The sequence below is a fragment of the Macadamia integrifolia genome, chromosome 6 (genome assembly GCF_013358625.1).
Source record: "Macadamia integrifolia cultivar HAES 741 chromosome 6, SCU_Mint_v3, whole genome shotgun sequence".
Taxonomy (NCBI): domain Eukaryota; kingdom Viridiplantae; phylum Streptophyta; class Magnoliopsida; order Proteales; family Proteaceae; genus Macadamia; species Macadamia integrifolia.
In genome coordinates, this window is record NC_056562.1 from 35,699,828 (window position 1) to 35,835,005 (window position 135,178).

Genomic DNA, 135,178 nt, shown 5'->3' on the forward strand with positions numbered 1-135,178 from the left:
GGCAACCCCGGTGGTACATTCAAGAGGGCCAATCGTACTGCTTTTAAATTACTGGAGTCAGCACTTTTATTTTCAGTCATTTACATTTCTGTTGAGAACCGGTGGACGGTATTGTCTTTACTTTTTTGAGTACTCACGGTGGGCCTTCTCCAACAGCCCTATGGGCGTATCGCGGGAGGGAGTTCGCGGCTCGTACCCATAGTATACGCGCACTGTGATTGTAGTAGCACTAAAACCAAAGACTTAATAATGTTGCTCAGGTGGATGTGATTTAAAATGTATGGCATGGCATGTAGTGCATATGATGTGTTGTGATGTGTGGACTGTTGTGTGTGGTCCACCTTTCTACTTACTGAGCTAGTGAGCTCATCCCACGTGTGCACCCCTTTTTTAGATGATTTTGCAGGTCATACATCTGAGGAGCATGGGGTGGGTCCCACAGTCGAGTTTCCTAAAGAGGACTGGTGGACCCCTGAGGAGTTTGAGCACGGCGTAGACTGCTCGTGCGAGAGCTGTGCTGCGGGACAGCAGTTCTGAGGCCGTGCTGAACTCCACTTCTGAGGCCGAGCTGAGCTCTTCTATGTGATGCCGAGCTGGGCTCAACCCTTTATGCCGAGCTGAGCTCCAGCCTTGAAACCGAGCCGAGCTGTGCACTCTGATTTTCTTGATGATTTCCTGTATGTACTTGATGTTTGAATTTTATTCTTTTTGTGTATATATCATGCCTTCGGGCCCACATGTATATAATTATTGTATCACGATTCGGGTATCAAGTATATGGGATTTATTCACAGGTAAAACTTAGTCTTCCGCTGATCTGATGAACTTATGTTAGTTGTGCGTATGCTGTGGTGGAATACAGTATCTGATGATCCTGGCAGGTTTGGGTTAACCGGTGTTAACTCGGTCACCGCTCCGGTTTAGTGTGAACGGGGTGTGACAATATGGCATGCTCTGCCCTCTTTTCCATCTCTTTCTGCGCTAGCAATGAGCCCATGGAATATTGTCCCACTGATAAGTACAATAGAAGTGGTTCTCCTTCCACCGGTGGTGTCAATACTGGTGTGTTCATGAGGTATCCTTTGATCTTGTCAAAAGCTTTTTGGCATTGGTCATTCCATTTCGTGGGCTGATCCTTCTTCAGCAGCTTGAAAATTGATTCATAGATTGTAGTCAACTAAGCTATGAATCTGCTGATATACTGGATGTGACCCAAAAATCCTCATATTTGCTTCTCAATCCAAGGTGTGGGCATCTCCTGAATTGCCTTGAGCTTGACAGGGTCGACTTCAATGCCTCTTTCACTCACCAAGAACCCTAACAATTTTCCTAATGTTGCCCCAAATACACACTTTTGAGGGTTCAACTTCAGTTGATACTTCTTGATCCTTTCAAAGAATTGCCTTAGTACGGGAATATGCCCTTGTCGATCTTTTGACTTCACTATCATATCATCCACATAGACTTCCACATCTTTGTTCATCATGTCATGTAATATAGCCATAGCTGCTCTCTGATAAGTTGCCCCGGCGTTCTTTAGCCCAAAAGGCATCACCTTGTAATAATAAGTTCCCCATGGAATGGTGAAGGCTGTTTTCTCACGATCTTCTGGGTGCATGCTCACTTGGTTGTATCCTGAGAATCCATCCATAAATGATAGCAAGGCATACCCTACCTTGTTGTCAACCAATATATCAATGTGAGGTAATGGGAAGTCATCCTTAGGGCTTACCTTGTTAAGATCTTAGAAGTCTATGCACATGCGTACCTTGCCATCCTTCTTCGGCATTGGTACAATGTTGGCCAACTATTGAGGGTACTTCACCACTTGTAGAAACCCTGCATTCCACTGCTTTACAACTTATTCTCTGATCTTCTCACTCCATTCTGGCCGCATCCTTCAGAGCTTCTGCTTTATCAGTTTTGCCCTAGGGTAGGTCGACAATCGATGTTGCACAATATCAGGGTCTATACCAGGCATATCCTCATAAGACCAAGCAAAGACTTCGACAAACTCCTTTAAAAGACTAATCATCTGTTCTGCTTCTTCATTGTCTAGGGTGGTACCAATTTTTACCTCTCGAAGGCATTGGTCGGTTCCAAGATTAATAACCCTGGTAACCTCACGGATGGGTTGGGCTTTCTTTGGTTTGCATTGTTTTATTAATTCTTGATATTTATTAAGATCATCATCAGAAAAAGGAGGCAAGTCATACTTGGAATCATAAATTTCATTCATAAAAGGAGTAATAGACTCGACATACACAGACTCTGGGCTTTCTTCAAGAGGGGAGGCCGACACGAAATCATAAACAGAAGATTCAACAACTGACTCGACTACAGACTCGATGGCTGGTTTGATGCTTTCATTAGTGGTATCTAGTTTGATTGACTCAATAGCTTGAGTAAACTTGAAATTCTCCCCAATGCTAGTCCAATTTAGGAGCAGTTTGATGGCTTGATGGATGAGGAGATATGGCAACGGGCCTCCTTTTTCTGAGAAAGTTACTACTATTTCTTCAATGGTGTAATGGTTCTTCTGGATAGGTGTCTGCTCTTCTCCTTCCATGTGGATTGTGAGTGCCGACTGAATTGCAAAGGTAGGGTCAATCATCGGATCATCTTCGCCAATTGTATACACTAAATATCCTCCCAGATCCCTGGGTGAATAGTATCCTGATTCATCATCTTCATCATTGTGCCAAGGCCCCTAGTGGTCATCCCAGTCCTGCTACTCATCATCATTTTGAGAATTAGAGTCATCTCCATCATTCTCTTTTTCTCTCTTGTCCTCATCGTCATCATCATCATCTTCTTCTTCATTGATTTCCCCCTCACTTGGCTCTTCATCAGATTCCTCTTGACCATCAAATTCTCCTGCATCCAAACGCTCGTAGTATTCAGAGTGTATAGACCGGAAGATTTCCATAAGGCTAGAATTGACTTCACTGGCTTGAAGTTGGATCAGATCTGATTCATAATCCTCTGTGTCACTCCCTATGTGGATTAGGGAGGTGCACTCTTAACTTGCTCCCCTATGGCCAATACTGCTACTGCTCTGAGAAGATCATCTGTAATCTCTTCAATCATCTCTAGATTATCCTCTGAAGATATAGTGGGCTGAATTAGAGAAGTGGGATCAACATCCTGGCCTTCTCCTAAAGCATTCACTGATCCTATTGATGAGGTCATCTTTTGGGAATCTGATAAGGTGAGCATATCTTTCCGACCATATCCGCTAATCCATCCTTCCTTTAGATTATCCACCGATCCTTGGGAATGGGTTTGATATAAAGGTGATGAGGGATACGAAGAGGGATGGTATGAAGGCAATGTGATGTGAGAGGTAGGATATGAAGACTGGGGGTAATAAGATGAGAAAATCCCTTCTCCTTGATAATGTGGTGAAGGTTGATGATATGGTGGAGGTTGGTAATAAGATGGAGGTTGGTAATATGGTGAAGGTTGGAGGTATGGTATGGTGGATCCCCTTGTTGATGATGAAGGAGGGATAGCGGATACCTGATATTCTGGCTCCTCTTCCAAAGATTCTTCTCTTTTGGGAGTTTTTATGACCTTAACCCTTCAACTCATGGCTCTCCTACAAGCGTGGGCATTCATGCGATTCTTTCGAGCTCTAGGTGTGATCAACTGAGTGGGATCACTTTTTTTGCTTCCTCATCTAGATTGTTCATATGGTAAAGGAGTGGATTGGTGTTGACATTGGGAGTTTGCTTGACCTTGACTTCAATAGTCCCATTGTCTACCAAGTCCTAGATCGCATGTTGTAGACCCATGCATCTTTCAGTTTTGTGCCCCTTCTGAGTGTGGTAAGCACAATATTCATGATCTCTATACCAAGCTAGGGGAGGATTGCTGATTACTCTTGGGGCCACTGTCCCTAGCAATCCTTGCTTCTTTAGCTTGTCATAAACTGCTGTCACGGGCATTCCAAAATCAGTAAACTGCCTTGTTGGATGAGGAGCCTTCTGGGAGGGTGCATCTACTTGTATCACAAATGGTTGTGACGAAGTGATAAGAGAGACTGACTATTGGATTGCACCTACCATATTGGTTTCAGGACCCTTTCCCTGTCCAACTCTAGTTTTCTTGCCTGCATCTTGGGAGGATCCTTGATACTGAGCTTTCCTTAGGATTCTATTTACCACACGTGTACCAGTGGCTATCAAGGCATCAAAAGTTTGCATATGTTGATCGTACAGGACATCATAATAAGGCATTGATAAGTTCTCAATCAACATCTCCACTTACTCTGCTTCTGAAGACCGATCTACCATCTTGGTGGCCTTATCCCTAAACCTCATTAAGAAGGCGGTGAATCCTTCTTTAGGATGTTGCCTCAACGTCTCAAGCTCTTGACACTTCACATCCACTTTAGAATTGTACGAGTACTGCTTGGTGAATGCTTTCACCACTGTTGTCCAATTTTAAGTTTGGGAAGGCTCCAACTGGGTGAGCCACCTTAGTGCTGGTCCTGATAGGGTTAACATGAGGCTTGCTCCATCTGGTTGTCCGCAAGTTGCTATGAATTGGCGATGCTAAGGAAGACTTTGAGATGAGCCTTAGGGTCCCTTGACTCGTCAAACCTGTCAGTCTGCCACTTGAATTTCTCAGGAATCCTTGCCCCAGAAAAGAAACTCATTTCATCAGAATCCACTATTTGACTTTTTGAGCCTTTTCCTGCTCGAATCATATTCTCCAACTTCTCTAATTGCTCTCTGAGTTTTCTTTCTTTCTCAGTCTCTGGAGGCTCCATTTGGACATGTGCGGCGAACTCCACTTCCTCATCTTCAATCACTACCTTGGAAGGAGGGACCCTGAAATAGGTCCCTCATTGACCATTCAGACTGGCAGGTGAAGCTCCTCTTTGACCGGATGGCCTGACTGCTCTGGTTCTCCTGAGTCAACTCGGGAAAAATCCCACAATGACCCTTAGGTCCATTCTGATCCAAGTCTCTTGTGGCTTATACTGGTTCAACCCTTGGAGGGCTTTGAAGTGCATGCAATATCTGAGCTATTCCTCTCTTGACATCGGTTATTTCTGTCTACAAGGTCTCTACAGGGTGGACCCAGTCTTGCTCAGGTGATTCAAGGTCGTGGGGATCCATGTGAATAGGGTCTTAAACACTTAGCGGTAGACAATCTCGAAGAGATGATGGAGGTGAGATTGGACTTAATCGAGTCAACCGGTTACCCTGACGTGTCCAAATGGACCGTGGAGAATACTTGAGGTGTGGAATTGTGCCTGAACAAAAAATAGCCTATTTTAGGATTCCTGAATTCCCTACCCCTTGTTCACACATTCACTAGATTAACAACCAATGATCTATCCAAAGTTAGTCCACTTAATGGTAAGGAGTGGAAAGGGGTTGATGCCCCTAGTCCACTCAATGCCATAAGTGGAGCTTCATACAAATGGCTTAACCAGAATACTCCTATTAATACATTTTCTGCCAATAAAGTCATGCTTTCCTTAATCGTATCCCACTAGGTGACCTTCCTCCTAGTTTCCTCGGGTCTTTTAGATAATTCGACATTTCGCGGGACTTTGACAGAAATTAGTCTGGATCTCGTGTGCCAAATCATTCGTATTTTATTTCTAAGGAGGAAGGACACCTTTTATCTGAAACCCACTTAGGAGAGAATTTCTTTATGACTAGAATATGTCACAGGAAAATTCCTTTTCAAGACCGCAAACAAATTCTATAGATCAGCTTGTGGCTTTCCTAGCGTTCACCATCTATTTCACATATAATGCAAGCATGTGGTGGATGCAATAGGACTGAAAAGGCTTCTTTGACAGTATCTATATACGCAAGGTACGTGATGTCATGCCCCATTCACACAGAACCAGACCGGTGATCGAGTTAACTCCGGTTAACCCAAAACCTACCAGGATCATCCGATACAGTACCTCACCACAACATACCCATATCTAAGATAAGTGTTTAAAAATTCAGCGGAAGACTTAAATTACTTGTAAATATCCCTAATATACTTGATACCCAAATTATAGTATATAGCTAAGTACATGTGGGCCCGCAGGCATGATATTTACATCAAAAGAATAACAATTTACATATCAAGTACACAAAAGAGGAGGTCATCAAAAATCAAAAAGCGAAATCTTATACGGTGTCATTACTACGGTCCCGCAGCACAACCCTCGCACATGCAATCAGCATCGTGCTCATACTCCTTAGGGACCCACCAATCCTCAACAGGAAACTCGACTGTGGGGCCTGACTCCTGATCTTCAGGTGGGTGACCTGTAAAATCATCTAAAAGAGGTGTACACGTGGGATGAGCTCACTAGCTTAGTAAGTGAAAAGAAAGACCACACAAACATTCACATCCATATGTACTATATGCAATGCAATTCATTTTAATCTTCTCCACCTAAACAACATTACTAAGTCTTAGGTTATGTGCTATTCACAACCACAGTGCGCGTATGCCCTGTGTACGAGTCGCGAACTCCATCCCGCGATACGCCCATAGGGTTGTTGGAGAAGGCCCACTGTGAGTACTTAGAAAAGTAAAGCATGCCGACCACCGGCTCTCAATATAAAAGTAAATAACAAAAATGTAAAGGTGCTGACCCCGGTAATTTAAAAGCAGTACGATTGACCCTCTTGAATATACCATTGAGGTTGCCGACTGTCCTAATGACCAGCTGGGTGTATGTCTAACCACCATAGTGACCCAACAACCACAACCACTGCTTCCCCCCAAGTGATAACCCAACACCTCAACCCCTGTTGGGAAGGATCATATCACAGGGAATGATAATCTTAAACCGCGTGCTCCTATATAACAAAGTACGATTGCATAGTACCACCAAGTCCCATACCACGGGCCATCAATGCACTCGTTTCTAAACCGACTACGGCATCTAGTCTAATAATGCATCGTGCACAGTAATCTAACCATTCATCACATAAGCACATCACTCATTTAGCATTGAGAATGTAAAGCACAACACACATATCATGAATCATTTGTTTAGAATGCACAAGCAATGCGTACGAATGACATACGAGGATGACTAATCTACACAAAATTTGCATGATGACATAGCTTTCTAGATACAAATTAATGATGCAAAAGCACGCCTTAAAATAAAGTCAAATGTCCTCTCCCCACTTACTTGTTGGGTATAAAAGCTCACGTTCGGTACGGGTGAGATCTAGCGTGAGAAACGTAAATTCTAGTGGAACCTATTATAAGCGAATGAGGTTAGCATTTCACCACCTTGGGGTCAAAACTAACAAGGTTTAATGTTTAAATCATGTTTAAAATCCTAAAAGAAGGTTGCCCGCCTGTTTTGGGCCCATCCGGGCACAAAAATTTGACAGGTGGGCCAACAGGTGGGCCAGATAGCCCACCTGTCTTCGCACACCGGTCCAACAGGTGGGCCCCTATAGGTGGGCAGGTTCTCCTGCAGGTCTTCGCCCACCTGTTTGTGTAAAAATTGGTTTTCTCTCTTAAAACACTCCTCAACCTTGGGAAAATCAAATGGGACTGTTCCAATCACATTTTCCACACATCTAAGGTCTCATAAGATGATTCTAACCTAGATCTAAGTTAGATTTAAGGATTGAAAAGTAATCTTACCTTCTTTGCTCAAGAAATTTTTCAAAACCCCAAAATCACCTCTTAACTCAAGAAATCACCAATGCTTCTCAAATCTTGCAAACACTTCTTTAAACCTTCAAAATCAACACATAGACCATCTATTAAACCTTAGATCATCTCAAGTGGGATTAACAAGATCTCAAGGAACTCTACCCAAATCAAGGGTTTTACTTGGGGTTTTGTGAAAGTTTAAGAAGTATAGCCTTCGCTCACCTCAAATCGTAGGTCTCGTGTTGAGGATCACTTTTCTGGTGTCGGAATGAGAAGATCAAACCTCAGCGACTTAAAATCATTTCTTCCTCTTTTTCTTTTCCTTTCTTCTTCTTCATTCTCTTTTCTTCCTTTCTTTTCTCTCTCTTCTTTACTTTTCTCAACCACTCTTTAAGGCATTAAATGAGAAAAGGAAAAACAATAAGTACTATTTATACTAGACAATATTTAGTAACCACATTGGTGGGTCACACTGGTGGGCGGGTTCGGCCACCTATGACCGCCCACCTGTTGGTCAAAACTTAGCCAAACAATTGAGATTTCGATGGAATTTGACTCTCAGCATGTATCTCACTCTCGGCACAAGATATATAATACGTATACACATTAGGATACGGCTACATACCAGCATTACCTGTACATGGTTTTATGATATGTGTATGTACACGGCTTAGATACACCCATCTCCTTTGGCACTGACTCGGACTTGTCTGGCCAACCTGTGTTCAAAGTCACCCTTGCCATCATGGTCCATAGGAAACCCACCTTAACCCTCTCTGGTTCGGGTCCTGCATGGTTAAATCGGGTCAATCGAGTAAGTAAACCAGGTTTTAAAAGTAGGGTATCACACGTGATCCTTTTGATATACCAGTGGGTACGAGATCAAGGGGGTGGCTTTCTTACCCATTACTCGTGACTACACACGAGGTTAAGCAACTGGCCATGGGGTGGTGGAACCGTGAGTGATTGTGTGTATAAGTGTAATGTGAAAAAACCACTATTCAATCTTAGAATATCCTAAAACGCACGGACCTCCCCTAGGGTGCTGGCATAATGATGAACATCCCCATCATTTAACAATACCTCACACCCTTGTACAGGAAGCGGCTATCATTTGCTCTCAGAGTACTCTCCATGTCGTGCACTGACCTCCCTGAGGGTGCAGGCATAACATGGAGTCCTACGCCAAATGATTTCACTTCAAGCACGACGCATGATGTGGTTAGCAAATACAATTACAAATATGGGGTTAGCCAAACATGTTTTCAAACAGATGTAGTGGAAAATGTTCTTGCATTTAATGGCAGCATCTAGTGTCGAAAGCTTGACAAGTCCCTAGTGGAGTCACCACTATGAGGCTAGCGGCAGGAATTCTTCCCTTTTTCCCCCTTTGGTAGGGGGAAAAAAGGCTTGCATTCGGTCCTCTCTTATCTCTTTCTCTTTCTTAGGAAGGGGTGTGCATTGTTAGGAAAAACGGGAACAGAAAAAAATAGAGACAGATGGTATAGGTTTTAAACAATAAAATTTTTTGAATGATATGGTCAAATTAACGATCAAAAAAATAGAGAACGGTAAAAATAAAAAAATGGACGATACGAGTTTTAAATGTGCAGATTTCAAATAAACGGGACTAAAAACACGGTAGTATACTCATATAAATTAAGGAATTATTATATGAGTATCTGCATCTAGTGTTCAAAACAACTACAATACCTGACATTAATGCTTATACATCCCATGTCTCATTATAATTTTAAGACATATCATTGAATATCATCCAACACCAATTCTAAATTCATACACCACACATGCCCAAAGTCTTATTGAGAAATGTGACTAGGTTATGGTGTTGTTTATTGTTGTCAACATAGTTAATACACTCTCGAAGTGATATATGTTCAGTTAGAGTTAGGAGTCATCACTTTAGAAATATTTTTTAGCAAATATGTCAGTTTATAGCTCAATTTTGGGGTCCGTGAATTTAATTTGAGTTAAAGGTAATATCATGAGAAATATAATTCATTGCGTTAGCTTCAAGTTGGTGAAAAAATCAAGTCGATCAGAGTCCAGGAGAGAGATATATGGTCAATTACGTAGATATTATGTTAAAAAAATCAAGTCTTAAAAAATGCCATAAAAACAGAACGTGTTTTAAACGTGTTTAGAACGAGAATGCTTGAAGTTTGCTATTGTTTTAAGTATCTTTGAGAAGCATACGATAAAACGTGTTTTAATCGGTAAAAAAAGGAAACACGTTTAAAACAAGAAGTTTGTTGTTTTTTTAAGTATCTTTGAGAAGCATACAGTAAAACGTGTTTTAAACGGTAAAAAAGGAAACACATTTAAAACTCCGTTTTAAACGCGTTTTTGCTAACAGTGGGGGTGTGTTGTGTGTGTGCATCCGCGGACCCCCATACCATCATACCGCCGCTTGGAGATACGTGGGGGCCTATTTTACAGGAGTGTAGGGGTCATCATTGAGACAAGTATTTGATGATGGTCCAATACGGGGGATTGGGATCATATAAAAGAGATTTGTAATCGCCACCTAGGATTATGGGCCTAGGACCGGGAGTGGGCAATTCCTGAGAAAAGGCCCCAAAAGTTGGTTTGGTTAAGAGATTAGGGTATGTGTCAGGTTGTAGAATTCAGAAGGTGTTAGGCACCCAATCTACCCGGTTCAACCGGTCTTCCTACAGATGCTTGAAGAACAAACATTTTCCACAATTATTCTATACCACATACATGGCTAAGTTATCACACATATATACATTAACTAAATTTGATTACTTATGTACACTAAAACAAGGTCAATAAAGAGTCTACATTATGGTAACTTGGGTGAGAGATTATACCTGAGCTTGACCCCTGCTTCGGGTCAAGAGGGTTGGACCCTGATTGGTGCAGGCACGAACTTTCTGTGGATTCTCTAGGCTCAGGGGAAGATGGTCTTAGCCTCCAACTTCCTTTCTCGAGAGATGCTAACTGTGTAAATATTCAGGCAGAGTTCCGGCAAGGAAAGGTTACTTTTGGATCTGAGTTTCAGCAGAGCTTTGGCTAGGGAAGGCTACTTCTAGGCTTAGGCTAAGGTGGCACTTCGGCAGAGCTTCCACTAGGGATAGGCTATAAGAGGGCTTAGGCTAAGGTGGCACTCCGATAGAGTTTCTACTAGGGAGGGGCTACTTCCAGGTTTAGGCTGAGGTGGCACTCCGGTAGAGCTTCCGCTAGGGATAGGCTATAGGAGGGCTTAGGCTGAGGTGGCACTCTGACAGAGCTTCCACTAGGGATAGGCTATAAGAGGGCTTAGGCTGAGGTGGCACTCTGGTAGAGCTTCCTCTAGGGATAGGCTATACGAGGGCTTAGGCTGAGGTGGCATTTCGGCAAAGCTTCTGCTAGGGATAGGATATGGGGGGTAGGCTAAGGTGGCACTCCGGTAGATCTTCCGTTAGGGATAGGCTATAGGAGGGGTAGGCTAAGGTGGCACCCTGGCAGAGCTTCCTCTAGGGATAGGCTGTGGGAGGGCTTAGGAGGCTTAGGAAGGCTTGGGAAGAACTTTGAAGAGATTCAAAGAACTCCAAAGAACTTCAAAGGACTTGGGATGAACTTCAAAGGGGAGGGAGAGACGAGCAAAGTATCTCCAAAAATGGGGTCTCACCAAGTGGTTCAAGTGTAAAATTTCAAGGAGAGGGGGTATTTATAGGTTTCTTGGACCAATGGGGTGCAAAAGGGGATTTTTCCACCAATGGGGTGAAAAAGGAAAATTTTTTGGCCAATGAGGTGCAGCGACATAGGGCACACAAGCAGGGTGGCACGGGGTACACAAGCGGGTGAAGAGAAGAACTCCCCAAAATCCGACAGTCAGAACGGGGCCGCGTGGGTAGGGGTGGAGCCATAGGCAAGGGCACAAGTGGGTTGGGGGCTTAGTGCTGGTGGGGTGCAGGGGGCTGGGGGCCTGTGCACGTGGGGCACACGGGGGCTAAAGGCTGGTGCCCATGGGACGCAGGGGCTGGGGGCTAGTTGTGCATGGGGTTGGTTGTGCATGGGATTGGTTGGGTGTATGGAATAGGCCCAGATTTTGATCCAAGTGCTTTGATGGGTTCTGTCTTCCAGTGATGATTGTGGGAGATCCGACAGTCTGATTTTGACATACTATATATCGTTGGAATCGTGAATCCGAGTACTATTCATCCATACAGTCATTTTGGATAAGATTCCTTCGTATATGTAATGTCATAATTGGACCCCTCTTTTCTCTCGCATAGTGTTTCTAATGTCTCTGGGTGAGTATAGAGTGATTCGGGATTAGGTTTCTTCAGTCAGTTGTCAACTCTGTTGATTGGAAGTAAAAGGCAGTGTCCACAATCCGTGAGTCATTATAGATGGGGGAGGGTGACAAAATTGGGTGTCTATAGAAGGCTTAAGATGTTTTGGTTCCTAGAGCGAAGGGCATCATGCCATGATGGTTTCATAGAGCAGTGTGAAGGGGCTGTGGTTGACTGAGGAAATTCAAATTGTTTTTAAATGAAATTCAAGGATTAATATAATGCTTGCATACTCTAAAAAATATTGAAGGTCCCCCTTCAGAAAGGAGGCTCCGATACCACAGAAAGACAGTATCCGCAGAAGAGATTTGGATCGTCCTATCGGTAGAGTCGACCATTCAACAAATGATCAATACGAAGGTTTCGATCATTACCTGAAACTCCACAAGTACAAAGCCTCCACGTGATCTTAGCCCTTTCGTAATGAGTCATTCCCACACATACAACTTTGCGTTCTCTTGGATCCAAACTCCTCCACAATTGTTAGGATTTTCATAAAACCCTGATTTTCTATATTCCATCACTTAAAGAGGAAGAGAGAGAGATGGGAGAGGCATTTTCTAGAGGAGGGAGAGAACCATGAGAACTATTCTCTACTCTCTCATCCACATTGTTTTGGTTAGCCAACGTCTCCTTAGCCAGTTAGAATCTCCTATTAGTTAGTGTTTTAAAAACATCCAACTAAGTAATGGGTCTCCTATTCAAAGCCAACAACCAAACCGAAACCGAAACCAATTTTATCATAAAAGATAAGGGAGAGGGATAGGTATGCCGCAGATATCAAGTATGCTAGCTGACAACACCAATATGATCACATGATGAAGTATCATTTAGGAAGGATATGAGGGTCATTTCAAAAAAAGGAAAGAGAGAGATAGACACAATGGATGGTAGCATACTTGATATCGGCGGCATACCCAACATTTTCCCAATAAATAATATAAAATTCTTTTCCTAACAATAGGAAAATAAATAATATAAAATTCTTTTTCCTAACAATTGTCAAAGTTCGAATAAATAAATAAATTTAATAAATAATATAAAATTCTTTAACAGGGAATGAAAAGAGCATATAACCACTAAATGTAAACAAAGCATACAATCGAATTGAATCTTAAGGAAAACTCTCTTCTCAATCTTTTGTTTTCAAAAACAAGGTTCTGGGCAAGGTCTGCTTTGCTATGTGTGCATATCCATATTCAAGACATGAGACTAATCGTCCATCACAATAGAACAAAATTGTGTAGTAAAAAGATGGAAGGAACCAAAAGAAGAAACTCAGAATGATAGGAGAGAGAAAGAAGGATAGCACCTCACCATCGCCATCTCTGTTGTCTGTCATCGTCGCCTATAGTCGTCACTTGTTGCCAGAGATGGTGAACCTTTTTCGATTTTTCTCAAACCCTAATCCATTAATATCTTTTCAATTTGGGGGAAATTGGTATAAGAAACCACATAAGGATAAAATATGTATTTAAATTGTGATTGAATTACAAAGGCTAAAATCGTCTATTACAATTCAAAACTAACACCTAAAAGCATCATTTGACAGGGGATGCAGACATAATTTCTGAAAACAAAGGAGAGAGGGATGTAATAAGAGTAATGTATAGGGGAGGAGATGTAAATTACTGAAAAAAAGGGGCCACAAAACTGTACACGACAGAGGCGTAGGAGACGAGATAAACGAAAACAGATATAGAAAATCGAATGTCGAAGCAGAACAAAGCAATGATAGAAAATCGAGCTTGATCAGTCATTAATGGCGTTTGAAATTCCAGCTTCTCTAATCCGTCAAGTGCGGATTGCAATACGTGAAGAGGTTGGTCTCTCCCCTTACGATCCAGATGATCCTTCCCTCCCCAACTTAGCTACCATCGAAGATTCACTTGCTGAATTCGATCCTTCACCGCTTTATCTTCGATGCAAGCAATGCAAAGGAAGACTTATCAGAGATCTTCAATCGATAGTTTGCGTCTATTGTGGCGCTCAACAGAGAAAAGAACTACTTCCTGAGCCTCTGCCATTTAAAACAACTTTTGGGTATCGATGGTTGCTCGAATCTCTGGACTTGGATGGATCTGTGAGTGTTCTCTTCTTGCTTTTAAGTGTCAGATACACTAACTATTTGTTTTCTGAGTTGGGGTTCGTTTAGTTTGATTTTGGGTTTGTATTTTAATTGTAATCTAATTAATTACTTTGTCTCAAACACCCAGATAAAATCTCCTCTAATGTTCATAGTTAGAATATGTATCTTGACCTAATTGGTGACTAATTATAGAAGTCATTATCGTCCAATTAAGGTTCGGTGTGGACATTTATTTCAGATTTATTTGACTCGGAACTGGTAGAGCAGGAGTGTTCGATTGTCAATTTTGGGAACCAATATGAATGAAGTTAGGTCTTGAACGAACAGGGTCAATTTTGTAACCCTGTTGTTCGCTTATCTATTTATTTCTAATGGAATTTGATCTGGAAAAACAAACCATCAATCTTGAAGATCAGAACTCCTACGTTGATGCAGGCTTACATGCTCCTAGACCTATAAGACACTGAAGAGGCCTAACTGCTGAACGGTTATGAAAGCTAAAACAGAATTAGTTGGACAACTAGAAGACAATTAAGGGATTGGTTGTAATTAATCAATCAGTTTGTCTGTAAGAATTGAGAAATTCCATTTTACCCTGTCCAGCCAAGCTTTATAAACTCAGAAAAGGGTTAGAATGGGAGATAATCAGAAATTACTTCATTCCTCTGTTTCTTCTTGCTTCTGCAACTCTCAATTTCTAGCAGTTTTCTCGTTCTTGAACTCGAATCAAGAGCTGAGGAGATTTTTGTCGTATCAATTGGTGCTTTCGTTGAGATCTAATGATGGCTGGCGGCACTCGATCCCAGAAATCTGAATTCACACTAGAGAATATTTCAACACAACTAACATATCTACAGCGGCAAATGCGTGAAGAGTTCATGGAGATCTTGACACCCATGCAACAGAAGTTTGAGAAACTCTCCGTTGACTTTGAATCAAGTAAGGTTTCTGTACCCCAATCTTCTGAAGAATACATGTCTTCTAAGGGATGAATGCTGCAAGATTCACCATCGCCCTCTCCATTCAAAACTATCAAAGTGGATTTTCCTAGGTTTCTTGGGGGAGATCCCACCGATTGGCTCTTCAAAGTAGAACAATATTTTTCTTTTCACAAAACCCTTGAGGATAAAAAATTTACATTTGTTTGTTTCCACATGGAGGGACCTGCATCTAGCTGGTTCCAGTGGATGTATCACAATTGACAGCTTATATCTTGGACTGATTTTGAGTCTTCCCTCGTGCTTTGCTTTGAGCCATCCGCTTATGATGACCTGGAAGGGGTCTCTCCAAGTTAATGTAAACAAAAATGGTGGTAGAATATCAAACACAATTTGAATCTTTATCCAACAAGGTCTACGTTCTGTCTGAACAGTTTTTGAGAAGTCGTTTCATTTCTGGTTTTAAACCAGAGCTTTGAAGAGAAGTTTTAGCACATCAGCCCGTTAGCTCACACCATGCCATTGGTTTAGCTCGTCTACAAGAAGACAGACTGACTGAAATAAGGATTCCAGAAAAATCGTGGGAGTTCCGACCTGGAATTCAAAATTCTATTCTTATGTCCAAAACCTTCACCTCAACCAACTATTGGAGCTGCTGTGAATAAAATTCCCTTCAAGCGACTTACTTCTTTGGAAATCCAGCAGAAATGAGAGAAAATGTTGTGCTTTTGTTGTGAAGAGAAGTTTGCAAAAAACGGATGGCATTACTGCTGTTGGAAGGTGAGGGAAGTGAAGACTCCCAAATGGAAAAGGACATTGAATTGGGTTTTGACTACTATGATTACAAAATCCGGCAATAAGCTTGCATGCTCTGATGGTCCAGTTAACTCCAAAGACTATGAGGATGCAAGGAATCATAAGAAATCAAAGGGTTCAGGTGCTCACAGACAGAGGTAGTACACAACTTCAAAAAGAACGAGTTGCAAAATTTCTTGGCCTTGCGATCACTCCTGCCAAGCATTTTCATGTTCAGATTGGTAATGTGGAGTATCTTTCTTGTCTGGGAATGTGCTAATGTTACAATGTCATTACAACAACATTCTTTTACAATTGATTTTTTATTTTTTTTGGTCATTGCATTACAAGAAACAGAGTTATGAAGTAAGTTCTGATTATCTCCTATTCTAACCCTTTTCCGAGTTTATAAAGCTCCGTTGGACAGGTAAAGGGGAATTTCCCAATTTTGTTACAAGCTAACTAATTCTGTTACAGACTACCTAATTGATCAATTATAACCAATCCCTTAATTGTCTTCTAGTTGTCCAACTAATTCTGTTTTAGCTTTCATAATCTTTCAACCAATTGTGCTTCTTCATGTGTCTTATAGGTCTAAGGAAATGTAAGCCTGCATCAACTTTGGAGTTCTGCTCTTCAATATTGATGCTTTGTCTTTCCGGATCATACCCTCGGTCATCGAGAAGCACTTTTTCCTCAAGGTGTAAAGATGGAAGTTGCTGCTGAAAGTCATGCAAGTCCTCCAACGTTGCTTCTTCTAAAGGAATATGCTTCCATTGTAAGAGACTTTGGGGAAACCAGGCTTCGAAACTGAGAATTTGTATTTTGCTGATGATTGCTAGGAAATCAAATTTGGTCCAGTTGCCAACACTATCCGGGGCAAAGGTAGTATAACTGGAATTGAGGGAGGAGTCCCTGTGAAGGGTTTGAGCACAGAGACATGAAATACCATGTGAATCTTCGAAGTCGCTGGAAGTTGGAGTTTATAGGCTACAGGACCAATGCGTTTCAAAGTCTGAACTGGGCCAAAATATTTTTTTTTGAGCTTGTTGGAGGTTCTGTTTGCAACAGTCACTTTGTGATAAGGTTGAAGTTTGACCAACACCAAATCACCTTCCTTGAACTGCGTGTCCGTGCGATATAAATTGGCCTTGCTTTCATTTTATCCCTGCTGCGTAAGTCATGGTCAATGGTGTCAAGTTTGGTACTGCCACAACAATAAGTCGGCATCGATGGTGGTGAACGCCCAAAGACAACTTCAAAGGGTGTCATGCCAAGAGAAGAGTGAAATGCTGTATTATAGTGAAACTCTGCCCAACCAAGAAAATTATACCAAGGTGCTGGTTGATCAGCAACTAATGCTTAAAGATATTCCTGGAGACAGCGATTAACTACCTCCGATTGTCCGTCAGTTTGTGGGTGGTAGGCGGAGCTAATTCGACGCTCAATCCCTTGTAAACAGAAAAGCTCTTACCAGAATTGACTAAAAAAACAGTCTCTATCACTCATAATTGATCTAGGGATGCCATGGCTTTTGCACATAATGTCGGTGAATACACTAGTGACCTTGCTAGCATTGTAATGTTTTGGCAAAGCCAAAAAAATGGGCATATTTAGAAAATCTATCCACAACCACAAGTGTAATAGTATATCCATGAGAAGGGGGAAGCTGGTTAATGAAATCCATGCTTACGTCTTCCCAAACCTGTTCTGGAATAAGCAATGGCTTAGCAAACTGAAGGGAGAAACTGTAAGGCTCTTAGATTATTGATAAGCGGCATTGCTGAACAAAGTCATGGACATCTTGTCCCGATCCTATCTAATAGAAGTTTGTGGCTAAACAAAGATAGGCTTGTTGAATGCTAGTATACCCTCCGCTGGAGTGAGTGAAACTAATGTAGTACTATATTTGAAAGAATCAAAATAGTAGTGAGTTGACAAGGATCTTTACTCAAAGGATAGCCCATATGCAATTATGAAGACTAGGAGTGAAATAAGATAGCAACTATGAAGGGAAAACAAAACAATAACCATAAGAAGCAAACCAACAATTTTTAGCCCAAAATTATGGTTCAGAAATTAGGGTAATAAAACGCAAACAATCTGATGTAGATAAATCACTTAATGGGCTTATTTTATTGCATATAAGTCTTAGGTTGGGTTATGTATGTATTGGGCCTTTGATCCCATGGGTTTTATATGTAATGGGCTACTTTAATGGGTATAAATTATGGGTTGAAAGTAGGAAAACGGGATTTAATTCATTAGTTTAGTTAGAGTCCTGTTTTGAGTCTATATTATTTGTTATTTAAGTTTTCTAGTTAGTTTAGGTTTCCCAATTAGTTAAGGATTGGGTTAGGCATTTTTTTTTTAATGTTTGAGCCAGTTTTGAGTCTTCTGGATAATTTTGTAAGGGGCTACAACATTAAACACGAATTTGATTGAATGAAAAAAAAAGAAAACTTTGTGTTGGAGAACTATGAGATGCAGTGCTGTCAGCGACAACTTGGGTGAGATGTCCATGGGTGAGATGCTCGACCCAACTTATTCCCCTACCCCCATTATTCTCTTATTTCTATTTTGTTCATACTATCTGCCCCTAAATCTGATTTTTATTGAATTTAGTAAAGATCCTACTTGGGATTGGATCACTTATGAACCAATCTTACATTACAATATCTAATTTCAAAATTAGGGCTTAGCAATAACTTTTGTCTCTTATGGATGGCTTTTGGAAATCTGTAGATGACTTCAGAGGGGACTCTGGTGGGTGGAAGTACATTTTTCATTCGCATTTAGATAGGTACATGCCCGTCAACTCGTATTGCATCTCTTACAAAGTCCTAGGCTCACGTCCTTGAGCTTGAAGTTGCCTTTCACAGACTTTCCATTGTATTCGAGCACAATTACTCATCTGGGAACAAGTATATCGAAGTTGTGTCTCTGTCAAGTTGTAGTTGTCAAAGTACATGTCCAATTTATACACCCATTCAAGGAATATGCATGAAGTAACTTCTTTACAAAAATAATCCGGCTTTGATACTAATTATAATGTAGTACTATATTTGAAAGGTTCAAAATAGTAGTTAGTTGACAAGGATCTATACTTAAAGGATGGTCCATATGCAAATAATGAAGACTAGGAGTGAAATAAAACTGCAACTTTGAAGGTAAAACAAAATAATAACCACTAGGGGCAAAACAATAATTTTTAGCCCAAAATTAGGGTTCAGAAATTTAGGGTAATAAAATGCAAACAATCTCTGATTTCAATAGTTAACTTGAATCAACAAACAGAAGCAAAACAATAACTTTTACCAGATCTTGAGAACGGAAGGACAGAATTGGTATTTTGAAAATATCTCAAGATCAAGCCATTAGAAATGACCCATATTTGAATCGATCTCCAAATTAGGGTTCTTGAATGCCTAGTCACAATTTGAATCCGAAAAAACGTGTGACATCCAAACTTCTAGAAGACTTGAAGAAATTCAAGGAAAACTTGAAGAACAGTACTTGTTGTTGGATGGAGAAGATGATAAAAGAATAAAAAATAAAAGAAAAAGGATTGAGATGGGATAAATGTGGATGGGATGATGGGATGGCTATTTCAGCATGGGCCTCTCGCCCACAGTAATCTCAGCTGTTAAAGAATTATTTCTCAGAATTTTGGGAGCATAAATCTTTAATTTCATTCATAAATTCGTGTTTAATGCTGTAGCCCCTTACAAACTTATATAGAAGATTCAAAACAGACTCAAACACTAAAAAGGAAAGGCCTAACCCTATCCTCAACTAATTGGGAAACTTTAACTGACTAGGAAACTGAAATAACAAAGAAAATAAGCTCAAAATAGGACTTTAACTAAACTAATGAATTAAATCTCATTTTCCTACTTTTTACCCATATTTTAGGCTCATTAAAGTGGCCCAATACAAAGAAAATAATGGGATCAAAGGCCTAACACATACATAACGTAACCAAGGTTTATATCCAATAAAATAAGCTCACTAAGTGACTTATTTGCATCAATTCTCCACCACTTAAAAAAAACTCGACCTCGAGTTTTGAACATGAGAACGATCACCTAGGTGTGATGAAGGTTATGCAGTCCATAGTAAAATTTAGGCAATTCTTTGAAGACATGAATGTAGTCTAGAATGTGAGGGGCACGATCTTCTAAATACTTCAATGGGATGATGAACTCCACATCCGCATCCTTAACATCATTGGATGTATCCATAGGGTCATCTACATATGCATCTTCAACCTCTTTAAATTCCAATGCAACATAAAGCTCATTTGGTTCATCTACCTGGAGGTTCTTAATCAGTTCCATTGATGGTTCAAACACATCTTCAATCTTGAACCCCTTAGGATCTTCCTCTTGGCTGTTCACAATCATTACAGTTGTTGCAAAGCCAAGTTCCTCAGTCTCAACCTCATTGTCCATTGCAGAAAGCTTGTTGCTTTCGAATTCTTCCACATAAGTCTCTTTGAGGGGAACATCAATGACTAACACTTCCTCAACAATAGGAATGGTTGGAATTTCTTCCACACTAACCTCAACTTCAGGTTCAGATGTTTTGATTGGAGGTGCCTCATTTGGATGTGCTTCCTTGTATTGTTGCACAAGAGCGGTATATAATCCATCGGTTCTTTCATGCTCTTGTCGCCTGTTGGTGGCTTTTGGAAATTGTAGAGGACTTTAGAGGGGACTCTAGTGGAGGGAAGTATATTCTTCATTCATATTTAGATAGGTATATGCCCACCAACTCGTATTGCATCTCTTCCCCAAGTCCTAGGCTCACGTCCTTGAGCTCGAAGTTGCCTTTCACGGACTCTCCATTGTATTTGAGCACAATCACTCATCTGAGAATAAGCATATTGAATTCATTGCATCTTTGTCAAGTTGTAGTTGTCAAAGTACATGTCCGATTCATATACCCATTCAAGGAATATGTATGAAGTAACTTCCCCACAAAAATAACTTGGCTTAATCCTTGGTTAGTCTAGGCTTTGATACCAATTAATGTACTACTATATTTGAAAGAATAAAAATAGTAGCCAGTTGACAAGGATCTATAGACAAAGGATGGTCCATATGCAAATAAGGACCCAAATTTGATTCAATCTCCAAAGTAGGGTTCTTGAATGTTAGGTCACAATTTGAGTCCGATCGTATGGCTGAATTGCTTAATCTGAAAAAACGTGTGACATCCAAACTTCTAGAAGACTTGAAGATATTCAAGGAAAACTTGAAGAACAATACTTACTTCTTGTTGGATGAAGAAGATGATGAAAGAATAAAAAGGAAAAGAAGAAGGATTCAGATGGAATAGATGTGGATGTGATGGTGGGATGACTATCTCAGCCTGGGCCTCTCACCCACAGCCATTTTAGTTGTTGAAGAATTTTTTCTCAGAATTTTGAGAGCATAAAACTACAATTTCATTCATAAATTCATGTTCAATGTTGTTACAAACTTATATAAAAGACTCAAAACAGACTCAAACACTAAAAAGGAAAGGCCTAACCCAATCCTTAACTAATTGGGAAACCTAAACTAATTAGGAAACCGAAATTACAAAGAAAAAAGACTCAAAACAGGACTCTAACTACATTAATGAATTAAATCTCCTTTTCCTACTTTCTACCCATATTTTAGGCCCATTAAAGTGGTCCATTACACAGAAAACCCATGGGATCAAAGGCCCAACACATACATAATCCAATCCAAGGCTTATTTCCATTAAAATAAACCCATGAAGTGACTTATCTGCATCAGAAACTCCTTAAGGAGAGTAGGTTCGAGTGCTGAGTGTGCTACTAAAAATATTTTTCCATTGTAGTAAATAATGCCATCACGAATAGACCATTTGTCATGATGATGTTGATGAGTCAAATTGTCAGCCTGCTACCATATGAGCTCAGGATCGCTTGCAATATCCTGCTGTAATTGTGTAAGAAACTTGAAGGTTGGAGTTGAAATAGCCAAGAGGCCTGGAAAATCAGTGGAAGAAGAAGGCAGGCGAGACAAAGCATTGGCAGTGGCATTTTCTTTTCCAGGTTTATATAAATTTTCGAACTGGTAACCGAAAAACTTAGACAAATAACGTTGTTGATCGGGGGTCTGAATGTTTTGGTTCACGAGTTCCCGCAAGCTTTTCTGATCAGTATATATAGGTAACTTACTCAACAAATACTGCAGCCATTTTCCCACAGTGGAGGTGGCATAGAGCTCTCTGATATAAATAGATTCCATTTGCATCCAGGGACAAAATTCCTTACAGTAGAAAGCGATGAGATAGTGTATAAAGCTCGGCTGGACAGTGTAAAGGGGAATTTCCCAGTTCTGTTACAGACTAACTAATTGACCAATACTAATCCGTTAATTGTCTTCTAATTGTCCAACTAATTATGTTTTAGCTTTCATAATCTTTCAGCCAATTGGTCTTCTTCACGTGTCTTATAGGTCAGGGGACATGTAAGATTTATGCTGTCTTTTCGGATCAGAATTATGGGAGGATTTTATTGAGTTCTGGTTCCCTTTGCTTTCCAAATGCTTCAACTATTAGAAGTGGCCTATCTTAATGTTCCCATTCAGCCAATACATTTGTTAGTTGTTCAAGTCAGGTTCCACTTTTACATGTTTGAAAAGGTCTTGATATAGTTTCTTCAGGCTAGTAATTCATCTATGTCTTCATTCGTGGAAGATAAAAATACTTCCTCATGCTTTGTCAGATGTCTGCAGAAATTATCTCCTATAGAGCATTTGGAAAGTGATATCATTTTTATTGAAAATATAAGCATTAAAACGAGGCTTGCAAGAATGAACTACCATCCGTTAGAACCTCTAAGCATGATTCATTTTTAATTAGCTGGAGTGAATGACCATCTGAACCCTTTGAAGGCAAAGCTATTTTCAGAGAACTGTGGAAGTTCCAATTTTGATGCTTATGTTAACATTATCATTCATTAATTGCAGTCTGTAGTTTGTATTTTTTTACTGGTTTTTCTGAGGCAATACTAGATTTTTTTTTTTTTCAAAATTCATTGGAGTAAAGCCTGCTTGTGAGGGCTGGGGAAGATTCTAATTTTTTCTACGGGTTGCTCAGGAAGTTGCTATTTCTTACCTTGGGTTTGAAAGAGTGTAAAGGGATTGATCATCATGAAAAAAAGGGCGTACCCAGTACATGAGGCTCTCGCCACTGCAGGGTCTGGGTAGGGTCATAATGTATGCAACCTTACCCATGCTTCACAAAGAGGCTGTTTCTCGACTTGAACCCGCAGCTACTTGGTCGCAATGGAGTAACCTTACCATTGTGCCGAGGTCCGCCCTCAAAAGTATTCACAATTTGGATGTGGAAGTAAAATTATGATAATTAGAATATTTGTGATTTTTTCATAATCCTAATGCAATAATCAATCCCGAGCTAGAAACTAGAGACTGATTTGCAATATAGGACATTTTAAAAGTAGTGAACAAGCAAGAAAGAACAGAACTAATTGGACAGAATAGAAGTAGAACCAGAAATTCTTATGGGAGAAAATTAATAATTGAGGCTAATCAGATGAACCTGATAATCTGGTTGAGTGGACCATTTAGGGATGTCTACTTGCTGGAAAAATTGATGATTTTCAGATAATAGATAATGCTCAACTTTAGAGCGTCCCCCATAAGCGAAGCACTGTGTTGACACCCAGATGCGGTGAGAATAAAGAATCTAGTCCAAAAGCGTAGGACTAGATTGGCATCCTTGAACATTGGATCTTTAACGAATAAGAGTCTGGAGTTGATAGATGTTATGAGGAGAAGAAGGATAAATATTGCATCTATTCAAGAGACTGGATGGAAGGGTAACGAAGCCAAGGTGTTGGACAACTTCAAACTTTGGCATTTGGGAGATGAAAGTAATAGAAGTGGAAAGGGCATAGTGTTAAAAGAATGATAGGATCATATCAATTAAATTGGTGTTGGAGAAAGATGTTGTCAATATTATTAGCGCTTTCGCACCCCAAGTGGGATTTGATGAAAGTAGTAAGCTTCATTTTTGGGAACACATGGATCATTTAGTGCAATGTCTTGGGTAAGAAACGATTATTATCGGAGGTGACTTGAACATGTTGGAAGTGGTTGTAGAGGCTATAAAGGTGTTTATGGAGGTTACGGAGTTGGGAGAGGAATGAGGAGGGGACCTCAATCATAGACATTGTGATAGCCTATAATTTATCCATTGTGAACACTTTCTTTGAAAAAAGAGAGGAACATCTAGTTACCTACAGTTACCTACAAAAGTGGGCACCATACCAACCAAATAGATATCTTTCTAACTAGAAGGGCCGACCGATTATTGTGTAAGGATTGTAAGGTTATATCTGGGGAGAGCCACCATACAACAAAATAGATATCTTTCTAACTAGAAGGGCTGATAGATTATTGTGTAAGGACTATAAGGTTATATCTGGGAAGAGCCTAACCACTCAACATAGATTGGTGGTCCTAGATATGTGCCTCACAGCCAAGTAACTCCATAGTGCTCTAGCTGATCTAAGACCAAAGAAGCAATGGCGCGGCTCGTTAGCAAGCACATCTTCTTCTTGCTTGCTGGGGCGCGTTTGCGCATCCGTTTTCTTTGTTGAGTGCGCTAGTGTGCCTAGCGCGAAAGCCATTGCCTTGACTCTGTTAGGAGCACATCCGTTGCTTCTTGTCCTGGAGTTTTCTTCTTTGGGTCGTAAGAGAAGAGTGAGTTCCGTTGGAGTCTCAACTACCACTCCAAAAGTGGATTAGTTGAGTGACCTCAGTACGCATAAACGTAAGATAAGAGAACCTATTTGCCCTAAGATAAGTGGCGGAGATTAAAATGACAGTCCTTAAATACGTTTGTTAATAAAGTGGTTAAACAAGGAAAATGGGACTTTGAGGGAGACACCAATACGATGTGGAACAAGATGATGGCATTGTATAAAGAAGGATTGCGAAAAAAGTTCTAGGGGATGTAAATGGTATTTGTCAAGCCCCTAGGGAGACTTGGTGGTGGGATGATGAGGTCTACACAACCATTAAGACTAAGAAGCTAATTTTAAGACGTGGCAAGGGAATAAAAAGGCAGAAAATAAAAAGAGGTATAATGTCGCTAGAAATGAAGCTAAGAAGATTGTGGGGATAGAAAAGGCAAAGAAATATTAGGACCTTTGTAATAATCTGAAAACTAAGGAAGGGGAAAACACTATCTATAAGGCTAAAGTGAGAATAGAGGAGTAGAGATTTCGACCATGTGAGATGTATTAGAAGATAAGATTGTAGAGTCCTAGTAAGGGATGAAGATATTATGAAGAGATGGGATAAGTTCTTCTCTAATCTACTTAATGGTGACACTTCAAGTAAGAGTGACTTGGAAGAATGCATTATTCGTCAAGACATCACACGCCATAGATATACGAAAGGTTGGAGTGATTGAAGTTAAAGAAGCCTTGAGAAAGATGAAAGTAGGCAAGATATCAGGTCTTGATGAGGTCCGAATAAAGGTGTGAAAGAACTTAGGATTATGTGGAGTATCTTGGTTAACCAATATTTTTTAACAAGATTTTGAACATAAGGAAATGCCTAGATGATTGGAGGACAAGCATTATGGAGGCATAAAACAAATGAGTCATACTATGAAATTGTGGGAGAAAGTTTTTGAAGCCATAGTTTTCAAGGCGTCGCCTAGGCATCTAGGCAGCCTAGTTGGCATATAGGTGATTGTCACCTTAGTGTAATGCGCAATACTTATTTATCTCAAATATCATTGAAGCAAAATTTTTATTTTATTTAGTTAGGACTTTATTCATAAATAACCAAATACCCCTTATTTGAATCCAGTAAAATAGTTAAATTCCAAAAGGATAAAAGTCAACCCCCTAGTATGAGAACAAAAACTAGATTTTTTGTTGTGGGGAGAATTTTCAACCTTCAAATGCTTAGGTTTTCCTCAATTCTGAAAATTTCATAAATTATATCATGGTAAAACATTGATAAAAATCAGAAATGCGGTAAATAATCTTTTGTTTTGATATCCATAAAATTATTTTCATTTATGCAACTGTAACAACATTCGTGCACTTTAAAATAAGTTTGATCGGAACATAACTTTGTCATTACGACTCAGATTTAAGTAATCTTAGACTTGTTGGAAAGCTAATTTTGTGCTATACCTAATACAAAAAGTCTCATGTAAAAATAAATTCATTTGACTAGTCAAACTTATTACAGAACAAGAGCATTTCTTTAGATGATTTTTGATGACTTAATATTGTTTTTTATGATTTGATGTGGCTTAATGTTGATTTTTGATGACTTGATGTGGTTTAATGTTGATTTTTGATGATACAAGGTATATAACGTTAGAAAAGAAGGACAATAAAAAATAACATTTGGTCGCTAGTCAAATGATTCTTTTACATGAGATTGTTTGTATGGTAGGGTACAAAACCAGCTTTCCAAAAAGTCTAAGATGATTGAACTAGCCTCTTTTCTAACGTTAGTTCGCCTTGGTGCCGTGACAACTATGTTGATTTTTGATGATGTAAGGTATTTGTAGTATACCAAATAACGTTAGAAAGAGGAAAAATAAATAATAACCCTTGGGCACCTTGCGATGCTTAGGTGGGTGCCTTGTTGCCTAAGCGCTTAGACACCCCTCCACCGCCTTTGGTCACCTTGTTGCCTTGACAACTATGATTGAAGCCACTTGAGAAGAGAAACTACCATAATGCAAGGCTAGTTTACACTAGGTAAACTAACCCCAGTAAGAAAACAACCCTCAACCAATATTGGTTCTGATCTCAGACTTGGAGATCAAGTAGAGCAACAACAAAGCCTAAAAGAAGGGATGAATTGAAACTCACAAATTAGGGAAGTTCTAGGATTGTCAAACCTGGTCACAAGGGTTCCCACAATACTGCTGGAGACCCACTAACAGTGGCTGGATCAGGTCTGAAGTGGGCTAACAGAACCAATAATCGACCCTAACAGATTTAGGGTTTTCAACAGACCAAAGGAGAAATCCTGCGGCTCTCATTTGGCTGGTCAGGCCAGCCTCAAATCCTGGTCGAATGGGGCTTTTGGGGGTAGTCTTCAAACCATCCAAAGGTTGCTTGAAGATGCTAGACAGAATTGGAGAAACAACCCTTGTCGATTTGCTTCCAAAGCCCTGACAGCTGAAATCGATTTTGGGATGTGGGTGGTTCTTCAATCTGGTCTCTTGACAGGCTTTGATTCTAGCACTCAAACACTCTCTCACTGTGAACAAAATAGAAAATAGAAGAAAGGAGAAGAGAAGGATGAAGATGGATAGTTGTGGATGGGTAATGGCTTTCTCAGCCTGGGCATCTCCCCCATAGCTATCTCAGTTGTTTGTTCATCTTTTCTCAGGAGAATAGAACAATCATAGGCTGCAAAATACTTCATTAATCAATTTTCTCAAACTATTACAGCAATCTCTATTAAATAGAGAGTCCAAACTTACAATTTAGCAACTAGTTCCCAAGTAGGAAACTAAACTAGAAATGAAACTAATATAGAATAGCAACTACACTCTTAACTTGTAACTTAAAAAATCAATAAAGCAACTACTAGGGACATTCTAGAAAGCAGCTCCTCTCTTGCAAAGCATCTTTGATCAGTCAAACAAAAGAAACAAAAACCCAGCTGTACTTGGAGATCGTGGGCAGTGAGACAGCTGTCTTGGGCTGGCTCGATGACTTCAAGGTCTTCTAGAAGTCCAAAACTAGAAGGAAATATGCACTAATAAAGGGGCTATCCTATGCTCGATCGGGTGCTGATGTGGCCAGCATAGGGCTAAAAGATTGGGGACTAGCTAGGCTCAAATCAGCCCAAGGCTGGCAGGTCTTGCTGGCTGCTCTTCTTCTTCCTCTTGCGATATTGAAGACATGATGGGTATCTACATCATACCATCTCGGAGGACCAATTTGATTTTATGCTAGGTAGATCCACGACAGAAGCTATTTACTTGCTCAAGAGGCTCATGGAAAGAGTTAGAGCATGCAAGAAAGATCTTCATATGATCTTTGTTGACATAGAAAGTCCTACGACGGAGTCCCTAGGGAGCTAATTTGTCATGCACTAGAAAAGAGAAGGATATCGTATAAGTATGTAGACATAGACATGATTTGGTTTGATTTCTATTTCAATTTCGGATTGATTGTATGAAATAGTCAACTAATAGGTTTTTGGTCAAGAAATTGAAATTGTTTTGGTTGCATCAATTTGAAATGTTCCAAGAATAAGAAATCCATTTGGTAGTTCAATTTCTCCGTATAGATTCTCTATATTTCTTTGGGAGAAGGTGGTGGTGGTGGTGGGGTGGAGGTAGGGGCTAGGCCAGGCAAGGGGCGGTGCCAAGAAGGGAGAGTGGTGGTGGTTGTGGTTATGGAGGCATGGTGGTGGGGGCATGAATGCATGATGGTGGTGTGACCATTATGAGAAGAAGGGTTATGTTTTATTTTTTACATGAAATTACTGCTCTGCCGATCAAATTAACCATGTGCTCATTAAAGAGCAAGAGTGAAATCAAATGGATTAGAGATTTTGAAATAAGGTGTAAAAATCTATTACAATCCCAGAAACCTGTAACCAAACCCCGAGAAAGAGAAGAGAGAAGAGAAGAGAGGCGAGATCGAGATTCTCCCAAAAGAGGGGAATAACCTGCGATCAGACCAAAATAGTCTATCGCAGGTTAGACCCTTAATATATATATAAGAAATAAAAACAGGTACAAAAATACCCCTGAACTCACACTAGTCAGCCCTAACACAGAAACAGGGATCGATGGGACATAATTGCCTATATCGGCCTTATCGCTGATTAAGCCTAACACCTCAATCTTAGCACTCCCCCCATTAAGCTGGAGCATATACATCACCCATGCTCAGCTTGGTACAACCGTTACGAAAACTAGGAGCAAATAGAGACTTAGTGAACATGTTAGCCAATTGATCTGAGGAAGGAACAAAAGGAGTCTCGACTAACTTCTTCAGAACAGCATCACGAACAAAGTGGCAGTCCACTTCAATGTGCTTGGTCCTCTCGTGAAAGACCAGGTTACTAGCAATGTACACAGCAGCTTGGTTGTTACAACATCTTCATAGGCTTAGTTACTGGAAACCCCAACTCCAAAAGTAACGACCGTAACCGCATCAACTCAGCAGTGGTGTGAGCCATAGCTCTATATTCTTCTTCAGCACTAGACCGGACAATGGTAGTCTACTTCTTACTTCACCATGTAATCAGATTACCTCCAACAAATGTGCAATACCTTGTAGTGGACCTACGATTACTAGCAGAGCCAGCCCAATCAGCATCAGAGTAGCCAACTAGTTCCATATGCCGATTAGGATGATAGATCAACCCTTTACCAGGAGCACCCTTTAAATATCGAAGAACACGAACAATTGCATCCCAATGTGCTTTCTGAGGAGACTACATGAACTGACTAAGGACCCCAACGGCATAAGAGATGTCAGGTTGTGTGATGTTAAGATATATCAACTTACCAACTAAACTCTTGTACTGATGCACATCCTGGAGAGGTTCACCGTCACTAACACCAAACTTTTGGTGAGTGTCCATAGGGTTATCTACAGGCCTGGATGCAAGCATACCAGTATCAGATAAAAGGTCCAACACATACTTCCTTTGAGATAAACTGATCCCCTTTTTACATCGAATCACTTTAATCCCGAGGAAATAGTGAAGTTGACCTAAGTCTTTGGTCTGAAAGTGCTGCTGTAGGTAGTTCTTCACTTCAGAAATTCTTGTCTCATCATTACCAGTGAGAATAATATCATTCACATAAACCAACAAGACAATCAACTTATTACCTTTGGATGAACAAAAACAGAGTGATCAGGATAACACTGAGAAAATCCACAAGTTAACATGGTAGTGGTAAACTTGTCAAACCATGCCCGAGGGGACTGTTTAAGTCTATAGATAGCCTTGTGTAAACGATGCACACAACCTTTATGCTCCCCCTGAGCAACATAACCAGGAGGTTGTCCCATATACACCTCTTCCTATAGATCACCATAGAAAAATGCATTCTTGATGTCCAACTGAGACAAAGGCCAATCAAAGTTGACGGCAAGAGAAATAAGTAGGCGAATAGAGTTCAACCTAGCAACTGGTGAGAATGTCTCAAAATAATCAACCCCATGCGTCTGAGTATACCCCTTGGCAACCAGATAAGCTTTCAACCGCTTAATAGAGCCATCAGAATGATACTTAATAGTGTAAACCCAACGACGTTTCACTAAGTCCTTACCCGGAGGTAAATCTACTAGGCTCAGGTAGCACGATTCAAGAGAGCATCCATTTCTACATCTATGGCAGCTTTCCACCCAGGGATACACAAGGCGTCAACATGAGATCGGGGAATGGTGTTAGTAGAAAGAGATAAGGTAAGACCATGGATAGTTGATGGGAGATGAGGTAAGGAAACAAAGTAAACAATGGGATACACAACTATAGATTTTTGTGTGCAAGTTCGTGTACCTTTATTTTGAGCAATTGGTAAGTCATCAGTGATAGGAGGGATAGGAGCTTCACTAAAGGAAGGCGGCAATGGAGGGAGCGAATCATCTGGAGTATTGGTATCAGCGTTAGGCTGTCCAAGCTTCTTCTTGTGCTTGTAAACTTGTAGAGGAGGTGTTGCTGACACTAGGAACATCAGGAAAAGGAATGAGAGACTGAATGGGAGGAGTAGGAGAGTTCCACTCCATCCCAGACTGTGACGCTTGAGGAGAGAAAAATGATGTGCCTCCAAAAAAGGACACATCGACACTAACAAAATTTTGGTGAGTAACAGGATCATAGCACTTGTACCCTTTCTGAGTACGTGAATAACCTAAAAAATGCACTTAGTGGACCAATGAGATAATTTATCTGACGATGCATGTAAATTATAAACAAAACACACAACCAAAGACACGAGGAGGAATTGAAAAACTTGGCAGATTAGGGAACACAATAGAAAAAGGGGACCGATCGGAAAGGACCGATGAAGGCATGCGATTAATCAAGTGACAGGCAGTTAAAACCCCATCATACCAAAATTTTTTCGGAACATGCATATGTATCATAATAGCTCGTGCTACCTCAAGAAAGTGCCTATTTTTACACTCAGCTATCCCATTTTGCTGGGGGGTATAAGCACAACTAGTTTAGTATATCATCCCACGGTTAGCACAAAAATCAGAAATCTCATTTTGGACATACTCTAAAGCATTATTAGACCGAAAAATCTTAATTAAAGTGCTAAACTGAGTTTTTATTTCATTCTAAAAATTTTGAAATACAGATAAAAATTCAGATCGATCATTTAACAGATGCAGCCATGTAAGGCGAGAATGATCATCCACAAAAGGTCACAAAATATCGAAATTCAAATCTATTGTTGACTCTGCAAGGACCCCAAACATTAGAATGTATTAAAGAAAATAAAGGCAGACTACAAGACACGGGGCAAGATGGGAAGGACACACTGTGATGCTTTCCCAATTCACAGGCTTCACACTAACTTAAGCACAGACTTAAAACTAGGAAATAAAATTTTCAACCTAGAGAAAGACAAGTGTCCTAAACGACAGTGCCATTGGAAAGGAGTCACATCCCCAATAGCAATAGTAGCAGCAGCAGAAGAAGCACGTGTGTCACAATTGAGATAATATAAACCATCTTTTCCACACCCTCCACCAATCGTCTTCCTCGTGTGAAGATCCTGAAAAACATAATAAGAAGGAAAGAAAGTTACTGAGCAATTTAATGACTTGGTTAACTGACTTACAAAGAGGAGACTTAATGGGAATTGGAGAACATATAACACGGAGGACAAATTGAGTGAGGATGTAGGTGAGATAGTACCATGACCTAAAACTTGTGTTGAAGCACCATTTGCAAGAACAACAGATGTAGAGTTGGTACTAGGAGAGAATAACTTAAACAAAGATGACTTATCAGTCATATGAGCGGAGGCACGTGAATCAATTATCCAGGGAGTAGAAGTAATGGTAAGAAGGGCTGAGGTACTTGCATGAGCCAAGGTAGCAGCGAATGTAGACGCACCAGTGGATGTATTAGGGGATGCCTCAAGAGTCTGCAAACGCCTTAGTAGTTGATTAATGTCATCACGTAGACTGGTAGACGAATCTCCTGAGGAAGTTCTCAGTTTAGTATCAGTGGGACACTGTGTCAGTACCATCGTCTGACATTGCATGATTGGCTAATTGAGTTGCCCACTCTGGCTTGCTATGCTTTGCCTAACAAGTCTCTACAGTATGGTTGGAGTTCCCACAGTAAGTACACTGGTGAGAAGACCGATCAGATGGTTGTCTACTAGAACCTCGACAAGCAGATACACGACCTCCCCCACGACCGCGACCACATCCACGGTTGGCAAGAAAGGCTGAATTGTCTTTGGAGGACTGATCAGGTTTGGTGGAAGATGTAATATGCTGAAGTCTTGAATAAGCATCATTCAGTGTAGGGATAGTTTCGCTATCAAGTAAATGACCCTTCACTGCCTTTAAGTCATTATTCAAGCCAGCCAAAAATTTAGAGACAAAAAATTCATTACGCTGAGCCTTCAATTTGTCAATATCTGTGGTCAAAGGTTGGAAGACATTAAGTTTTTCAACCATTCCTTTGAAAGCACTGTAATATTCTGGAAGAGACTTGTCAGACTGGCGAAATTGGAACAGTTTCTCATAAATATCATAGATGCGAGTCATATTCTTTTCCTGAGAATATGTTTCCTTCAAATCATTCCATACGCCTTTTGTAGTAGTGTCGAACATGACATTGGCAGTGACATTTGGTTCCACAATATTCCACAACCAGATCAAGATCAAGGCATTTTCCTTCATCCATTCATTATAGCCTTTATCATTAGACAGAGGAGGGTCAGAGGTAGTATACTTAAGTTTATCTTTGGCCATAAGATAAACCTTCACAGACTAAGCCCAAACTAGGTAATTTGAACTTCCTTTGAGCTTGATGGAGGTAATCTGGACATTCACATTGTCCGAAGAAGATGTAGTAGCTGCGGGGGTAGTAGTTTTGGTCTCAGCCATGGGTGACCAAAAAATAAAGAGAGAACAAATATGGTCATAGAGAGAACAAAGAGTAACACACCGGAATCACAGCGACTATTAGCGATTGTTAAGTCGAGTTGGGCAAAAGAGGTGGAGGCTGCGATCCAGGGTCTTCAAACTTCAATTCAGTAGTAGTATATCACGATCCATAGACAAAAGAAATCACTCCATGTGATTTAATCCATAGTAAATGAAGCAGTAGGCGGCTGCACACCAGAAGGGTTCAGCGGAAGAGCGAGATCAGCAGAGAGTGAATCTGAAAAACCAAGGCTTGATCACAGAGGCTCTGATACTATGTTACAATCCCAGAAACCTGTAACCAAACCAGAGAAAGAAGAAGAGAAAGAGAAGAAGAAAAGAAGAGAGAAGAGAAGAGAGAAGAGAAGAGAAAGGCGAGATCGAGATTCTCCCAAAAGAGGGGAATACCCCTGAACTCATGCTAGTCAGCCTTAACACAGAAACATGGATCGATGGGACATAATTGCCCCTATCACCCCTATCACTGATTGAGCCTAACGCCTCAATCTTAACAAAATCAAACCAAACAATTTCAGAAATAGAACCACCCCATTAAATTGAGACAGAAATCACACCAAATCAGACTATAACTAAAGATATGTACGAGGACACGGTGACTAGTGTGAGAACTGTGGGAGGGCAAGGAAGTGATTTCCTAGTACAATTGGGCTACATCAATGATGCCAAAACCAGGTTTGAAAACCCTATTCGGTTAGCTAATGGGCCCACCCGGATATTACACAACTCAAATAGTCAAGTAAAACTATAAATAATGGAACTCAAACTAACAAGAGAATAAACCAAGATGGAATAGAACGTATGATGGGGAAAGGGTAATATTGGAACTAAAAGAAAAATAAAGACAATAGAGGTTAATAGAAAAGAGAGGGCCAATTCTGGAAATAAAATTAAAAGAAAAGACAACTGAATAATGACATGACATAACAGGAAGTAATATGTTAAGAGAAACCCAAATACTTGTCTATCGTGAGAAGGATTATCTCCTTCAATCTCAAAGAAGAGGTTCAGAACCCAGTGGAAGTTGTTTAATACCAGGTGAAGAAGCTTGCTTCTCAGGCCGTGGATGAATCTAAAATTTCGAAGGGGAAATCGCTGGACACAACTCTCTTGGATGCTTCCATCATTCAACCCAAACAGTGAATGAAAAGGAGATGCAACTTGTGCAACATGTTCTGGTGGTAGAACAGAATTCAGCAATGGCTAGAGGATTGGTTCACGCAGCAGGATTGATTTCAGGGCCCAATAAACTAGGCTTAAAATTGCTTCTGTTGGATACACACTCGCTGGAAGTTTTAAAGAGAAAGAAGAAGGAATGAAAGAGATTGAACAAATCTCTTCCAACCCTAAGACTTTGGTGGCAGCAGGGAATGAACAGAGAAGTAGAAAGAGAAACACACCAAGAGGGGAAAGGAAGAAGGAGAAAAGAAAAGGCGGAGCTAAGAGTTCCCAACAGCAAGCCTTCACAACACGAGATCCAATCTCTTCAATTCTTCTCATTCAATATTTAAGTCTAATCAACTCTACTATATTCTGTCTCCAATTTATAAGAAAAGAAACAACAATATTGGAAACCTAACTTAAATAGAAACTACTCTAAATAAGGAAATTAAAATATGGAAACTATCCCCCTAATTAATCCACCCAACCTTCCAAAACAAAGAGTATAAAATAAAATTACATGAAAATAAATCTCCTATGTAGCTTTCCAACTCTTGCCTGACCAGAAACCGGTTTGGCTTGGTTGTGTCTTGGCTTAGGCCTCCATAGAGGATCATTTCGGTCCAGCCAAGCCAAGGCAACTGCATCAATCAAAGGTCTTCCTTAAGCCTTTATTTGTTTACGCTTATCATGGATGAGTTAACCAGGAACATTCAAGACAAGGTTCTATCGTGTACGCTCTTTTCTGATGATATTGTTTTGGTGGATGAGACAAAAGTTGGGATTAACACTAAGCTAGAGATATGGAGATTAACCTTGGAATCAAGATGTTTTAAGATAAGTAGAACTAAGACGGTGTATATGATATGTAACTTTAGTCACTCTACGATGGATGATAAAATGGTGAAGATTGAGGAGAGAGAGTAGCGCAAAATGATCATTTTAGGTATATGGGATCAATCATAAATAAAGAAGGTGAAGTTGCTATACGATGTCTTGTATTCCGTCAGAGTTTAATCCAGGGAGTACTGGTGCAGCACTTTGACAGGTAGGATGGCAGTCCTGCTAGCCAGTTAGCTGGCAGTGGGGGTTGCAAGGGGGCAGCGCCCCCCGTTCGAATTTTTTATTTAAGGGCAATTGTGTACTTTCCGGATTAGGGTTTTTTCGCTATATATTTATAGCGAGTGTTTCTTTCTCTGTAATGCAAGCAATACTGAGAGGTGTGAGGGATGAGTGCTATAACCCTATTCTCTATTGATAGTGAAGCAGGATCTCATCTCACCGGGGATGTAGGCAATCTTGCCGAACCTCGTAAATCTGTGTGCATTGCTTGTTCTTGTTCTTCCATTATCTTCTACATCGTTTTAGGGTTACGTTTCTACAAATTGGGATTAGAGCTCTAGGTTTCTGTTTTCTAGGGTTTACTATCACGATGGCAGGGAAAGGATTGAATGTCAAGTATGATATCGAGCGGTTCAATGGGAAGAACAATTTCACTCTCTGGTGTCAAAGGATGATCTTCGGATACAATAGGGTTTGGCGAAAACGTTGCTAGGGAAGTCGAAGAAACTTGCAAAAATTACTGATGAAGATTGGGAGGAGATGAAAGAAAAGGCGGTAAGCGCTATTAGATTGAATCTTTCTGATGATGCCCTATAATATGTTGTGGGTATCGAATTTGCACCGCAGTTATGGGCAAAACTTGAAAGCATCTATGTGACGAAGTCCTTAACGAACAAGTTTGTGAAAAATCGTAAGTAAACTTGTAAACCTGGAGGTTAAGATCGAGGATGAAGACAAGGTGTTACTGTTGCTGTCATCACTCCTAGAATCATATGATCACCTGGTAACGACTCTTGTACCGGAAGGAGACCCGTGAGATGGATGAAGTCACGGCTGCTCTCATGTCCAATGATGCAAAGAAGAAGGCTAGTAGTACGAAATCTCAAGGAGAAGGTCTTTTCGGAGGTGATAAGGAGCAGGAAAGAGGGAGATCAAATCAGAAGGGATCTGGAAAGAGTCGATCGAAATCAAAAGGGGCAAAGACAAAGGTCTCTTGTTACTATTGTAAGAAGGAAGGTCATTTGAAGAGAGAGTGCTTGAAGAGGAAGGCGGACTTGAAGAAGAAATGTGTAGATAAGGCATCTGAGGAAGCTAACGTGGTTGACAGTTCAAATGGAGATGATGGAGATGTACTCTCTATATCATCAGGTAAGAATCAACCTTTTGATTCTTGGATTTTAGATTCTGAATGTTCATATCACATGTGTCCACATAAGGATTGGTTTGATACATATCAATCATATAATGGTGGGTCTGTCCTAATGGGGAATGATGCTGTATGTAAGACCATTGGGATAGGCACTATCAAAATTAAGATGTTTGATGGGATAGTAAGAACTTTAGCAGATGTGAGACATGTACCAGAATTAAGGAAAAACTTAGTATCTTTGGGGGCTCTTGACTCAAATGGCTGCAAGTACATAGCAGGTGGAGTTCTCAGAGTTATTAAGGGTGTCATGGTTGTCATGAAAGGACAGCTAATTGGAAACCCATATAGACTTATAGGGAGCACAGTTACAGGTGGAGCATCTGTAGTCTGTGCTACAGGTGGAGCATCTGTAGTCACAGAATACAGATGCAGGATCTAATACAGATGATACCTATCTGTGGCATATGCGGTTAGGGCATATAGGAGAAAGAGGATTAATGGAGCTTCATAAAAGGAAACTGTTGAAGGGAGTGAAAACTTATAAACTGAACTTTTGCAAGTATTGTGTGTTCCGGAAACAATGCAAGGTTAGTTTCAAAACTGCAAAACATAACAGTTAAGGGGTGCTTGATTATGTATACAGCGATGTATGGAGTCCTTCAACAACAAAATATAAAAGTGGGGTAGAATACTTTGTGACCTTTGTTGATGATTACTCAAGGAAAGTCTGGATCTACTTTATGAAGCATAAAAGTGAGGTGTTCACTAAATTTAAGGAATGGAAGGCTGAGGTAGAAAGGAAGACTGGAAAGAAAATTAAGTACTTGAGAACAGATAATGGAGGGGATTACACGTACAAGCCGTTTCTAGAATTGTGCAAAGCTGAAGGGATTACACTTCACTTCACGGTTCCAAAGAAACCACAGTAAAATGGTGTAACCGAAAGGATGAACAGAACACTTCTAGAAAGAGCTCGGAGTGTGAGGCTGAATGCAGGGTTGAGCAAGAGATTTTGGGAAGCAGTGAATATGGCATATTTCCTCATCCATAGGTCTCCATCAAAGGCGATTGTAAAATTCCCGAAGAGGTATGGATAGGAAAACCAATAGATTGTTTTATTCTAAAATATTTGGTTGTCTAGTCTATGCACATGTTGAGAGTGAGCAGCATTCCAAGTTAGACTCAAAGTCTAAGTAGTGTATCTTTCTTGGTTTTAAGAAAGGCATAAAGGGATCTAAGTTCACAAAAAGTTATGGTTAGTAGGGACGTCTTTGATGAGTCTCATATGGTGAAGTCAAATTGCAATTAACAAGCAGTTGATGAAAATAAAGAAGGTTCTACTGTGCAGGTAGAGTTAGGTGAGTCAGAAACAACAAGAGAGAATGAGTCATCAAGTGACTTACCAGGACAACAGGAAGCAGTAGAAGTTCCCTATACTGTGGCAAAGGGTAAAGGGAAGCGTACTCACAAAGCACCTGTGAGATACAGGTTTGAGGACATGGTTGCCTATGCCCTCACTATAGGTACAAGTGATCCATTTTCCTACCATGATGCTTTGAGTGATGCACAACATGATAAATGGATGACAACTATGATGGAGGAAATGGAATCTCTATAGAAGAACAAGACCTGGGAGATTGTGGAAAAACCAAAGAGAAGAAAAATCATTGGGTGTAAATGGGTCTTTCGTAAGAAAGAGGCAACATTTGAGAAGGAGCGTGAAAGGTATAAGGCCAGACTTGCAGTCAAGGGCTATACACAGAAGGAGGGGATAGACTAAAATGAAATATTCTCCAGTGGTGAAACACACTTCGATCAGGGTACTACTTGCTTTGGTGGCCATGTATGATTTAGAGCTTGAACAACTTGATGTGAAGACTGCATTTCTTTATAGTGACTTGGAGGAACAGATTTACATGGAGCAACCTGAAGGTTTCAAGGTGCAGGGAAAGGAAGATCATGTTTGTCTGCTTAAGAGGTCGCTTTATGGTCTTAAGCAATCTCCTAGGCAATGGTACAAGCGCTTTGATTCCCACATGATGAAGATTGGCTACACAAGAAGTGAGTATGATAATTGTGTTTATTATAAAGTGCCAAGTAATAATTCCATTATTTTGTTGATGCTTTATATTGATGACATGCTCATTGTTGCAAAGAACAAACATGATATAGTCTCTTTAAAGTCTTTGTTGAGTGCTGAATTTGAGATGAAGGATCTTGGTGCTACTAAGAAGATCCTTGGTATGGAAATCCTTAGAGATAGAAATGCAGGTAAACTTTGGGCAACTCAGAAAAGGTATGTTGAAAAGGTGCTAAAGCATTTCAATATGGAAAATGCTAAGCCGGTTAGCACCCTATTAGCTAACCACTTCAAGTTATCTGAAAGGGAATGCCCTACAACACATGAGGAGGTGGAGCATATGTCTCAGGTCCCCTATGCTAGCGTAGTTGGGAGTCTCATGTATGCTATGGTTTGTAGCAGGCCGGATTTGTTTCATGCAGTCAGTGTTAGCAGATACATGAGTAATCCAGGGAAGGAGCATTGGAATGCAATTAAGTGGATCTTCAGATATTTGAGTAATACTAAAGATATAGGTGTTACGTTCAGTGGCAAGGGAAGTTCCACAGAATTGGCAGGTTATGTTGATTCTGACTATATTGGTGATTTAGACAAGAGGAGGTCTACTATAGGGTATGTATTTACATTGGCTGGTAGACCTATATCATGGAGGGGCGATGCTTCAGTCTACAATTGCATTGTCCACTACTGAGGCAGAGTACATGGCGGCAGTTGAGGCTGCCAAGGAATGAGTCTGGTTGGCTAGATTGGTTCATGAGTTGGGGTTGGAGCAAAGAAGTATAGTGTTACATTGTGACAGTCAGAGTGCCATACATCTTGCAAAAAATCAAGTGTTTCATGCAAGGACAAGGCATATTGATGTGAGATTTCACAAGATCAGGGAGATTGTGTCAGAGGGTAGTATTCACTTGAGAAAAATTTATACAGATCTCAATTCTGCAGATATGTTTACCAAGCTAGTTACTACAGAGAAGTTCGAGTCTTGTTTGGACTTGATTAATTTTACTCACTGTTGAAGATGAGGGATGCACCAAATAGGTATGGGTTTGTACCTCTTATGAGGTACGGGGATGAATACGTCTACAGGTTATCTTTACAGGAGGCTCGATAGAATTCAAGCCAAGGTGGAGATTGTTGGTGTACGATGTCTTGTATTCCGTTAGAGTTTAATCCAGGGAGTACTGGTGCAGCACCTCGACAGGCAGGACAGCCGTCCCGCTAGCCGGTTAGCGGGCCGTGGGGTTTTTAAGGGGGCCTCTTGCCCCCCTCCCCTGCATAGCAGGGGGTTAGTGCCCCTCGCTCGAATTTTTTATTTGAGGGCAATTGTGTACTTTTCGGATTAGGGTTTTTTCGCTATATATTTGTAGCGAGTGTTTCTTTCTCTGTAATGTAAGCAATACTGAGAGGTGTGAGGGACGAGCGCTGTAACCCTATTCTCCATTGATAGTGAAGCAAGATCTCATCAGGATTTCTTCTCACTGGGGACGTAGGCAATCTTGCCGAACCTCGTAAATCTGTATGCATTGCTTGTTCTTGTTTTTCCATTATCTTCTGCATCGTTTTAAGGTTGCGTTTCTACAGGTGATATAGAGGATGATGTTTCGTAGAGGATTAAAGTGGGATGGATGAGGTGGAGAGGTGCATTCGGAGGTTGTGTGACTGACGTATTCCTTTAAAGCTTAGAGGAATGTTTTATGGGCAGTTGTTAGACCGACTATTAGTTCCGGGGTGGAATGTGTTTAGTTAAGAAGTGTCATATAGAGAAGCTATGTGTAACAAAGATGAGGATGTTGAGATGGATGTGCGGCAAAACTACAAAAGATGAAGTAAGGAATGACCTTATTAGAGTTGATTTGAGAGTTGCCTTGATTCATAATAAGCTTCGAGAAAGCCATTTGAGGTGGTATGGTCATGTTCAATGGAGGCCTAGGGATGCACCAAGAAGGAGGAGTGATCGGATTCAGATTGAAGGATCAAAAGAGCTATGGCCAAGCCTAAAATGACCATAGGAGTAGTGAAGAAAGATATGCATAGTTTAGGCCTTGTCCCAAGTACGATTCGAATAGATTTGATTGGAGGGTGATAATCCATATAGCCGACCCCATTTAGGTGTGATTTTACTGATTTGTTGTGTTGTGTTCCTTCCCATTTATATTTACTTTTCTATTGCTCTCTTTGATTGGATCCATGTAGCTGACCCTATTAAATTGGGATAAGGCTGAGTTGTTTTTGTTGTTTTAGATCAGCTCTCAACTGAAGAATAGTGCAACAATTGGAAAACTCAGAATTTGGAAACCAGAATTGAATTTTATCAGTTGAATATTGGAGAAGAACTAACATAAGGATCAGATATTGAATTTTAGGGTAATTAGATCAACAAAGAATCATACCAAATAACCAATATGAAGCTAACCTAAAAGAACAAAATAATAGAAGAAGATAAACCCCATCTAACCTGTGAAGAAAATCAACTCTTCCACTAAGAAATCCACCTTAACATTGTTAGATATCCATTCATTTCCAAACCGATAGATTACATCATCTCGAACAAGCTTCTTCATGTCATGCTCAGTGATTAGGGCTAGCGGACAAGCCTCGATCCACTTCGTGAAGTACTCGATCGCTACTCCTCATTTCCTTGTCTGGGCACGAATTGACCCAATATGTTCATCCCCCACATTGCAAAGGGGATTGGGTTAAGTATTGAAGATAGCTTGGTAGCCGGTTGACGTGTCACTGGGGCGTGTATTTGGCACGGCCAACATTTTTTAACATAAGCCATCGCGTCTTCCTGTATGTTGGGCTAGTAAGATCCTTGTCTGAGGATTTTGTAGGTTAAAACTCATCCTCCCAAGTGGCTTCCGCAGATCCCTTCATGTACTTCAGCCAACGCATATTCCGCTTTAGACGGGCCGAGGCATTTAAAGAGTGGCCCAGAGATGGTCCTTTTGCATAACGCTCCTTCCTCCCCAAGAATGTATTTTTTTGAATGGCTTATGACCTTCCACGCTTTATGCTCTGTCTTCTGGCAGGGAATCCTCCCTAAGATGTTTTATTATCGGGTCCATCCAGCTTGGTTCTTGGTCTGCACAGCACAACTCTTCTTCCTCATCAGTCGGTCTTTCTAGCACCTCAACATATATTTCGGCCATGTTCTCGTACTTTGTCATTGTCAATCGAGATAGGGCATCTGTTGAAGCGTTACTTGCTCTGGGGACTTATTTAATTTTGAATTTTGCGAATTGAGTGACTAAGCCCTTCACCTTCTTTAAATAATTGATCATCCTTCCTTCTTTTGCCTCATATTCACCATTCACCTTATTCACTATAAGTTGGGAGTCGCTATGGACCAGGAGTTCTGCTTGTATTGCTCGAGACACTCTGAGCCCGGTTATCAAAGCCTTATTTTCTGCTTTATTATTGGTGGCGGCGAAAGTGAACTATAGTGCATATTGGATTTCAAATCCTTCAGGATTGGTTAGGATGAGACCTGCCCCACTTCCCATTTTGCTGCTTGAGCTGTCTATGACTCTATGTACAAAGTCCAAATTCGTACAATGGGCGTTTTTTCACCGTCCTCATTCTCCTCATCTGTCAGGGTACACTCCATTATGAATTTCGTCAATGCTTGGCCTTTGATTGTCGCTTGGGGGCGGTAATTGATTTCATACTTGCTCAAATCAATCGACTAACTAAGGAGACTTTTAGGCACGCTTGGTTTGTGTGGTATCATGTTAAGCAGCTGATTGGAAAGTATGACGATTGAGTAGGCCTGGAAGTATGGCCTTACTTCCGTGCGGCAATGACTAGGGTGAAAGCTAGTTTTTCCGCGTCTATGTACCTTGTTTTTGTGTCTAGGTAGATATAACTGATGTAGTAAATCGGTCACTACTCTACTGCTTCTCTTGTTCCTTCACCAAGGCCGCATTGACGGCTATTGGTGAGACTGCCAGATAGATGTGCAGTTTGTCTCCTGGCTCCGGTCGAATAAGAAGTGGAGGCAATACAATGTAAGCCTTTAATGCTTCAAAGGCGTCCTAACACTGTGTTGTCAGAGAAAGTCCTTTAGCGATTGCAAATTCTTCAGCCTTTTAAAGAAGGGTAAGCATTTGTCATTAGCTCGGGATATGAACCGGTTGAGCACTGCAACTTGATCAGGGAGCCGTTGAATTTCTCGAGTTTTCCTTGGTGGGGTCTTGTCTTAGATTTTCTAGTTCTTGCTCGGGTTTGCATCTATTCCCCTTTTTGGGACCATGAATCCCAGGAATTTCCCTTAGGTGACTCTGAATGCGCATTTTGAGGGGTTCAACTTCATCTAATTTTTCGCAGCACCCCAAATGCCTCCTATAGGTCTGTAATGTGTTAATCGGCTTTCACACTCTTAACGAGCATGTCATCCACATACACTTCCATGTTTCTCTCGATTTGTTATGCGAACATGCCATTCACCATCCTTTGATAGGTAGCTCCTATATTTTTTAAACCGAATGGCATTGCTCTACAACAATATTTACCCCGTTCGGTTGGGAAGGCTGTCTTCTTCTCATCATCTTCTTTCATCCTTATCTTGTTGTACCCAGAAAAGGCGTCTATGAAGGTCAGCATTTCATGGCCTGTGGTAACATCAATTAGCTGGTTGATCCTTGGAAGTGGGTAGTAGTCTTTTGGGAAGGATTTGATCAGGTCAGTGCAGTCAAATGCAAATCCGACATTTTTCGTTCGACTTCGGGACTATGACGACATTGGCGAGCCAAGTAGGGAACTGTAATTCCTTGATTAGATGTGAGACCTCTAACTTCTCTACCTCATCATTAATAACTCTTTGCTGCTCGGGAGCGAAGTTTCTTCTTTTCTGCTTGATTGGATTTTGCCCTTGTTCAGCATTGAGGGCGTGTTCAGCGACGATCCTGGGGATGCCAGGCATTTCCTATGCTGACTAGGCGAAGACGTTTGCATTGCTCCTAAGAAAGCTAAGCATTTCCTGGGCCTGCTCTCGGCTTAGTAACACGCCAAGCTGAACCGTTCGGTCCAGTTCTCCTTTGAACAGTGGTGCTATACCAGCTCCACTACCAGTTCCCCAATTGTAGGCAGGTTTCATACCGAACGTTTCCAACTTCGCACTAGGAGCTAACCAGCGCCTTTCTTCTCCTTGATGTAATCGTTGTGGCACTATTGCGAATCTTTCTAACTCGAGCAATATATGTCATTGGTCTCCAATAGTTGCGTTTGCAAATCGTTTACCTGTGCGTTGGTAGCCGGTGCATCAGGGTTTAGCATGGCGACTGGTGGAGGTGGCGGTAGGGCTTCTACTGGCGGAACCTAGCCGTTAGCTTGTTGGCGGTTCTCTCCTTGCTCCGGGTGAGATGAGCCAATGTGGGGCGTTAGTGGAGGAAGATCTTCACCGTTTGCTTGTTTTGCTTGATTCCCTTGATCTCCCTGTCCTCCTTGAGTGGCAAGAGGATGAGACAAGGAACACCCACTATGCAGATTCATGGTTCAAGTGGGTGGCCTAATTAGTGGCGTTTCCCACTGACGGCGCCAATTGGTTACGGAAAGAAATTGTCCTAGGCTGCTTTTGGCCCCTGCACAAAGGAATGAAGACAATAGAGTGATTTTGGGCCCTGCACAAAGGAATGAACACAAGAGAGTGAGCGTCGGGCTGATCTGACGTGGGATCTCCGATGCCTAATTTTGATCTCTCTACAAAACAGATAATTTAGTAAGAATGGAAAAGTTTTTCGACCCTCTGGAAAGGGATTTAGTTGAGTATTTATAGTTGGAGATGGCAGTTATTGGGTGAGAGTCCCACTTTGGTATCTTTCTAATGCTGGTAGGAGTCCAACTATGGCAAGAGATATAGCAGGAAAATGAATTTGGAAGACGTCCCAGTTATGGGAACTCCACGTCTTAATCGTATCCTGGGGGATAGGGAGAGATATCCTTCTTTCTAGGGAAGATTCAATATCCCTTTAAGTATCCTTTCCGGACCGGGACACGTCCGCTTCTTGTTCATAAATCATGTGTTGAACCTGGATAACCCATTAAAGTGTATCCTGACGAGGAAGCCTGCAGGACTCCTATGCCAAGCGACCCGAATCAAGTGATCCGGTTGCCGAGCTACTAACTCCGAACAATGGGCTGCGTGCGCCCCTTGTCGTTCGGCTGGTGAGGCCTTGGGGCTCTGTCATGGAGCTTCTGTTGAGCTTGTTTAGTTGCTTGGATCATTGTGCGGGGCGAGACATCCGTGTTGCTTTCCACAAGCTAGTGCTTTGCCAGCTGTTCAGTAGTGGAGGTTCTTTTAATAGAGTAGGTTGGTCTATCTGCTCTTGACCTGGGCGTCAACTTCAAACGGGATAGATGACCCGGTAGGGCCCATACCGTTCTCACGCTTTATGCCTGCCACCTGTTCGGTTCGTTCGGTACGCCCCTGATGGCTGCATATTTTTGCCATAACAATACCCATATTACAATAGGAGGTAATCAATAATGCAATGGAAGAAATTTTTGTTGATATGATAACTGAGGATAAATTTGATAATAAATTGATCACGTCGAGTTCATTATGCCGCTTGAATTTTTCGAAGAATGAGAGACGACTTTGAGACTTCGTTCGAAGCACCTGTGAGCTGCCAGAGTACTGTTTTGGGTTGAAACTAGATGTGCACCATGCCAAGATTGTCCGTAAAATACAAAACTCGAGGTCGAGTTTTTTTATAAATGCATTCTTTAGTTGGTACACATTTTCTTTTTTGGCATAATTTTTCTACATGAGCCCGCTTGGATAGGTTTTCTAAGAGGGCCACTTATTTCTGGCACGTGAAGGGGTGAACTGGCAATTCTGACTGTTTGATACAGAGGGATTTTTTCTGGATTGATCATGTGTCAATATTCATATCTGCATTCAATCAAATACCCCATCATGTATGTCCGTTCATCCATATATTTGTTAGCTGTGCATTTTTTGTAGTGCATCCTCTTTGTCGTCCATATATTTTCAAGATTCATTTTTGGCCACTTGCCCAACTCCAATTAGGTTGAAACTTGGAATGTGAGCAGGGGACCCTGAGGCCCAGTTGTCCACAAAATTAAAGTCCTGTCTGACCTGCACATGGCAGAACCAAGGCCTTCATGGGGAACCTTATCTAAGATTGGCCTGCCTATAAATATCAGTCCCTTCTTTTTTGGTTATCAATGTGGAATAATACTTCTAGATTATTGAATATATTTTTCTCGGTTACTTTGGGCTTGTATATTGTAATTATGTTTAATGTATACATGTAGCGATACCTAGGTGGTGGATCCATATGAGCAGAAAAAACACTTATTCTAGATTATTAGGGGGTTAGACAGATCAAACTTCTTGAAAGATTATCCATACCTCACCCCCACCAAAACCATGGAATTTATTTTCCATGTTGTCCAGAAAAACTGCTTGATAAGATTATTTGCTGAAATTCATTTCCATTTTTCTAAATATTGAACAAATCTATTGTTTTTCCTCTACAGGAGACTGTTGACTTGTCTGCTGGAGTGAGTGGTTCAACTAAAAGCCAGAATGCATCCAAGGAGGAGTTGGTTTTGTCTGATTTGTTGGATATAAAACTTCATTCGCTTGCTGAGCCAAATAAAATTGAAAGTAGCTTTACAAATGAGGCACTAATCCAGAATAAGAACTCTTTGAACTTTGCAGGAGTTGACTTTGACAATATTTTCTCTGAAATAAAGAACGAGGGTGTTCCTAGTTTGTCAAAGGAAGATTTAGTTTCCAATGAGCAATTCAATAAGGAAATGCAAGGTCAGGGAAGTCTTAATTTGTTTGAGAATGTTCTGTCTTCTGATAAAGCAGTGAGGTCACTAACAACTGTGGGTGATGCTGACCCTTTTTCTGACTGGACGGCTGAGTTCCTGTCTGCCAGTTCTGGAACTTCTCCTGGGGACTCCAAATCATTTGACCCTTTTCTGGGTTCTTCTATAATTAATGCCACTAGTTCTGTGGAGGACGCCTTTGTTCCTGAGAACGATGTGAAGTTTAAAACTGATGGGAGAGAAAATGATGTAAAACTAAAGAATGATTCAGTTCCTCTAGCTTCTAAAAGAGATGACTGGGTTCAAGGTAATATGTGGGATATATCCAGCACTGAGATATCTGGCAAGACTCAGCAGTTTGAGGTGAAGAATGAAACTAATCATGTTGAGCCTAAAACCAACTCAAATAATCTTTCCTCCAGTGGTGATAACTGGTTTCAAGATGATCTATGGCAAAGCAGCGGTATGAAAGTGGCTGAGTGTGAAAGAATTAATGAAGATGATGAGTCCTTGGATGCTTGGCATGATTTTACGAGCTCAGGAAATTTGCCAGATCCCTTTTCAAATCCTTCAAAAGTGACTGGCTCTTTGACAACTAACTCTTTTGCACAAGCTTCGGAAGCAAGCATGGTGGGCTTATCGAATGACTTCAATGAAGTGGACTTCTCCAGCTTTTCACAGCCAGATCTCTTTTCCGGAGCATCAAGTCTTAAAAATCTGTCGACAGATGTCAATGATATGCAATTAGAAGTTACTGTTTCTGACAGGTATGAATACTAATGATGCTTTGGAAATTTGAACAGTGTATCATTTTTTAGATTGTTTTCTTGTTTGTGATTAAAATGATTGCAATTTTGTTAAGAAATTGTCAATTCTGAATCTCAAAAGTTGTTATGAATATATTTAAGTGATCATAATTAGGACTAGCTAATAAACATGCAGACTGATTGTGCCTTATTATTTATCTGTGCTGATATTGTATCTCTTTTGTCAGTCCTCACCCAAGTAGTTAATCAATGCATGCTTATTAGTATTTACATCGCAAGAATGTGGCAATTATCTTGTGATAGTTTTATCATTCTTTCAAGTTTTATGTGGAAATTGTTGGCTTCATCTGATTGGATTATTTGGCAATAGAAATGACGGATTTTGTCCTAACCATTACTTTTGGTTGTTGGAGAGTAGCTATTCTGCTTGAATAAACAACCAAGGCTTGAGGCACTTGGAAAATGTAAATGATAAGAAGAAGAAGAGAGAGAAGAGAACAAGAGATGGCTGTAACTTGGGAGTCACAACCCTAGTTAGTTAAAATGGGAATGGCAAAGAAATGGTGTTCGGTATTGACGTGATGCAGTTGGGCGTGGTAAAATTTGGGGTTAATTCAGTATTTTCATTTTTAATTTGTTTCCTTATTGGTAGAGTAGGGTGCCCATCAAGTAAGTTGGGAGATTTTATTTCCGTTGCTAATTTAGATTAGTTTCCATTGTTAGGTTTTGATTTTCCCTTTTATAGCAATGTAACACGGTAGAGGACAGATTTGACATTTTGAGAAATTGAAAATTTGAATGAAACTTTGGCTTGAGACCATGAGGGCCATGATTGCTTTTCTCCTTCCCCTTCCCTGACCTTCTCTTCTTTTCCCTCTCCTTTCTTTCTTCCCTGTTCCCTGTTCCCTGTTCCCTGTTCCCTGTTCCCTGTTCCCTGTTCTCTTTCCCTGGTTCGGTTCCAGGTGGTACTTGCAGCCAGTGAAGGTGGTTCGTGCTCCCTCAATTCTGTGGCTTCCAGTCTGAAACTTGGGGCATTAGCTCTCCTCCCTGGGGCGATTTAAACCCTAGGCTCCATCCAAGCTCCTGCAAGTCATAGGACAGCAGATCTGAAACCAGAACTCAGATCTTGAGTTTTCCGGTGTGTTCAGGTCACAGGATTCTCTTGGAGTTTGTTGCATCATCTTCTGATCTGAAAGTACTTGGAAACAAGAGTGCTTCGACTCTTGATCTCTCTTCCAAAGTGTTGGATCAATTGAAGTTCCGCTGGGTGAATTCCATCAATTGAAGCCAACAAGGTTTCTGCCATGGTGAAGTCGTGAGATTGATGGTAACCAAGTATTGAACCCCACTTAAGTCCTTGTTTAATTCTTATTTACCCCTAAGCCCCTGCCCCTTGTTTTACAGTAGAACCCTTGCATTTAAACTTTATTTCAGTTTAACCCCATCACCATATTAATTTTCAGGATGGAACTTTTCCTTTAGGACTTGTTGGGAAATTGGATTCAAGTGTTGTCATTGTTGGCAACAATATGAAGGTTTTGGTTCAATAATTAACCCAATTTGTTTGGGTTATGAATTATGGGTTTAATCTTGAACCAGTCCTAGTAGTCCATTGGATATTTGGATTGAATCTCATTATATAAGCAAGGTGGTATGATGAGGTAAGAAAGCATTATGTATATGCAATGGTTTGATGAGGTAAGAAAGCATTATGTATATGCAATGGGCCAGCAAGCGTGAACATGTTTCTCTTTTGAGTAACCTCTTTGATTTAAAATAAAAAAAATACAATAAGTGTTCTACTATAACAAGGAGCATATGGCAGCATCAACAACCCATAGATTCATCCGAGCACATGAGTTGATGAATTAATTGGAGATGGGCTCGGTTTAAAGAAAAATAAATTGAGTTTTATTAGAACTCTCAAAGCTCATGGGCGGTTGGTAGAGAATTCCAAATATAAGTGATTGAGATGTGATTGGCTCTTGCATGAGTAAAATACAGCAAGATTTAAAGGAGTTAGAGATAAACACGTTGCTGAATAGGAGATTACAGATTGCTTCAAATCTCTTAGTTCATATTAGGAGTTGAAGTGCTAGAAACCAACTGAATCCAGCAAGGTCTCTACAGCAGTTTTATTTGAAGATTACGTCTAGATTTAATGGACTCTTATCTCATTCATTTGCAGCAACTGCCAAGTGTTGGATTCAGCCAGAAGAAGAAAGAGAAGCTATTATAAAGAAGGGAGGACAGCTAGAGTCCGCCACATGTTCGGGAACTAAAAATTAGGAAGTGGACTTTCAGATTGGATGCTATCTCACGCACATGGACAGAAGCAAAATAAAGAGCACCCAAGATTGAATAGAAGTATAGGGGATTAAGACCTCTATATGTCTCATGCAATAAAAAGACCTCTCTACAAAAAAGAAAAGACTCTCTGTTCCAACATAGCAGAATCGAGAGGGAGAGAAGCAACCTTGAAAGAGAGAGATCCAAAAGGCTGATATGTTGATGGTTTGAGCATGTTCTATATGTCAAGCAAGCAATCATCAACGGGATTACACAGGCTGATGTAATCCATATCTAGAATCCCTATTTTTGTATTCTAAAGTTTGTATATTGTTGAGAAACTCTAGATCAATGATGTATTGGGTTGGGATTTTATTTTATTGATTTAAATTTGTGAACCTAGCAAGTTGGGGCTTGTCTAGGGTGTGGGGTTGTTGTCCTTGTCTGAGTTGCATCTCGGATTGAAGCAAAGATAGGTGTTCTTGGACCATTGTAGAGGTTGAAAAAGTTGAGTATTGGGGAAATACGAAACCTATATGGGTATTCCTCCGTGGATGTACACACGCTGGCCGAACCACGTATATCTGGTGTTATTGTTACGCATTTACTTTTCTACGTATATTTGAAGTGCGTGTTGTGCAGAGTGGTGGGACACTGTCTGGTAGACCTAGCCACATTGTGGTGAGGTGGACGTGTCATTGTTTGCGTGATTGGTAATTACGGGATTGCCCCAGCCAATCTAGAACTTGGAAATTGGAAGTTTTGATTGTTGGGTTGCAAACAAGGAAATTTTTGAATCACTGATTCACCCCCCTTTCAGTGTCAACCTGGGAACATCAGGACTAATTCCAGATCTGTCGCCATTCAGCTAATTTCACTCTAAAAGGGTTCTAAATTGTACCCGAAATTACAATATTGCTACTGGTTTGCTTAAGTTGAATTATTTGTTCTTTTGTGGGCCCATAAGCGATTCGATTTTGGTTTCGGAACCCAGATCCGCATCAAGTGGTTTCAGAGCGAATTTCCTGCAAACCATGATAGGTCACATCACCAATGCTGAGTTGCACAAATTGTATCATGAGGTTCTTGAGAATCAATAAAAAACTAATGCCAGGGTTGATAAGAATAAGGTAAAATATACAATTTCATGAACGAGACTCAAGGTGCCCTCACTAAGTTTTTTGCCTTTATGTAGAGGTTTGAAACGTGAGTTGACGAAGGACCATCTGCACCACCTCAATTTAATGCCCTATGGATTGAAGATACACCTCACTGAATGCAACGTGATCGTGTTATACTCTAAGTTGTTACTTTGCAATTTTCTGCCCGAGATTATGGCATCAAAGTTGAGGTTCCAGAGTTAAGTGGTGAAAGGGACCTGAAGAATTCCTTGTCTGGCTTACCAACGTGGAGAGACTTTTTTCTTACGAATCTTTTCCGGACGAGAAGAAGTGTGAACTCATACTCACCAAGTTTATTGGGTATCCATGTTCATGGTGGGATGATGTACTGTATGCAAGGTTTGTTTGAAGACTTGGACCCGCTACAAATTGGGAGGTCATGAAGCAGATTCTGACTAAGAAATTTGTTCCTCTTAATTATGAGTAGGTGATGTTTCATAAATTACTAAATTTTTAACAAGGCAACAAGGATGTGGATACCTACACCCTCGAATTCCATAAACTATCTTCAAGGTGTCCACTTCAGGAAACAGACTAGCAACGGGTGATGCGATAAATCAATGGGCTAAGTATTGAGATCCGACTCAAATTGGCTAACACTGATTTCAGGTCCGTTGATGTGGCAACAACTTATGCTAAGACAGTTGAAGAGAAGTCCATTTATTGGAAGAGTATGCTCAAGACTCCTTCAGTTTATAGACCTCTACCATCTATGGAAGAAAAGAAGCCTGAAGCTCACAGAGTTGAAGAAAATGTCAGAATTCAATAAGGATAGTGATTGGGTGAGGAATATCAGATGCCATGGTTGTGGCGAGAAGGGTCACTACTTCAACAAGTGCCCCAATAGGACTCGTTCTTTATAATAGAGAAGCAACCGACAGAGAAGAATAATGATGTCGATCTTGATTTACATCATTATCCCCTCAATGCAGATGATATTGACTATGATGATGATGATGTCGAAGCTCATCCCGCTAGCCTTGCATCCTTCTCAAATAGACTAGTTGACAGGGCTCCTCTCTTTAGACAAAAGGGTTCTCTCCTACATGGTTCCGATCCTACTGATATTCATGCAGTTGTTGATACAAGGGTAGAAGCAAACTTCTCTGCTGAATTTGTTCGAACACACAACCTTCCATAGAAGCAACTTTTCAAGAAGATTCACATACAAGGTTTTGGACCCATAGCTCGAGAAGAGGCCACTGCAGTTGTTCAAGTACATCTACAGTTTGGGCCATTACAATACTATGTATCTTGCTTGGTCACCCTATTGGTGCACTACGACATTCTTCTAGGGCGACCTTGGCAATGACATGCAGGTGTTCTCTATGATGGTTCACGGAACACCAGCAAGGTGAGGCAAGGAGGTTGTACATACTTAATGACGCCACACGCATTATTAGACATGTCACGTCGACGATTAACTCCTGCTCCAGTGACACGTTAGCCTACGCTCCCTCTTGGAGTTACGTTACCGTCATCTGCTTTGAGATATGTGCTACCTCATCGACTTGCAATTTACAAGGGTATCTTGGGAGCACGACCTAACTCGACGTAGTCGAGTCTTTTAAATACCGGGAGAGTTGATGCAGTTGGGAGTGGCAAAATTTGGGGTTAATTCAGAATTTCAATTATTGATTTGTTTCCTTATTGGTAGAGTAGGGTGTCCATCAAGTAAGTTGGGAGATTTTATTTCGGTTGCTAATTTAGATTAGTTTCCATGTTAATTAGTTTTCATTGTTAGGTTTTGATTTTCCTTTTTATAACCATGTAACACAGTAGAGAAGGATAGATTTGAAGTTTTGAGAAATTACAAATTTGAATGAAGCTTTGGCTTGAGACCATGAGGGCCATGATTGCTTTTCTCCTTCCCCTTCCCTGACCTTCTCTTTTTTCCCCTCTCCTTTCTTTCTTCCTTGTTCCCTGTTCTCTTTCTCTGGTTCGGTTCCAGGCGGTACTTGCAGCTAGGTGGTTCAAGCTCCCTTGATTCTGTAACTTCCAGTCTAAAACTTGGGGCATAAGCTCTCCTCCCTGGGCCGATTTAAACCCTAGGCTCCATACCAAGCTCCTGCAAGTTAGAGGATAGGAGATCTGAAACCAGAACTCAGATCTGAGTTTTCTGGCGTGTTCAAGTCGCAGGATTCTCTTAGAGTTTGTTGCATCTTCTTCTAATCTGAAAGTAGTTGGAAGCAAGAGTGCTTCGACTGCCGATCTCTCTTCCAAAGTTTTGGATCGATTGAAGTTCTGTTGGGTGAGTTCCATCAATTGAAGCCAGTAAGGATTCCCTGTGGTGAAGTCGTGAGGTTGATGGTAACCAAGTATTGAACCCCACTTAAGTCCTTGTTTAATTCTTATTTACCCCTAAGCCCCTATCCCTTGTTTTATAGTAGAACCCTTGCGTTTAAACTTTATTTCAGTTTAACCCTATCACCATATTAATTTCCAGGACTGAACTTTTCCTTTAGGACTAATTCCAGATGTGTCCCCATTCAGCTTTTTTACTCTAAAAGGTTTCTAAATTGTACCAGAAATTACAATATTGCCACTGGTTTGCTTAAGTTGAAATATTTGTTCTTTTGTGGGCCCATAAGCGATCGATTCGGGTTTTGGAACCCGGATCCGCATCAGGATGTGTTTTAAATGGCTTAGAACTTGAACGGAGCGGTAAAAAAATACGGATAAATTCTTCGTAAACACTAAAAAATGAAAACGGATGGACGCGTTTTAAATGGCTTAGAACTTGAACGGGACGGTAAGAAAATACAATCAAATTCTTCAAAAACGCAAAAAATGGGAAATGGATGGTACGAGGGTTTAAACGTTTTGATTTGCAAAAAATACGAAACAAAAATAGGGTAATATTCATATATATATATATATTTAAAGAAATATCCAACGGTTGTTGGGGCATGACTTATGCTAGAAGGTTATATTATGTGAAGTTGTACCGCATATACTGCCTGTACCGTCCATGACAGAATACATATCCTCAAGGACCTCAACGATTTGGTATGCGGTTTTTTAATCCCACATCGGTAATTTGAAAGAAATGCATGGGATTGAGCCTTATAAAAAACATAATTGTCTTGATAGAAAGCCCCAGTCCTATCCGAAGAGTAGAGTGAAAGTTGGCTTTTTGGTATAAACAATTAAAGCTGATAAGTAGCTGTCTTTTTTGGTCTTAAAGTAATAATAGCTTGTTGGCTTTTTTTTTATAGTAATTAAAGTTGAAAAGACACTCTGCTGGTCCTTGGAATATGGTTGTCTCTAATGTAGACTAGGATAGGTGAACTAACCAAGTCTCAATTGCAGGATCTTTTAATCAGAAGAACAACCAATATCACCCAATGTGGGACAATAATTCCACAGATCAGAATTAATGGAGAAATAATTCTCTGCAATCAGAATTCGAACCCCAAAGCTGTCCTCTATTAATTTGGATTATAAACCAGAAAATAGGACTAACTCGGGCACAGAAATGAGTCCTTAACAGAGCTTAACCAGAATACCATTCACAGGAAAAGAAAGGGACAGAATTACCCTATTGGGTCGAATCCGAAAATTTCTCACAGAACCTTCTTTATCTCTGGACAGAATTGAGAGAAGAAGTGATTTAAATACTTGTTTACTTAGGACAGATCTGTAACACCTTGAACAGCAAAGAAGAAGAAGAAAATAAAGTAGAAGAGGACCTCTCGAGCTTCACACCGCAGAGAGTCAATTGGATCAAACACCAATTCCATCAGCCTTGATCAAACACAAGACAAATCTCCATGGGGAAGACAATAGCAAGAGCTATTAATTCTTTTTATCAAAAATCATTTCTGTTTTTTTTTTTAGGAGCCTCTTCCTCTTTATTTATAATGTTGATGGGGGAGGGAATTACAAAATAGAAGGTTCCTCGAAAAGGAAACCAAATATTCTCCTAATAAAATAGTTACTAAAAACTGAAATTAGAAACTAGTTGAGAAAGGAAACTAACTGCTAATGACTTGGCTCAATTAATAACTTGACTCCTAAGGAAACAAATATGACTCAAATCAACCCAACTAAAAAGGAAACTAATGAAAAAGGAAACTAACTAGTAATCCCGTACTCAATCTTCGAGCCCCTCTTTTAGACCTATAAAAGTGGCTTAATACACTCCAAACCACATGGACTGAAGCCCAACACATATACAACCCAATCCTAGACTTATTCCTAATAAAACAAGCTTAGTTAGGTGAATAATCTGCATCAACTCTCCCCATCTTGAAAAAATTTGTCCTTGAATTTTGTAGTGATGAGTGGGAACAACATGTGAATAGTAGCCGTAATCATTCCCAAACAGAATTCAGGTTGCTTATAGACTTTTGGAAGGTAGTCTTCATGACGTGGAGCTTTCTCTTCAAAGAACTATGATAGCATAACAAATTCTATATGCTCAACCTTTGAATCAATACCAACTGTGAATGTCATGTGCATATAGTTGTCAATGTTGGCAACCTTCTCATTAAGGATTGGAACAAACTCTTCCTTCTCATCATGAATCTCAAAGACTTGTTGTGGAGTTCTTTCAATCACTGCCTCATCTTCCACAGCTTTAGTCTTGTCTACTATGCTCTCTTTAATGTAAAATCCTTCAGTGGAGTCTTCTTCCATGGTTTCAGCTACCAAAACATTAACCCTCTGCTTATATGGGCAAGATTTAGCAAAATGTCCCACCTCTTGGCAATGGAAACACTGTACCTTATTACTACCTGTCATGGGTGTCTTTCCTTTGTGATTAGCCCATGGAGGAAAAGTGGACTTTGGGGGTGCTGAACTGCTAGGTTTAGTTGCTAGAAAATTTTTCTTGACCTCCCTAGCTTGAAAGCCAAATCTTCTAACTGGCTGTGTAAAAAGCTCTTTCGCTCGTAGGGCCTTGTCAAAGCAATCCATCACTGAGTACACATCAACAACTCCAATTCCCCTGTTGATTTCAGCTCGCAATCCCAGTTGAAACCGAGATAACAGTTGTCTTTCATTCTCCCTTATGCCTGTACGAGAATAAAGTGCATCAAATCTGTTCAGGTACTCTGCAACAATCATAGTCCCTTGACTAAGAGAGTTTAGCTGGTCTTGTATGCGAGGTCTAAAGTTGCGTGGCAAGTATTTGTCAGATAGCTCAAGCTTCATCTCCTCCCAACTAGTAGGTTCTCTGCCACTGTCTTCCAACTCTAGCTCATAGGTTCTCCACCAATCACGAGCAACCTTAACTAGCTTTGCATGAGCTAGTTTCATCTTCCGTTCCTCAGGCAAGTCATAGTAATCAAAATAATCATCCAAAGCAGCTATTCAATCATAAAACATTTGAGGGTCATGTCTACCATCAAACTCCTTTAGATCAAGTTTGACCTTCTATGAATCTCTAGAGTACCTCTGATTTGTGGGGCGTTCAGTCTCAAAGTAACCCCTTACATGTTCTTCAAAAGTAGGTTGCACTACAGGAATCCTCTGTGGTGTTCTCAGATTAGGGTTTGCTCTCCTGTTAGCCAACTGAGTAGCTACATTCAATGGGGCTTTCACTTCAGGTGTTGTATGTGAATCACCGGTAGGTTGTTCTGGTGGAGTCTCCACATTCAACAGCCTTGTATTCAATTCAGCCTTCAATTTAGTCCGCAAGGCTTGCTATTCAGCCTTCATCTCAGTCCTCATATTCTATAACATCTACATAAGAGAAGCTAGGGTGGGGGTGTTGTTCTCAACCATGCTCTGATACCACTTAATGTAGAATAGGATAGGTGAACTAATCAAATCTCAATTGTAGGATCTTTTAATCAGAAGAACAACCAATATCACCCAATGTGGGACAATAATTCCACAGATCAGAATTAATGAAGAAATAATTCCCTGCAATTAGAATTCGAACCCCAAAGCTATCCTCTATTAATTCAGATTATAAACCAGGAAAGAGGACTAACTCAGCACAAAAATAAGTCCTTAACAGAGCATAACCAAAATACCATGCACAGGAAAAGAAAGGGACAAAATTACCCTATTGGGCAGAATCTGAAAAATTCTTACAGAGCCTTCTTTATCTCTGGACAGAATTGGGAGAAGAAGTGATTTAAATACTTGTTTACTTAGGATAGATCTGTAATACCTTGAACAACAAAGAAGAAGAAGAAAATAAAGTAGAAGAGGACCTCTTGGGCTTCACACCGTAGAGAGTCAATTGGATCAAACACCAATTCCATCAGCCTTGATCAAACACAAAACAAATCTCCATTAAGAAGACAATAGCAACAACTATTAATTCTTTTTATCAAAAATCATCTCTTTTTTTTTTAGGAGCCGCCTCCTCTTTATTTATAATGTTGATGGGGGAGGGAATTACAAAATAGAAGGTTCCTCAAAAAGGAAACCAAATATTCTCCTAATACAATAGTTACTAAAAATTAAAATTAGAAACTAACTGAAATTAGAAACTAACTACTAATGACTTGACTCAATTAATAACGTGACTCCTAAGGAAACAAATATAACTCAAATCAACCCAACAAAAAAGGAAACTAATGAAAAAGGATACTAACTAGTAATCCCGTACTCAATCTTCAAGCCTTTTTTTAAGACCCATAAAAGTGGCCCAATACACTCCAAACCACATGGACTGAAGGCCCAACACATATACAACCCAACCCTAGACTTATTCTTAATAAAACAAGCTTAGTTGGGTGAATAATCTGCATCAGTCTCCTCCCCTGCTCCCTCCTCTTCTCTGCTTGTTACTCCTTATTCTTCCATCAACTCCACCACCTTTGCTCTCTGTCTGCCTGACCTGCTTGCTCCTGAGATCAGCAAATAAAGCAATTGTGTAGTTGGGAACTTCCTTGGAAGCCGTCCGCCATTCTCTGTTGCCTAGACTTCTGTACACAAGCAATAGATGCCCTTTGGTTCTCTCTCCACTTTTATGCTCGAAAATGGAACTTTTGTATTCAACTTCTCAAATGCTAGCGATAAATCAATTGCCATCGATGGTGGTATCTGGTACATGGGTAAGAAGCCTATTTTCCTTTGTCAATGGGACAAGCATACCTCCTTCAGCCGATCGGAGCCATTGTCTCTTCCCGTGTGGGTTATCTTTCCAAATCTCCCATTGCAATATTGGTGCGCTATGCCTACTACCCGGCCCTCTTCATCAGCTGAGACTCCTTCTGAAATTATATTCACTGAAGTCTGATAAAAAAACTCACAAGAAAAGGTCCTGCTCGTCGGCCGCCGGTCTTGGAATCCACTACTCACAACCTGCATGCCTCGACTCTCTTGCCAACCGTCTCTGTTTTGTCCGTTGGAGAAGTTCCCAACAGTCCGATGGATGTTTCCTTGCCCGCTGGTCCAAATCGGTTCTCAGCTCTCGAGCCTACTGAGGAAATTCCTTCTGTACACGCGACTTTTGTTGGTTCTCTTGACCAATTACATGGTTAGGCCTCCCTGTCACCTTCTCCTGCCACTTCTGGCTCGTACCAACTCCCCCCTTCTCCCCTTTCCATCTCCCCTTTCCTCTGTCCACGAAACTTTTTTTCCCTCTTCTGATACTCTTTCCTCTTCTGATCCCTTTCGTTAGATTTTATCCCCTTCTAACCATCCTTTGAACCGGTTCTTTCATACCTCTTCATCAATTCATCCCGGTCCAACTTCGTAACACCTTCTCCAAATTCCCAAAAGACCATCCCCTCTTTCCGGGTAACTTATATAAACCGGCAGCCTTACCCTCACCCGCCTCAACTCCTAACCCAATTACCACCTTGCCTTCACTAGACCCGCCTACCTTCACTAAAGAAATTACCACCTTCCTCACCTACCCTTACCTCAACCCGATCCACCTGTCCTCCCTAACCCAACTACCCTTTCTCCTATACCCATTTCCGAGCTTCCTGTGTTGCCATTACCTTCCGCCTGCAACGCTGATGCCTTGCTGGTCACCTCTGTTCGCCAGTCTCCACTTGATGCCACCACTGCCACTCGATGCCATCATTCGTTGCCTCTTAAGGACTCCATCGCTGATCGCTGCCATCTCTTGCCGCCTCTTGTTGTCTCTGTTGCCGCTGCTGCCTATATCTCCACCCTACTGTCATCACCTACGCTGTTGGCCGCCGCCATCTCTGCCCATGCTCATCATACTCTCCCTTTGTCCTCTTCACTTTCTGTAACCAATGAGTCGCTTGAGTCTGGTGTGATCTCCTCCTCTGCTGCACATGTCCACTATTGTGAGCACTCTGATTCCCCTTTTGGTCATTGAGTCTCCCTCCTTCATAGCTCCCCGACCTTGGAAGGTCCTCCACCGACGTCGTCCACCTTTCCCCTGTAAGCTTCGGCCTTAGAAGGCTCTGTTGCTTTGATGTCTCCTCAGGATCTTGCTATTCCGGCCTTGGAACTCTGTCTAGCCCCTACCACCTTGGCTATTGGATCCAATGCCACTCTAGATCACTTGCCCCACATTTACTCTTTGGAAGGCAATTCTCTGATCAACTACAACTTGGCTGGCTCGAAATTCTCTTCGGATGCCTGCCCTGCCTCCTGTGAACCACTCTTGCCCCTGTCTCCTCAGGTCACCACCACCACCCCAGAACCTCTTCTACCACTACCCCCCCTCCCTTTGGTTTCTTGTACCATCCCCTCCCCTTCACTGCCTTTTGCTGTCCCTATATCTACTAAGAAGAAACCTCGCACTTCTGTGAGGTCCTCCTCTAGAGCTAAGAAAAGCCTTCTTTCCCCTTCCCCTGTTATTGAGTACAGCCATCAGTCCTCCTCTAAGACCACTCCTTCCAAACCTCTTCCCTCTCCTTTCTCCCCGGAGCATGTGCAGCCCCCTCCCCCTCCTCTCCACGATCCCTTGGACCATATAGAATGTACGAGGTCTTAATTCCTTGGCCAAACAAGCTGATATTTGTTCCTGTATCCGCTTCTCTAAGACTAACCTTTGTTGTCTCCTTGAAACCCGTGTTCTTGAGCTCAATGCCAGACGTATTGCCTCTTCCATTGCCCCCTCTTAGTCCTTCTCTTCGAGCTACATCCATAGTTCTAATGGTCGTATTTGGATTCTTTGGGACCACTCCTCCCTCCACCTGTCGGTCCTCTCCTCTTCTGCCCAAGCCATGCAGCTCTCCATTTCTCACCCCTTTGGCTCCCTCATTTGTTACTTGTTCGTCATCTATGTTCATAACCTTGCTTCCCATAGGCTTTGCCTTTGGGCTGAGCTCCGCTCCTTTGCCCCCTTCACTAGCTCTAGCCCTTGGGGTGTTGCGGGTGACTTCAATGTCATCCGTTTCAGTTATGAGAAGCATGGAGGCAACCCCATTGATTGTCAGGATGTTAACTCCTTCAATGACTGTCTAGATGACCTTAATCTCAATGACCTCTGCTGGTTTGGGACTAAGTTTTCTTGGCACAATAGGCATTCAGGTGACCTTCGGGTTACATGTAAGCTTGACAGGGTCCTGGTAAATGAAGCCTGACTTGATTCCTTCTCTTTCTCTCATACCTCTTTTGATCTCCCTGGGATCTGTGATCACTGTCCTATTTCTATTCATGTCATCCCCTTTTGTCCCTTCGGCCCTAAGCCTTTTACGTTCTTTGATATGTGGTCCTCCTACCCTGATTTCCTCTAAATTGTCCAGGATGCTTGGTGTGCTCCCATTCCCCTCTCCTTCTCTCCACTGCTTATTTCCTTTGCTAGGAAGCTCAAAAATGTCAAAGCTGCCCTGAAAACTTAGAATTCTGTCACTTTTGGTAACATCTCCTCCCGGGTCTCTTCTTATCGTGACAGGCTCCTATCCATTCAATCTAGAATCCCCTGTGCTTACCTTGGAGGAAAAAATGATCTCTTCTGACCTCTCCCTTCTCCTGGATCAAGAAGAGAGCTTCCTCCACCAGAAAGCTAGGATCAAATGGCTTGACCTTGGTGACTCCAACTTGGCCTTCTTTCATCGCTCCCTCAAAGCTAGGCACAATGCTAATGCTATCCCTCTGCTGTTGTCCGCTTCTGGAGTGGAGCTTTCCTCCCCGTTGGACATCAAATCTGAAGCTCTCTCATTTCAGCAGCATTTTCTCCCCGACCTTTCCCCATTCTACCTCCTCCCAATCGCCCACAACCTCCTCAACAAATTCGTCTTGGATAACATCCTCCCTAGCCTCCACTCCATTCTTTCTGAGTAAGAAATCATCTCTGCCATCCTCTCTCATCTTAGCATGAGTTTATTCTCTTGTTAGAATATTATCCGTAAGGATCTTATCCTCGCTATCCGAAGTTTTTTCCTCTGTCCCAACCAGATTGGTGGAATCAATCACACCTTTCTTTGTCTCATCCCCAAGAAAGAAGGTGCTAACTCCATGAATGATTTCAGACCTATCTCCCTTTGCAACCTTCTCTACAATTCATTGCCAAAATCCTCGCCAACAGGATTCAGAAAGTCATTGATTCTCTTGTCAGCCCAAACTAATCCTCTTTCATTGCTGGTAGGAGCATTGCAGACAATATCATCCTCTGTCATGAGATTGTGAGGGGCTTTGACCATACATCTCACTCATCTATGGCCCTCAAAATTGATATCTACAAGGGTTTCGACACTATTAGCTGGGATTTCATTTCTAAAGTCCTGCTACATGTTGTTTCCCCCTTCTTTTGTTCACTGGATTTATTGTTGTATATCCTCCCCCAGATTCTCTATCCTGATCAATGGAAGCCTGGTTGGTTATTTCCCCTCTTCTCGGGGTATTCGTCAAGGCTGTCCCCTCTCGCCTTTTCTCTTCTCCCTTTCTCTAGAAGTCCTATCCCGTTCTATCCAATCCGCCACGGATTTATATCTGATCACCCTTATCCCCAAATGCAAATCTTTCCGTCTTACCCATCTTGCCTTTGTAGACGATATCATGATCTTCTCTAAGGCGGACCTTACCTCCATTTCCTCCATTATGTTCTCCCTCTCCTTTGAATTACTCTCAGGTCTCAGTATCTATCTTCTCAAGTCTAATCTTTTCCTCTCGGGTGTCTCCGAAGAAACCCAAGATCTCCTCCTCCATATCACTAGTTTCTCTTGTGGCTCCCTTCTTGTCAAGTATCTTGGCCTTCCTCTCATCTCCTCTCGCCTCTCAACTCACTACTGTTCCCCCTTGCTCGACCTTTTGAGAAAGAGGCTTCAGCTTTGGAAAGCCAAGCTTCTCTCCTATGTTGGTCGTCTCACCCTCATTAGGTTAGTCCTCCAGTCCATGTACCTCTACTGGTCTGGATTCTACGTCCTTCCCTCTTCTACCATCAAGGGCATTAAAAGGCTTCTTTGCTCCTTCCTTTGGAAAGGATCGGACATCTCTAATTTTCTCCATCTTCTTAGTTGGGACAGGGTCTGCCTTCCCAAATCTGAGGGTGGCCTAGGAATTAGGAAAATCGAAGAGGTTAACTCTGTGGATATCCTCAAGCTTATTTGGAAAATTGTGTGTAAGTAGCGGAGTATCTGGGTCGATTGGCTTCAGTCCTCTTTGCTCTCCAGTCACTCTCTTTGGATTGCCCCCTCCCTTCGGATGCCTTATGGATTTGGAGGAAAATCCTCAATCTTAGCCCTCTAGCCCTTACTGCCATCTCCTTCTTTATTGATACTGGCCAACCAACCTCTCTGTGGCTTTGACCCCTGGCACCCTTCTGGCATTCTTTCCTCCTTGGTCACTCCTAGGATGATCTAGTCCTGAGGGTTTCCCATGATGGCCCTTCTTTCCTCTATTCTTCCCCCCTTGGGTTGGTCTCCCCCCTCAACCTCCCCCCTCTTGTGGACCTTTGGTTTACCCTTCCTCCCCTCCCCCCTAAGCATCGAGGAAGGAAAGACAAATGTATCTGGCTACCCTCTTCTAATGGGATCTTTTCTTCTGCCTCTGGCTCGTCCTTCATCAGATCCTCCGGGCCTCTTGTCTCTTGGAAAAATCTTGTCTGGTTCAAAGGCCACATTCCTCGCCATAGTTTCACGGTCTGGAGACGTCTCTCTAATTGTCTTCCTACCTAGCCTTTTCTCATCTACCGCCATATCCCTGTTAACCCCTCCTATTGTCTCTGCCCTCATGATCTGGAGGACTCTTCTTACCTTTTCTTCTCTTGCCCCTTCTCTTCCTTGGTTTGGAAGAAAGTCCTTTCTAAGTGCTGGCCCTCTCGTAGGACCATTCTCCCCCTTGATAGAGAATTGATTTGGATCGACATGACCTTTGGGGGCTCCACCATTTGTCATACCATAGGTAAGCTTGCCTTCTTTGCTACTATTAATCACCTTTGGATGGAGCACAATATTCGAAGATGGTCATCCAATTCCCGCTCCCCCGGACAAGATTTGGATTGCCATCTTCTTTGATGTTACCTCCAAAATCCGCTCCCTCCAGCCTAGGCCTATCCCCAATTCCATCAGAAACAGCCATAGTATCCCTTTGTTCTTGGTTTGGCAGAAAGATGTTCTCTTTGCTGTTTTGATGTAATTTTCTTATTCTCGTGGTTGGCTTTTCCTTGTTGGCTAAAGCCTCCTCCCCCCCTCTCCCCTTGTATATTCTTTCTCCCCTTTTAGGTATTAATTATTTAAATTATCCCAAAAAAAGGTTAAAAAGTTTAAAATATTAGTTCATTAGTGGACCTAGTGGTTGTCATTACTTAATATCTGTTTTTTCATTAGAAAAATATGAATACGCAAATAATGCACGTTTCAAACGTATGGGGTAGACAAATCCCCTTTTTGCCATCGCTTTGAGTGGAGTTTGGCAATTCGCATATTAAATGGTAAAATTCTAGTATGACCGTATTATACGTGCTTAATACGTGTTTTAACTAACAGAGGTCACAACCACGTGGTTAGGACTACCCAATTCATTCAATATATAGACTGACTATTACACAGCCATAACACAAATCGGATTCTAGAAAGCATAACCAGAAAGAAAACTAACTCTTAGCTAACAATTACCCTAAACCTAATAGGAAACTAACAATATGCTTGAATCAAATACCATCCCATGGTATGGAGGTTTATGGGTGTGGTATGGAGGTCTATGGACACCCATAAACCTCCAACTGACACATGCTCTCATACACTCTAACCCTACCCCTCAAGCTACAGTATATGTATAGCAAAAGAAAGCTTCAGCTTAGACCGACAAGAACTTCAATGAGCACAGAGAGAACTTAAATCAATCATCACAAAGTCATCAACAACGAACAACACCACCAAAAGCCCTTCCCAAAAAAGAACACCAAAAGCAACGAAAGCCCTTCCTAAAGAAGGCATAGTTCAAGATCTCGACGAGATCTAATATCCCATTTTTTCAAAAAGGCGAGACGAGATGAATGGCTAGATACAAATTGTACAAGAACTCGACCGAGATCTCGAGATCTCGCCAAATCTCGCCAATATCTTGCCAAATCTCGCCTCTCTATTTTTTTGAAGAAAAAACACCAATGAGCAAGGATTTTGGTGCTTTTGCTTGACATCTCCAGTCCTACACTCATTGAAGCTTAAAGAGTAGAGAATATTACCTCCTCATCCACATTTCGAGTTACTTTTCTTATATATGATGTCTTTTAAATTCTTATGATTATGTTGTGTCATGTGTTGGTTGTGAAATGTGGATTGTGGAATAAAGCATACTAGCCTAAGGTATAAAGAGTTGGAGACTACTTACATAGGGTACGAGGTCAAAAGTACAATTTTAGGTTTGATTTTAAAAAATTGATGTTTCCATTGTGTTTAGAAGGCCTAAAATAGGGTAGTTCCAACTTTCAGTGGGCTACAATGACCATATAGCCACCGAGACCAACCACTGAGTCGACGGGGAAAAAATAAATGATCTCGGCGAGATCTCTCTTTTTTGGATTAGTGAGATGGGGGGCGAGAGCGAGATCTTAAACCTTGAAAGAAGGCATTCCAACAGCAAAGAAAGCCCTTCCCAAATAAGGCATTCTAATAGTAAAAAAAGCCCTTCCCGAAGAAGGCATTCCCACATAATTTCAAAATAGAAGTGTAGCATCCAACAACTACATAAAAATCCCTTCCCATAGAAGGCACACCAATAAAACTATACCACCTAATAGCTAAATCAAAAGCACTCACCAGACTCAAACAGAGATCTTCCCAAATAAACGTCTCATATAAAATCCCACAAATAAATAGGTAGCATCAGGTTGTTGGGGACCAAACAACATCAGGTTGTTGAACAAACCAAACAACTTCAAGTCGTCAAAAGATAATATAGTTGCTAAGGACAGACATTAGTTGATACTTCTTCAAATGAAATAATCTTGATCAGACATAATTTTTATCTCAAACCGAGCAGACAATAACTTTAATCTTCCCATCAAGTGTAGCAGTACACATGGACAAATAATTTCCAACAGCCACCATCACAAAGGATGATCATCACAAAGAATCCCATAACCAAGAGAACCATAATAAAATAATTTCCAATCTCTCTCTGATAGTAGAAAATTTGAACAAATAACTCCAATTACCATGCATACAAGTACCAACTTTCCAAAAAAGTGAAAATTCCAAATTGAGATGACCTTGGGCCCACCGAAGCCTGAGGACAAGAATGAAGTAATGATGGAAGAAGATGCCAAAAGAGCGAGGACGAAATCTAGAACATTCCAAAAGAAAAATCGTTACGATCCAATAAATAGTTCTTAAAATGATAGAGTTCATGTTACCGCCTCGTTTCTTCAACATGAAACTCCCACGGTTGAAGACTTTATTCCTAACATCCACGATGCCAAAGCTTTTTATGGTTTGAAGATGATGCTCACCGCATAAATTTGATTTATCGATTTTGCAATAGTAAAGGTCAAGTTTCTTCAAGCCAAGAAGAATTGATGTAGCTAAATCACCTAAATAAACTTATTTTAGAAATAAGCTTTCGGTTGGGTTATGTATGTGTTAGGCCTTTGATCTAATGTGCTTTCATCCTAATGGGCCAATTTAATGAGCCTATAACATGGGTAGAATCTAGTGTTAGGACTTTTATGTGGGCTTAACTGATACCGAATGATCCATTGGGCCCAAACAATTATAGACCCACTCTGATTAGGAAACTCTTAGCCCAATTCATTGTGGGAATGAATTAGGGTTTTAGGGATTCTATTATAAATAGAAGCTAATGGTCCCTGCAGTCGTCACTTTCCTTCATGGTTTTGGAGGCACAGACTCCCCTCACAGGAGTAGTGCATAGTGTCCAAGGGTGAAAGGCTGCAGAAGATCTTATTGCAAAGGGACTCCACTGTGTAGTTCTTGTTCGTTATGCACAAGGAACTCCCCATCTAATGTTGAAGGAGTTGTTTTACGCACAACAGGTATGTTTGTTGTTCTATTGCTTTATTCATCGTATTCTTGTTTCTCTCTGTGTATTCCTCCATTAGGGTTTCGGATTCAACCCAAGAACTTATTCTAACAAGTGGTATCAGAGCCAACCACATAGAACAAGGATCGATATAGATATTTGTATTTTTGAATCATTACTTTGAATATTTATGATGTTGCGACTGATCGATACCCATTTTAATTCAACTTCGAATGTATTGGGTTTTCTCCAACATCTTATATTATTTAATTAATAAAAAAAAAAAAAAAAATAGACCAGCCTAATGTCGATCTAAATCTTTCCCGCGGGCAATCAAGTTATTTCTGTCCAAGTTAAAGCACTGGCATCGGTATCGTATGTATAAAATCTGAAATCTGCACAACATTGACCGTTTATGGCAATTTTTGGCCTTTTGATCATTTGAGGAAAATCTCTGGTGGTATCTTGTTCACCGGAGGATCAGGCGTCGACAAAACCATGGTTTGGCCGCCATGAGCTGTGAATATTCTCTGAAAACCGTAGAAATCAGAAGGGGATTTGAGCGTTTTTCAATGTCGTGTTCGGTCATTCAATCGCCGCACTAAGATCTACATGCGTTGTTCTTCCCTCACTCATAACAATTTTTCATTTGCCAAGGGGTCTTGTTGCCATCAGTGGCTAGGTTCAGCCATATCTTGCGGCGTTTTGAACTGAATCGTTGAAGACCGAGGTTCTTTGTTTATGTGATTTGGGGAAGGAGAGGGAATATCCTTCTCTAGATTCTTCATACCTTTTATTATAATTCTTTTTTTTAATAAATAAATAGCAAGTAGGAATCTAAAGGATTTGGATTCGTTTTAATTTTTGAGTGGGAAAAGTTTTGGCCCTTTTTTGGGGTTATTTGCTGTCTTATGACAGTTGTATTAAAAAAAAAAAAATCTTTTAGGAACCCCTTGTCTTCGTACCATGGATTTAGTTCTAGGTATCAATATTGGTATCAATCTTTGTCGGTATTGATTCGATTCGGATTGATATCAAAGAGGATTGGTGCGTATCAGTCACTTTTATCTCTTGCTTTACAGAAAAATTAAGTTTTTGTTTTTTACTGTTTTACCCCTAAAATGATACGAGTAATTAATCTAAATCAGTTTCGTTCGATACCTATGATATGTTCGATATGATACTGATACTTGAAACCATGCTTCATACTAAGGTTTAAAAAATGGGACTAGTATTTGATTCGGATATCGGATTTTTGGAATTGGACTAAGTTTGGATTTGTTTTCTATTGGAATTTTGAAATTAAAATTTTAATTTAAAAATGTAAATGGTGTAAAGACCATCATAATGGTAGGACCCCCCACATGTACTCATGCTATGTAATGATCATCTCATACTGATTGTGCATTAAAAAAAAAAAAAAAAATATATATATATATATATATACAGTGTTAAATAGGGTTCTTAATGGTGCATTGAACCTAATTAATTACGGTTTCTGGCAACATATTTCAAATCGTCCGTATGGGTTTGTACGGACAAATTTTTGGGTACGATTTTTTGTGTTTGATTCGTTTTTCGTGCTCTTTAATTTGATATATTATATGACTATGTTTGGTGATCATGGGGACCCAGTTTGTGAAAATTTTGCATGTGTATTTTTTTTACATATTCTATTAAATTAGTGAATTTGATCAAAACCTTGGTGTATCATGGCTTGAATATTAGAAGTAAAATGTAGTTGTGGTATGGTATAAGACCCTAATTTTATTGCAATTGTTTTAATTGACTATGCTTGTATGCTGTGTAATGAACCTAGTCCACAAATTTATGCTACCAAGTATGGTTGCAAGCTATTGTAGTGGAATGGATGGAATCCACCAAAGTGGTAAAATCCAAAGTTACTGCAATGGATTTGTAACTCAAAGGTTTTATCTAATTTTCAAGGATAAAAAAAATTATTGACAGGAAACTAGGTAATGCTCGCCCAAATGTGACATTATCAAAGATAAGCATAAATGCAAGTGTATTATGTAGGCACATTTTAACCTAGAAGTTTTTATTCACCCAAAGGTGATAGTAATTTTCGAAGTTGAAGAGCTCCCGTAGTCATTGCAGTTTTTGAGTGGACCAGTGCATTCCAAACTTAAATGTTAGGAATGTAGTTGCGATTGACACTCTGGTTATGGTTAATGGTTAGCATTGTAATATTGTTTTAATTTTATTGATATTACATGCTTAGGATATGTACATGCCTTGATTGTATGTTGGATTAGTCATTTTCCTTGTAATAAACCATTAAACTATATGTCTATAAAAGTGGCTTGAGGATATAGAGGTCTACATGTGCCTCAAAGACCTCGTTTTCTATACTAGAAAATCCAAACCAAAAGTATAGTATTATGCTTTTAAAGCAAAGAATTTTACCCTAAAAGGTATTGGACAATTGATCAATAGCAATATGGTGGATGAGTGTTACATGGCTATGACTATAGGTTATAGGTTTATTTCATGTGTTATTTTTGCACTTTAATTGGAGTAATTCGGATTGGTTGGATTGGATTAGTATCGATTTTGATCAATCCAATACCAAGTTCTTAGACACTGCTATTGATTTTGAAAACTTGCTTATGAACATTAATTGATTAAAACGTGTGGTTTTCTTTAGTTTTAGGTCAATGTGAACAAGTTTTGGTCTATTTTATATATAAATGAATTTGTGTTTTCCGATAAATGGATTAATTTATGATTGGTTGAACCAAATGGGAGGATAGAATTATGGACCTTAAGCTGTTTTATGTGGCTTGACTAGTGGGAGGATGTTACTAGTAGATCCTTAATGGATGGGACTTAATAAAGAGGAATCTATCATTCTGCTGAGGCCAAACGAAGCCTTGATTACTTGGCATAATATACCATTACTTACTTAGTGGAAGGTCAGTATACTAGGTTACCAGCGGGAGGATAAATTCGATATACAAGTTTACTAGTGGGAGGATAAATTCGGTGTACTATATTGCTTTAAATGCAAAAGGACTATTTTGGAACCCATTTTTTTTGTTTAAGAACTATTTTAAGTTTTTTTTCTTATTTGGTTTGTTATTACAATGATATTGAAAAATTATTTATGACTGAAATATATAGTAAATTCATATTCATGTCATTTTGTGTTTGTATGTTTGCTTGAAACATCCTATGATGGATAAATATGTTAGAATTAAACTAGGTGTAATCTTCCGCACATGTTATGTTGCACAGTACATTTCTAGGAAGCTATGAAAGGATTGAGTGGAATCCACCAAAGTGGCACATCCTATTCTTTCATAGTTTTTCCAAATGCAGCAAAGTTGGTGACATTTGCCCAAAGGTGACGTCACCCAAGTTAAAGAAATATATGTATGGAAAGGACTATAACCTAAAGGTTCTTAAGCCCATAAGTGACAAAAGTAATTGTATTTTCATAGTAAATTTGGATTTATAAGAGGACCAATGCATTTTTAACCCAAAGGATAAGAATGTAGTTACAGTTGTAACTCTTGTGTAGTTTATCTGCTAGATATACATATTAAATTTTCTAGTCCAATTACTTGGTGTGTATATGTTTCATACCTAAGATTTGTTTAGGGTTATTTGATCTGGTTTCATCTCTCAGGGGACCCATACTAGTTGTTGCTGATCAAAGCACAATTGAAGGGAAATAGGAACAACTTTGCTTCCCTATTAAGTTCTATAATGATTTTAGAATAATTTTGTCCTAAATCCTGTTCTCTGAATTATTTATATACATTTATGCTTCATTTGTCCATGGTTGTGTAAGAAACATATTAAAGCATATACTTTTGTACATATATTTATCCCCAATGTGGAAAACATGACAGGAATGAGTGAAACCCACTAAAGTGGTACATTCAATTCAATTGTGCGTTTCCCAAGGTAAATGTGACATTTTTCAAATGTGATGTCACCCAAGTTTATGGAAAAAGTGTTTAAGAGCCATATTTTTTGACATTGGTGTTACTGAGGTTTTTTATATGCCTGGTTAGTGGGAGTTTCATGATCTCATTTAACCAAAGATATCATGGTGGAGACAGCCAAAGTTTAAAGACGGTAAAAGTCAAAGTTTAAAGACGGTAAAAGTCAAAGTTTAAAGGTGGTGCCTGCTAAGGTTTGTTGGTAGTGCTTAGCCAAAGTAATTGACAGTAAGTCAATGCAATTGGCGGTATTTAGCCAAAGTTTATTGTAATAGGTAGTATTTAGCCAAAGTTATTGGTAAAGGCGGTATTTAGCCAAAGTTTGTGATTTATAGCAGTATTTAGCCTAAATCCAAGGAAGTGGTGGTTTACCACAGGCGGTTTGCCAAAGTTTGTGATTTATGGTGGTATTTAACCTAAATCTATGGTAGTAGTGATTAACAACAGACAGTATGCCAAAGAAAGATATTAATTCAAGAAAATGGCGGTTTGCCTAAATTTTGATTAATATCAAAGTTTACTATGAGGTTTTCAAGGTAAGCTGATCTTTAGATCAGGAAAGGACCTATAAGGAAAGATACATTTCATGTGATCAAAGGTATGATATCAGTTCCTTATATATATGTTTCTAGGCGATTTGGATTGATAGTTTTCTCTTGTTTGTAACATTAGATAGTTATATGCTGTATATTGAGGTGTATTTTCTACTATTGTTCAACAATGGAAATTATTGATTGGATCAAAGTTTGTTTGAGTGGTGTTCAACCTTGGGATTATTTGGCCAGGTGTCAATGGAAAGACATCAATATCAGTGTAGCCCAAGTGGGAGATTGTTAGGACTTTTATGTGGGCTTAACTGATACCGATTGATCCATTAAAGTATCTTGAAGATCAAACTCACATTCTAGACTACATCCTTATTATCAAAGAGTTACCTGAATTTTTCTACGGCTTGAAGAGGGGAATCTGCACCATGCTATAATTACACTCTACAAAATTCGAGGAAATTTTTTTTCTAAGAGAGGGCGAATTGTTGCAGATAAGTTACTTAATGGCGTATTTTATTGCAAATAAGCCTTAGGTTGGATTATGTATGTGTTGGGCCTTTGATCCCATAGATTTTCTTTGTAATGGGCCATTTTCATGGGCCTAAAACATGGGTAGAAAGTAGGAAAACGGGATTTAATTCAGTACTTTAGTTAGAGTCCTGTTTTGAATCTATTTCTTTTGTTATTTCAGTTTTCTAGCCAATTTAGGTTTCCCAGTTAGTTAGGGATTGGGTTAGGCCTTTCTTTTTTAGTGTTTGAGTCAGTTTTGGGCCTTCTATATAAGTTTGCAAGGGGCTACAACATTGAACACGAATTTGATTGAATGAAAAAAAGAAGCTTTGTGCTAAAAAACTGTGAGAGGCAGCGTTGTGAGAGACAGCTTAGGTGAGATGCCCTAGGGAATAGCGAGATACTCGACCCAACCTATTCCTTTACCTTCATTCTTCCCTTCATTCTCAATTTTCTGTTTTATTCATTCTATCGGTCCCTGAATTTGATTTTTACTGAATTTAGTAAAGATCCTGCCTTGGATTGGATCACTTGTGACCCAATCTTACATGAAACCACCTATCAGATTACACAGTTGAATAAGAATTTATTTGTGAAAGTATGTGAGCTTTGAGCTCTTGTCCCCTACCCCACTCTTTTCTCTCTTCTTTTTCTCCAAGTTACTATTCACAGTCCCGGAACAGCCCTTTATCTCTTTTTCTTTTTCCATCGTAGACTGCTGAAATCAACAAATTAGCAAGCCTTTTCAACATCATATCATTTTATCAGGAAAAATAGTTAAGATCCGAGCCTGTGGAGCTGTCAATCTGATTATTGATTCCTAATTTTAGATCTAGGGCCTCTGGCTGCATCATCACTACAAATAATTACGTTTCCACTGCCACCTACCAATTAATTTCTTCGTTGCAAATGAGACGAACAATGTCATCTATAACCATGGTGCCATCACCATGACTGATGCTGCCTAGTATAATCATGCGCCTATACCACTATTTTGGGATTGCAGTAGCATATGTTATTGTTATGATTTCTTTCGAGAGAAAGGAAAATATTTATATTGGCACTGGAGTTTATATGGGTACTTAGTTTACTTTAAATATTTCAGAAAAAGAAATGTGGCCAAATTCTTTTTCTGAAATATTTAAAGAAAACTAAGTGTGTCTAGTTCCCGGATATTGGGGTCTTGTTTATTTCGTGCTACTACTTAGCTTATGTATTTATTATCTTAGATTACTTAGTGTACCACAGACTAGTTTCATTTACCACCTTCAAGAGTTATGGAGAAATTATTTTTTCGTGTCTGTCCATCTCAACACCGCAGCCAAATAGATCCTATGCTTAATACATTTTGTTACTTCAAAACTGGCTGGGCAGCCTTGTGATGCATTATGAGCAACTTACCTTCAAATTCACATAATTCTCATCTAGGGTTCAACTCTGATTGAAGATGCATTTCCAATGATACAGGCCTAGGTAATGAAACTTCCAACAAGAATTCCAATAACAGACATTCCTCCCCCCCCCCCCCCCCCTTCCTTCTTAAAAAGTAAAAAAACCAAATCAAAAAGACACAACAGTTAGTTTAGGATATATTTCCTGTTTCTTCTTCTTAAATTGTGTGTGAGAGTGTTTAATTCTGTTCGGGATACCCCATTAACTTGCATGAAATAGCCAAGGCAATTTCAAAGATTAACTGAAGTCCTTATTGTGTTTAGCTTGCACTGATTGTCTGTGAACGGAGTTGCACATTTGAAATCATTTTCTGGTATCATCTCTTGCACTGATTATCTGTGAATGGAGTCACAAATTTCAAATCATTTTCTTGGTCATCATCTACACTTTTGCACTGATTGCCTTGAATGGAGTCACAAATTTTAAATAATTTTCTTGGTTATCATCTACACTCTTCCACTGATTGTCTTGAGTGGAGCCACATAATTTAAATCATTTTCTTGGTTATCTATGTCAGACATTAAATATAATGCTTATGAATCATCCTTGTCTTATTCCCCTTGTCATGCATATCTGTAGGATGGTGGAAATGGAGGTACAAACTGGAGCTGTTGCCAAGAGAGCACACAGTGTAGATGGGGGTCTAACCACAACCATGCAATCAGAGGCTGCTGACCCCATTGTAGAGCTGTTGATAAAGGAGATGCCGGAACTCTCCTTCATGCTTGAGAAAAACCTTACGATCTCCCAAAAGGATGGTTTTGATTAATCTTTGTGATATTAAACCCATTTGTTTCGTTTTGAGCATTTCTGATATCAGGTTAATTCTCCCTCTTATGTTGTAAAGCCAATATTTTCCAGAACTTATGTTGCCTCATGTTTTAATGGAGACAAAATTTAAATCCTCCCCTAATATGTTGTTAAATACTATTGTCCGCATTTATTGGCCATACAAAAGTCAACATGACGAGGGTAGGATTAAGGTCCATTCCATTTAGGTCATGACTTGGTTTCCATGAGTATCGCTTCTGAGGCCATCAGAGCTTCCTATTATTGGATGCTTCTGACAGCCCCAATTGTCATTTAGTGAAAATATTTATTTATTGGATGTGAGAATGCTACCCTCTGCTGGTGTAGGTATACACCAGCGCTTGGACCAATAGGAGGGTGTGGTAGCATCTTCAGCATGGGGGCAACTTGATCTTTTTGCACCTACTGTGTCTAGGCATAGACACATGCTAGCAGGGGTAGCATTCTCTCTTCAATTTTTTTTTTTTGTTGGGTATTTGTTGGAAATATCGGTAGTACCCATATATGGAGTTTTGAACAAAGTTATCTATTTATATTTATTTTATCAAAAGAAAATAAAATTCATTAAGAAAATAAATAGCTAAGTACATCAATGTCCAGGTTACTTAGATCAAGGTGAGACTGTTAACAACCTTACGTGCTAAGTTACGCATAAGTAGGACTGTAGAACTACATCATTTGTAGGTCTGGGTCAAAAAAATTGGTATAGACAAAAAACTATATCCAAAAGAAGAGGGGACTGCATTGTAAGGTCACAAGGTGGTGTACAACCAATGGAAGAATTTAATCCATTAGAAAGGGTAAATTTGATTATACGAGGGAACTCTTGGGATCTAGCTCCACTCTCTACCCATATTTCTTTACATATTACCCATGATTTGGGTAGGATTATCCCTTCAGCCCAGGGGGGTAAGTGGGAGTGGTCTCTAACAATGAACAGAGCATTCTCTACCCGATCTAGAGCCAACTTTCTACAATCCAAGTCTGATGCTCCGACATTGAGACTCATGCTTGATCAATGGTGGAAATTTTTATGGAAATTAAAAATTCATCCTAAATTCAGCATGTTCCTTTGGCGAATTATTAATAACGGAATACCAATCAAGAAACGTCTGGGTAACTGGCTGAATCTACCCACTACTTGCTCATTTTGCAACCAGCATCCTGAATCACTGGGCCATCTCTTCTTACATTGTAATTTCACATCACATATTTGGATGGCTAGACCCTTGGGTCTCCGTTTACAGAGCCTAACTAACCTCTCTTTTGTGCAGGTGGTAAGGTATTTTTTTTTTTATCCATAACCAACTCTCTCCCTCTCTGTGATCTTGGTTATTTAACATTTTTGCAATTATTATATATTTCATTTGGAAACATAGAAATGATGTTGTTTTGTCTCACAAGCAACCAAATCTTCTTATCATATTGAAAAACATTCAAAACTAGATTGATGCACTTGATCACTATAATGGTTTACTGAACAAATCTGATCTCTTGCATACAAATGATCCACCAAGCTTGATTCCAAGAACTACTCTTCCTTTTTTTACCTGTATAGTTTTAGTTTGCATTGGAACCTCTAATCTTTTGCAGTCAGAGCCAGGATGGACCTTTGGGATCCTCTCAGACGGTGAGTTTAGGATTCTGGAGTTAGGAAGTACCAAAACTGATGAACACGACGTAGTGGAAGCAGAAGCATTCTACAAGGTCTATTGAAGGTAAGATGGAAAATTGGGATGTAGCGGAAGTATGGTTCTCCAACAAGAAGCTAATCAACCTCATACCTTATCCAACCAAAGGTGCTTGGCCACTACTTTATTTTGCTGCATTTTGTAAAATATATGAACTCTCTCGGTCCATCACTTTTGTGTACAAAGATAGATCTAACACAGCTATTGCAGCTCTTCAGGGGACTAGTTCGACTCATGCTACTGCACAAGCAAATCAGTCTGTAGATAATGTAACCTCTTTTATACAATATAAGTTTTTCTTAAAAAAAAAGGTCACAAGGTGGTGCTACTGTTAGAAAGTATGTGATCTAACTCTTCTAAATTACTCCAAATTTCTCCAATAGTTCAACCATCATCTTATGCCCGTTTTAACCCATAGAGAAGGTCCCATGTGAGAGCTTTAAAAGGTTTTTCCTATCATATAATTAATTATCAATGAGGCACATCTTCCTTTGTCGAAAATACAAGTAGCCCAACCAGATCTATTATTAGTAGCATTGGTTGCACCTGCACGAACAAGAATTGGTGAGGTTAGAACAAGGAAACATGTTGCAACAGGAACATAGGTTGATAGTAGTGATCAACCCATTGCTTGATGGTGTAGATGACAGAGTAGGGGTTAGGTTTTGCCTAGGCAAACCTGATTTTATTTCTCTGTGTCGATAAATAGTAACATGTCATGATAAAGAAAGTAAAAAAAATTATTCAGATTATTATCAGGTATAGTATCAGAACTAAAGAGATACATTATAAGATCCTTAAAAGAGGAGGCGGATAAATTTTCAGCTCTTAAACCCAATGGGTCGGCTCAGATTCTCTTGAAAAATTCACAAGAAAGGAAAGTGTAACACCCTGAAATTAAAAGCAGCTAAGCTCAGTGTCATGATGAGGACATTAGTCCAGGCTATCTAGTTTACCAGAGGAGGCATCGTAGAAGCCCATCTAGCTTGGGCTCTATTTGGTTGGATGGATGAGGATCAGCATTGGACACACCTTGGAGAGTCATGTTGATGAGGACATTAGTCCAGGCTATCTAGTTTACCAGAGGAGGCATCGTAGAAGCCCATCTAGCTTGGGCTCTATTTGGCTGGATGGATGAGGATCAGCATTGGACACACCTTGGAGAGTCATGTAAGGACTCGTTGACTGATTACTTGGACATCTAGTTGTACATGGGCCCCACTTGAGCACTCAACACATGAAGGGATTGCTAGTTTATGATTTCCCTTTTTTTTTTAAGGAAAATAAATTTGTTTTTTTCTTTTAATTACTTGAGTAGGACTCTTTATTTCCTTAAAGGCATTGGACTAGATTAGGACTCTTTATTTATTTGCTAAACTATTCCTTTTGCTTTTATTATATAATTGAATTGTAAGGCCTACAACCAAGTTTAGTGAATGAAAATAGAAAGCAGTTTTTTGTGCGCAATAATTTCTCCCCCCCCCCATTGTGAGTCTCTTCTCTCCCTCATCATGGATGGCTTTTCTTCCACTTCTTCTCTCTCGGCAGTAAGGTAATCTCTCTCCTTCTCTCTTCCTCTACTTCAACACTTCTTCTTGTTATTTTTTCCCCCAATCCCTGAATGTTCCTTGCTGCTACTGCAGCAACATAAACCCTTCTTTTACCTGCTAAATCCTTTTTGTTTGCTGCTACTTATCCCTTTGTTGAATCTCTGCATAAGAATATTACTGGTACTGCTACTGCTAGGTTAGTAACTGCTACTGCTAGAATCTTGATATGCATGTACCCCATTGGCAATTTACTGCTACATGTTCCCACTCTATAGTGCCTAATTGAAATATGTTGGGTTGATGCTGATGCTAAGGATTTTATTGCTTATTGCTACTGTAATTTCCTGGTTTTAAATTTGCAAATAACTCATGTATGTTGTTGTTTTCCTTTACTTCCAGCCCATACCTGAGTTTAACCTACGTTAGTGTTGCTAAACTAGTCAACCTATATAGGGACTATAATTCCTAGGATTCTCCCTACATCAATTCTGGTATCAAAGCATGGTTGTGATGATTAGGTGGTTGCTCGTTTTGTCCCTATGTCTTCCTTAGTCAGGTCCAATCTCCATCATAACCTTTCTATAATCGATTATGAGTTGTGAGAGTGCTACCACAGGTTAAAAGACACCATCTTCCTCCTTAGTTTGGGTGGACCAAATAGCATAGGACACTACTCCCACCAAAAGCACATCCTTGAGAGGGACATCTCTAGTCTCAAGGTTGAAAGAGCCAACTACCTTTCTCAATTGGAGATTCTTAGTAGGCTTTGAAGCATAGCGTGGAAATAGTACCTTGACTGCCCCCCCCCTTTTTTATATCGACCTTAGTAGTAGAGCATATCAAGAAATTTCTGACCCCACCTAAGCAGTAGGTGAGGTTACTTCAATAGAACGAAGAAACCTTAAGAATCTTCCAAGCTAACTAAACTGAGTTGGTTGCTAGTAGAGCTGAACGGGAAGCATAGGCTACTAATCTCCAGACCATTACCACTAGACTTGCTGCCATTAAGACAAACGTCCCAAACTCAGACGAACAACAAGACCACAATGCACTAGGCACTGGACCTAGGATAGGAGTTCTTAACCCCGAGGTGGAGAACTATGACAACCACATCGATGGTTATGGTAGGATAGGGGATAACTTCCTAGGCACCAAACATGGTAGAGGTTGGGGTAGAGGTCGCGAACAACCTGGTCCAAGGCACTGCACCCCCTATGGGGATGATGATGGTTTTGAATAGTATGATAGGGGTTATGATGTTAGGTACATGATCAAGGTAGATTCCCCTTCCTATGATGGTAAAATCGATGCTAGATCCCTCTTAGACTAGATTAAACAGATGGATCGGTACATTGATTTCTATGATATGCTTGAAGAAGTCCGCTTCAGATTCGCTAAATTCAAGCTTATCGGAGTTACCCAGGACTTCTGGACAGACCTAGAACACTAAGAGATCAGTCTAGGACTTGAGCCAATGACAATATGGGTGGAGATGCAAGAGAGGCTCAAAGGGAGTTCTTGCCTATTGCCTATAGGCTACAATTGTTGAATGACATGAACACCTTGAAGCAAGGGAAACTGACTGCGACTGAGTACATAAGCAAGTTCAATGAACTGAAAATTAGAAGCTGTATTTGTGTGGATGTTGAGTAAATACTTTCAAGGTTCCTTACCGGGATCAACTTCGAAATCCAACCACATATGGCACCCCACGTAGTGTGAGATGTTCCACAAGCCTTCTGGATAGCTCTCAAAATAGAATCCTCCATGAGGACTTATCCTTAGAAGAAGAGCTTCCAGGCTGGGGAGTCCCACTTTCGAAAACCCCTCCAAGGTTCATTAGGATTCCCAAAACCACCTGCTGTACCCCAAACATCAATTCGATAACGAGGGAAAGGAAATATTGGGAGAAGCACCCAAGAGGAGTGGTCAACAACAGTGTTCAAGTGTCAAGGGTATGGTCACTTCTCCAGGGAATGCCCCAACAAAAATCTTTATGTGGGGGAGCAAAACCCTAAAGATGATGACCAAGAGGGCTTTCAAGACAATAAATGTGAGGACCATAGGCTAGATGAGACCATATATGATGTGGAGGTCGAGGAGGTTGGTAACCTCAAGCTCAGTATTGTGCGATGCATGGTCTCACAAGCTAAGAACAATGAAGATTTGTGACGAACCAACATCTTTATTACTTATATATGTCATTAGTGCAAGAACTACCACTTGCCATTGATAGCGGAAGTTCCATGAATGTGGTCACCAAAAGCATTGTTGCTCGAATGTGCCTCAAGTCAGAACCCCATCCGAAACCCTATAAGGTTGCCTCGGTAGATTAGTCTACTATTCTCGTTAATTTGAGGTGTCTAGTCCATTTCCACTTTGCTTCTATGAGGACTGAGTGTGATGCTATGTTTTAGAGATGGATGTTGCTCACATCATCCTAGGAAGGCCATGGTAATATAACTGAGATGTTACACTTGTGCCCTAACCTGGTATGATTTAGACTTTTGTGATAGATCTCGGATCGAAGATACGGAGTACCAACGGGTTTTGACTTGTGATAGTTCATTGCAAGAAGGGAAGGGATGACCCTAATTGCTCTTGCATTTCATGCCAGGCCAACTCGAGGGGATTCAGATCTTTCAACCCCAAGCGGTAAGTAACCCGACACCTCCTTACTAGAGTCTCAGAACATACCAAAATTGTCAGAGGGCCATACACACAATCTAGGGCAACCACCTATGGAATGACCAAGGGGGAACAACAGGCTGTCAAGGCACATTTCTTTGACCACTAGAAACAAGCCCACCGAAAATAGCCTGGGATGAATCCGGTGGCCTACAGGCTACGTTTCGATGCCTATAGGTCCCAACACCCACATCGTGAGCAGCCCCGGATGACCCCACACACTCTCCACACCTTTCCTCATGCTTGTATTCCATATGAGTTTAAGGAGGTAGGCCCACGTGTCCCGAATAACAGAATAACCTACTTAGACCGGATAGGGAACAACCAAATAGGCCCTATAGATATGAATTGCTATAAATAGGAGAGGTGAGTTCATTTCTCACCTCTCAATTGTCCAAAACGTGGGAGAGGGAAAGAAGAGGAGAGAAAGGAAGAGAAGGAGGGAGAGGAGAGGAGAAGAGAGGAGGAGCTCACCTTAGCTCCCGACTTCGCAACTTCTTGCCGGAGGTAGGTGCCACCGTCCCATACAACCTTCTTTCTTCATTTTAACCTAGTATAGTTGAGCAAGGAGGTGAACCATGACCCCGAAACCTCTCGAAGCTCAGGTGAGTGTCATTTCACTCCCTCGGTGTGATTGCCAAGCTCAAACCAAGTTGGGTGAGCTCTGGCAACACTTGTGATCAATTGCCTAGTTAGGATTTTGATATTTCAATCGTTGTATCTCCCAAATGGCTCAGTGGAATCGGGATTTATTTAACTTGAAATGAAGGCGGGAAGACCCTCTAAAAACTCCATGGATCAAATCCTGACAATCGGGCCCGAGCCAGAAAGCTCCAAATCCTTGGGCTCATTTCTGGGAACCCACCAGAAACTACCTAGGCAGAATCCAATGGCCTATTTTTGGTGGAGTCCAGGCTCTTAGGAAGCCTCTGCCAAGGTCATCGGAAATAGGTATGATGTTTCAGGTGGATTTCAGCCCTGTTTTCGATGACCCTCTGAACTGTCAAGATTGACAGTGCTATACCCTTGGGGGCAGACCTTATGGGTTACCCTCCGGTGTTTCTGACACCCATTAATGCCCGATTACTCTTATACCTAAGACAGAGATAAGCACGTACAATGAGGTCGATCGTGAGTTGATACCGGTTGATACACTCAGAACTCGATCCAACCCAAGTTACAACCAAGGTGAGGGATGGTTGACTTTATTTTGTGGAATGTTTAATATGTAGATATTGCTCACATTGTGTTGGGAATTTTAATTGATTATTATATTGTTAACATGAGATTATGTTGATAATTGTGAACATGCTATTCATGTGATTCATTATGTTATAGAATGTGGATATCGGATATGTGAAGTTGAGGTGTGTGACGGGATCTAGTGTGGCCAAGGTGGTTTCGGTACCATGATCATCATGTGGATGTTGCATTCACACATTGATTATGTACATTAGATTAGATATAGTCATGAAATGCACTTTGTGGCCGATGGTGATTCCTGTATCTTGCATCCGGGGCTGTACATGGAAATGGATATGCTTTGTGGTCGATGGTGATTCCAGTATTACATAGCCCATACTCAACTACTTGGATGTTAGATAGCTATATAGTTATGGGCTACACTTTGTTGCTGATGGTGATTCTGGTATTGTGTACCTCGGTACTATTCGTGGAAATGGACATGCTTTGCGGTCGATGGTGATTTCGATATCATGTAGTCCGTACTAACTGTATCATTATGAAAGGCATGTAGAATATTTGTGATTAGGTGACATTCCCTATACTACGTCCCCTTGCCAAATGGGGGTAAGGTATTAGATAACCAAATGGTGGTATGTTTGATGAACCTTTTCGGAATGCCACACCCATGGTACGATGTGATTGTTGTCAGAGGTAGAAAATAGTTTGGTGTGGCCGATGGTGATTTCGATGATGTGACTACCAGGAGGGAGTTATCAAGGGTTTGCTGGGTGACCGATAGTTGTGGGACAGACAGGCTCCTAATCACGACTAACCAATGTGGGAGTTTTGGGACCAAGGATATAGCCTAATATGTCATAGTAGCATTTACTAGACTTAGTTGTATGTTAGGTGGTTTAATAATAAAATGGATTGTATCATTTGCATTATGGACTATGTCTTTATTTCTATACTCATGGCATCATGAATTATTATATGTATGTGGTTGGTTGTGCTTGATTGTGCATGAACCCCACCCCTCACTAAACTAGTTGGAGCTCACCCCTCAGATTTTTTTTTAGACGATGATACAGGTACGTGGTGCCTTTATGTTGTGACTTTATCTCCTCTAGGCCCAAGTATGGAGTGACTGATTGGTGGATACCAGAGGTTGAAGAGCACGAACAGGACTGTGCATGCGACACCTATGCTTATGCGACACCTTGAGTGGTTGAGTGTCCTTTTGTTTTTCTGATACCGAATTGTGAATGGTATCCTTTTTGGGCTTATTAATTATAAGTCTTGGATATTTGTAAATGAATAACTCGGTTATGGATATACACATTAGATGATTCCCCCCTTTAAGTTATGATTCCACTATGATATATTCTGATTCTATTGTAAATTATCTGGTTCGGTGTGTGAGATTGTGAATGTTAAGGTACTACTATTAGAGATCTTGGTAGAGGTGTAAGATGGGTAAGCGTCTTACTCACACCGTTGGTATTCCTAAGTATTACTGGGAGTGGGGTGCGATACTGGATGTCACCAATTATAAGAAGTCCAACACTTATGTCTTTGAATTTAAAGAGAAGAAGATTAGACTGACCCTTAGTGCTAGCCCCTAGAGAAGGAAAGGTCCCAGAGCACAAGGGAAGTACCTCTAAACAAACACCTCCAAAAAACTGAACATCTTAAGTCAACAATAGTTTGAAGGAGAGTGTCGAGAGTTAGGGGTTATTTATGCTCTAGTTGCCATACAGAATAATACCGTTATGTCAAGCAAATTTATTGAGGCTCATAGAGAATTACAACCCTTGTTAAGGAAGTTTGAGAGGCTCTTCCCTGAGGAACTACCTGAGGAGCTACCACCTATGTATGACATCAAATACCCCATTGACCTAGTTTCAGGATCCTCTCTACCAAACTTACCCTATTTCCGTATGAATCCCAAAGAATGCTGAATTTAAATGGCAAGTGGATGAATTGATGTAAAAGGGATTCATTAGGAAGAGCCTTAGCCCATGTGTGGTACCTGCCTTGCTCACACCAAAGAAGGATGGCACTTAGCAGATGTGTGTTGATAGTAGAGCCCTCAATAAGATCACTGTTAAGTATAGGTTCCCTATCCCTAGGCTTGATGATATGTTGGATATGATGGCCAACTTATCAATCTTTTCAAAGATTGATCTTAAAAGCACATCACCAGATTCGGGTTAAGCCCAGAGATGAGTGGAAGATAACTTTCAAAATAAAGGATAGACTTTTCAAATGGTTAGTCATGCCTTTTGACTTGTCTAATGCACTTAGCACCTTAATTAGGATAATGATCAGGTGTTACAACCATTCATTGGTGAGTTTTTAGTTGTCTACTTTGATGATATCCTCATCTACAGTAAGACTCTGTCTTTCCACTTGGATCATTTGCAACAAATTTTTCAGGTGCTTCTGTAGGAAAAAATTTATGCCAACCTCAAGAAATGCACCTTCATAAGTGACCAAGTCATCTTCTTAGGGTTTGTCGTGTCAGCATAAGGAGTATTTTCTGATCTTGAGAAAGTAAGAGCAATTGTGGATTGGCTAGAACCGACTCTTGTTCATGAAGTGCGGAGTTTTTATGGCTTAGCTACTTTCTATAGAAGGTTCATTTATTTGTTTAGTTCTATTATGTTTTCTATCATGGATTGCATGAAAAAGAAGGAGTTTTAATGGACTAAAAGTACTATAAAGGCCTTTACTGAAATTAAGAAGTTAATGACGGAGGCCCCCCGTCCTACATCTCCCAGACTTTTCTAAGGTCTTTGAAGTAAATTATGATAAATTTGGTATTAGGATAGGTGGTGTCTTAGGACAAGAAGGGCATCCTGCCGCTTACTTTAGTGAGAAGCTTAATGATGCTAGGCAACGATATTCCGCATATGATAAGGAATTCTACGCAGTTGTCCAACCCTTATGCTATTGGCAACATTACTTTCTACCGTAAGAATTCATGCTATTCTCTAATCACTAGGCTCTGAGGTACTTGAGTGCCTAAAAGAAGTTAAACTAGAGACATGCTAAGTGGGTCGAATTCCTCCAAGAGTACACTTTTGTATTCAAACATCGACCTGGTGTTGAAAATACCTCACCAGATGCATTAAGATGGGTGAATATGTTCCTCAGTCACACAAATGCAAGAAGTTGGGTCAATGTACTACTCTAGACCATGAGCATAGAAGTTGTACGATTCGAGCGAGTCAAGGACTAGTATCCCACCTATCCTGATTTTAGTGAGTTGTTCACTTCTTGGAGTGGAGATAATCCTGTTATTCGTTCAGATTATTTGCTGAGAGATGGCTTCTTTTTAAAAGAACCAAGTTGTGCATTCCCAGGACCTCACTTTGAGAGTTCCTGATCTGGGAATTACATGCTGGGGCAGTCATCGGCCACTTCAGTTGGGACAAGACTATCACTCTGGTTGAGGATCGATTCTTTTCGCCAGCCTAAAGAGGGATGTTGCTAGAGTTGTGAGTCAGTGTAAGACATGCTAAACTACTAAAAAATAGAAATAAAACATTGGCTCGTACACTCCCCTTTTTGTACCTCATGCCCCATGGTAAGACCTTAGCATGGATCTTGTGCTCGGTCTACCAAAAACCTCGAGGGTTCATGATTCTATCTATATGGTTGTGGACTGCTTCACAAAAATGGCACACTTCATTCAATGTTCCAAAACCTCTGATGCATCAATAGTGGCCAAAGTTTTTTTTAATGAGGTTGTCAAGTATTATGGGCTACCCCTAACATGGTGTTTGACAGAGATGTTAAGTTCACCAGTCACTTTTGAAGGACCCTATGGTGGATGATACAGTACTAAAATTTGTTTCTCCTCTACTTTCCACCCTCAAAATGATGGTTAAATTGAGGTTGTCAATAGGAGTCTAGGGAACTTATTACCTTGTCTCATAGGAGAGTACCTCACCAGTTGGGATCGAGTTTTTACCTAAGCCAAGTTCGCAAATAACAGTTCTAAGAATTGATCCATTGGTCTGCCACCCTTTGAGATCTATTTAGGGTACCAACCCCGAACACCCATAGATCTTATCTTTGTTGTGTCTAGATCTAGAACATCCCCATCAACCGAATCCTTTGCATAACATATACATGATTTACATACAGATATAAGACGATGGACAACATTGAATAATAATTAATATAAGTCCAGGGCAGATGTGCATCGGTGACTGTAAGAATTTCAAGAGGGCAATATGGTGATGGTTAGAATCAAAAGCATTTAGTAGGAAGACCGGTTGAACCAGGTAGATTGGGTGCCTAACACCTTCCCAACTCTACAACCTGACATGTATCCTAAATCTCTGGACCAGACCAACTTTTAGGCCCTTTTCTCAGGAATCGGGCCCACCCCCGGGTCCTAGGCCCATAGGTGGTGACTCCATATCCTTTTGTATGATCCCAATCCCTAGTATTGAACCATCATCAAATCCCCGTCTCAATGATGACCTTTATACTCTTATGAAATAGGCCTCCACATATCTCCGAGCGGTGATATGGCTACGGCACCCATAGGTAAGCACACAAGACACACCCCTCCCCAAGAAAGAGAAAGAGAGGAGAGAGGTCTGAATGCATTAAAGTCTTTTTTCCCCCTCCAAAGGGGAAGAAGAGAATTCTTTGGCCGTTACCCTCACAATGGCAACTCCACTAGGGATATGTCAAGCTTCCGACATTAGATGCTACCTCTAAATGTAAGAACATTTTCCACCACATATGTTTGAAAATATGTTTGGGTAACCCCATGTTTGTAATTGTACTTGCTAACCGCATCATGCATTGTGCTTGAAGTGAAATAATTTGGCAAGGGACTCCTTGTCATGCCTGCACCCTCGGGGAGGTCAGTGCATGTGATAGAGAGTACTCTGAGAGCAAATGGTAGTCGCTTCCTGTACAAGGGTGTGGGGTATTGTTAAACAGTGAGGATGTTCGTATTTTTGCCAGCACCCTCGGGGAGGTCCGCACACTTAATGACATTTTGAGATCGAATAATGATATTCCCGTATTACACTTTTGTACACAATCACTCACGGTTCCACCACCCTGTAGACACCCAATTTTGTCACCCTCCTCCAGCTATGATGAAATGCGGATCTTGGACACGATTTAAGACTTCCAATCAACAGAGATGACAATAGACTAAGAAAAACCCAAAAACATTCCCCACCTATCTGAAAACCCTAGAAACCCCTGCATGGGAGAGAAGAGGGTCCAAATTTAAATTTTTATATATGAAGACATCTAGTCAAGGTGACCGTACAGATGGATAGTGCTAAGAAATACAATTCTGATGATATATGGCACGTCACAATCGGAGTGTCGGATCTCCCGTAATCGTCCCCAAAAAATTACATTTTCTTTTACGTATGTCGTGCACACTGGCAAGCCTGCTAGAAACAGGGAAGCATTCCCTACCTACATACCCCAGCTTCATCCCCTACCTAAAAACCCTGGAAACCCCCGTACGGGAGAGAAGAGGGTCTAAATTTGACATTTTATATATGAAGGAATCTAGTTAAGATGACCGTATGGATGGATGGTACCCAAAAATATGATTCTAACGATATATGGAATGTCAAAATTGGACCATCGGATTTTCCATAATCATCACAAGAAAATTCTATGATCGCATACACTGTGTGTGCTGGCCAGCAGGCCAGCCCGCACGCATGCTACGTGCTGGCTGCTGCCCAGCCAACATGCATACACCCTTATTAGCCATGCCCACACCCCTACTAGCCATGCCCTCGACCATAGGCATGCTGCCCTGTGCCCTATGTGCCACACACCCATGCTACTACCTGCACACCCTTGTGCCTAGCTTGTGCCCACCCTATGCATATTTCCCGCACACCTTGTGCACACTACCCCCATAACCCGTGCAGTTGTGCCAGCCATGCCCTTGCACTTCAACCTAACCTTGTGTGCAACCGCCAATGGCCGGGATTGGTGTTCCACTGGCCAAACGGGTGAAGAGATTTCCTATCCACCCATTTTGGTAAAAAAACCCCTTTTCTAAAAATTTCTCTCTCCTCACATTTTACCAAAAACCCCTTTTTACCCATTCTCTCTCCTCTCTGTTGGCCTAAAAATTCTATAAATACCCCTCCTTTAGATTTTACACATAGACAGATAGACAAAGACCAAGATCAGAACCCCACCCTTAGGAAGTGAAGCTCTGCCCTCTGTCCTCCTCCCCTCCCCCTTTGAGTTTCTTCGGGTCTTCGGAGCAATCTTCGTCAAGATCTGAAATTTTATTCGGATCTTCGAAGTGTTCTTTGGGACTTTGAAGATCTTCAATCTAAATTTGTAGTTCAATACATTTTTTTCCAAAAATAGCATGTTTTTATCCTCCCCCCTTTTGAGTGTTCTTGATCTTTACTAGAAACATAAATCCCTCCCCCCTTAAGGTTCTTTAGGTCTACAAAGAGATCTTTGTCAAGATCTAAAGTTCTGCTCAGATCTTCAAAGTGTTCTTTGGAGCTTTGGAGATCTTCAATCTATTTTTAGGTCAATCCGTTTCTTTTTCAAAAATAACCTTCCCTAGTCGAAGCTCTGTGAGTGCCCTTGGAATTTTTTCCAGAAATAGCCATTCCCAGCAGAAGCTCTATCGAAGTGCCAGCTTAGCCTATCCCTCTCATAGCCTATCCCTAGCGGAAGCTCTGTCAAAGTGCCACCTCATCCGGAGAACAGAAATAGCCTTCCCTAGCCAAAGCCCTATCCAAATCCAGATCTAAAAATATCCTTCCCAAGCTGAAGCCCTATCCGAATCCAAATTCGGAAATAACCTTCCCTAGCCGAAGCCCTGTCTAATTCCAAATCTGGAAATAGCCTTCCCTGGCTGAAGCTCTGCCCGAATCCAAATCCAAATCCAAATCCGAAAGTGACCATTCCTAGCCGAAACTCTACTCGAATATCATCACCATTAACATCTCTCGAGAAAGAAAGTTGGAAGTCAAGACCATCTTCCCCTGAGCCAGGAGAATCCAAAAGACAGTCCAAGTCGATACTCATTAGGGGCCCACCCCTCTTGACCCGAAACAAGGGTTAAGTTCAGGTAGAATTTCTCAACCGAATCATCATCATGTAACTTTATGTAGACCTTGTTTTAGTGTACATAGTTGTTTAAATTAAGTTAATGTATATATGTGTGATAACTTAGCCATGCATGTAGAATAGTAATAATTATAGATAATGTTCATTCTTAAGCATCTAGTAGGAAGACTGGTTGAACCAGGTAGATTGGGTGCCTAACACCTTCCCACTTCTACAACCTGACACTTACCCTAAATCTCTAGACCAGACCAATTATCGGGCCCTCTACTCAAGAATCGGGCCCACCCTAGGGTCCTTGGCCCATAACCCTAGGTGGTGACCCCAAATCCCAATTTATATGATCCCGATCCCCATATTGGACCTTCATCAAACGCCCATCTCAAATGATGAATTTTACACCCTTACAAAATAGACCCCCATATATCTTTGAGCGGCGATATGGTAGTGCGGAGCCCACAGGGTAAGCACACATGACATACCCCTCCCTCACATGAAAGAGAAGGAGAGGAGAGAGGACGAAATTGATGCAAGTCCTTTTTGCCCCACCAATGGGAAGAGAGATCTTCCATTTCTGGTCGCTACCCTCACAGTGGTGACTCCACTAGGGATAAATGTCAAGCTTCCGGTGCTAGATGCTGCCTTTAAATGCAGGAACATTTTCCACCACATTTGTTTAAAAACATGTTTGGATAACCCCATGTTTGTAATTGTATTTGCTAACCGCATCATGCATTGTGCTCGAAGTGAAATCATTTGGCGAGGGACTCCCTGTCATGCCCGCACCCTCGGGGAGGTCAGCGAATGTACAACTTGTAGAACTTGTTTTCAATCTTGAAAAGGAATGTTCCTACATTATATTCCTGTCATAAAGAATTACATTCCTAAGTGGGCTTTGGATAGAAGGTGTCCCTCCTCCTTAAGAAAAATGTCTAAATACGTGACTCAGGGGCAATTCTGACAGAGTCATGTAAAGTCCCGACAAAATCAGGTGGAAGGACACCTAGTGGAAAAAAGAGCAAGGAAAGCATGACTTTATTACATGGAATGTCTTATGGGAATATTCTCGATAAGCCATTTGTATGAATCTCCTACTTATAAAATTGAGTGGACTAAGGGCATCAAACCCTATCCACTCCTTATCATTAAGCATACTAACTTTGGATGGATCATTGGTTGTTAATCTAGTGAAAGTGTGAACAAGGGGTTGGGAATTCAAGAATCCTAAAATAAGCCACTTTTGGTTCAGGCACAATTCCACACCTCAAGTATTCTCAGCGGTCCTTTTGGACACGTTAGTGTAATCAGTTGACTCGCCTAAGTCTAGTGTTACCTCCATCGTCTTTTCAAGATTGTCTACTACCAAGTGATTACAGCCTAGTTAGTATGGATCCACCCGACTCTAAATCACCCGAACAGACATTGGTCCATCCCATGGAGAACTTACAGATAGAAATGGCTGAAGTCAAGATAGGGATAGCTCAGATATTGCATGCAATCCAGAACCCTCCCAGAGCTGATCTTGGGGCTGAGCCTGCATCGGCTACAAGAGATTTGGAATAGAATGGAGCTATGGTCATCGCAAAAACTCTTGTCGAGTTGACTCAGGAGAACCAGAGTAAGTTAGGCCAACCGACCAGAGAGGATCTTCACCTAGCCATCCAAATGGTTAACAAGGGGCCTATTCCAGGGTCCCTCCTCCTAGGGTAGTGATTGAAGATGAAGAAGAGGAATTTGCGATGCACGTTCGAATGGAACCTCCAGAAACGGAGAGAGAAAAGAAAGTTAGGGAGCAATTAAAAAAATTAGAAATATGCTCCGAGCAGGGAAAAGTTTAGAAAGCCAAACACTGGTTTCAAATGAAATGAGTTTCTTTTCAGGGGCAAGGATTCCTGAGAAATTCAAGTGGTAGATCGACAAGTTTGATGGGTCAGAAGACCCCAAAGTCCATCTCAAAGTCTTCCTCCGCATCGCCAAGTTGTGGCAACTTACAGATAACCAGATGGGGCAAGCCTTCATGTTAACCTTATCAGGACCAGCATTAAGGTGGCTCACCTAGTTAGAGTCATCCCAAACTCAAAATTGGACAATGGTGGTGGAAGCCTTCAACAAGCAGTACTCATACAATACCGAGATGGATGTGAAACGTTGGGAGCTTGAGACATTGAGACTGTAGCCTAGAGAATGATTCATCGCCTTCTTGATGAGGTATAGGGATAAGGCCACCAAAATGGTAGATCGGCCTTCAGAAGTAGAGCAAGTGGAGATGTTGATAGAGAACTTGTCAAAGCCTTATTATGGTGTCCTCTATTTTCAACATTTACAAACTTTTGATGCCCTAATAGCCACTGGCGTACTTGTGGAAAACAAAATCCTAAGAGAAGCTCAGTATCAAGGTTCCTCCCAAGATGTAAGGAAGAACACCCGAGTCGAACATGGAAAGGGTTTGAAAACTAATGTGGTGAGTGCAGTTCAGCAGTCAGCCTACCAGCCACTTCTTCACAACCATTTGTAATACAAGTAGATGCACCTGCTCAGAAGTTCCCTCGTCCAAGAAGGTAGTTTTTTTATTTGGGAATTCCCGTGACAATAGTATATGAGAAGTTAATGAAACAAGGATTGCTAGGGACAATGGCTCCAAGAGTGATCAGCAACCCTCCTCCAGCCTGGTATAGGGATCATGAATATTGTGCTTACCACACTCAGAAGGGGCATAACACTAAAAGATGCTTGGGTTTGCAATATGTAATTTAGGACTTGGTAGACAATGAAACCATTGAGGTCAAGGTGAAGCAACCTCCCAATGTCAATACCAATCCACTTCCTGGTCATGTGAACAATCTGGATGAAGAAGCCACAGAGAGTGATCCCAATTAAATTATTGTACCCAGAGCTCGGAAGAATCACATGAATGCCTACGCTTATAGGAAAATCATGAATCAAAGGGCCAGAGCCATGAGGACCCCCAAAAGAAGAGAATCATCAGAAGAAGAATCAAAAGATTGGACTCCCACCGTTCATCCTTCCTCATTAACAGAAGAATCCACCGTACCTTTTACCAACCTCCACCATACCTCCCACCTTCACCATATTATCATCCTCCACAATATCATCAACCTTCCCCCCACCATCAAGGAGAAGGAATTTCCTCATCCTATCACCCCCAATCTTCATATCCTACCTCTCACATTACATCATCTTCATATCATCCCTCATCACCCTCATACCAATCCCATTCTCAAGGTTCGGTATATAACCTAATAGAAGGATGGACGGACAGGTATGATTGGAAGGATATGCTTGCACTACCAGACTTCCCAAAGATGACTTCATCAATAGGGTCAGTAATTGCATTAGGGGAGGACCAGGAGGGTGATCCCACTTCTCTAATTCAGTCTACTATATCTTCAGAGGACAATATAGAGGTAATTGAAGAGATTATAGATAATATTTTTAGAGCAGTAACCGCATTGACCATAGGGGAACAGATCAAATAGCACACCTCCCTACTTCACATAGGGAGTGACATAGAAGATGATGAATTAGGTCTGATCCAACTTCGAGCCAGTGATGTCAAGTCTAACCCTGGGGAAATCTTTTGGTCCATACGCTCTGAATACTACAAACGTTTGGAGGTAAGAGAATTTGATGGTCAAGAGGAAACTAATGGAGAATCAAGTGAGGAGGAAATCAGTGAAGAAGAAGATGTTGACAACGATGATGAGGACGAGAATAAGGATGAGAAAGATGGAGATGACTCTGATTCTCAAGAGGATGATGAGTATCCAGACTAGAATGACTACCAAGGGCCTTGGTACAATGATAATGATGATGAGTTAGAATATTACTCACCAGATCACCAAACATGTTTCTCAGTCTATGCTATCGATGGTGATGACCTAATAATTGATCCAACGGGTGGCATTCAATCTTCCCTTTTATGGGAGGAGATGATTCTACATCAGATTTAGAAAATGATGAGAAATTTGGAGAGCTAACATAGGTTTATATGGATGAATGGGACTCCGCACTAGAAATGGAGGAAAAGCTATGCAAAGTGTACTCAAGCACATTGAGGATGCAGGAAAGAGTAGAAGAAATTGACAACATGCTAGGTGAAGTAACTATCGTTGATCGTTACTACCGTGAGCAGCTGAATGATTTGGAGGGAATAGGGCTAGATGACACATTTACAGAGGCAGTAGATGCTGCATTCCAACAACTTTCTAATGCAATCAAAAATTTATGAGCCAGGGCTATGGACATTTATGGAGGACCTCGACTCCCCATCCCAAGCAGGGAAGGAGAATCAGAAGAAGAGGATGATCCCATGGTAGGTATAATCACCATAACAAATAGCAATGATGAAGATTGTTATCCCATAGAGATTATTGTAAAGAAACCTGTCAACGTGATGGAAACTAGAAGTGGAAGAGACTATAAGGGCAAGGTTCTAGCAGTGGAACAGTCAAGGACTGGTGAGGCTGAAACCAACAGCTTAAAGAAAGAACCAGAGAATGTAGTCTTGGCTCAACTCAAGAAGTCCCAAGCTAATATCTCAATTTAGGGATTGTTGATGGGCCCCCCCACATTGTGAAGCAGTTTTGAAGTCTCTTACTAATTTATAGGTGCCAATTGAGATAAATCCTGCACATAATGCACATATAGTAGGGGCAACATATGCAGTACAATCCTTAATTTTCTCAGATTAAGAGTTTCCCAAAGGAGTTTAGCACAATCGAGCTATCCACATCATGGTAGAATGTCTTGACAAGATGGTTCCCCAAGTTCTTGTTGACAATGGGTCTACTTTAAATGTGCTACCTTTTAAGACCGGCAAAGAGTATTGGCATCAACCTAGAAGAAATGAGGCCGACTTCTCAAACCATATGGCCTTATGACAATACCAAGAGGAAAATCCAATCCTTGGCATCCTTACCCTTTCCATAAAGATTTGACTGGTGAAGTTTGATATTGATTTTCAAGTCATTGATATACCAGCAACTTTTAACATGCTCTTAGCAAGGCCTTGGTTACATCATCCGAAGGCAGTGTCCTGTAGTCTCCATAAAAAAATGAAGTTCATTCATGAAGGAAATGTGATCATGGTAGCCAGAGATCCCGAGGTGGTTAACACCTTAGCCAATATTGAAAATAGAGAAGAACAAGACCAGGAAGTTCAACTAAGTGGTTTTGAATTAGATACAACTTGTGTAGCCATTGCCAAAGAAGTTCAAAGGAGGAAATCCCGATTAACCATGAAGCCATTTGGAATCTGCCGGTGAATCAGATGATGAAGAATGTGCAATATTTTCTTGGCATGGGGCTAGGGAAATATCATCAAGGAGTTCCAAAGTAGCCTAGTTTGGCAGTGAACAAATGAAAGAATGGTCTTGGGTACACTCCTCCGACCACTAAGGGACAGAAAGTGCTAAGGATGACTAGGAAGATCTCCGTCCCTTACTACCCTACTCTCAATAGGTACTTTGTAAAAGAAGGAGAGGATTTCCCTTTCTGTGATAATGTGGAGGCATGGTTTGATAAAACTACCGCAAAGATGCAACTAGGATTTGAAGTATTTTTCCAAGACAAGTTCGACTGGGTGACTCATGAAGTGGAACAACAATAAATGCTAGTCAAAGAAAGTGATCAAGATAGTTGCATCACTAGGATAGCAGAAATTACACTGATTAAGATTGGGTTTTCCTCTGGTAACCCTACAACATTCATCTGAGTAAGGGAGGCACCAAATCCTCGAGTCTTCTTGAAAAGAGAATGGGAAAAGAAGATAAGGCTCACTTGGAATCTACCATTTCCCAGTGATTTGAAAAGCTACATTTGCTCCCTCCTATAAGCTACATTTGCTCCCTCCTCAGCCTTTCAGAGGAAGAAGTGCGTATGCAAAGCAAAGAAGAGCACAAAGAATGATGGTTTGCATGTACTGTGCCCGAATCAACTATAACGGGAAGGTCCGTGAAGGTGGTCAAAGATGTGACTGAGGCATCGGGATGGCATCCCTCAACAAGCTTGAAAGGATGGACTTTATAGAAAGAGGATTGAGCAGTCTCCACCAATCCTCACCCCTTTAAAAATTCAATTTTCGAGAGCACGAGGTTGATCAACTGGTATCTGTGAAGAAAAAGGCACCTATCCAGAAGAGCCACTGCACCATTAAAGAAATAGCAGCAACATTTTTAGAAAGAGAAGCAAGCCCTTTGCCACACCTCCTCATCCATCGAGCCACCGAACCACTCCTGAACTAGACAAGCATTGCAGAAAACTTCAAGTTTACTCATGCTAATGAGTAAACCATCCTTAATACCCCTGGAAAAAGCATCAAGCCAGTTATCAAGTCTGTAGTCGAGTCGGTTGTTTATGATTTCGTGTTGGCCTCCCCTCTCGAGGAGAGTCCAAAGTCCTTGTATGTCAAGTCTTTTACTTCTTCTTTCATGAATGAAATTCTTGATTCCGAGTATGACTTGCCTCTTTTTCTGATGATCTTAATAAATATCAAGAATCAATAAAACAATGCAAACCAAAGAAAGCCCAACCCATCCGTGAGGATACTCGGGTTATTAATCTAGGAACCAACCAATGCCTTTGAGAAGTAAAAATTGGCACTATCCTTGATAGCGAAGAAACAGAACAAATTATTAGTCTTCTGAAGGAATTCACTGAGGTCATTGGTCTTATGAGGATATGCCTGGTATTAACCCCAACATCATGCAACATTGATTGCCGACTTACCTTAGGGCAAAGCTGATAAAGCAGAAGATTCGAAGAATGCATCTAGACTGGAGCAAAAAAATCAGAGAAGAGGTTGTGAAATAGTGGAATGCAGGGTTTCTACAAGTGATGAAATACCCTTAATGGTTGGCTAATATAGTACCAGTACCAAAGAAAGATGGCAAGGTATGAATGTGCATGGACTTCCGAGATCTTAACAAAGTAAGCCCTAAAGATGACTTCCTATTAGCTCACATTGACATATTGGTGGACAACACAGTAGGGCATGCCTTGTTATCACTTATGGATGGATTCTCGGGATACAACCAAATAAGCATGCACCCAGAGGATCGAGAGAAGACAGCCTTCACGACTCCATGGGGAACCTATTGTTACAAGGTAGTGCCTTTTGGACTAAAGAACTCCGGGGAAACTTATCAGAGAGCAGCCACTGCCACATTGCATGACATAATGAACAAAGATGTGGAAGTCTATGTGGATGACATAATAATAAAGTCAAAAGATCGGCGGGGGCATATTCCTATGCTAAGGCGATTCTTTGAAAGAATTAAGAAGTATCAACTAAAGTTGAATCCTCAAAAGTGTGTATTCGGGGCAATAGTAGGAAATTGTTAGGTTTCTTGGTGAGTGAAAGAGGCATTGAATTAGACCCTATCAAGATCAAAGCAATTCAGGAAATGCCCACACCTCAAACTGAGAAGCAAATTATGAGGATTTTTGGGTCACATCTAGTATATTAGCAGATTTATAGCTCAGTTGACTACAATCTGTGAACCAATTTTCAAGCTGTTGAAGAAGGATTAGCCCATGGAATGGAATAACCAATGCTAACAAGCTTTTGACAAAATCAAAGGTACCTCATGAACCCACTAGTATTGACACCACTTCTCTTGTACTTCTCAGTGGGAGAATATTCTATGGGCCCTTTGCTAGCACAAAAAGAGACGAACTTTCTGGAACATGAGACACAGTACACATCTTTAGAAAGAACTTGTGCAGCATTGATTTGGGCAACAAAAATGTTACGATACTACATGGTTTCCTATCCGATGCACTTGATCTCAAGGATGGATACCATCAAATACCTCTTCGAGAAACTAGCCCTAACAGGAAAGATGGCCCATTGGTTGCTTTTGCTATCAGAGTTTGATATCACCAATGTTACTCAGAAATCTATCAAGGGGTAGGCTATAGCCGATCATTTGGCTGCCCACCCTATAGAAGATGGAAGATCCTTGGATGATGCCTTTCCCGATGAAGGAATCATAGCAATAGAGAAAGAAGACATTGTTAATGAATAGCAATTGTTCTTTGATGGAGTAACCAATCAAAAGGGATGTGGTGTGAGAATATTGCTTGTCACTCCTGATGGCCTTTATTTACCTTCATCATTCCGCCTTGATTTCCCCTATACCAACAATATTTTCAAATATAAAGCTTCTGCTTTAGGGCTCGAAACTGCTTTGACTATTAGAGTAAAAAGGATCAAAGTTTACGGTGATTCATCCATTGTCATCTATCAGACGCAAGGAAAATGGAAGACCAAAGATGAAAAGTTGAAGTAATATCAAGAACATCTAGAAGAGGTGGTTGAATACTTTGAAAATATCTCGTTCAAATACTTCCAGAGAGATAACAACAGGTTTGTTGATGCCCTTGCAACCTTGGCCTCCATGGTAGAATGCAACCCTATAGCTAGAGTCTTACCATTTTTGGTAGAATAAAGAAGCAAACCCATCTATCAGAATTTGGTGAAATCTCTCACTACAGATGGTCGGTCTTGGTTTGCTTACATAGTGGATTTCATTAGGGAAAGAAAGTATCCAGGAGAAGCAATTGACAAAGAAAAGAAATTTCTAAGGAGATATGCCACCCAATTTATTCTTCAAAAAGATTTGTTATATAAGAGATCCTATGACAGAATACAGTTGTTGTCTATGAATGAGGAGCAAGCCACAACCATCATGGAGGAAATTCATCAAGGCCTTTGTGGACCTCATATGAAGCAAGATGCTAGCTAGGAAATCCTCCAGCTAGGATATTACTGGAACATATAGAAGCAGATTGTGTGGACTTTGTCAGGAAATGCCACAAATGTCAGATATTTGCTAACATTATACATATCCTGCCAACAGAGCTGCATTTGCTCAGTTCACCTTGGCCATTCTCCACTTGGGGCATCGATGTCATTGGAAAGATCAACCCCAAAGCATCCAATGGCCATGAGTTCATCTTGGTAGCCATTGATTATTTCACCAAGTGGGTAGAAGCTCAGTCATATACGGTCCTCACATCTGATAAGGTAGCCAAATTCATTCAAGAAAATATCATTTCTCGATATGGAGTACTGTAAGAATTGATATTAGATTAGGGATCCCATTTTTGGGGCAAGATTGATAAAATTTGCATAAAGTTCAGTATCAGAAGGCATTGCTCTACCACTTACAGGCCACAAACCAATGGGGCAGTAGAAGTAGCCAATAAAAACATCAAAGTCATCTTGCAAAAAATGGCAAAAACACACAAGGATTGGGCTAATAAGTTACCCCTTGCATTATGGGCAACCCCTTTCTCTTTGGTATATGGGGTTGAGGCAGTTCTACCCTTGGAGATTCTGGTACCATCCCTAAGGGTGCTTCTTGATAGTTAACTACCTGAAGGAGAGTGGGTGAAGGCCAGATATGGTGAGCTCAATTTTCTTGATGAAAGGCATATGAAGGCCATGGATAATCTGAAGAAATATCAACTAAGAATGGCCAGGGCCTTTAACAAGAATGTGAAGTCCCGCCACATAAAGGAGACTGAACTTGTTCTTTGAGAACAAAGAGCCCCAATTCATGACCCAAGAGGGAAATTCATACTCAACTAGAGTGGCCCATTCACTGTCAAAGAGGTTCTAATAGGCAAAGCTATGAAACTCATAGACCACAACAGCGAAGAAATGCCCAGACTAGTCAACATCAGTCTGAAAGGGTGAACCACCTAAACTACATCAGACCTGATTCCTTTCGAGGGATACATAGGCAACTTGATATGTGCAAGTGTGGTCTCAACCATCTAAAGGTAATAAATTGGTTCCTCGATTAATAATCAACGTATCTTTAAAGATTATCATAGTTTGTGTCCCTCAAGAATCACCATTTGGCATGCAAGGCCATTAGGAAATCTTCATTCACTTATGGTCTGTCAAACTCTTATCCAGGATTCCATCCCCTAGAAGAAAATCCCCACCTGGCACTAGTTTATCAAGGCTGGTTTACTTCCCATCCTTGATTAGTAAAATAAAAAAATAAAAAAGAGCTTTATGCAACAGTGGTAAGGCTTGTTTGAGTCATTAGCTAATGAGTAATGCTTTGATAAATCATCATATCTCTTTTGTTTGTGATGGTTTTAGGAAAAGTCATGAGCTCGTTGGATGAGACACTGAGGAAATGGACCTTGGACATGAACATGAGGGCACCAGGATTGTTGGAATCTATGAATATGTCATTTCTTAGTCAGATCGGGTGTTTAAAATTACATCACCAATTACTCCGGCAGGTGCCTCAACATTGGGATGCCAATCTGTATGTATTTCGGTTTGGATTAGTAGAGATCTGCCAAACTCTCAAAGAATTCTGAGTTTGTATGTTATCTCCACCCAAAGGCAAGTTATTCCAACCATCTTTGAAGAAAGATTATTCAGAGGAAATCCAGGACTTCTTCGGATGGAAAGAAGAGGAAATGAAGCAATTCGTCAGGTATGGGATGATTGACATTCTAAAGGTGGCCCAGATCTTTGCCCAACATTTACCAAGTGGAAGAATCCATCAATAGAGATCACAGGATGCTTATTTACTTTGCATAATAGCTCGCTATGTTCTCCAAACTCCTGGGCATGGTGTACCGCCCATTCTGGTTGAGGTGGTAATATAGTTGAAGAAAGGAGGCGACATCATCCCTACGGTTCTTGTAGAAACACTCAAGGGATTTAATGACATGAGCCATGGCCATAGATTCGGACTAGATCATTATCACGGGAGTCCTGCTATTTTTCAAATTTGGCTCCTCAAGAAACTGAAGTTAACTAAGCCATTAAAAGAAGGCCTAGAATTCAACCATATCACTGATTGGGAGTACCTGCAAGAAAGGACTATGCCAAATATTATATGGAGGTGCCCTGGGAGGCCACTAGAATATTTTCTGATGAATACCCCTGACTACAATTACATCAGGTTGATGAGATTGACTCACACATCCTTTTATTTGCTTACGTACATCGGCCAACAATATAGGCTCGAGGTGATGGACCCAAAAGAGTTGGTGAACTTTCACCCACCTTAAGAGTTGTCTCCCACCTTATTACTTACCTATCCTGTCTATGGTAGGAAAATTGTTTCCCTTTCCATGTAATTCACTTGGTAAGAGAATGATGAAGTATTTAGATTTTTGTGTTATCCCAATTACTCTAATTACGACTTGAGTTGTGGAGTTGATTATGCCTAAACATTGCAAACCACAAACAAAAACAAAAGGAAAAGTTTCTCTTTATGTCAAAGATAGATTTTTATTCATAAGATGCCAAAATAAAAGGGGGGGGGGGAGAAGAAAAATACATGTGTTTATACTTGCAGGAACTACAGGAACAGATCCCTAAGGAGTAAGGTCATTATCATCTGAACCACACTCTGAATCACCCCATGGAGTACCGGGGAACCCATGGATGCTAGTCTAGTTTTCTCTAGCCTCTGTGTCTTATCCTGAATCAATACATTTTGCTGTGCAATTTTCTGCTCGTAGGAACTAACTTGGCTCTCCAAGGCAACAATCCTTCCATCTTAAGGAATATAGAAAAGGATCAAGAAGAAGAATAAGGAAAGAAGAAGGGCAAAAAGAAAGAGAAAGTAGGAAATACCTTGGCAACAGTCATCTCGCACAGGCCATAATGCATCCTCCTAATCTCATAATAGACCTCCAGAGACACCTGAGAGAGAGAGCATATCAGCCAAAGGAGGTCAAGAGTCAATTGAAGGATGATCAAATACTCACATAGTCATAAGGAATGGGCAGCCCAGGGGAAGCATCTACATCTATTCTCTACTCTAAAAGATGAGGGAGACTAGGGTTGGCCACGTTGGGATAGCACCAAGCAGGAAAGCCATGGAAGGTGAAGTTGGCTACTCTGAGAGACCCACCCGCACTAGTCAAAGGTCTGGCTTGTGAAGGATCAATAGCACTAACATGCGACTGAACAGTAGAAGGGTCTACACGCCATGTTCTCCCCTGAAAGAACATTAGTTAAGATCAAAACAAAAAAAAGAAGTTGGAGCATGAATGAAATATTCAAGAAAGAGCAACATGCCATTGGACCATCAGGACCAAGAGGGGTGCATATTGTCTCCTCCTCCAAGAAGGCTCTATAGTCCCCATCCCGGTCGAAAAATGATTCATCCCATACTCCATCGGCCAAACTCTCAATCTCGTCTGCAAGGAGGATCTCTGGGCAATGGACGATGGGTGGAGGAAGACAGGGAGAAAGATGTGACTGGAGATCAGACCACTAGGGCATGATTCTCTCTCCCAAGTACCAGACATGGCCCTATATGCCTCGGAACAGGACCCAGTTCTCAAATAAGCATCTGGCCATTACAATTTCATCAGAGTCTGGAAATATGAGAGACTGGAACAGCCTCCAAGTGACTTGCAAATCCAAGGAAAAGTAAGTACAGCATAGGACAAAAGGAAGTTTAGTGTCAAATATGGCATACCTCATTAAGACCGTTCACAAGAGAACGAGTAGTGGTCCCCAGAGGATGGCATCGAGCCCTAAGCACTTGATTCTCTCCCCACCTTATAGCTATGAGGAAGAAAAATTCCTGAGGATCCCTCAGTTTGGGAGCTATAATCGCCAGGTGCTCAAAGCACCAAGGCTATTTTAAAAGATCAAAATAAGGAAATGCAATCCAAATGAATGAAAGGGAATAGGTACAAGGATGAAAATTACCTAGAGGATGTAGCTTGCTCCCTTGAGACCTCAATCTCCATATGACAATAGGTCTAGGGTCCACAAGAGGTATGCATAGGCGGCCCCACCCCAGTCCCAGGAATCTATCTCCTGAAGATCTCAAAAGAAGAACACCATGCGAATGTCTACTCCCCCTCGGAGGTCACTAAAAAGACACTGACCCACAACAAACAATAAGAAAGAAAAGGCCACTTAGGCCATGTTGCCAGGGTTTACCCATTGGCCAGTTCTCCACCATTGTGCACTAATATCCCCAAGACGGATATGAGTCTGATCAACCGCAATGGTAAGATTTTTCAGGTCCGCAAACTCCCTAGTTGGCGGAGTCTGGGGAAGGGTCATGGGCCTTCCCCCAAATGGAACGCCTGTCAAGGCATAAAAGCATAGAGGCATGATGGTAATCTCACCAATAGGAAGATGAAATGAGTGAGTACTCGATCACCAGCGTTCCATTAAGGCCCCTCCCAATGCCAGATTGAATTTTTGGTTTTCTATATGGGCTAACCGGTGCAGGCATGATGAATCAACGGTCTCCTTCACTCTACGAGGGAGTATCTTGTACCATGACCAAACCATGTTGAGATGGCCATACAGGGCGAAGGTAGGTGGTTCCCTCCCTTCATGCTAATGTAAATAAACAATATATATATATATATATATATAAAACAACATAAAAAAAAAAAAGAAGAGAGAAGAAGAAAACAAAACAAAAGGTAAAAGATGATCAAAATAATGAATGAAATGTAAAGACTTACCTAAGAACAGCATATGGAGTTGCAAATATGGTTCCGAGTGTTGTGGGGAGTTTGTCCAGAGTACCAATTGGCCAGGCCCTTGTCCCTTTGAGAAGAATTACTACAACCCTCTTACTGGATTTCTGCAGAAGTCTTTCTCTTTTTTTTTTAGCCATATTTTCCAAAATCACAAAAAACCCCAAGAAGTTTTCCAATTTGTACAAGCTCACAATAATGTCAAATTCTCCAAATGACTCTTTCCTCAAGAACTATGAAGATCTTCAAGAGAAAGATGAAGAACTTCAAGGAAAACATGAAGATCTTCGAAAAAAATTTGAAAAAACCTGGGAAGACGCAAATTGGTTTGGATCTTCAAGAAGATTTCAAAAACCCAAACTCACTCACTCACTAATCGTTCCCCACTTAGAAAAGTTAGAATGAGGAATAAAAAAAGGAGGGGGGGGAGACCATTTTATGGGTAAAAAAATTCATTTTCCCAAAAAAAAATTTTTTTTTAGAGTTCAAATCAAGGCTCAAAATTAAAGTTCAAATTCTAAGATTCTAAATCAAGGACCAAATTGCATTGACCCCGCCCCAGGTGGCCTAATTGCATTGACCTGGCCCCAAGTGGCCCAATCTCATTTACCCTGCCCTAGGTGGCCCAATCTAATTGAACAAAACCTAGGTGACCCAAGTTTATTAACCCAACCCCAGGTGGCCCAATTGCATTTACCCTACCCTAGGTGGTCCAATATCTTTGTATTAGCTCCAAGTGACCCGATCTCATAGACCAAACTCCTTGACCTGGCACATGTGAAGCCTAGTTAAGAAAAATCCAAGAATCAAATGTGTTTGCCTGTTACAAGATTGGAAAAGCAGCGAATTCCTCCTTTGTAAGCATCGGTCCCAGATAGTCCAGATTGATTCAAATGACCCAGTCTGGAGACCAACTCCCCTAAACTGGCACATGTGAAGCCCAGCCAAGGAAAAGTCAAAAATCAAAGTACTAACATCTTTTGCAGAATTGGAAGAGCAGCGAATTCCTTTTCTACAATCAGCAGCCCAGGTAAGTCCTAAAACTCTAAAGTAGTTGAGAGATATTATCAGTTGCATTTTTCAACTCCGTCATTAATGAGAAAAATGATGGCAGTACATGTTACAAGTGAAAAAATTTGGTCATTCTTTTCTTTACCCTTCGGCCATTGGCATAGGTTTACCCAATTTTGTCACCCTCCTTCGGCTATAATGAAATGTGGATCTTAGATGTGATTTCTGACTTTCGATCAATAGAGATGACGATGGACTAAGAAAACCCAAAAACATTCCCCACCTATCTGAAAACCCTGAAAACCCCCGTGTGGGAGAGAAAAGGGTCTAAATTTGAATTTTTATATACGAAGGAATCTAGACAAGATGACCATACAAATGGATAGTTCTCAGAAATATGATTCTGACGATATATGGCACGTCAAAATTGGACTCACGGATCTCCTGCAATTGTCCCTGAAAAATTATATTTTCCCGTACGTATACCGCACGCACTGGCAAGCCTGCTAGAAACATGAAAGCATTCCCTACCTACATACCCCAACTTCATCCCCTACCTAAAAATCCTAGAAACCCCCATGTGGGAGAGAAGAGGGTCTAAATTTGACTTTTTATATAAGAAGGAATCTGGTCAAGATGACTGTATGGATGGATAGTACCCAAAAATATGATTCCGATGATATATGGCACATCAAAATTGGACCGTTAAATTTTCCATAATCATCACTAGAAAATTCTATGAGCGTTAGCCCACACGCATGCTGCGTGGTGGCTATTACCCAGCCCACATGCTACACGCTATCTACTGCCTAAGCCATATGCTACGTGCTAGTTGCTGCCTAGCCCGTATGCTACTCACTGGCTGCTACCCAACCTGCACGCATGCGCCCCTGCCAGCCATGCCTGTGCCCCTACCAGCCATGTCAGTCGCCCTGCCAACCATGCTCGTGCCCTTACCAACATTGGCCGCACTCCTGGCAGCGATGCTCGTGCCCCCACCACCCTATATGCATGCGGCCCTCCTAGCCATGCCCGTGCCCCTGCCAGCTATGCTTGCGCCCATGTGCATGCTGCCTCACGTGCCATGTGCCGTACACCCATGTTACTACCTACACACCCTTGTGCCTAGCTTGTACCCACCTTGTGCACAATGCCCAATCACCCTGTGCACATTACTCGCACAACCCGTGTAGCCATGCTAGCCATGCCCCGTACACTTCAACCCGACCTTGAGTGCCGCCGCCAATGGCCAGATTGGTGTTCCACTGGCCCGATGGTTGAAGAGATTTCCTCCTCACCCACTTTGGTCTAAAACCTTTTCTAAAAATTTCTCTCTCCTCCCATTTTTACCGGAAATCCCTTTTCTAAAAATTTATCCTTCCTCCCATTTGACCAAAAACCCATTTTCTAAGATTTTCTTTTCCCTCCCATTTTACCAAAAACCCCTTTTTACCCATTCTCTCTCCTTGTTGACCAAAAAATCCTATAAATACCCCCCTTTACATTTTACACACAGATAGACAAACAAAGACCAAGATCAAAACCCCACCCTTAGGAAGTGTAGCTCTGCCCTCTCTCCTCCTCCCCTCCCCCTTTGAGTTTCTTTGGGTCTTCGGAGTGATCTTTGTCAAGATCTAAAATTTTGTTCGGATCTTCAAAGTGTTCTTCGGGACTTTGAAGATCTTTAATCCAAATTCATAGGTCAATCAATTTTTTTCTAAAAATAGCATGTTTTTAGCCTCCCCCTTTTGAGTGTTCTTGATCTTTACCAGAAATAGAAATCCCTCCCCCGTTGAGGTTCTTCAGGTCTACGAAGATATCTTTGTCAAGATCCAAAGTTCTGCTCGGATCTTCAAAGTGTTCTTTGGGGCTTTGGAGATCTTCAATCCATTTTTAGGTCAATCCCTTTCATTTTAAAAAATAGCCTTCCTTAGCCAATGCTCTGTCTGAGTGCCCTTGGAATCTTTTCCAGAAATAGCCATTCCCAGCAAAAGCTCTGCCGAAGTGCCACCTCATCCTAGCCCTCCCATAGCCTATCCCCAACAAAAACTCTATTGGAGTCCCACCTCATTTAAAGCCCAAAAATAACCTTCCCTAGCCGAAGCCCTATCCGAATCCAAATCCAGAAATAGCCTTCCCTAGCCAAAGCCCTGTCCAAATCCAAAATTCAAAAATAGCCTTACCTAGCCTAAGCTCTATCTAACTACCCTTGGAATCTTTTAAGAAATAGCCTTCCCTAGCCGAAGCCCTATCTGAATCCAAATCTAGTAATAGCCTTCCCTAGCTAAAGCTCTATCCGAATCCAAATCCGAAAGTAACCATTCCTAGCTTGAACTCTACCCGAATATCATCACAATCAAAATCTCTCAAGAAAGGAAGTTAGTGGTCAAGACCATCTTCCCCTGTGCCAGGAGAATCTAAAAGACAGTCTGAGCCGGTACTAATCAGGGGCCCACCACTCTTGACCCAAAACAAAGGTTAAGTTCAAGTACAGTTTCTCAACCGAATCGTTATCATGTAGACTTTATATAGACCTTGTTTTAGTGTACATAGTCATTTAAATTCAATCAATGTATATATGTGTGATAGTTTAGCCTTGTATGCGGAATAGTAATAATTATGAAAAATGTTCATTCTTAAGCATCTAGTAGGAAGACCGGTTGAATTGGGTAGATTGGGTGCCTAACACCTTCCCAATTCTAAAATTGACACTTACCCTAAATCTCTGGACCAGACCAATTATAGGGCCCTCTTCTCAGGAAACAAGCCCACCCTAGGGTCCTAGGCCTATAACCCTAAGTGCCGACTCCAAACCCCCATTTGCATGATCCCGTTCCCTGTATTGGACAATCATCAAACCCCCATCTCAAATGATAAATTTTACACTCTTACAAAATAGATCTCCACATATCTCCTAGCAACGATATGGCAGTACGAGGCCCACAGGGTAAGCACACACGACCCACCCCTCACTCAAATGAAAGAGAAGGAGAGGAGCGAGGATGGAATTGATGCAAGTCCTTTTCACCCCCACCAATGGGGAAGAGAGATCTTCCATTTCTGGCTGCTACCCTCACACACCCCATGGCCAATTGCTTAACCTCTTGTGCAGTCATGAGTAATGGGCAAGGAAGTCACCCCCTTGATTTTGTACCTCTGGGTTTATCAAAAGGATCATGTACTTTGTGTATATAGATCTTGTCAAGGATGCCTTGTCAATCCTATTGCATCCACTACATACTCGCATCATATAGGAAATAGATGGAGAACGCTAGGAATGCCACAAGCTGATTTGTAGAATTCGTTTGAGGCCTTAAAAAAAAATCTTCCTATAATACATTCTAGTCATAAAGAGATGCTCTCCTAAGTGGGTTTCGGATAAAAGGTGTCCTTCCTCCTTAAAAATGAAATATAGATGATTTGGTATGTGCAACTCTGGGGTGATGCCCGTCAAAGTCTTACAAAAGGCCAAATTATTTAAAAAGATCTAAGGAAACTAGGAGAAAGGTCACCTAGTGGGGTAAGATTAAGGAAAACATGACTTTATCGATGGAAAATGTCTTAATAGGAGTATTTAGTTTAAGCCATTTGTGTGAATCTCCCACTTATGACATTGTGTGGACTAAAGAATTTGACCCCTACCCAGTCCCTATCATTAAGTGGACTAACTTTGAATGGATCATTGGTTGATAGTTAAGTGGATGAATGAATAAAGGGTTGGGAATACAAGAATCCTAAAATAAGCCACTTTTGGTTCAGGCGCAATTTCACACCTCAAGTATTCCTCGCAGTCCATTTGGACACGTTAGGGTAATCAGTTGACTCGCTTAAGTCTAGTATCATCTCCATCGTCTCTCCGAGACTGTCTACTGCCAAGTGATTATAACCCAGTTCATATGGATCCACACAACCTTGAATCACCCGAGAAAGCATGGGTCCACCCCGTAGAGACCTTGCAAATAGAGATGGTTGAGGTCAAGAGTGGGTTAGCTCAGATATTGCACATGCTCTAAAACCCTCTTAGGGCTAAACCATCACAAGCTATAGGAGAGTTGGATCAGACCGGACCTATGGGTCATCGTGGAACCTCTTCCTGAGTTGACTCAGGAGAACTAGAGCAAGTCAGGCCAACCGGTCAACGAAGAGTTTCACGTACCCATCTGAATGGTTAAGAAGGAACCTATTCCCGAGTTCCTCCACCTAGAGTAGTGATTGAAGATGAGGAAGAGGAGTTTTCAACACATGTTCGAATGGAACCTCCAGATACGGAAAGAGAAAGAAGAATTAGGGAATAGTTGGAAAAATTAAAAAATTTGATCCGAATAGGAAAGAGTTCAGAAAGTTAAGTGGTGGAATCCGATGAGATGAGTTTCTTCTCTGGAGCAAGAATTCTCAAGAAATTCAAATGGAAGACCGACAGACTTAATGGGTTAAGAGACCTCAAGGCATATCTCAAAGTATTTCTCAGCATTGCCAAATTATGGTAGCTTGCTAACAACTAGATGGGGAAAGCCTTCATGTTAACCCAATCAGGACCAGCATCAAGGTGGCTCACCCAATTGGAGTCATTCCAAACCCAAAATTGGACAACAGTGGTGAAAGCCTTCACCAAGCAGTATTTGAAGTAGATGTAAAACGTCGAGAGCTTGAGACGTTGAGATAACAGCTCAGAGAAGGATTCACCACCTTCTTAATGAGGTTTAGGGATAAGGCCGCCAAGATGGTAGATCGGCCTTCAGAAGCAGAGCAAGTAGAAATGTTAATTGAAACTTGTCTAAGTCTTATTATGATGTTCTTTACTACCAACATCTGTAAACTTTTGATGCCTTGATAGCCACCGGCACACGTGTAGAGAATCGAATCCTAAGAGATCCCCAATATCAAGGATCCTCCTAGGATGTAGGAAAGAACACTAGAGTTGGATGCGGAAAGGGTCTCAAAACCAATATAGTAGGCGTAGTCCAACAGTCAGTCTCACCGGTCACCTCTTCACAACTATTTATGACACAAGCAGATGCTCCTGTTCAGAAGGCTCCTTGCCCAAGGAGATAGTTCATTGATTTGGGAATGTCCATGACAGTAGTGTATGAGAAGTTAAAGAAATAAGGATTGTTAGGGGCAGTGACTCCAAGGGTAATCAACAACCCTCTCCCAACTTGGCATAGGGACCATGAATATTGTGCTTACCACACTCAGAAAGGGCATAAAACTGAAAGATGCATAGGTCTTCAACATGCATTCCAAGATTTAGTAGACAATGGTACTATTGAAGTCAAGGTCAACCAATCTCCTAATGTCAATACCAATCCACTCCCAGATCATGGAATCGTCAACATACTGGCAACGATGGATGAATGGCAAAATTGGAATCATCGATTCTTCGATCCAACCCATTTTTCTAGAAATTATAAGAAGTACCATGAGGAGAGGCATATTGAGTGGAGAAAGAAGTTCCTACTTATGCAAATATTGTCCCTTCCTCCAGAATTAATAGGGCACATCAGTGGTTTCGTTAAGGATGCATGTCAAAAGGAGTGTGACTCCTTCCGAAGGGCCGTTTACATGTATCAGTTAGATAAACATTTTTCTCATCCCATGTTATTTGATCATGTGAACAACCTAGACAAAGAAGCAATAGAGAGTGATCCCACTCAACTCGTCATACCCCAAGATAGGAAGAATCACATGAATAACTACGCTTACAGGAAAGCCATGAGTCAAAGGGCCAAGGTCATGAGGACTCCCAAAAGAGAAGAGTCATCAGATGAAGAATTAGAAGATCAAGCACTCGCCATTCTTCCTTCCTCATCGATAAGGGGATCCACTGTACCATACCTTCAACCTCCGCCATACTACCAACCTTTACCACACCATCAACATTTGCCATACCACCAACCTCCTCCATATCACCAACCTTCACTATACCATCAAGGAGAAGGAACTTCCTCATCTTATCATCCCCAATCTTTATATCCTACCTCTCACATCACATCACCTTCATACCACCCCGCTTCATATCCCTCATCAACTTCATATCAGTCCCACTCTCAAGGATTGGTGGATAACCTAAAGGAAGGATGGATTGGTGGATACAGTTGGAAAGATATGCTTACCTTTCCAGATTCTCCAAAGATGACCTTGTCAACAGGTTCAGTGAATGTCTTAAGAGAAGATCAAGATAGTGATCCTACTTCTTTGATTCATCCCACCATGCCTCAGGAGGACCATCCAGGGACAATTGGAGAAGTCATAGATGATCTCCTCAGAGTAGTAATGGCATTAGCCAAAGGAGAACAAATTAAAATGCACACCTCTCTAATCCATATAGGGAGTGACACAGAAGATGATGAGTTGGGTCTGTTCAGGCTTTGAGCTATTGAAGTCAAGTCTGGCCCCATAGAGATCTTTTGGTCCATACATTCTGAATACTAAGAATGTTTGGATGCAAGAGAATTTGATGGTTAGGAGGAATCCGATGAAGAACCAAGTGAGGGGGAAATCAGTGAAGAAGGGGATGATGATGAGGATGAGGATGGAGATTATAAAAATGACTCTGATAATTGAAGTGATAATAAGTACCAAAATTGGGATGACAGTGACTACCAAGGGCCTTAGAATAATAATGAAGATGATGAGTCAGGGTATTATTCACTTAGAGATCCTAGGGGATATTCTGTGTATGCAATTGGCGAAGATGACCTGATGATTGATCCCACATATGCTATCCAATCAGCACTTACAATCCACATGGAAGGAAATGAGCCAGCATCGGATTTAGAAGATAGTGAAGGATATGAGATCGTTATTGAAGGTGAAGCAAACCCTATAGTGGAGCACATGAGTAGGATCTGTAGGCGTTTGGTTGAGATAAAAGTTGAGGCTGATGAAATTGACCAAATGTTAGGTGAGATAGCCATCAGTGAACATTACTACACCGAGCAATTGGGAAACCTAAAAAAATAGGGGGGCATAACACACTTGAAGAAATGATAGACATAGCAATTACACACCTTTCTAATACGGTCAAAAAAGTACAAGCTAGGGCTCTTGATATTTGTGGAGGACCTCAACTTCCCACGCCTAGCAGGGAAGGAGAATTAGAAGAAGAAGATGCTCCTATGGTAGGAATAATTACCATAACAAACAGTGATGATGAAGAGTGTTATCCCACAGAGATCATAGTGAAGAAACCTGTCAATGTGATGGACGCTCGAAGTGGGAGAGACTACAAAGGAAAGGCCCTAGCAGTAGAACAATCAAAGATAATGAGGCCGGAATCGGTGGCTTGAAGAAAGAACTAAAGAATCCAATCTTGGCTCAGCTCAAGAAGGCCTATGCTAATATCTCAATTTAGGGATTATTGATGGCCTCCCCTTCACACTGTGAAACAGTCTTGAAGTCTCTCACCAATGTGCAAGTGCCAATCAAGATATATCCGATGCATCTCTCACACATAGTAGGGGTAACTTATGCGGTCCAGTCATTGATGTTCTCAGACTCTAAACTCCCCAAAGGAGTCTAACACAACAGAGCTCTGCACATCATGGTAGAATGTCTTAACAAGGTGGTTCCCTAGGTTCTCATTGACAATGGGTCCACTTTAAATGTTCTACCCTTGAGGTCAGCAAAGAGTATTGGCATCAACCTTGAAGAAATAATGCCGTCAAACCAAGCCATACAGGCATATGATAACACCAAGAGGAAAATCCTTGGCATCCTCGTCATTGCTATAATGATTGGCCCAGTGAAGTTTGATATTGATTTCCAAGTCATTGATATACCAGCATCTTTCAATATGTCTTGGTAAGACCTTGGTTACATTATGCGAAGAATGTATCCTTTAGTCTCCAGTAAAAAATGAAATTCATTCATGAAGGGAAGGTGATTACAGTAGCCAGAGATCGCGAAGTAGTTAACACATTAGCCAACATTGAAAATGGAGAAGAACAAGATTAGGAAGTCCAACTTAGTGTTTTTGAAATAGAGGAAACTTGGGTTGTACTCGCCAAGGAAACACTAGAAGAAAAGAGTTTGACCGATTATGAAGTGATATGGAGCCCTTCGGTGAATCAAATGAAGAAAAATATGCAATACTTTCCTAGGATTAGGAAAGTATCATCAGGGTGTTTCAAAGCTACCTACTTTGGTGGTTAGCATAGGAAGAAGTAGTCTAAGGTACAGTCTTCAAACCTCGAACCAAGAAGAAAAATGACAGCAAGGGGCAGAAGGTATTAAGGATGACAAGAAAAATATTTACCTTTTACTACCCTACTCTCAATGGGTACTTCGTAAGGGAAGGAGAAGATTTTCCCTTTTGTAAAAATGTCGAACCATGGTTTGATGAAACCTCTGCAAAGATGCAACCAGGATTTGAAGTATTCTTTCAAGATGAGTTCGACTGCGTAACTCATGGAGTAGAACGAAAGCAAGTGCTAACCAAGGAAAGTGATCAAGACAGCTACATCTCTGGGATAGCAAAAATTGCATTGATTGAACATAGGTCTTCCTCTAGTAACCCTATAGCATTGATCTGATCAAAAGAGGCTCCAAATCCTTGGGCCCTTTTAAAAAGAGAATGGGAAAAGAAGATAAGACTTATCTGGAGTTTATAGTTTCCCACTGACTTGAAAAGCCACATTTGTTCCCTCCTACAAAAACCAAGAGCCCAAGAGCTACATGAGCACAAGCCTAGGCCTTTCACAGGAAGGAGTGTGTACGCAAAGCAAAGAAGAGCACAAGGAATGATGGTCTGCATGTACTGTGCCCGAATCAATTGCAACGAGAAGGTCCATGAAGGTGTGGTCAGAGATGTGACTGAGGAACAGGGATAGCCTCCATTAATAGGCTTGAAAAGTTGGACTTCTTAGAAAAAGGATTGAGCAGTCTCCACTGCCTCTCTCCCCTTAGAAAGTTCGGCATCAGAGAGCATGAGATTGAGCAACTAGTATTTGTGAAGAAGCAGGCACCTGCCCAAGAGAACAATTGCACCATTGAAAAAATAACAGCAACCTTCTTGGAAGAAGAAGAAGGCCCTTTGCCACATCTACTCATACATTGAGCTATTGAACCGCTCTTGAGCTGGAGAAGTATTGGAGAGAACCTCAAGTTTACTCATGCTATTGAGTCAACTAAACTGAATACCACTCACAAAAGCATCAAGTCAGTCATCGAGTCTGTAGTCGAGTCTGTTGTGGAGTCTTTTATTTATGATTGTGCACCTGTTTTCCCTTTTAAGGAAAGTCTAGAGTCCGAGTTTGTCACTCCTTCTTTCACGAGTGAAATTTCTTATTCCTAGTATAGCTTGCCTCCTTTTTCTAATGATGATCTTAACAAATATCATGATCTAATAAAATAATGCAAACCAAAGAAAGCCCAACCTATCCATGAGGATACCCGGGTTATTAATTTAGGAATCGACCAATGCTCTCGAAAGGTAAAAATTGGCATTACCCTAGATGACGAAGAAGCAGAGCAAATGATCGGTCTTTTGAAAGAGTTCGCCAAAGTATTTGCTTGGTCTTATAAAGAGATACCTATGATAGATCCCAATATCATACAACATCGATTGCAAACCTACCTTGGAACAAAACTGATGAAATAAAAGCTTAGAAGAATGTGGCCAGAATGGAGTGAAAAGATCAGAGAAGAAGTTGTAAAGTAGTGGAATGCAGGGTTTCTACAAGTTGTAAAATACCCCCAATGTTTGGCCAACATAGTACCAGTGCCTAAGAAAGATGGTAAGGTACGGATGTGCGTAGACTTCCAAGATCTTAACAAGGTAAGCCCTAAAGATGACTTCCCATTACCTCACATTGATGTACTGGTGGACAACATAGTGGGGCATGCCTTATGGATTCTATCAAGTGAGCATGCATCCAAAGGATCGTGAGAAGATAGTCTTCACTACTCCATGGGGAACCTATTTACAAAGTGATACCTTTGGGGCTAAAGAATGCTGGAGCAACTTATTAGAGGTAGCTATAGGCTATATTGCATGACATAATGAACAAAGATGTGGAGGTTTATGTGGATGACATGATAGTGAAGTCAAGAGATTGGTAGGGGCATATTCCTGCACTAAGACGATTCTTTGAAAGGATCAAGAAGTATCAGCTAAAGTTAAATCCTCAGAAGTGTGTATTTAAGGCAACAACGGGAAAATTGTTGGGTCTCTTGTTAAGTGAAAGAGGCATCAAAGTTGACCCTATCAAGATCAAGGAAATTTAGGAAATGCCCACACCTCTGACTAAGAAGCAAATACGAGGATTTTTGAGTCACATTCAATATATCAGTAGATTCATAGCCCATTTGACTACAATCTGTGAGCCAATCTTCAAGCTAATGAAGAAGAATCAGCCCACAGAATGGAACGATTAATGCCAACAAGATTTTGACAAGATAAAAGGGTATCTCATGAACCCACCAGTATTGACACCACCGGTGGGAGGAGAACCACTTCTATTGTACTTGTCAGTGGGAGAATATTCCATGGGCTCATTGCTAACACAAAAAGAGACAGGGAAGGGCGTAGAGCATGCCATATACTACCTCAGCAAGAATTTTTTGGAGTATGAGACATGGTACACATCTTTAGAAAGAACTTGTGCTGCACTAATTTGGGCAACAAAAAGGTTGCGACACTACATGGTAGCTTATCCAGTGTATTTAATCTCAAGGATGGACCCGTTAAGTACCTCTTTGAGAAACTAGCTTTGACAGGGAGGATGGCTTGGTGGTTGCTTTTGTTATCAGAATTTGACATCACCTATTTTACTCAAAAATCTATTAAGGGGCAAGCTATAGATGATCATTTGGCTGCCCATCCCACCGAAGATGGAAGAGCCCTGGATGATGCCTTTCCTGATGAAGAAATTATTGCAATAAAAGAAGAAGATGCAGCTAATGAATGGAAATTATTCTTTGATGGAGCAGATAATCAAAAGGGGTGTGGTGCTAAATATTGCTTGTCACTCCTGATGGCCTTAACTTGCCTTCGTCATTCTGCCTCAATTTCCCTTGCACCAACAATATTGCTGAATATGAAACTTGTGCCTTAGGACTGGAGATAGCCCTAACGATTGGGGTGAAAAGGATCAAGGTGTATGGAGATTCATCCATTGTCATTTGTCAGACGCAAGGAAAGTGGAAGACTAAAGATGAGAAGCTGAAGCCGTATCAAGAACATCTGAAAGAAGTGATTAAACACTTTGAGAATATCTCGTTCGAATACTTCCAAAGGGATAATAGCCAGTTTGCTGATGCCCTTGCAACCTTGGCTTCCATGGTTGAATGCAATCCTCTGGTTAGGGTCTGACCATTCTTAGTGGAATCAAGAAGCCGGCCCATTTATCAAAATTCAGTGAACTCTTTTACCATGGATGGTCAGTCATGGTTCGCTTATATTGTGGACTTCATCAGGGAAAAGAAGTACCTGGTTAAAGCCAAAGAAAGAGAAAAGAAATGTTTAAGAAGATATACCACCCATTTTATTCTTCAAGGGGACTTGTTATACAAGAGGTCCTACGATGGAATATAATTGTTGTGCGTGGATGAAGAGCAAGTTGTGATAACCATGGAGGAAATTTATCAAGGCCTTTACGGACCCTATATGAATGCCAAAATGCTTGCTAAGAAGATTCTTAGGCTGGGATACTATTGGAAAATGGAAGCAGGCTGTGTGACCTTTGTCAAGAAATACCACAAATGTCAGATATTTTCCAATATCATACACATCCTGCCAATAGAATCGCACGCACTCAGTTCTCCTTGGCCATTCTCTACTTGGGGCATTAACATCATTGGGAAGGTTAACCCCAAAGCATCCAATGGTCACGAATTCATCTTGGTAGCCATTGATTATTTCACTAAATGGGTAGAAGCTCAGTCATATGCAATCCTCACATCTGCTAAGGTGGCAAAATTCATCTAAGAAAACATCATTTACCAATATGGAGTGCCTTAAGAGCTGACATCATTTTAGGGATCCCATTTTTGGGCAAAACTGACAAAATTTATATGAAGTTCAGTATCAAAAGACATTGCTCTACCACTTACAGGCCGCAGACCAATGGGGCAGTAGAAGTAGCTAACAAAACATCAAGGTGATCCTCCAGAAAATGGCTGAAACACATAAGGATTAGGTGAATAAGTTACCACTTGCTTTGTGGGCATATCGAACTTCTATACGATCATCGATAGGGGCAACTCCTTTTTCTTTGGTATATGGGGTTGAGGCGGTTCTACCCGTGGAAATCCTAGCACCATCCCTAAGGGTGCTTCTGTATAGTCAGTTACCTGAAGGAGAGTGGGTGAAGGCCAGACATGATGAGCTCAACTTTCTCAATGAAAGACGTATGAAGGCCATGGATAACCTAAAGAAATATCAACTGAGAATGGAAAGGGCCTTCAACAAGAATGTGAAGCCTCGTCACATAGAAGAGAGTGAAATTGTTCATCAAGAACAAAGAGCCCCCATTCATAACCCAAGAGGTAAATTTAGTCTCAACTGGAGCGGCCCATTCACTGTCAGAGAGATTCTACCAGGCAAGGCTATGCAACTCATAGACTATAACGGCGAAGAAGTACCTGGATTGGTCAACATAGATCAACTCAAGAAATATTATGTTTGAAAAGGCAAATTACCCAAACTATGCTAGAATTGATTCCTTTCAAGGGATACGTAGGCAACTTGACATGTGCAAGTGCAGTCTTAACAATCTCAAGGCAATAAATTGGTTCCTAGATCAATAATCAAGGTATCTAAAAGATCATCATAGCTTATGTCCCCCAAGAATCACATTTGGCATACAAGACCATTAGGTATCTTTCATTCACCTATGGTCCTCCAAATTCTTATCCAGAAGTCCATCCTCCAAAAGTCACCACCTGGCACCGGTGTATCAAGGCCAGTTCATTCCCATTCTTGATTAGTCAAAAAAAAAGTTTGATGAAATAGAGGTAAAGGTTTAGTTGTGTCAACAGCTAATGAGTGATACTTTGCTTATGATGGTTTCAGGAAAAGTCATGGACTCTTTGGATGAGACATTGAGGAAATGGACCATGGACATAAATATAGTGGCACCAGGAATGCTAGAATCTACGAGTATGTCAATGCTCAGCCGGATTAGGTGCATAGAGCTACATCACAATCTACTTCGATAGGTGCCTCAACATTGGGATGCCGATCTTCATGTATTTTGGTTTGGGTTGGTTGAGACCTGTCCAACTCTCGAAGAATTCTGAGTTTATGTGCTATCTCAAACTAAGGGTAAGTTGATTTAACCATCTTTGAAGAAAGACCACTCAGAGGAGATTCAGGACTTTTTCGGATGAGAAAAGGAAGAAATGAAGTAGTTCATTAGATATGTAAAGATTGACATTCTGAAGGTGGTCAAGATCTTCATTCGATACCTACCACTGGGGGGATCCATTAGCAAAGATCATAGGATGCGTATCTACTGTGCATGATAGCTCGATATGTTCTCCAAACTCTTGTACGTGGTGCATCACTTGTTCTAATAGAGGTGCTAAAGCAATTGAAGAAAGGAGGAGATATCATTCCTACAGTCCTTGTAGAGACATTCAAAGGACAAAGTCCCACTATTTTCCAACTTTGACTACTTGAGAAACTGAAACTGATCAGGCCGTTAAATGGATGTCAACTCGGAGCTCTTTGTTACCAAGAAAGAATGGAAGCCCTAGAATTCAAGCTCATTGTTGATTGGAAAGAGTACCTACAAGGAAGAACTACAAAGGATATTGTATGGAGATGCCCAGAGAAGCCACAAGAGGATTTTCCGATGAAGACCCCAGGGTGCAACTACGTCAAGTTGATGGGATTAACTCACACGTCCTTTTACTTGCCTACTTACATCAGTCGACAGTATGAACTGAAAGTAGAAGACCCAGAGTAGTTGGTGAACTTTTACCCATCCCAAGAACTGTCTCCCTATATTGTTACCTACCTATCCTGTTTATGGTAGGAAAGTTATTTTCATGTAATTATTTTCATGTAATTCACTTTCGTGTTATCCTGATCATTCTAATGAAGACTTGAGTTTTGAAATTGATTATTCCTAAAAAATTCAAAACCATAAACAAAGGTAGATTTTCTTTGTGCCCAAAGATAAGTTTCCATTCATAAAATTCTAAGTTTGGCAAAAGAAAAATAAAAAAATAATAATAAACGAACATAGGGAGGGAAAAAGAAAAAGAAAGGATATGCATATGTTTGTGTTTATAAGAACAGCAGGAACAAATTCCTAGGAGTCAAAATCCTCATCTGAACCATACTCAGTGTCATCCTCATGGAAGGTCGAAGACCTAGAAGGTGCTAATCCCGAACTCACCAATCTTTGTGTGAGATCCTCAATCTGCATCTGCAGTCGGGCATTCTCTTATTGATAAGAGCTGACCTATCTCCTTAAGACGTTGTTCTCCCCTTCCTAGGAAACATAGGGAATTATCAAGAAAATAAGTGATAAAGAATAGGAGCAAGGCTAAGAAAAGGATGATACCTTGGCAAGCACCACCTCATATAAACTCTGGTGCATTCTCCTGATCTCGGCGTAAACCTCCAGAGACACCTAAGAAAGAGCATGTCAGTCAAAACAAGTCAAGAACCAATCAAATGAGATATGTTTGGATACTCACATAGTCATACAGAATGGGTAGTCCAAGAGAAGCATTTATGTCCAGTCTACGCTCCAGGAGCTGAGGGATACTAGGATGGGTTTCATTGGGATAAGACCAGCCCGGGAAACCACAAAAAGGAATGGTAGCCATGCTAAGTGATCCACTCACAATAGTAGAAGACCTAGTTTGGGATGGGCCGGTAGCACCTACTTGTGACTGAGTAGGAGGGGGGTCCACATGCTGCATCCTCTAGTGGAAGAACATCAATAAAACAAAAAAAAAAAAGAGAGATGGATTTGAAGATTTGAAGTATGAAAAGAATGCTCAAGGGGGGAAACACACCATTGGCCCTCTAGCACTGAAAGGAGTGTAGACCGTTTCCTCCTCAAGGAAGGCCCCATAATCCCCACCCTGATCTAAGAAGGAGTCATCCCATACTCCTTTAGCCAATCCCTCAACCTGATCCACAGGGATACGCTCTGGATGATGTATAGTAGATGGAGGAAGACAAGGAGGGGAGTGCATGGTAGAATCAAACCACTGGGGTGTGACGTGCTCTCTCAAGTACCAAGCATGGCCCTAGATATCCCTAAATAGGACACGGTTCTTTGTTAAGTACTTGGCCCGAGCAACTTCGTCATGGTTAGGAAACCTAAGGTGCTGAAATGGTCTCCAAGTAACCTCCAAAGTCAAGAAGAGGTAAGTACAGCACAAGGAAAATGGAAATTTGATACCAAACATTACTTACCTTTGTGAGTCCACTCAGGAGAGAGCGGGCAGTGGTCCCGGGAGGATGGCACCGACCCCTCAATACCCGGCTATTTCCCCATCTTGTGGCTATAGGGAAGGGTGACCTTCGAGGATCCTTCAATAGGGGGGCCATAATCTCTAAGTGTTCGTAACACCAAGGCTGAATTGAAAAATCAAAATAAGGAGGTGCAATCAAATAAAAAAAAAAAGAAGAACAAAAGGAAATGTGTGAAGTCACTTGGAGAATGTAGTGTGCTCCCTTGAGGCCCCGATCTTCATATGATAGAAGGTCGAGGGTCCACAATAGGTAAGTATAGGTGGCTCCATCCCAATCCTAAGAGTCTACCTCCCAAAGGTTTCGGAAGAGGGCAGCCATGCGAATATCCACTCCACCTTGGAGATCACTTACGAGACACTGTGCCACAATAAATAGAAGGAAAGAGCGGGTTATCTGTGCGAAGTTATCTAGGTTCACCCTCAGGTCCATTCTCATCCAACAAGCACTGATTTTGCCTAAACAGACATGTTTCTGATCCTCTTGGATGTCAATGCCCATCAAGATTGTGAAATCTTGTGCTGTCAAAGTCTTAGGACGGGATAGGTGCCTCCCCCTAAATGGTATGCTTGTCAAAGCATAGAAGCACAGGGGTGTGATGGTAATCTTACCAGTGGGGAGATGGAAGGAGTGAGTACTCGGCCACCAATGCTCCATCAGGGCTCCTGCCAATGCTTGGTTAAATTTCTTTGTCTCCAGCTAGGCCAATCGGCTCAGGTAAGATGAATCTACTAGTCCCTTGACCCTATGAGGGAGCACATGGTACCAGTCCCGAACCAAATTTGGATGACCATATCTAGCGAATGTAGGTGGTACTCCCTCATTGAATCTCTAAAAAAAAATAAGTAATAATAAAAATAAATAAATACATAAAAATAATGAATAAATCAAGTAAAATGTAGGACTCACCCATGTGCCCCGTGTAGAGTTGCATATGTGGTCCCAGATCCAATGGAGCGTCTGCCCAGTGTACCAATCTATGGGACTATCATTCCCCTGGGAGGATGTACCACAACTCTCTATGCCATCCAGCCGGATTCCTCCCCGGGTCCTTCTCTTGCTTCTTTCGGCCATATTTTCTAAAATTACAAGGAACCCCAAGAAGTTTTACAATTTGTAAAAAGGCCCAAAAAGACTTCAAATTCTCCAAATGGCCCCCTTCTTAAGAAATATGAAGATCTTCAAGGGTAAGATGAAGAACTTCAAGGAAAACTTGAAGATCTTCCGAAAAAAATTTGAAGAAACACGAAAAAATGCAAAAAGCTTCGAATCTTCGAGAAGATTCAAAAACCCGAGCTCACCCGCTCACAAATCGTTCCCAGCTTAGAAAAATAGGAATAGGGAATGAATAGGAAGGGGGACCATTTTATGGTTAAAAAAATTGTTTTCTTAAAAAAAATAAAAAATTTTGAGATTCCAATTCCAAGGTGCAACTCAAAGATTCTTACCAAGATTCTTACCACAAAATACAAAATTTAAAGTAAATTCTTGTGGTAGATAAAAATTACATCACATGAAATTGGAAGGTGAAAATCAAATTTAAGTAAAAGGTGAAATACAAAGCAAATTCAATTGGTAGATAAAAATTACATCACATGAAAGTGAAGGTGAAAATCAAATTCAAGTGGTAGATAAAAATTACATCATATACATGTAAAAGGTGAAAGTCAAATTCAAAAAAGAAAGTAAATACTTGTGAAAGAAAAAAATCCAAATCAAGGGTTAAAGAATCCCAATGAAAGGACAAAAGGCAAAAAATAAAAAAGGAAAGAAAGAAGCAAAAAAAAAGGAAAGAAAGAATCTCATTAAACCAGGCCGGGGTGGCCCAATCTCATTGAACCGTCCCCAGGTGGCCCAATCTCATTGAACTGGTCCCAGGTGGCCTAATCTCATTGAATTGACCCCAGGTGGCCCAATCTCTTTGAATTGGCTCCGAGTGGTCTGATCTCATTGATCAATTCCCTAAACTGGCACATGGAAGCCCAACCAAGGAAAATCGAAGAATCAAATATTTTTGTCTTTCACAAGATTGGAAGAGCAGCAAATTTTCTTCTTGTAATCAATGGTCCCAGATAGTCCAGATTGGTTTGAAAGACCCAGCCTGGAGACCAAATTCCCTAGACTGGCATATAGAAGCCCAGTCTAGGAAAAGGCAAAGATCAAGTACTAACGTCTTTTGCAAGATTGGAAGAGTAGCAAATTTCTTTCCTACAATCGGCAGCCTAGGTAAGTCTTAAACTTTAAACTAGTTAAGAGATATTACTTGTTGCATTTTCAACTCCGTCATTAATGAGCAAGATGATGGTAGTACATGCTCCGGGTGACAAAAATGTGGTCGATCTTTTTTTTGCCCTTCGACTATTAGCACAGGCCTCGACCAAAGAGGGGTATTTTGTAGACACCCAACTTTGTCACTCTCCTCCGGCTATGATGAATTACAGAACTTGGATGTAACTTTTTACTTCCGATCAACAGAGATGATAATTGATTGAGGTAATCCAACTCAGAAGCATTCCATGCTCACCTAGAATTGAGTATTAGAAGATTGGGCCCGAAATTGACTCGGGGTTGGATTAGGGTTTCAAGCTGTATTAGGGTTTTGGGCCATTTTTGGGTTTGAGATTTGATTAGGGTTTCGGGTTGATTCTCAAGTTATTGCCATCATCTAGATCATCACCAAAGGCCTGGATTCCCTTCCACCTTTAAGCATGAACCTTGGTCATTCCCTGTATGTCATCACTGCCTGGGGTGACAAAATTGGGTGTCTAAGAATGCCCCTCTTTGCCCGAGGCCTATACCAAGGCCGATGGGCAAAAAAACAAAGTACCCAAATTTTTTCACCATGAGTATGTACTACTGCCATTTTGCTCAATGATGGCAAAGGTGCAAATGCGTAAATAGGAGGTTAATCCATTGGTAAACTTCACAAATTGGTTAAATCATCAATAAAACAAGAAATTAATATGATCATATCTAAGAATTTCAAATAGAGGGGTTTAAAAACTTATTTGTACCACTGTATGCGATTCCTTGCTTAGTTCCTGCCAAAGTGTTTATACACAGTAATTTGATATGCAAATGGTCTTTTGAAGGTCATCATGTTGTCTTAAACCGGTGACCAATATCAAATGATGGGTTAGCCATTGGTGTTTTACTGTAAATAAGCCGGAGACCAAAGGTCAAGGTTACGGGTGCCAACAACTAATCAAGTTTTGTTGTTTCCTTAAGTATCTACCGTGAATAAGTCAAAGACCAAGGATCTCATGAGGGGGCTGCCTATTGGTGTCTTGCTATAAATAAGCTGGTTAGAAAAAATTGTGGGTGCCAACAGCTAATCAATTTTCATGATTTCTATTGGTGTCCTGTTGTAAATAAGCCAGTGACTAGGGATCTCACAAGGGGGTGCCTATTCTTTTCTTGCTACAAATAAGCTGGAGACCAATGACAAACAAAATTGTGGGTGCCAACAACTAATCAATTTTTGAGATTTTCGTTGGTGTCTTGCTTTAAATAAGTTGGTGACTAGGGATCTCACAAAGGGGTTGCTTATTGGTTTCCTACTATAAATAAGTCGGAGACCAATGACAGACAAAAATGTGGGTGCCAATAGCTAAACAATTATTGTGATTTCCATTGGTGTCCTGGTATAAATAAGCTGATGACTAGGGATCTCACAAGGGGGTCTACCTATTAGTCTCCTACTATAAATAAGCCAGAGACCAATGACAAACAAAATTGTGGGTGATATCATACATTATGATTGTCAACCAAAAAAATTTGCAGGGGCCTGAATGCCCGGCACCCAAGTGAGGGTATCATTTTTGGCTTCTTTTCTTTCATTTTTATCTTATTTTTATTTTTCTGTTACTGTGGCCGACCTGCTGGGAATTCTGAGAATTTTTTTTTCCAAACAACGCGTTTTGGGATTCTCACAGGTTCGTGAGAATCCCTAATGGGCCCATTAAAAAAAATAAAGTAATTTTTTTTCTTTTGCCTTAGAGAGGCAACAATTTTTTTTTCTTTTTCTTTTCTTTATCATTATTTTATTTTTTTCCAATTTTTATTACTATTTATTTCTAGGCAATGCATGCATGCCCTTAGGATGCTTCTTATGATATGTATGCTCATGATTTACCATATTATCCTAATGCATTTTCAATGTATGCATGCTTGAGGTCCTATGTATGCTCATGTATGTATATGTGTATAATTATGCCTACGATGTACTTTTCAAGGTATATATGACTATGCAAGTATGCCTTTGTATGTTACGTGCTCATGTATGTTTATGATGTATGATTGGACCATATTACGCGTAGCTGAATGCATGTCATGACTATGCATTTTCCTATTATGCTTCAAGTATGAACTCCTATTCTACTCTATGAATGCTTGTATGCTTACGCATGTATCGATGATGCTTATGTTAGAATACTTTACCTATCATGTTAGGGCCATCCTGAGCCGATGTATCGGCAGTACGGCTACCCGAACAACGTGGGGTCTTGGATTAACCATTCCCAACCTTATGCTTCAGCAGACTATCTGTAACATCCCTTCTCGACCCTACTTCTGGCCATGTGTTCGAACGATGGATGTCGACCTGACTCATGCTCAGGCCGAACGGTGGTGGCCGATCACTTATACTTTTCACCTTCCTATGTGTGAGATTACTGTTACATTGCTATGCTTCCATATACTGGCAGGTCTTCCATTTGGCGTAGAGCCTATTACTCTGTCCACCCCATTTGATAAGAAGGCTGTTTGTGAGCTCACTGGCATTGATTATGCTAAATCTACCATTCTCTTTTTTGCCATTTGCAATTTCTGGCCCAAGAAGGGCAACGCCATACCTACCTCTTGCAGACACCCAATTTTGTCACCCTCCTTCGACTATAATGAATTGTGGATCTTGGATGCGACTTTTAGCTTCTGATCAACAGAGATGATGATTGACTTAGAAAACCCAGGAAACCCCCATGCGGGAGAGAAGAGGGTCCAAATTTGACTTTTTATATACGAAAGAATCTGGTGAAAATGACCTTACAAATGAATAGTGCTCAGAAATATGATTCTGACGATATATGGCACATCAAAATCGAACTGTCGAATCTCCTGCAATCGTCCCTAGAAAATTACATTTTCCCGTACATATGCCCCGCACACTGGCAAGCCTACTGGAAACCTAGAAAAATTCCCATCCTACCTAAATACCCCAATTTCATCCCCTATCTGAAAACCTTGGAAACCCTTACATAGGAGAGAAGAGGGTCCAAATTTGACTTTTTTATATATGAAGGAATCTAGTTAAGATGATCGTATAGATAGATAGTGCTCAGAAATACGATTCTGATGATAGATGGCACGTCAAAATTAGATCTTTCACAATTGTCACTAGAAAATTCCATGTTCATACATGCATTGTGCGTAGACCTACCCGCACGCATCCTGCGCGTGCTAGCTAGCATGTCATGTCACACCCCACCTTAAAGTAGACCCAATTTACCATTAGGAATACCGACGGTGTGAGTAAGACACGTACCTATCTTACCACCTACCAGGATCTCTAATAGTAGTACATTAACATATTTACAATCTCACAATACAAACCAATATAAGTAGCAGAATCAGAGTATAGTAGCGGAATTTATAAATAAAATGGGGAAAACATCTAATGGTAATATAATAGCAATAACTGAGTTATTCTATTACATTCATCCGTGACATATACTATAATCTCAAAAATATACAATTCACAACTATATCCAAAAGTATCAAAAGATGATATACAATCTCACGGTGCGGCGTAAGCATAGTCATCGCAAGCACAGTCCTGGTCGTGCTCCTCTGCTTCTAGCATCCACCAGTCACTCACACCGTACTCCAACCCAGAAGATACTGGATCACCCACCATCGGCACCATGATACCTGGATCATCATCTTAAAAGGGGTGTCTATGTGGGGTGAGCTTTCTAACTCTCTCAGTGAGGGGTGGGGTTAAGCACATCCAAGTAAGTCAATTGCAGTAGAAATTTATGATGCATGATTGTAGAAATTAAACACATAGTCCATGATGCTCGTGATGCAGTTCATTTGTTTATTATCCACCTAAAAATACAAACTAAGTCTAGTAAATGTTACTACAGCGCATTAGGCTATATCCCTCGTCTTGGAAACAACATCAACTACGCAGTGATACAAACCCTAGCCATGATTAGAGGCTTGTCGGTCCCTATATGCATCCATGGGTCACCCAGAAAACCCCTGTAACCCCCTTCTGGCAGTCACGGCACCGGTAACACATCGGCCATGCCGGATAGGTTCCTGCCTCCGACAATAATCACATCATACCGTGGGAGTGGCACTTTGGAAAGGCTCATCAAACATACCACAATGGGTTATCCAACACCTCAACCCCTGTTGGCAAGGGTGTGTAGCATAGGGAGTGATACCTAACCACATATATACTACATGCCTTCATAATGATACAGTTAGTCTGGATTACACGATACCGGAGAGACCTCGGCCACAAAGTGTAATCCATCTCCAAATACAATCCCGGGTACACTATACTAGTGAGACCTTGGCCACAAATTGAAACCCGAGACCATTTACCTAATCTAGCATACAAATAGCAATTGAGTATAGAATACACAATACTAGCAAGACCTCGGCCATAAAGCGTATCCATTTCCAAATGTAGTCTCGAGGTACACGATACCAGCGAACCCTTAGCCAAAAAGTGTAACCCATGACTACAACTAACTCTAATGCACATAATCAATGCATGAATACAACATACATACGGTAATCACGGTACTGGTACCACCTCGGCCACGTCGGATTCTATCTCACACACACACACATCCAATATACATACGGCGATCACGATATCGATACCACCTCGGCCACACCAGATCCCATCATACATTCCGTACAATTCATATCAAGATCGTAAAATGAAAATTTCAATTAAACAGATAATTCTAAGCATGTGACCAATTTAATAAATCATAAACATTTCAAAAATAAATACAGTCCATCCCTCACCTGTTTTACAATCGATTGTGTTTGGGTTCAAGTATGACCACCAATCGATCAATTCAATTCTATCTTTGGGGCATGTGCACATCACTATCCTAGACATAAGGGAATCGTACATCAGTATATGTCAGAAACATCTAGAGGGACCCACACAGGTCAGCCCCAAAATGTACAGATAGGTGACAATACTGTCACTGGAAACACCCACCGTAAATAGGGCATTACCACCAGAAATATCAGTCTTGTTTCTAGTGGAGGTGATAGAGAGCACATTAGGTTCATTTGTCCACCTGAAACAACCCATCGGAAATAGCTACAGTGCTTCCTATGCCAAATTTCCAGTGGACACAGAAAGGTCCAACTCAAATTAGGGCTTTCCAGCTCGGGCCCAATTGTCAGGATTTGTTCCATGGAGTTTATATGGAATATTTCTAGCATCATTCTAAGCAAAGAAAACTCCATTTCCATAGAGTTGTTTGGGAGATACGTCTATCAAACAATCGAAACCCTAGTTGGTCTTTTGGTATCACATGTTATCGGAGCCCACCAGGCTTGGTTTGAGCTCGGCAACAACACCGGGAGGGTAAAACACCCAACCCACAACCTTAATATAGTTTGTACATCAAGATTCTATACATACCTAGCTTTACCTAGGTCAAAATGTAGAGAGAGAGTGGCATGGGAGGTTATACTTACCTCCGGCGGAGATTCTAGCAACAAGGCGGAAGCTGGCACCGAGGTAGGCCTTCAATCCCCTTCTCCTTCTTCTTCTTCTGCCTTCCTCTCTTCTTTCCATCCCCTCCTATGTTGGGCACAAGGGAAATGAGGAAATGTATCCTCATTTCCCAACTTATAACTTAAGTTGGCCCTTAGGGTCCGTTTGGTTTGGGCCTCTTTTGAACCAATTGAGTTAAAACGAGTTTCGGGGCACGAGGACCTCACAATTGGGTCCATAAGGTGTTCACATCAAGAGGAAGATGTGGAGGATGATTTGGGATCATCTGAAACCATTTACGATGTGAGTGCCGGGACCCATGGGCATCAGAACCTTGACAGCAGCCAATATACCCATCAGAAACAAGCACCGGATTCATGCCCAGGCTGCTTTCGATGGCTTATTTTTGGTGGTTAAGACAGCCTGCTATCTTGACAGCTTACTATCCCAGGGTTGGTCTCGCACGGGTGATTGCCTCGGTCATGCCCAAGTGTTCTCAGTAATTATGATACATTCCAAAATTCAAGTGTGGGAAGTCAGGTCACTTACGGTCTGGGATCAAAAGGTATGAATCCCCTCCAGTTAGATAGGCATGAAATGCATGAACACGTGGGGTCATCTCTACCCCTTCGCCAATGCATAGCCAGGAGCCAAAACCCGGTCGTACTCCTGATCTCCGATCCGAGGCCTGACACAACAGTTCAAATTTGACCGGATTAGGGCATGGGTGTAACACTCCCCCCATTTTATAAGAATTTCATCCTCGAAATTGAACATACTTGGAAAATCCAATAATCTAGGATATTGCTTCATCATATCATCTTCTTGCTCCCAGGATGCTTCTTGTTCGGGGTGGTTCATCCATCTCATCTTGATGAAGGAAATGGTGCAGTTGTGAAGAACATGGTCCTTTCGGTCAACAATCTTCTCAGATACTCCACATAGGCAAAGTCCTCATCCAGCTCACGGGGTATGTAAGTCAAGATGTGAGTCGGGTCAGAAATGTATTTCCTCAACATAGATATATGGAAGACATCATGTGTACCTTCCAACTCTAGCGATAAAGCTATCTGGTAAGCTACCAGTCTGATTCTCTCCAGTACATCATATGGTCCCATAAACCTTAGACTAAGCTTTCCCTTCTTGCCGAATCGCATCACCCCTTTAACTGGGGAGATCTGCAAGAACACCTACTCTTCAACACCAAACTCCAGATGTTTCCTCCTGACATCTGCATAACCTTTCTACCTGGACTGAGCTGCCTTGATCCTTTCTCTGATCACATTCACCTTCTCACTAGTAGCCTATATCAAGTCTGGACCCAAAATATGCCACTCACCAACCTCATCCCAATAGAGTGGAGTCCAACACTTCCTGCCATACTATGCCTCGAATGGGGACATACTGATGGTGGCCTAATAACTGTTGGTGTAGGAGAACTCAATAAGGGAAATGTGCCCATCCCAACTATAACTCATATCCAAGGCATATGCTCAGAGTAGGTCCTCCAATGTCTGAATAGTCCTCTCCGACTAACCATCGGTCTGAGGGTGAAAGGCAGTGTTGAAAGCCAACTGTGTGCTCATAGCCTTCTACACACATGTCCAGAACTTGGAAGTGAACCTGGATTCTCGATCAGAGATGATACTAACTAGTACACCATGCAACCTGATGATGTTATCGACATACAACTTGGTCAACTTGTCTATAGAAAAGGTGATCTTGATTGGGATAAATTGAGCTACCTTAGTCAAGCGATCCACAACTACCCAAATGGCATCCATACCCTTCTATGTACGGGGTAGGCCCGTGACAAAGTCCATAGCAATATTCTCCCATTTCCACTCTGAAATAGGTAGGGACTATAATAACCTATGGGGCCTCTAGCATGTGAGGCATCTAGACACATGCGTTGCCACATCATTCTTCATTCCTCTCCACTAGTAGGAGCCTTTAAGGTCCTTGTACATTTTAGTGCTGCCAGGGTGAATGGAGTATGGAGAGCTATGTGCCTCTCTCAAAACTTTGTCTCTCAATTCACCATCACTAGGCACACACAACCTCCCTTTGAACTTGAGGATCCCGTTTTCAGTCACTGAGAAATTTGGGTCCTTTTGGGTTCCTTCTTGGCATTCTGCTATCAGCTTCTGTAGTTCTGCGTTAGTAACCTGAGCTGTAGTGATCCTATCCACCAGACTAGGTTGTACCACTAATGCCAATAGTGACAAGGTGACACCCTCTACTAACAACTCCAAGTCTAGCTTCCTGGCCTCCTTTAGAAGATACTCATTGGTGGTCAGTGATGCCAAAGTTAGTGATTGGGATTTCTGACTAAGTGCATCTGCTACTACATTGGCCTTTCCTGGGTGATAGTGAATAGTGCAATCATAATCCTTCATTAGCTCCAACCAATGCCTTTGCCTCATGTTGAGCTCCTTTTGGGTGAATAAGTACTTGAGGCTCTTATGGTCACTGAAGATCTCACTCTTCTCACCATATAGGTAGTGTCTCCAGATTTTTCAGTGAAAAAATCACGGCTGCTAATTCCAAATCATAGGTGGGGTAGTTCTTCTCATAATCCTTCAACCGACAGGATGTATAGGCAATAACTTTCCTATGCTGCTTCAATGCACAACCCAATCCCAGTTTGGAGGCATCACTATAAACAACCATACCACCTGTATCGGTCGGAATAGTCAAAATTGGAGCTGATACCAACTTTTGCCTTAGCTTCTTGAAGCTCTTCTCACAAGCATCAGACCACTCAAATTTTACATCATTCCATGTGAGTTGGGTCATCCAAGTCGCAATGCGAGAGAAGTTCTCGATAAACCTCCTGTAGTATCCGGCTAGTCCTAGAAAACTACATATGTATGCTACACTCTTAGGAGTCTCCCATTCTAGAACTGCCTTCACCTTGCCTGGGTCAACCTCTATACCCTTGGCTAAAATAATGTGGCCTAGGAATGCCACCTGTGACAACCAAAACTCACAATTGCTGAACTTAGCATAGAGTTGCTTCTCTCTCAGCCGTTGCAATGCCAACCTCAGGTGAACAAGTTGCTCCTCTGAACTCTTGGAGTATATCAAAATGTCATCAATGAATACTATCACAAACTTATCCAAGACATCCTAGAATACCTGATTCATAAAATCCATAAACGTAGCCAGTCCATTGGTTAACCCAAATGACATTATCAAGAACTCATAATGTCTATACCTTGATCTGAATGCTGTCTTACTGACATCACTATCCTTGATCCTGAGCTGGTGGTAGCCCGATCTAAGGTCAATCTTGGAGAACACCTTTGCACCCTACAATTGATCAAACAAATCATCTATCCTTGGCAAAGGATATCGGTTCTTAATGGTTAGCTTATTAAGCTCTCGGTAATCAATGCACAATCTCATACTTCCATCTTTCTTCTTGATGAACAAGACCGATGCTCCCCATAGAGACACACTAGGTCTAATAAATCCCTTCTTCAGAAGATCTTGAAGTTGCACCTGTAATTCCTTCAACTTTGTGGGGGCCATGCAGTAAGGGGCCTTTGACACTGGTGCCAAACGGGGGAGTAGGTCTATAGAAAATTTCACCTCTCGGTCCAGGGGAAAACCTATCAAGTCATCAGGGAATACATTAGGAAATTCCCTCATCACATCTAGCTCGGTCAATGGCCTAATCTCTATCTCAATATCCATCATAGATTCTAAGTAGCCTTGACATCCCATATCCAGAAACTTCTTCATCTGGAATGCGGATATCATAACTTTATTGGGTTTCTTGGGCTTATCCCCTTAGAACACAAACTCATCATCATCACAAGGTCTAAGATGATAGCCTTCTCTACACATAGCACACTGGCTCTGTATGCGGACAACTAGTCCATTCCTAGAATCACATCGAAGTCTATCATATTCAACTCGATCAAGTGAGCATTCAACTCATGGTCACCTATGGTGTAATATCCCGCTTCTTAAACCCGGTCTGATTTCGTGGTTGAACCGGTTTAACCATGCAGGAACCGAGCCAGAGGATGTTAGAGCGAGTTCCTTATGGGCTATGATGGCACGGGTGACCTTAAACACCGGCTGGCCCGACAAGTCCGAGCCAGTGCCAGAAGAGACGGGAGTGCCCAAACCGTGTACGTGCACCTACCATAAGGCTATGTACGGATAGAACAAGTATTATATCCGTATTTTAAGGTTATATACGTATGCTACATTGTATGCTTGGGGTAGGGTCCGAGCCGAGGTCCGAGCCCGGTCAAAATCCCAAGTTTTTACTCTCGGATGGGTATGTAAGGTGGGTGCACCCACCCACCTGAGTGACCCATCCATCACTATTCACTTAAGTAGGAATAGTATATAAAGCTTTATGACTTCTTTTCTTTCCATTTATTACCCTCGTACGTTTGGTGAGAAAAGTAAAGAGGAGAGAGAAAAAGAAAGGGAAGAAGAAAGGAAGAAGAAGAAAGGAAGGATTTCAGTGGCGCCGAAGCTCGATCTTGCCATTCCGGTGCCGGGAGAGTAATCTTCAACTCGAGATCTACAGTTGGAGGTAAGAAAAGCTGGGTTTTATCAACATTCGCCAAACCCACGCTTTAAACCCTTGATTCGAGTATGATTTCTTAAGATCTTGTAAACACCTCTTGAAATGATGGATCTAAGGTTTAATAGATGATTTATGTATTGATCTTGAAGGATTTGAAGAGATATTGACAAGGTAGAAGGAGCATTGTGAGTTGGAAGTGATTTGGAGGGTTTGAAGTCATTCTTGGGCAAAGAAGGTAAGATGGTTCCCCTCACTTGAGTCTAACTTAGATCTAAGCTAGAACCATCCTATAGGACTTTAAAGGTGTGAAGAATGGGTTGAGAAAAGCCCTATTTGGGTCCCCAAGGAATGGAGGAAGTTGAGAAGAAACTGGGGTTTTTCCGCCAAAATCGGCGGGTAGGACCGGTGGGTAGACAACCCACCTGAGTCACCCACCTGAGAGGACCAGGGGGGTTCTGGCCAAACCGGCGGGTAGGACCGGCGGGTCCTACCGGCGGGTAGGACCGGTGGGTAGACAACCCACCTGAGTGACCCACCTGAGTGGCCAGAATGTGATTTTTAGGTCCGATCGAGCCCAAATCGGACGTGGGACCTTCTTTCGACGTTCTAAACACGATTTTGACGTCGGATTTCATTAATTTTGATTCTAAAATGGTGAAGTACTAACCCCGCTCAATTTTGTTAGGTTCACCAAAGCCTTCCCGATTCGCTCCGGATCTCACCCGTACCGAGCGGGACTCCTTGTACGCTACAAGTAAGTGGAGAGAGGACGTTTGGCCTTGTTTCAAGGCATTTGTTTGGCATTCATATAACCATATCTAATCTAGTCATGTCATCATGAATGTGCTATATAGATTAGTCATTCCACTCATTGATGTGCATATATTCTATGTTTACTTTCAATTGCAAATTAAATGAGATGTTATATGTTGAATGTGGACATCATGTTGCATAAAGCATTGATAGATTAGATACCGTGGTCGGCTTGGAAACGAATGCATTGGTGGCCCGTGGTATGGGACACGGTGGCACTATGCAGTCGTACTGCATATAGGAGCATGCGGTATTAGGATTCTCACCATCCCGTGCTACGACCCTTCCCAACAGGGGTTAAGGTGTTGGGTTGCCATTTGGGGGGAAGCAGGGGTCGCGGTTGTCGGACACTGTGGCGGTTAGGCATTACGCCCGGCGAGTCGTGTAGGACAGCCGGCAACCCCGGTGGTATTTCAAGAGGGCCAATCGTACTGCTTTTAAATTGCTGGAGTCAGCACTGTCATTTAATTTATTTACATTTCTGTTGAGAGCCGGTGGACGGCATTGTCTTTATTTTTCTGAGTACTCACGGTGGGCCTTCTCCAACAGCCCTATGGGCGTATCGCGGGAGGGAGTTCGCGGCTCGTACCCGGAGTATACGCGCACTGTGGTTGTAGTAGCACTAAAACCAAAGACTTAGTAATGTTGATTAGGTGTATGTGAATTTAAAATGAATTGCATGACATGTAGTGCATATGATGTGTTGTGTTGTGTGGACTGTGGTGTGTGGTCCACCTCTCTACTTACTGAGCTAGTGAGCTCATTCCACGTGTGCACCCCTTTTTAGATGCTTTTGCAGGTCATGCATCTGAGGAGCATGGGGTGGGTCCCACAGTCGAGTTTCCAGAGGAGGACTGGTGGACCCCTGAGGAGTTTGAGCACGGCGTAGACTGCGCGTGTGAGAGCTGTGCTGCGGGACAGCAGTTTTGAGGCTGTGTTGAGCCCCACTACCGAGCCGAGCTGTGTACTCTGATGATTTTGATAAATTCCTGTATATACTTGATATTTGAACTTTATTCTTTTTGTGTATATATATCATGCCTTCGGGCCCAAATGTATATAATTATGGTATCATCATTTGGGTATCAAGTATATGGGAATTATTTACAGGTAAATTTTAGTCTTCCGCTGATCTGATGAATTGATGTTAGAGTGTGTATGCTGTGGTGGAATACAATATCTGATGATCCTGGCAGGTTTGGGTTAACCGGTGTTAACTCGGTCACCGCTCCGGTTCAGTGTGAACGGGGTGTGACATATGGTCACTGGACAAGGCTCATAAACATAACTCAAACCCACCACACTTCCTGTAGGGGTGCTCACAGCCAAATATTGAGTCAATCCCTTAGGTGGAATTCTCATCTTCTTCATAAATGTCGGTGAGACGAACGAATGCAAGGCTCCTGAGTCAAATAACACATGTATAGGCAATAATGATATCAATAATGAACCTGTCACTACACCGGGTGCAGCCTCAGCATCCTCTGCCATCATTGCAAGTACTCTCTCCTGTGGTCTCTGGCCCTGTAGGGGCTGTGCTAGCCTAGGGGCTGAATATGTCTGCTGGGGCCTAGGTGGCATAGTGTAGGGTGCATCACCTGGCTTTCGGTGGGGGCGTGTCCTCACCATGTGGCCTAGCTGATGACAATGAAAACATCTTGGGCCTACTCCTGAAGATTGAGATCCAACACTAGATCGGGAGGACTGGGAAGTCTGGCTAGCATTAGGCCTCCTAAACTGCACTAGAGTTGGGTTAGTGTAAGGCACTCAAAAGGGTTTGCTGCCTCCCTGAGAATCAGCAAATCCCATTGGCCTCTTTCTTGTCCCTTGCTGAGCTGTGTAGTTATCCCTATGCCGGTCTTTAATAGATTTGGCCACTTGGACCACCTCAACATAGGTTTGTAGTTTCAACCCCACAATGGTTGACCCAATACCTGGCCTCAACCCTTTCTCAAACTTTTTTACCCTGGCTCTATCGCCTCTCAGATGCTCAGGAGCAAAATGGAATAGCTCCTCAAAGCTACTGATACTCGAGCACAGACTGGGAACCTTGAACCAACTGAGAGAACTCACTCTTTCTCCTATCCCAGAAGCTTTCTGAAAAATAGTTCTCAAAGAAGGCCTCTTTGAAGTTTGCCCAAGTAGGGCTCGGGTTACTAGCCCTCAGAATAGGCTCAGTGGCACTCCACCAATCATCTGCTTCATTCTGTAACTGAAAGCCTGCACATAAAATTTTCTGCTCATCGGTGCTGCCCATCAGTCTAAAAACCTTCTCCATCCCACCAATCCATCTTGATGGATACAACGGGTCTTGCCCCACCTTGGAGAAACATGGGGGCCTAAGCCATTGAAATTTCTCCATCATTTTTGTCAAGTCTGTCCAACCCTCTACATGGACTTGAGGTTGTTCCAGCATCGGATCTTACACATGCCCATGCACCTGTGCCCCACCAGATGTTTGGAGGGTAGCCGATCCAACGGGTATTGGAATGGGTGTCGGTGGAGTAGGAGGTGCGGGTGGTGTATTATGGGCTTCCATTGCTTCTTGGATCCTATGATCGATCCTGGCTATAAACTGATTCTGTCTTTCTTCCACTTCTCGCATTATGTTATTCCTGATGGATGCCACATCCTGAGTCATAAGTGCGGGCGGGGCCGGAGATGTATTACGAGGTCTACCCCGATTCTATGTAGAGGAAGCGGGAGGCGACGGGTGTGATTTGGGATTGGGATTGGGTGTTCCGGTGTGACATAATTCCTGTGAAGGAATTTGATTAGTACACATGCATAAACAAGGTTGCATGTAATTGGAACACATGCATACACCGTGGGTCCCACACATATACCACAGTCAACATTAGGGTCAGGGCATGCATAAGTGGGGTCCACACATATTAAGATCCAATCGCGTATAGATCCCAAAGAGGCACACCATTAAGGACCCAAATAAAAACTTAAGTTTGAAAATTTAACATGATTTATTTTTTAATTGAATCCATCGAAAACAGGGAGTTAAACCACCAAAAATATCAGTGTTATTTTCGGTGAGCAAAATAGAGACTAAAACCAAATTTTCTCTTTCACCAGAAACAGGCTTTAGAAGCATGCCCAGTGTTTCGGTGGGCCATTTCCGATGACACTAAATCGCCTTTAAATAGGCTCGGGCCTTGGGTTATTCATACAAAACCATATTTTCTCTTGTGAGAAAGGTGTGGAAATAGCCAAGGAGTCCTTTTCTACCTATTCCCTACCTTCCTTGCACTATTTTGCAATCGATTGGAGCTGCATTCGCATCCAAGTTATGTTCTCTCTCTCTATAACCTAGTTTTCATGATTTTCTTCTCTGTGAGTTTTGTATTTAGCCATTTAACTAGGTTTTCCATTCCAAATCCTTAGGAATCATCTTGTAACAATGTCTGGATGCCATTTATGTACCCGACGTGCTCTTATACAAGAGGAGCAAGATGCCGCTGAGCAGTTCAACTAAATCCTGTTCCGCTCTATGCTTGAGTGAGACCGTTGAGAGTTCTTTGGGCACTGGAACATTGACCCAGGAGTCTATGTGAGGATAAACGACTTTCATGCATTCTATCTTCTTCAACGGTTTGAGGAGATCGGGTGGTACTGCATCCTGAAAACCAACCGATACTATTGCCCGACCCTGGTCAGGCTATTCTACTCCAACATGGAATGCGTGAACCGGGGTACCAAAGAGATGCAGATCACCTCCTATGTGAAGGGGGTGGAGATATCCATTGATATGGGGTAGTTGGCAAATATTTTGATGATTAGAAATGCAACTGATCTAGTGTACTGCCCACCTCAGACTTCGGCATATGAATTTTAGAGTCCCGATACCTTCTAAGAGATAATGACATGCTGACTAAGGAAGCCCAGGGATGGAACTATATAGTCAACTACTTTGCCACTCCCAAGGTTGTCTATCATGTGATTCAGCTGAATGTCCTCCCCACCTGTGGACATTATAATGAGATGTCTGCCCTATAAGCCTACGTGACATACTACGTGTATATGGGGGCGTAGATACGTCTGTCTTACCTCCTAATGTGGACCATGGTAACTCGGTCTGAAGGGTAGGATCGCAGAGTAGGGAACCTATGCTATGGAAGGATATTGACTGACATCTTCTGTTGCTTTGGGGTGGACTTAGAGGGTGAGAAACACTTGGGTGAAGAGGTCACAGACTTTAACCAAGACTCTTTGTGGAAGATGACCATAGATCTGAGGGAAGTGACACCTATTCCAGGAGAAGGTCAGTAGCCCATAGAGGTAAAGGGTGGCGATGCCAGTGAGATAGGAGGAAAAGCTACTGGGGTTGGTGGGGCTCCACCACCTGATCCCCAGGCTATGGGTTCGATGGCAGTTTCTACATCCCAGAGTACTAGGGGTGCGAGGCCTTATGATCTCAATGACATCATGGCCCGTCTGGATACCACAATGTCACTGATGAGGAGTATGGACAGCCGCCTTAAGAGCATGGATAGGACATATTGTCTTATGGACAATAGAGTGCCTCCTCTAGGAACGCATGGTCTGAACCAGACTCAGAGCCAAGAATAGAACCAACAGCAGCAGCAGCAGCAAGAGTAGTGGCATGTCTGCCACTGTAGCTTCTAGGATTTCTATTTTCATGTTTTTATTTGAGTTTGATGTTTTAAGGTTTAGTTAAACTTTTATATTATGTCATTTACTCCAGTTTGTTTAATTTCCTAGTCCTAGGCTAGTTAGGATTTCCTGCTTTCCGTACTTTAATTTTATAA

The 135,178-nt window shown here is 41.2% G+C and overlaps 1 protein-coding gene across 1 annotated transcript; it reads left to right on the forward strand.

The window, feature by feature from the left end:
* The first annotated feature begins 13,630 nt into the window (after positions 1-13,630).
* On the forward strand, positions 13,631-73,187 carry LOC122081857. Its single transcript, XM_042649211.1, has 3 exons — positions 13,631-14,055; positions 45,945-47,011; positions 72,854-73,187. Exons 1-3 carry the CDS (start codon positions 13,735-13,737, stop codon positions 73,041-73,043), a joined length of 1,578 nt encoding a protein of 525 aa, XP_042505145.1. The 5' UTR covers positions 13,631-13,734; the 3' UTR covers positions 73,044-73,187.
* Positions 73,188-135,178: the final 61,991 nt, after the last annotated feature.

Coding starts and splice junctions, on each gene's coding strand:
- LOC122081857 (XM_042649211.1), top strand. CDS start 13,735: ATGGCGTTTGAAATTCCAGCTTCTCTAATCCGTCAAGTGCGGATTGCA. Junction 14,056..45,944: donor CTCTGGACTTGGATGGATCT/GTGAGTGTTCTC, acceptor TTTCCTCTACAG/GAGACTGTTGACTTGTCTGC. Junction 47,012..72,853: donor GAAGTTACTGTTTCTGACAG/GTATGAATACTA, acceptor GCATATCTGTAG/GATGGTGGAAATGGAGGTAC.